The sequence below is a fragment of the Papio anubis genome, chromosome 12 (genome assembly GCF_008728515.1).
Source record: "Papio anubis isolate 15944 chromosome 12, Panubis1.0, whole genome shotgun sequence".
NCBI lineage: Eukaryota > Metazoa > Chordata > Mammalia > Primates > Cercopithecidae > Papio > Papio anubis.
This window is the reverse complement of record NC_044987.1, coordinates 69,772,507-69,896,521: the sequence shown is the minus strand read 5'-3', so window position 1 is coordinate 69,896,521 and position 124,015 is coordinate 69,772,507. Positions and strand designations below refer to the sequence as shown.

At 43.1% G+C, this 124,015-nt stretch overlaps 2 protein-coding genes across 10 annotated transcripts; one reads left to right on the top strand and one right to left on the bottom strand.

Annotated features, from left to right (window-relative positions):
• Positions 1 to 2,530: 2,530 nt before the first annotated feature.
• On the top strand, positions 2,531 to 30,367 carry RNF141 (ring finger protein 141). 2 transcript variants are annotated; one of them, XM_021926091.2, is made up of 7 exons: positions 2,580 to 2,659; positions 3,620 to 3,732; positions 8,993 to 9,186; positions 12,400 to 12,508; positions 17,770 to 17,951; positions 24,029 to 24,136; positions 28,115 to 30,367. In XM_021926091.2, exons 3-7 carry the CDS (start codon positions 9,044 to 9,046, stop codon positions 28,263 to 28,265), a joined length of 693 nt encoding a protein of 230 aa, XP_021781783.1. In that variant the 5' UTR covers positions 2,580 to 2,659; positions 3,620 to 3,732; positions 8,993 to 9,043; the 3' UTR covers positions 28,266 to 30,367. The 2 variants fall into 2 exon arrangements, with proteins under 2 accessions (XP_003910278.1, XP_021781783.1); XM_003910229.5 differs by lacking the exon at positions 3,620 to 3,732 and having other exon boundaries at positions 2,531 to 2,659.
• A 4,479-nt stretch (positions 30,368 to 34,846) lies between these two features.
• On the bottom strand, positions 34,847 to 90,278 carry AMPD3 (adenosine monophosphate deaminase 3). 8 transcript variants are annotated; one of them, XM_009186603.4, is made up of 15 exons: positions 90,153 to 90,278; positions 79,511 to 79,736; positions 62,738 to 62,942; positions 59,279 to 59,441; positions 56,490 to 56,709; positions 54,157 to 54,286; positions 48,015 to 48,209; positions 46,528 to 46,659; positions 45,826 to 45,989; positions 44,621 to 44,747; positions 41,323 to 41,486; positions 39,983 to 40,103; positions 38,677 to 38,850; positions 36,894 to 37,004; positions 34,847 to 35,524 (listed from the first exon to the last, which is right to left on the bottom strand). In XM_009186603.4, exons 2-15 carry the CDS (start codon positions 79,729 to 79,731, stop codon positions 35,348 to 35,350), a joined length of 2,304 nt encoding a protein of 767 aa, XP_009184867.1. In that variant the 5' UTR covers positions 79,732 to 79,736; positions 90,153 to 90,278; the 3' UTR covers positions 34,847 to 35,347. The 8 variants fall into 8 exon arrangements, with proteins under 8 accessions (XP_009184867.1, XP_003910277.1, XP_009184866.1 ...); XM_003910228.5 differs by lacking the exon at positions 90,153 to 90,278 and adding an exon at positions 89,560 to 90,029; XM_009186602.4 differs by lacking the exon at positions 90,153 to 90,278 and adding an exon at positions 85,795 to 87,394.
• Positions 90,279 to 124,015: the final 33,737 nt, after the last annotated feature.

Here is a 124,015-nt window from a genome sequence, read left to right as displayed (position 1 = left end):
GGAGCAAGAGATTAAGAGTTTTTTGGCATATGCTGTTCAATTTTTTCAGGTTTATTTGTTGAAAAGATTATCTTTTCCCCCATTGAATTGCCTCAGCATATATGTCGAAAATCAACTGACAACATGTATATAGATACATCTCTGGGTTCTCTATACTGTTCCATTACTCTATCTATTTTCATACCTATACTATACTGTGTTGATTAGCTCTTATTATAATGTCTTGAGATCAGGTAGTGTTAAGTTCCAAAACTTTGTTTTTCTTGATGAGATGGAAAGTCTTGACTATCCTAGGTCCTTTGCATTTCCACAAAAATTTTAGAATTAGTTTGGTCATTTCCGTCAAAAAGAAATCTGCTAGAATTTTTATTGAAATTTCATTAAATCTGTAGATCAATTTAGGCAGAAATGATATCTTAGAAATTCTCAGTCTTCTGATTCATTAACATAATGTATCTCTATTTAGGTCTTCTTTAATTTCTTTTAACAATGTTTTTTATTTTATTTTATTTTATTTTAGATTCAGGGGGTACATGTGTAGGTTTGTCACTTGGGTATATTGAATGATGCTGCGGTTTAGGCTTCTAATGATACAGGTCACCCAAGTGGTGAACGTAGTACCCAATAGTAGTTTTTTCAGCCATTTTGGAATCCCCAGTGTTTATTGTTCCCATATTTGTGTCTGTGTACTCAATGTTTTGCTCCCACTTATAAGTAAGAACATACGGTATTTGGTTTCCCGTTTCTGCATTATTTTGCTTAGGACAATGGCCTCCAGCTGTATTCATGTTGCTGCAAAAGATATGACCTAGTCCTTTTTGTGGTTGTATAGTATTCCATGGTGTATATGTACCACATTTTCTTTATCCAATCCACTATTGATAAGCACCTGGGTTGATTCCATTTCTGTGCTATTCTATAATATTTTATAGCTTTCAGTATATATGTCTTTCACATCTTTGGTCAAATTTGTCCCTAAATTTGCTACTTTTTTTTTTTTTTGCTGATGAGATATTTTAAAATTTTCCATTTCTAGTTGTTCATGGCTAATATATAGAAATACAACTGATTTTTGTGTATTTGATTTTGTATCTTACAACTTTTGTAAACTCACTTTTTAGTTCTAATAGCTTTTTTTGTAGTATTCCACAATTTTCTTATGCAATTAAATGCAGTGCTACAACTTCATTTCCAGCTTGGATGCCTTTTATGTATTTGTCTTGTTTTATTTCATTGACTAGAACCTCCAATACAATGTTTAATTGAAGGCAATTTTTATAGAGTGATATTTCTAACTCCCAGGCCCGGATTAGGCTGCACTATGGAATCTTGTTGTATTTGATATCTTTTGGAATTTAGTAAATCATTATTCATACTTCATTTTTAAGCTTTTCCCTTTTCCACTGTTCAAATATTCATCAAGTGTTGAAATATTGAACCACCACTATGCTGGCTGTCAGGGAAATAATGGTGCACAAACAGGCATGAACCTAGCCCTAACGAAGTCTTACCATACTATGGGGGCAGTTTGAAAGAGGAATTAAAAACACAGGTTCAGGGTTCTGTCTGCTTGGGTTTGAATCTGGCTCTGCTCCTTAATGGTTGTTTGACCTTGGAAAAGTTAATCGACTTTTCTAAGCCTGTGTCTTAGTGAAGGTATTAATAACACCTACTCACAGGATTGCTGTGAGGATTAAACGAATTAACACCTTTAAAGTCCTTAAAATAGAGTTTGACATATAGTAAATGGTCAACGAATATTATCATTAGAGGGAAGAATTAGCTCTTCACAGGGTAAATCTACAAGTGACTGGTGAAGGAGGGGTGTCCAAATATTAAGAAGCATAAGAAGCCATTTAACTACTAAGCATAGAGGCAGCAGTGTCAGCTGTACCTGGATTAAAATCCTTGCTCTGCTGTTTATTGTCTAGGCAACTTTGAGCAAACGACTTAAACAAGAGCAATGTCTGTAAAGTGCCTAGTGCAGTATTTGGCACACAACAGATGCTTAACAGACAGCAATTATTGATTCAGACGTCCCGAAGAGCAGCAATATCACTAATATGTGTTCATCATCATATCTATCATTTATCAAAGCTCAGGATTTTGAACTTTGTAATTACTTTTCATACATTCTCTTATGCTTAACAACTCGGCTAGGTGAACACAATCCATTTCCTGATACAGAAACAAGATGATCTTTGTGTATCTATGATCAGTGGAGAGGCTGGAGGTCTGGGAAGTGGTATCTTGGAGCCCAAACCAGGGCTCCCAGTGCGGCCTTGGTCGCCAGTGGGGCGCTCGACTTTCCGCCCCGGAGATGGCACCAGGAGAGATGGGAGCCGGCCAGGCCGTTTCCAAGGCCACCTCGTGAAGCCCCTGCTCCAGGAGCCTGACAGGCGAGACTCTCTTTCGCCGCCCCCTCTCCTCTTAGATGGCCATCTGGGCTCGGAAGCCCTCAGGCGATGCAGAGCGCGGGTCGCTAAGGGCGCTGGAGAGGAAGGTTGGGCGCCGTCTCCAGGCAACGCGCTGGGGGCGGGGCTTTGCGTCACAGAGGTGCGACCGAGTCCCGGGCTGAGTCGCCGCCACCGGCAGGTCTGAGCTGCGGGCCGAGGCGGCGCCGCCGCTGCCGCAGGGTGCGCGATGCCTTGAACCTGGGGTGAGCTCCGCGGCGCTGTCCTTTCGTGTTTCCTTTGCTAGCTGCTCCAGGACCCTGGGGCTGGGAAGAGAAACTCCAGCTGGCCCTCGGCTGCCGAACCAGACTTCCCCGGGGAGATAGGCCCGGCCCCGCCGCCCTCCCCGGGCCTCGGATTGGGGCGTGGGGCAGGCTGGGGAGGCCCTTCTGTGGCGCCCGTCTTCTGCCCGGCGGGTTCCGGTTGCCCGGGGTGGTGGTGGTTGTCCCGCTGCGGGTGGTTCTGAGGGACCCGAGGAGAGTTTTTTCTCCTCTATCCCAGAAAGGTTGTTTGAATATTGCCGCCGGCTCAGTCATTCGGCCACCGGACTTAGCTGTTGGTTAAATGTCCAGGTGCGCTTGAGGAGGGGCTGAGGCGGCGTAGCAAGAACCAGCGCTAGGGTGGCCCGCAGGCTCGGTCCCCGCCGGGCTGGATACTCCAAATAAGAAACCTTTTGCCTGGGACGATAGCTCAGAAATAGCCACGTCGATCTACTTAGCCAGCCCCACACTTCTGAACTGACTTAGGCTGCTACCCCTCCCAGAGATCTTTCCTCGTCAAACTTGCTGCTACCTTGAGACCCGGCTAAGAAAAGAACGTTTTCTTGCTAATAATAAGGTAGTGATTACACAGCAGGAGCATAAGGCTTCTGTGTTCGCTTTTGAAATTATTCCTTCAGTTATTTGTCTCGGGTTACAAAATGTGGATTTACGATTGTTATCGAAATCGATCCCTATGCCCCTTGTTAAAGGTAGTGTACCCTTCTGTATTCTGACACTGCTCAATTTAGCGGTGCCAGATAATTCAGTTCTTGCCTCTGGCATATATGTAAAGCTGCTGGAACACTTCCAGTTGTTTATAATTCTTACATCTTCAGCACGAATTTATTCGTTTTCACTCCCTTCCACCCCGTTCTTCTTGATATAAAATAACCTCTATCCATCCAGAATTTTGTCTGGAGACATGAGCTGCCACCGGCCGACGATCCTGAATTAGTCACCTCTATGTCGAAGTCACCCATCTGAGAAGTGATGCTTTCTGAATTCGGAGCTCAAAAGTAGTATGGATTTTTCTCCTTTTCTTTCACATTGCCTGACTTCAGTTTCTAAAACTTTTTCTCAAGAATACGACTGTATGTTTCAAAAATTAATATTTGTCATTTGGTGTAAATGAACTTCATATTTGATGTGTGTAGCCTGATCCTTCTTGGTTCCCGTCTAAATACAAACACACTTTCCTTCCCCTTCCCTTCCCAAACTGGCAAGGAAGGTCCAGAGAGAATTCTTACAACTCTAGCGTGCTTTTTCCAATATGAAATGCATTTAGTAAACACACTGGTACTGTTAGAAATCCATATTCTTAATCTCCTAGTACAGCACTCTATCCTTTTGTAGTTTCTCCCTCTCTCTCTAATATATATATATATCTTTTTCTGATCAAGATCTTTGATCCTGGAACAGGCATACCAGACTCTATAGTGACTCTGGTCTAATTATTTCGTTATGTATCTATGTTAACTTGTCTTGGAAAAAAAGTTGATATCTGTTTACAGATCTGCAGTTCGAGTAAACAATGAGTAATAAAGTAAATAGTATCCTTAGGGACCCAGTACTTGGTATTTATTACTGATGTTAAAGTTGACTTGACAATGAAAATCATTGATGTTTATTTCAATTAAATCTTTTTAAATGAAGTTGATACAAAATTTGATGGAGAACTGGTTTCAGAGAGGTTTTTAAAATACTACAGTACAGTACTTGTCATTTAGTCATTTTGGTGCATTGTCAGCCTTTTCCATTTTGCTTTAGTTATTTTATGAATGAATTATGGTTTAAATTTTTAGGAGTTTTTGAGCAGTTTTTTCGTTTTTGCTTGGCCAATTACCCATGATGTAATTTTTATATTTTTATAAAGAATATTTGAACTACCACAATTCATTTGTTAGAAAAATAAGTGATTCTCTGTATGTACCACCCACTAGAGAATGTGGCATTTTTGGAATCCTTGATCTTGTGCATTTCAAAATAACAGTTCTTTATTTAGAAAATCCTTCAAATGCTTTTTGAAAGCATGTTTTTATCTTGCAAAAAATGACTGTGTTATAGGTGGCACGATAATATGAGAGCTGCTAGTTCTTTGAGAAACCTTAACCAGAAATTTGTCTTTTGTTGAATTCTATGCCAGTGGTCTGCAAATTATGTTCCTATGCAATACCACTGTTGCATGATCTAGGGGGAGGTATTTTGTTAATATCAAATAGTGAATGTTTCTCAGTTTACATAAGCATTAATTTAATGATAAATTTTCACAGTTTTACATTTTCTTTCATATGTATTTTTAACTTCCGCTTCTGCCAACCTAGTACTAATAGATGGCTGACCAAATTAATAAAAGTCAAAAGAATGCTAAGTGTATAATAAAAAAACAAAAACTGCCAATGGTATTTACTGCATTTATTTAGTAAACATCTATTGAGTGCTTGTGTATCTGCCAGAAGAGAGACCATGGCTGCTCTCCTCAAGAAGCTCACTAGAGGGAAATGGCCAAGTGACTTAATGAATGTCGTAGTATGATAGAAATATGTGCAGTCACCAAAGAGGGACAGTGAAAAGCTGTGGTGGGTGACTGACTAGAGGATGGCTTCAACAGATTGTCTTTGTGAACATGCACTCTGTGTTGTGGTTTTATATTGTATGTAGATCACATTTTCTTGAGGGCTCCTATGTATGTATAAAAATTACTAAATAAAATTTGTATGTTTTTCTCCTGCTAATCTATCTTAGGTTAGTTTAATTCTTGGGCCCAGCTGAGACCTTAAGAGAGCAGAGGGAGAGAAATTCTATCTCCCCTATACCACGTTGGTTAAATTATCATAGGTATTTCTATTAAATATTGAGACTATATATTTCAAAAGTTCAGTTTTTTCTTTGTTAAGTAATGTAGATATTATTTAAAGTTTCAACCTGGTTGATTAGAATCTTTTTTTTTTGTGAGACGGAGTCTTGCTCTGTTGCCCAGGCTGGAGTGCAGTGGCGCAATCTCGGATCACTGCAAGCTCCTCCTCCCGGGTTCACGCCATTCTCCTGCCTCAGCCTCCTAAGTAGCTGGGACTACAGGCACCCGCCACCATGCCCGGCTAATTTTTTGATTAGAATCTTGATTACATTTTCATTGAATTGGTACAGGAATGTTAGAGGAAGGTTAAGTTTCATTTTGGGAATAAAATGTTAGGTTAGAGGTCACCTACTCCACTTCCCACCCAGGTAAAAATCCCTATAACACTTATTAGATGTACTTCTAATCTTTACCTAAACACGTCCATACTTCCAATGAGAGGGGCTCACATGTAGCAGCCATTTCCACTTCTGGATGCTGGGACATGCTTATGATCAACTGAAATCTGCCTTTCTAATTTATACTTACTAATTTATACTTATTGGCCATCCTGTTCTCTGTAAATGAATCTTGTTTTTCCACATGACAGCTCCTCAAATATTTAAACAAACTTATGTTGCTTCATTGTTACCAAACTATGACTGTCTAGAATAAACCTCTTTTTTTTTTTTCTAGGCCCATGAATATGTTCTAATTTATTAGTATCCTTTAAAGCCAACTGTTTAGAGCTGAATACAGACTTTTCAGTGTGGCCTGACCATTGCAGAGCATAATGGACTAGTAGGCTGCTTGCTCAACACATCTATTTCTAGCAAGAGTTTAGGATTATTTTAGCATACTTGTTGCCCCTGTTACACTGTTGACTTATTTTGATTAAAAACCCCAGACTTGGCCAGGTGCGGCAGCGCATGCCTGTAATCCCAGTGCTCTGGGAGGCCAAGGCGGGAGGATTGCTTGAGCCCAGGAGTTTGTTACCAGACTGGGCAACATAGAGAGACTCCATTTCTTTAAAAAACACAAAAACAAAAACCCAGACCTTTTATATTTTAACTGTTTTTGAGCACATCTTACATACATGTTTTTGTGCAGTTGACTCTTCAGGATTTAACTTTTAGTCATATTAAATATAATTCATTTAAGCATGTAAGTATCTGTTTTAGTCTTGATCCTATTATTCACTGGATATTATTCATTTATTCCAGTTTTCGTCATCTGCAGATTGGGCAGGCATACAGTCTTCAGGTCATCAACAAAAATGTTAAACAGCCCAACTCTTGGTGCCAGTTTCCCTCTCCCTTTGCCTCTCTGCTTTAGTCATTGTGGCCTTTTCAAAAATTACCTCAAAGTCACCATGCTGCTTCCTATCTCAGGCACTTTTCATAACCTCTGCCTGGAGTGTCCTTTTGCCATGTCCCTAACCTCTTTTTTAATCCCTGACTCTGACCGTTCTGACCTCAAGTAAAATGTTGTTCGCCCAGGCACTTCTTCCCTGATACAAAACTAGGTCAAGTCCCTCTTTTATGGGCTTTCATAGCACCTGTACTTGTTCACCTAGCACTTCTCATTTTGTAATTACACATTTATTTGTATGGTTACTGTCTCTTCTCCACTGTATTGGATGCTCCAAAGTGTTTCTTTTGTTCACTGTTGTAGCTCCAGAACATAAGCACTAGGCATGTGCTACTTGTTGAGTTTAATTTTTAAAAAGTCCTGTAGCACAGTGGCTCCCTAATACCCGTCTGCAACCCTTGACTCCTGATGATTTTTCACAAGCTTGGATTCAGTCAAGAAAAATAAGGACAATGTATAGTATACCTGGTAAATACATGGTATACCTCATTGTGAAGTTACTGCCCTTCTTGGGAAAGATTTTTTTTCTAATATTATATCCTACTTTTCAGGTTATAAGTTCTTTTTAAGATTTTGTTAAGTTTTGGGGAATTTTTGTTTATTTTTGGAAACTGTGCTTACTTAGAATTAAAAGAAGTATCCAACACCATGGTGCTTTGAGATTTTACTAGTCTTTGAAATTCAGCAATCACTGATGTTGAGTGCCCTAGAGACCTCTTCTAAGCTAAGATATTTAATTGTTTCTTCTTGGATACAGTTGCTGTAAATCCACTTGGCAATATTTACATATAATTTGACTTCGGGGATTTTTTTTTGGGTTTTTTTTGGCCTGGATCTTCCTCAACAGCTTCCTTTCATTTATCTCTATAATGTGATATTTACTATTACCAGGTAGGCTCAGATTCAAAATTGTAATTGTTGTTTTTTTTTTTAATTACAATTGTCCTTTTCCTATTTTAGGTAACTAAAGGAATAAACTTCAAATATAGTACATTAAATTTTAATACCTAAAGAAAATTTTACATATTTTTGGGTTAATAACTTCATAAAGTTATATATTTTATATTTTACATTTATAACTTTATTTTTTGATTAATGATAAAGCAATCTTCCTACAAAAACTTTTTCCATAAGAGACTGTTTCACCTGCTTTATGTGATGTGAGTATTAATTTGGATGAAATAAAATGATAGTCTTTGATGGATAAATAAAATAGAATTTCTTGGGGGGGCATCTGATTTTGGGGGCATTTAAAAAATTGATAATTAGATATATATTTTGGGGGTACCTAAAAGACTTAATGAACAAAAGAGCTATCTTTTTCCAAGCAGAAAATGTGAGGTGGTTAAAATATCTAACATTTTAATTTTCTTAGGTTTTTCAAGCCACAAGTCTGTTTATATATTTTTAAAAATTAAAACTAAGGTACATGTCTATAAATAAAGTAATTCAACAGCAGAATTATTTAGCTGATGTAAGTATATTGTAAGTCAGTATGTCATAGTGGATAAGAATGTAAGTACTAGAATCTGAAAAACAAATTCAAAGTTCACTTTCACCACTTACAACTGTGTAACTTTAGATAGTCACCTAGCTCAGTTTCCCTGTCTATGGGAAATAGGTAGGGGTATAATATTGGCTGTCTCTTAGGATTGTCGTAAGAAGTAATTGACACAATATATGGAAAACAGTTTGGAGCCTGACATGTGATAAGCAGTCAGGAAATGTTCTTAGGAAAATTATAGAAGATAGACAAACTTCCTCTTAAATACAATTACTTGAATATGTGTGTGGTGTGTGTGTGCATGTGCACACGTGCTTTAGTGGTTTTTGACGTGATAAAATTATAAGAATTAGGGGTTCATCACCCTCCCAATAATATATAAGTGAATCCTGTTTTCTCATTTGGCTATGTGAATCTGAAAACAGAGTCATTTAAATTCTACCTTAGACTCATGTAGGTCTACTCAACTCTCACTTAAAGGTATTCCTAGTTTTTCTTTATTTTTTTGAAAAATGAGTATGTTGCCATTTTTGTATTATATGTAAAAGTAACTTTTCTGTATATTTGACAGAAACTATGTGAAGCAACACTCTTTCTGGATTTTGAAAGACATCATTTCATCATGGGACAGCAAATTTCGGATCAGACACAGTTGGTTATTAACAAGTTACCAGAAAAAGTAGCAAAACATGTTACATTGGTTCGAGAAAGTGGCTCCTTAACTTATGAAGAATTTCTTGGGAGAGTAGCTGAGCTTAATGATGTGTAAGGCTTGCTCTTTTTGTTTTTCCCTTTGTTGTATGTATGCCCCATATGTCATGGCTGTGTAAGATATAACCAGAGGTATTGATTGGTAAGACTTAATGTTTTCAGTTAGCATTAACAAATATTATTGAGTATTTATTATAAGTTGACTTTCTATGTAGCTTTTTAAAAGTATATAATGGGGACAGAAGAGATGGAAAGAACTTAAAATGGAACCTGGAACACAGCACAGGCATATTGAAGCAATTCTAGGATACAGTAGTACAACCCAGCATCTCAATTTTATACCAATAGACACTTGTTTGAAAGCACTAAAGGGGTGCATAACAATGGAATATGAGAATTAGCCACTTGGGAGAAAGACTCCTAGGATAGTCAAAGGTAACACAGAAGGTTTCTGTACATGAAACAATTCATTCGTGTGTGTGTGTGTATGTACACACATACATACATATATACTGGTTTTTTAATGAGTCATTATTTTGTCAGAGGAATACATATGTAGTAATAGCTTATTTTCATCACTGAGAAATAATATATTTCATTTATTAATATTTTCTAATTAGCTAACATCTTTAAATTTCTACTTAACACTAACTAAATTTCTAAAATGAAATATAAAATTCTCTGCCTTCTTAAAGAGCACACCTAATACAACTTAGTCTTTTATTTGTTAATTTATTTATCAATTTTGGTATTGATCTATGTAGGAGCTATAAAAATATATAGGGCTCTTTGTCTCTGAATGCCCCCAGACCACTGTGCTTTTAAAATATGACTTTTTTGCTGTTTGTTTTCTCCCTTGGTGACAATTGGTCAGATGTCATGTCTTTCTTTTAAATCTGCCTCTGGCAACATCCACATCTACCTTTATTTATATATCTCTTCTAACCCCTGGGAGTATAATTAGAACCTATGGAGTCACCTCTTAAATGAGATCTTAAAGGTTCTCTGTTTAGTCTCTTCAACTTAGCTAACATTCGCTGAGCACATAGTATATGCAGGCACTCTACTAAGGATTGGACCTTTGAGGGCTAAGTCGATTACCCAGGTATTAATGGCATGTCCACCTCTCTGAATCTCAGTTTTCCTGTTATCCCACATTACCTCTTCTTAAACCCTAAAAAGGCTGAATGAAATTGACTAGCAGTTCAGGACCCCTTAATATATAAACTTACAATACTGTAGTCACTGATAATAGTTTAAGGTAAGATATATGAACCCACTCCCTAGGCATTATAACCATGGTGTTAGGTGGTAAGAGACATACCTGGCAATCTGGAACACATTAGATAAGCTTGATATACTGTCTTTATGTGAAGACCTACTGTCTTTATTGGGAAGAATAAAGACTGTCTTAAAAGTTATCTTAGAAGATGGTTTCTTTTAAGAAGACTGGATTTCATTCATTAAAACAAAACTAAACAAAACAAAAACCTGTATATAGATGTAGGGTGGGTGGGTGTGTGTGTGTGTGTGTGTGTGTGTGTGTGTAAAACGAACTAAACTATTCCCAGTGCTTGTCTCTTGGTTGGGAGATGGTGGGAAAAGAGGGCAGAGAGGGAGATTTTACATTTTACTGTGTGTATTTATGTATTATTTTTTATGATAAAAATATAGTTGGTCTTAAAAACTCTAGCATTTTACTTATTTTTTAAAATTATCCAAAGGGTAGTGTGCGAAGCATTACTTCTGGGACCATATTCTTAAAGAATTTTAAAAATAGGATTCTGAATTTAGTAATATAAGAGTGGAATGCTTTTTTATGTTTATGTTTTCAACTCTTATGAGCAGTAGTCAATGACATTTACCATTCCTTTAGAGTGTTGAAATTTATATTCATAAACCCAGTCTATTATATAAAATTTTGCCCTTTCGCCTAAAGATACAGGTATTAGATTAAATGTACCCTATAAAACCATCCACAAACTAAGCTTACCGTGTGATACAGATGTCTTCCTTTTAATTATTTAGCGCAGGACATTTCTGACTGGATTTGATTCTTAAAACCAATTCCCATGAGTCAGAGTTGGCATTTCAGACATGCAATGATCTCCGAGAACTGTAGAATTAAACCTATACAGGACGAAGCTTGGCAGCTAGAAAACAGAGCTGGAAACTGGCACAGCTGAATTATTTTCACCGAAGACTTTGTTTCCTAAGCCTAGTTGCTTAACTTTCAGTGGCCTCATTTTATTTAGCTGTTAGTTGAGTGTGATATCCCCAGTGGTGCTCAGAGAGAGTTGTTAGTAATGATAAAAGGAAACTGCAATACTTAAGCATGTCTTTGAACTAATTTAAATTAATGTTGATAGCATGATATTGAATTATCTTCTCAAAGTGATATATTTTTATGTTAAAATCCTGTAGCTCTCTAAATTAGGGGAGGATGGTAGAGCTATATAAAAAGTGTCTCAAGTCATTTGTTTTACTTGATCCAGCCCCAAATTATCTGAACAAAAATTTTCAAGAGGTTTGTTAATATCATTGTTTAAACAAGGACTGATCCAAGAGCAAGATATTTTTCATGCTTTATATACATCCAAGGCAACAGTCAAAAAATTTTTATAAATGACACTAGCTAACCTTTTTTTTTTCTTTTGAGACGGAGTCTCTGTCACCCAGGCTGGAGTGCAATGGCGTGTTCTTGGCTCACTACAACCTCCACCTCCTGGGTTCAAGCAATTCTCCTGCCTCAGCCTCCTGAGTAGCTGGGGTTACAGGTGTGCACCAAGCTACTTTTTGTATTTTTAGTAGAGATGGGGTTTCACCATTTTGGTCAGGCTGGACTCGAACTCCTGACCTCGTGATCCGTCTGCCTTGGCCTCCCAAAGTGCTGGGATTATAGACTTGAGCCACTGCCCTCGCCAACTTTTTATTTAATTCCCTGATTTCTCAGACTTGTTTTTCCTAAATGTCTTTGTTAGAAACTTAAAGACCATTGAGATATAGATGTGACAAAGAGAGATTTATAAATATCATCTCACCAAGCTGTTGACTTTAAAAACCTTAGAAATTAAGTTGCATGTTTATATTCAAAATATTCTCTATCCCTGTTTTAAGAATCCAGTTATCATAATTATTATTATTTGTCTTTTTGTGTTTCTTTGTATTTCCTTCTCTGAAAGTGTTTCTTGAATCTAGTTTCATGGCTGTATTATTTTATTAATATATGATTTTTCATAAAATTAACATGTTCTTGTGTCTTTTCAGAACTGCTAAAGTGGCTTCTGGCCAGGAAAAACATCTTCTCTTTGAGGTACAACCTGGGTCTGATTCCTCTGCTTTTTGGAAAGTGGTTGTACGGGTGGTCTGTACCAAGGTGAGACTGATGGAGACTTCTGCCTCTGAGCTTAAGCTATTTTGGTGGCTAGAACCATATTTAATAGTGTAAGATAATATAATGCATATAAATTTTAATAACTCGGTGGTTTTGTAAAACATAGTTTTGATACTGTTATTGCCTTCTAGCTAGCTGTTTGAATCTTAGAGTTGTCTAATTGCTATACAGCAGGAGTTTTTATAATCAAATTCTTTTTTGCCTCAATATCTGTAACCATTACATCATACTAATCTATTTCTGTTTTTGGATTTTTAGCTGGCTGTGGAGTGCTAAGGTGACATCCTATTTAGCTCTAGGATGATACCTTAAAAATTAATGTTATCTCAAGATCTTTTCTTTTGAGAATACATTCATTCATTAAAAAGAAAAAAGATAAAGGGCTTTTTTGTTTTTTAGTAATTTTTAATTATGGGATAGATTTTTTGCCAGCTGTCATTGAGTATTAGAAAGCCTCAGCCACCACTGAGTGGATTCAGATAGAAAGTTCTTAACCTTTTTGGGGCCACAAACTTTTGATTAAATGAAGGCATGAATTTTATTAGGCCACCTCCTGTCCCCATCCTGGCTCTAAAACAAAGAACAAAATCATCCATATGCATATAAACCATAAATTGGGCATTCATGAGTGCTCTGAAGTTCATTCCTGACCAACCCATAAAGACTCCTTGGGTTAGGAGATTTTTCCTTTGAGTCACGGACCCTGGAGGTTACCCAAATAATATGCGTTATTTCCTCAGTAGATTGTCAGTTTTACCCATACTATGTTTCGCTTCCAGTTTATTCAAATAAACATTTGAGCACAGGTGTGAGAGGCACTAGGAATATATGATAAATAAGACAGATTTCATGCTCTCAAGCAGACTGATCTCTCTCTTCTGATCCAGATTACCACAGATTTTGTATGAATCTCTATACTTCCAGACTCTTCTCCAAATTCTAATTTATGCTCCTGTGAGATTAACCTTTCTAAAGCACAACTTTCATCGGATTTCACCTTGCTTAAAATTCCTCAGTAATTCCTTCTTGCCCACCAAATAGTCCCAACTCCTACGATATGACTCTAAACTATCTTTTCTGCATTAGTCACAATTACCTTCTTTTGCTCTGCATTCTTATCAGGCTTAACTAACTTCAGACTGTATCATTGTTACTTTTCTTTTCCAGTTCATTGCTTCTGCTTATTGTGTTTTCTCAGCTAGGATGTCCATTCCTTCCGTTAGGAAGTCACAGAAAATTCCTGTTAAACCAGTTTAAACAAAAACAATACTTATTTTCTCACTTATCGAGAAATCCTAGCTCCATAGACTAACTGCAGGATTGGTTAAATTAAAGACCCAGCAGATGTTGCTTCTGAACTCACTGGTCAGTATTGGGTCATATCCCTTTCATACACCTACACTGACAGAGGGAATATAATTAGCCTGATTGGTTTAGATTAGACTAACCAGGATTGACTCCTGAGTCATTTCAGGGAATGGTGGACACGAAAACAAAATCAGGTTCTGCTGGCAAGGAAAAGAAGGAACAGTATTTGGATAATCAGCCAACAGTTTCTGCCACACCTTTTATTTCTGCATATCTAAACCTGATGTCTCTTTAAAGGCCAACCTCAAATACCGCCTCATCCATTGTCTTCCTGAATAGGAGTTCTCTTGTCTCTTCCAGATTCCAACAGCACATTATTTATACTTTATAATTCTACAATACGAAAAAAGTTTTTTAGGTTCTTAGCTCCCCTTTAGAGAGTAAGCTCCTGAGGGCAGGAACTATGTCTAGATTCAGTATTGTATCTCTTATATCCTGTAATGCAGTGCTTTGCACATAGTAGGAACTCAGTATATATTAAGTGAACAAAAAAAATCTGTTGAAATAATACTCTCTTTTTAAATGACTGGGATAGGTTGAAGCTTGTTTATTGATGCAGTATATTATCTAAATTACACTTACTGTGTGTTTGTATTTCATAAAGTACTCAGCTCACATTGAAGAGGCCAATATAAATTGTAGAAAGCTAAGGGAATACGAATATGTCAAGCTTTTCATCCCTTAGTTTTTTGTTGCTCTTCTTTGACAAACACAGACTTAAGGTTTAATTTTATTAGTAGTCAAATTCCTTTTCACCTCAATATCTTTAACATCGGTATGTGATTAGTTTAAACATCTTCCTTAAAATAAGATTCTAAGTAGAGAAACAAAAGTACTAAAGGCAGAGGCAATTAGATAATTTTTTTGTGTGATTTTTCTTGATTTTAGAGCTACTCTAAAGAAATTTTTTTATTTGCATTCCTTAGGTTCTTTCTGAAAGAATCTGAGAGGTCAGTGTTTATATTAGAAAGAGGTCAAGTCTACCATGAAAAACTGATAGGAGACTGAGAGTTTCACATTTCTTAATGTTAAACAACTTTAAAAAAAATTGTACTTTAACCCTGTGTATTTATATTCAGTCTTTATCTTGACTCTCTGCCATCTGCTATAATGATCCTTAAATAATATTTAATCCACTATAAAAAATGATCTAATATGTTTAAGTGGAATATTTTATGGAAATAATATTAGAAAAATAAGAGATTAATTAAAAATTAGGTACTAAGGTGACTGTTAAGAACTGCATGAATTATATTATTTCATCCTTCTTTTTTCTTAGACCAACTTCTTAGAGTCATTCTGGGCTTTTCTTTCTCTCTCATACCTCACAATCAATCCGTAAGTGAATCCTGTCACATCAAAATGTATTCAGAATCTGGCTAGTTCTCACCATCTATGCTACTACCACCCTATTCCTAGTGACCATCCTCTCTCATCAGGATTATTCCAGTAGCCTCCTAACTGATCTCCCTGCTTCTCTTGCCCTGCTTCTGTCTGTTCTCAGCACAACAAGCGGTCTATTCCAAGCACAACAACCAGCCTATTCCACATCACAATTTGAAATGTAAATTAGATCATATTACTCCTTGGCTCAAAACCCCCTAGTGACTTCTCATGCACTTAGAATCAAAGCTACAGTTATTACTGAGATCAGCAGAGTCCTATATATACTGCTCCCACCTCACCCTCTATCTACCACTCCTTCCTCTGTCCCTCTGTCACTCTGTTCCAAACATTCTGGGCTTCTTGTGAGACTCTTTGTGCTCCTTGCCAGGTACACGTCTATTAAACAGCCTTTGCATTTCCTGTTGTCTCAGCCTGGAATGATCTTCCCCCTAGACATCTATATGACTCATTTCTGCACCTTTCAGTTTTTAAATGTCAGCTTCTCTGTAAGGCCTTCCCTATAACCCCTCAGCATTCCTTCTCCCCTGTTTCATCTTCTCCATTATACTTATTTTCATCTAACCTAATCTGTATCTGTATTTTATTTGCCTGTCTCTCCTACCTATCATGTAACTTGCTTGAGGGCAGGGATTTTGTTTTATACACACTGTGGCTAGTGCCTAGAGTAGTGCACATAATACCAATAACATCCACATAATGGTACTCAATAAATACTTGTTTCAGGAATCCTATGATGAGAATAGTTACAGTGTGATACACTTTGCTATTTCTGTACTAACCTTATATGGATTATTCCATAATTTCTTCTGTACTCTGCAGTCCCAAAGGACTACCCCAATTTCCTCAGCTCTGAAGATCTATTTTGTAAGCCTCTTAAATTCCTGTTACTTTTTAATTCTGTTTTTTCTGTAACTCTTGTACAGTCTCGTATTTCAAAGAACCTTTTATATTTGCATCTCCAGATAGATTTTACCTTCCCAAAATTTAATCAACTTTCTGATTATTAGAGATGGTTCTAAAATTTCTTAATATGGTATATGATGACTCATTCTTTTTTTTTTGAGACCCAGTCTTGCTCTGTCACCCAGGCTGTAGTGCAGTGGCGCAATCTCGACTCACTGCATCCTCCACCTCCTGGTTCAAGTGATTCTCCTGCCTCAGCCTCCCAAGTAGCTGGGACTGCAGGCATGTGCCATCATGCCCAGCTAATTTTTTGTACTTTTAGTAGAGATGGGGTTTCACCGTGTTAGCCAGGATGGTCTCGATCACCTGACCCCTTGATCTGCCCACCTCGGCCTCCCAAAGTGCTGGGATTACAAGCGTGAGCCACCGCGCCCGGCCCCATGACTCATTCTTGTGTCTCAGTATTTTTTTCACTGCCTTTTCAAATAGTAAGCAATTAATAAATGTGTTACAACTATTATTTTCATTCAAAATATTCATATGTATAATAATATTTTTCAATATGTAATATACCTCACTTTCTGATATCCCTAGTTCCATCAATGCATTCCAGAATCTAACTTAAGTCACAATTTTATGGCCCTGTATCTTTGTCTGTCTCCTATATTCTTCATTTCTTTCTAAATATTTTCTGATTTTGCTTGTTCCACTTACTCTTATGTGCACTTAATAGATTTCATGGCTTACTTCTTCTTCCCCAGTCTTCCATCCTATGTCTTGTGCTGAAAGGAAGTCTTTCACATCTCTAATCTTTCTCTGATTACAAGTTCTTCATCCAAGAACATTATACCTTCACCTTACTGGCCTCGGTCATTTCATTATGCCTCACTCCATGGCTCCCCAAAGCTTATGAAAGCAGCCCCCTCTACTTGCCCCAAATATCTTCTACATTCGATTGTAAACTGGATGGGGGAGAGGTGCAACCTGTAAAGGTACAACCTTTGGGCCACTGGTTTCACTTCGTATTAAATGAGTTTTTTGATAAAGCTCAAAATGGCCTGGGAAAAGTCCAACCACCTTTTGTTAGGATTTATTTTAAAGTAATTTTCTTGCTTTAGTTTAGAAGTTTTGCTACAAAATAGAACTTAAAGATATTTAAGAAAGTACTTGTTTGAGTTGTAGAATCTCATGCGGTTGTTGGATTCAAATGAATCCTTTGGTTAAGAAATTCTTTAAGAAATTAAAGTGAAAGAATTGTTAATACTGATCTCTAAAATTTATTTCTTAACTCTGAGAAAGTCACTTTACCCATCAATAGGATAATGCCTAATTAATCTTAAAGGGTTATTTTGAGTATTAGATAAATTTGTATAAGAACTTTGAACCCCACAAATGTAGGGGACATGGTATTATTTATTCAGACTCTTGCTTTCTTATGTAATTTGCAAATCCTGAAAACTCCTATTTCCTAGGATGTTTGACTAAATATTTGTTCCTGCTTTTTGGGAAAAATTGGTCAGAGAAATTATCAACTTTTCTCTTTTTCATGTGCTTTGTATTTTTAGATTAACAAAAGCAGTGGCATTGTGGAGGCATCACGGATCATGAATTTATACCAGTTTATTCAACTTTATAAAGATATCACAAGTCAAGCAGCAGGAGTGTTGGCACAGAGCTCCACTTCTGAAGAACCCGATGAAAACTCATCCTCTGTAACATCTTGTCAGGCTAGTCTTTGGATGGGAAGGTATATAATGCATAAGTACTGTATTTCACCTATTTTCTAATATGAAAACAACTAAAATCTTATTAATATTTTTGCTGGTGTTCATTGTAGCATCTTAAATCTTTTTTTTTTTCTCAGTTGGTATTGTATCTGAGATCAGTTTTGGGGTTATTTTGTGCTTCGGATGTTGTTACAGTGCTAAATTAAAGTGGCTCGGTGGGGCCACTTTAATGTTACTGTTTCTGTCACACTGGTCTCCAGGAATCCACTCTATATGCATGCATTTGTTGACAAAGGAGATAGTTAACACCTTCCTTATAATAGGTATTTAGGTTCTTAAACAGTCAAAGCTTTTTAGGGAATTAGGTCCAAGAATTTGGCAAAATTATCCGAGTTTTTCTTAAAAATGTCTAATTGAAGCATTAAAATTTTAAATATTGGCTTCAGGACTTGGCAGTCCATTCAGGAACGAACTGAATGCATATACTGAGTTACCAGAAGGAAATGAAGTCAGCCAGAGTTTTCTCTGATGATGCTTGTTTACCCAGGCCTAATACATTATTGTTCTATCTAAACTTTCTTTTCCTTCTCTGTTATGCTTTTGGCACATGAAAGCTCCTACCTCTTGACATTTGACAATCATGATCATAATTTAAATTTGTAAATGTCTCATTGGAAAAAGATTTACGTGGGTCCAAACATGTTGACCTCCTGTCTTACTGTCATACTGGGTAGATAGCAGAAATCTATGTTCACCGTGTCCTTTACCTTAAAGTTAAGAATGTATGTAACAGTGATTTCTTTTTTTTTTTTTGGTTGAGACAGAGTCTTGCTCTGTCACCCAGGCTGGAGTAGTGCAGTGGTGCGATCTTGGCTCACTGCCAACTCCACCTCCCGGGTTCATGCCATTCTCCTGCCTCAGCGCCCCCAGTAGCTGGGACTACAGGTGCCTGCCACCATGCCCAGCTGATTTTTTGTATTTTTAGTAGAGACGGGGTTTCACCAGGATGATTTCAGTCTCCCAACCTCATGATCCTGCCCTCCTGGGCCTCCCAAAGTGCTGAGATTACAGGCATGAGCCACCACGCCCAGCCAGTGATTTCTTTTTTTTTTTTTACTGCTCTATTTACAGTTGCAATTTCTGGTTCATTCTTAACCAACTGGGTTTCAAGTACTATGTTACAGTTAAACTGTATTTTCCATTTTTTATTTCCTGATTATCTTTAATAGAATTACTTGGTTTTCTAGGTTTGGTCTATACAAGTGTTACTGATACGTCAAGTGACTTTTAGAACATGGTAGGCAGTGTTTAGGCTTGTCTTTCCTGTATTCTGTAATCTTTCAAAGATGGATCTGATTTTTCTGCTTTTCCTCTCCCTCTTCAGAATGGTCGTGGTGGTTTTGTTTAATTGTTTTAAAAGCTGAGGATGGTGTTTGCCAGTGTATTCAAGCTATATGGTAGCACATGAAAAGGAAGTATTGTTTTTTCTTGTTGCAATCTTCTTAATGAAGAAGGTAAAGGTGTTATCCATTTTCATGTGCCCTCAAAACTGGAAATTCAGTTCCTGGTTAGTTTGTTAGGAGTGCTTCTTGTTTTTGTGTGTTTTTCAGTTTATAATAATACCCTTATACACTAGTTCATAGAAGGAGACTTTCTAAATTGAAGGAGGTCTTAAGGGATATTTATGTAGTTGAACTTTACATCTGATGCATAATTCCATTGATGGTTTTCATTTATTGATTACTTACAGGGTGTAGAATTGTGATGAGTGTTGTACAAGTATAAACTCATTAAATTCTCGCAACCCCATATGGGAGTACAATTATCGGCCCATTTCAGCCGAAGAATTTGAGATTTAGCTAAGTAAGTGTCATAATTAGAAATTGTCCTAGCCAAGACTCACATTCAGACCTGTGTGGCAATACAGCTGTGCTAACCTCTGCATTATTATTACTTTATGGTGCATAAAGATCTTGCTGACAGAGCTTCTCAAACTTTAATACTCAGTGGTTTTGAGGAGGAGCCTGAGAGTCTGTTAAGCTCCCAGGTGGGGCCAATGCTGCTGATCCTCAGATAACACTTTGAATAGCAAGACTCTGCTTACCCACATTTTGCCAAGTCCGACTTGCAAGTACAAGTAACACTTGCAGTTATGTCAGACTCACTGCCTCAAAAAACCAAGCCTTTTCATACTCAGATGGCTATAATCACTATGAAGTTTTTCCTATTGCTTCATTTTCCTCAGAGTATCCAAAATCTTTCTTAAGGCAGCACAGCACAGACTCTCGCAGCAAATTGCCTGTGTTTAAATCCTGGCCCTACTGTGTGATTATTTTGACAAATCAAACTGTGTCTTCAGTTTCCTCATCTTCTAACAGAGGTTGATAACTATAGTGTATGCTTTATAGGATTTTTGAGAGAATTAAAAGACATGAGATGCTTAGAACAGTGCTTGGCACATAATAATTTGTCTATAAGAGTTAACTGTCATTATTATTGTTACTATATTATATTTATTGTTTTCAATGGCTGTGCCCTCTGGAATTCTTCCAAACAAATCTGTTCTCTCTTCCAGCCTTTCAAATATTTGAAAACAGTCATCAGATTCTCACTGAGCCTTCTGTTCTCAAGGATAAACACCCCCAGTTCCTTTGGCCTTTGTTTATGTGGGTCTCGTCTACATACTGGAGACTTTCCCAGATGATCTTTTCTCTGTCAGTATGTGTGCCTTTCAGAGTATGAGGCATAGAACCAAATACTCCAATCTACAAGTGATCTAACAGGAACAAACAGCACAAGACTCTCCTTCCTTCTGGTCACTGTGCTGCTAAGAAGGTAGCAAAAAATTAAGAGAACTTTGTACTGGTTCCACTGGCTATTTCTGTGTCTCCCATTCTTTTATCTCTTTTCACAATGCTCTTCTTGGTAGTCCGCTGCTTCTCACTTTTAAACTCCAGCCTTCAGAATATTCTGTCACTCTGTACGGATTCAGTTATATTCTCTGCTACTGAGAAACTCAGGTACATTAGACCCGTATCCATCTAGGTTTCTATTCAGTTTTCCCATTCCAATTCAGTGGCTTCCCTCTTTTCCCTGTTACTAAAGCATAACACTTATTCTATTACCACATAAAAGATTTGTCTTTTATAATGCTTCTTAGACGTAATTATCTCTCAGATGAATTACTGAAATAAGGTCCTAACCAGTTTTCCTCTCTCTAGACTGTCCCTCATACTGCACTCCCAATTAATCTTCCTAAAGTACTATATCAGTGGGAGTTCACTTCCCCTTGATTATACCTGATTGTAGGTTGCTTGTCAGAACACATTCAAACTTAATATTTTGACATTTAAGCATGAGATTATCTCCACTTTCATCAATTTTTTCCCTCAGTTTTCCATACCGAAGCATCATGCCAGCTTCCTGGTTGCATATACACAGACATAAACACACATGATTTTGCTTTTTACCTCTACAACTTTGTTTATGCATCTAGAATGTCCTCTATTAAAATCCTATTATTTTTCTTTCTAATCTTTTCAACAAGTTTGAGATATATTCATCTCTTCCTTCTTTACTTAGCACTTACTATATTAAATATAAATTTGACATTTTTTTTATGTTCAAATCAAAATTTTAAGTACTATCTCAGTATCTTATATACAGTGCTAAAAACACAGCAGGGAATGGAAAACATAGTAGTGATAGCTCCTATCCTTAAGAAGTTTATAGTCTAGTGGCTGTACTTTGGAACATTCTGTTTTTATATGATTACAAAAGTAATACATGTCTGATGAAGAAAACCTTAAAAATTACAAAAAAGCACAAAGGTTAAAAGAAATTAAAATCACTTCAAGAAGTATTTATTGAGAATCTAAGACAAACATCCTGTATTCAAAGAGTTTACAGTTTATGGAAAGGCCAGCCAATCGATATGCAGTATTTAAATCCTTTCATTGAGGCAAATGTTGATTTTGAGAGATGATGATGTTTTGAGCTGAGTTACCAAGGTTGGAGCTTACTAAACTCACAAGGGCAGTTTCAGGAAAGGAAAATACCATATGCAAAGGCATATGGCTCATTCAGGGGCTCTCTGAATTGTGACCGGAGCAAAAGGTTTGAAATCTTTTTTCTTCCCAAGAAGATAAAAGAGCTCCTGGAGGACAGAAACTGCTTTTTATGCCCTTTATGTCTCTCATAGCACCTGGTACTTAAGACCAAACTATTCTTTCACTTATATGCACATTATCAATGTCAGCATTGTAAGGCCTTGATGGCAGGATCTGTATTTTAGGGAGCTTTGTGTTACACATAGTGAATAAATTATATAGTCATGCATCACCTAACAATGTTTTGGTTAATGACAGACTGCATATGTGATGGTGGTCCCATAAGATTATAATGGAGCTAAAAAAATTCCTGTTGCCTACGGACGTCATAGCCATCCTAATGTTGTAATGCAATGCATTACTCAAATGTTCGTGGTGATGCTGGTGTAAACAAACCTACTGTGCTGCTCATAGTATAAAAGTATAGCACTTACAATTATGTACAGTAATATTCGATAATTATGTTACTGGTTTATGCATTTATTATACTATACTTTTAAATCATTATTTTAGAGTATACTCCTTCTACTTATTAAAAAAAAGGTAGCTGTAAAACAGCCTCAGGCAGGCCCTTCAGCAGGTATTCCAGAAGAAGGCATTGTTATCAAAGGAGATGACAGCTCCGTGCATGTTACTGCCCCTGAAGACCTTCCAGTGGGACAAGAGGTACAGGTGGAAGACAGTGATGGTGATGATCCTGACCCTGTTTAGGCCTAGGCTAATGTGTGTGTTTATGTTTTAGTTTTTAAGAAAAAAGTTTAGAAAGTAAAAAAGCAAATAAAACTTAAAAATAGAAAAAAGCTTATAAAATATTTCAATACAACTGTACAATGTGTGTTTTAAGGTAAGTGTTATTACAAAAAGAGTCAAAAGTTAAAAAAGTAAAAAGTTTGTAAAGTTAAAAAATCTATAGTAAGTTAAGATTAATCATTGAAGAAAGAAATATATTTTTATAAATTTAGTGTAGCCTAAATGTACAGTGTTCTTAAACTCTGTACACTACTGTGCAAGTGCTATATAGTAATGTCCTAGGCCAAGCTTGTTCAACTCACGGCCCACGGGCTGCATGCAGTCCAGGATTGCTTTAATGTGGCCCAACACAAAATCATAAACCTTCTTAAAACATGAGATTTTTTTTTTGCATTTTTTTTTTTTTAGCTCATCAGATATTGTTAGTGTTAATGTATGTTATATGTGGCCCAAGAAAGACAATTCTTCCAATGTGGCCCAGGGAAGCCAAAAGATTGGACACTCCTGTCCTAGGCCTTCACATCCACTCACCACTACTCACTCACTGACTCACCTAGAGCAACTTCCAGGCCTGCATGCTCCATTTGGTAAGAGCCCAATACAGGTGTACCATTTTTAATCTTGTATACCATATTTACACAGTACCTTCTCTGTGTTCAGATATATTTAGACACACAGGTACCTACCATTGTGTTACAGTTGCCTACAGTGTTCCATACAGTAACATGCTGTATGTTACTGTAGGCTAGGAGCAACAGGCTATGCCATATAGCCTAGGTATGTAGTAGGCTAAAGCATCTAGGTTTGTATAAGTACACTATGATATTTACACAGCAGTGAAATCACGTAACAAAGAGTTTCTCAGACCGTATCCCTGTCTTTCAGTAATGCAATAACTATATCGGTTAAATTTGTTTATATAAGTCCAATATGATTAAAATGGGCTAAGTTATTTCCAGAAAGATTTGACTATTTACACTTTTGCCTGTTTTATCACAAAATGTATCTTTTATCTAGTCTTTCTTTATGAAATGTACCCCTCTTAATACTTTCTCCCTAATATATTTGCTATCCCTAAAAGATAATGTTAACTTTAGTCTGATTTTGCACATGAGTCATACTGTGCTTTATACTGTGGGCATATAGATGTTTAATAATGCTTTTTAAAGCAACAAAAACAAAGTATAAAGCATAATGACAGAGAATATAATTGTTTCAGCTCAGTTTTCACATTGCAGGGTGAAGCAGCTGACCGATGAGGAGGAGTGTTGTATCTGCATGGACGGGCGGGCTGACCTCATCCTGCCTTGTGCTCACAGCTTTTGTCAGAAGTGTATTGATAAATGGTAAGTTACCTACTGCATTCATGGGCTAGGCCAAGGTCAGTGGGATAGTGTACATGAATAAACTTTGAAAAGTGCAAAAATACTGTGGTTAAGTATGAGAGAGATTTTATTCTTTAGTACTTTGAATTTTATGGCATGTCTTCTGCTGGTTAAAACTATTTTTATTTTTACACCTAACATTTATTAAATGTGGGGGTGTACCTTAGTTTTGACACTTTTCTTTTGCTGTATGAAAATTTGTGCCTGACTTAAGTCTAAAACATTTCCCTTTTTCCTCCTTTTTTCTCCTCATTTCTACATTTATTCTGTATATGTGTTTAGAAGGAATAAATTCTTGAATACTGGACCTGAGGGAACTTTAGAGATCAACTAGTCAAGTTCATTATTTTACAAAATAAGACTTGAGCGTTTAGGAGAATTTATAAAATACATGCAATAAACTACATGTGTTTAATATACAATTTAATATGTTTCAACATATATACACACCCATAAAAATTATGAATTTTTATAAATGGAATCATATGTGCTTTTTTGTCTGGCTTCTTTCATTCAGTCTAATTGTCTTGGTATTTATCCATGTTGTAGCATGTATCAATAGTTCATGCCTTTTTACTGCTGAGTAATGTTTGTTATGTGGATACCATAGCTTGTTTATCCATTCACCTATTGAGGGAAATTAGATTGTTTTCCATTTTTAGCTATTACAAAATCAAGGTACTAGATACATTCATGGACAAGTCATTTTATGGATGTATTTTGGTTTTTTTCTTGGGTGAATACCTAGATGTGGAATGGCTAGATCATATGGTAGGTGTATGTTTAACTTTTTAAAAAGCTGCGAGCTATTTTCCCAAGCAGTCTTGTGCCATTTTACACCCTCACTAGCAGCATATGAGATTACATTGAATAAATATATCAATTTAGGGAGAGTGAATTTCTTACTAATAGTCTTCCCATCCACATACACCGTATATTTCTCCATTTATTTAGGCCTTAACTTCTCTCACCAATTTCTGTAGTTTTCAATGTTGCATATCTTTGACATCTATCCCCAAATATTTCATATTTTTATGCTATTTTAAACAGTATTTAAAATTTCAATTTATGATTGATACTAGTGTATGGAAATACAATAGATGTTTGTATATCAACCTTGTATCCTGCACCTTTATTAAAATCATGTATCAGTTCTAGTAGTATTTTTGTAGATTCCATAGGCTCTTCTTGAATGTCTGAATATCATTTTTCAAAGACTTTTTTTCTGATTCAGAATTCTAGACTTGAGAGTATTTTTTCTTTCAGTATGTTAATAACGTTGCTTCACACTCATCTTGCTTGCATTGTTTTTAATGAGAACTCTGTCATCCTTTTTTCCTCTGTAGGTAATGTGCCATTTTTTCCCTCTGTTTTTAAGATTATTTTCTTTTCGTTGGTTTTGAGCACTTTGATTATGATGTGCCTTAGAGTAGTTTTTTCATGTTTCTTGTGCTTGGGGTTTATTGAGCTTCTTGGATTTGTAGATTTATAGTGTCATCAAATTTGGAAATTTTTCAGCCATTTTTTTTCAGATATTTTTCTATCTTCTCTCCCATCTCCTGTGATTCCAATTACCATGTATTAGCCCACTTGAAGTAGTCCCACAGCTCACTGATGCTACTTTTTTTCTTTCTTTTTTGAGTCTTTCTCTGGGTTTCATCTTGGATAGTTACTATTGCTATCTCTTTTCATATTCACTAGTCTTTTTTTTCTTTAGTGTCTAACTTGCCATTAATTCTATCCAGTGTATTTTTTTAACCTCAGATAATTTTCATTTCTAGAAGTTTGATTTGAGTTTTTATTATCTTTCATGTCTCTTCTTAGTATCTTTGAGCTTTCCTCTAGTTTTTTAACTATATAGAATATAGCTGTAATCACTTTCCATTTTGCCTGCTAATTCTAGTGTCTGTGTTAGTTCTGGGTGGTTGTGATTGATTTTTCTCTTTATTAAAGGTTATATTTTTCTGCTGCTTTTTTGTATGTCTGGTAATTCTCAACTGGATGCCAGACTTTGTGAATTTTACCTTTTTGGGTATTGGATATTTTTGTATTCCTATGAATATTCTTGAGCTTATTTCTGGAATATAGTTAAGTGACTTGGAAACAGTTTGATTCTTTTGGATCTTGCTTTTGTGATTTGTTAGGCAGGACCAGAGCAGTATTTAGTTTAGAACTAATTATGTCCCACTAATAACAAGACCCTTTAGAGAACTGTACTAATGCCCCAAGAGTTATGAGGCTTTCCAATCTGGCTGGTGAAACAGGCAGTTTCCCAGGCCCAGTGAGCTTTAAGGGACTATCCCCTCAAAGCCCTTTGATTGATTGTTTAGCCTCAGGTAGTGTCCTCACATGCACACACTGATCAGTACTCTGCTGAGTATTCAGCACTCTGCTGAGTATTCTGGCGGGGACACTTGCGTGGACCTCTGGAATTTTCCCTCTGTGCAGCTTTCCATTACCCTGCCCTGTAAACCCTAGCTGTTTGGCCCCCCAAGATTCTCAGCTCTGTGTGTTCAGCTCAGGAAGTTTATCATGTTCCATCAAGGTTCCCCCTTCTTGATCAGGGGCTAGAAACTCTCGAGGCTGTAAGCTGGGGCAAGTATAGGTCTCACCTTCTTTGACCCCCATGTCCCAGGGATCACTGTCCTTTGTTGTCTGATGGCCAGTGCTTTATTTGAAAGATTATATGAAACCATTGTTTTAGTAATTTTAGGTGGGAAGATAAATCTAGCCTCTGTTGGTTGGAAGCAGAAGTTGACTATTTTTAAATTGTGATGTTTTGTGCACAGAAGAGCACACATATAATTATCTTGTAAAATATCTCTGAGGAACCAGAAATCAACCTAAATAATATATGCCAGCTCTAGCTTTCACATTTAGTTTTTGGAACAGAGTTCGAAATTTTTGTGTAAAAGCCAAAGAGCAGTTGATATAAATAATTACTTTGGTCCCAGATTTCACTGAGAGATGAATAGAAAAACGTTTTTTCCCTGCATGATATGTCTCTGGCTCAAATATGGTATTTTTTAAATTACCAAAATAATGTTTGACAAGAAAAAAATCCTTTTTGAAAACATAATCTTAAAGTGATCATATATGAGTTCTTTCCCTGTCAGAAAAATTATTGTGCCTGTAAAGTTTGTCTTTTATTTTAACTTTGTATGCTCCATTTTTATATAAATCTTCCTGTTGCTTATGAGCCATAGGAATTTTTTCAGACCTTTAAGCAAGCAACAGGTACATATAGTGTTGAAAGTCATGTAGATGTTATTTAGAAAAATAATTAATAATATTCTTTCCTCTTGTCATATTCCCTTGCCACTGCCAAGAAGTTATTCCTAGAGTAATGGCTTCCATTTAAATAATCACAAATAAACATTTATACTTCACACTTTGACCAACTCTTCCATTGGTAGGAGGGAATTTCCTCTTAGGACTCAGAAGGAATTTTTATTATAAAGGAAAACTTTACCTGTTTAGGTATGGGGATGTGAATTGCTGCATTGTTGGTAGCAACAAAAGACGGAAAAAAAAAAACCTAAATGTCCTTCTGTGAGAAACTAGTTAAACAAATTATGGCATAGCGATACAGTATATGTTAAAAAGAATAAACAGCTCTAACAGGTGCTAATACATAATAGTCGATAAGATATATTGACAAGTGGAGCAGTGATGTCTGTGCACCTGCATGCTTGTGTGTACACATAAAGCTTAATCAAGCTTAGTCTATCTCTAGAGGAATATGTAAGAAACTGGTAACTGTGGTTGCCCCTGGGAAAGAGAATTGAGGATTGAGATAGGAGGGAGAGATTTATTTTTCACTGTATACTTCTATGCTATTTCCTTTTTTAAAGCCATGTGCATGTATTAGTTTAAATAAAATCCTGTTTTTAAAAAAGAAGAAAAAGCAAACTGTTCTTGTTTTGACTTCTCTAATAGGAGTGATCGACACAGGAATTGCCCTATTTGTCGCCTACAGATGACTGGAGCAAATGAATCTTGGGTGGTATCAGATGCACCTACTGAAGATGATATGGCTAATTATATTCTTAACATGGCTGATGAGGCAGGCCAGCCCCACAGGCCATGACCTTGGAGTGAAAGTCTTCTGTTGCTATTGTGTGCTACAAATATTTGGTCATGGGGGAAGAATGCAGGGTTATGGCACAGACACAGAAAAAAATCCATTTTGCCCACTCTTTTATTTTTGCTATTCTGATCATTTGTGCCCCTTTAAAAAATAAACTTCCCATGTCTTCCATTTGTGGTACTAAAATTTGCTACTGTTTTAGACCATATTTTCCTGTTATTCATCTGTTCAAATTTGTATGATTACAACTAATAGCTCTTGAATTATTTGCTAAAGGTAACAGCAGCACTTCCAGAGGCTTCTGAAACACTACTGTTTTGCAGGGCAGGAGTATTCTGGAATCTTTTTACTTAGATATAAAATAAACCTCAAATATTAAAAAGTTGTAGCCATCGGAGAGAGGAAATTTTAAGTGACTGAAAATATAGAATACTTCAAAGTGCATGTTACTACTTAAAACTAGTCTTTCTGCTGGAATCTAAGGAGTATATATGCCCCCTTGTGGTTAATTATTGCTCCTTTAATAATTTTTACTTGAAATGATCCACAATTATTTCATAACTTTAACAGTGTGTTTTGGAACTACTGTGCTTAAAGATTTGTTTGTTTGTTTTTGCCATACTGTATAATTTGAGTGAGGTCTACAAAGTTGGGTGTGACTTTCCTTTGCAAATGGATTTCTCCTGGGAAATTTTCTTGGCTGTTCTGGAAGTGCTTTCCCACAGCTGGGTAACTGTTCTAAATGGCTTTGATAATGCTCACACATCTTGGAGTTTCAAAAGGAAATTCTTCTGCATCACAAATACTAAATTTTATATTTCTAAATTATTATAAGTCATTTAATATTGGTTTATGGTGCTTTTATTTCCTTAACTTGAAAACATCTTTCTGAGATTTCAGAGTCCTCAAATTTCTTAGATTAAGAGACAAGAGGCCAGTGCAGTGGTTCACACCTGTAATCCCAGCACTTTGGGAGGCCGAGGTGGGCAGATCATTTGAGGTTAGGAGTTTGAGACCAACCTGGCCAACATGGCGAAACCCTGTCTCTACTAAAATAACAAAAATTTAGCTCTACTAAAATACAAAAATCGTGGTGGCAGGTGCCTGTAATCTCAGCTACTCGGGACGCTGAGGCAGGAGAATCGCTTGAACCCAGGAGGTGGAGGTTGCAGTGAGCTGAGGTCACACCACTGCACTCCAGCCTGGGAGACAGAACGAGACTCCGTCTCAAAAAAAAAAAAAAAAAAAAAAAAAAAAGACATGAAAATAGAGTGAGGCTTTTTTACCATATATACATAAAATACTTATGAAAATTAGAAGATAATTTGGCATTCTTACTGTTTCACAGTACTTCCATTGAAATACTCTTTCCATTAAAATATTCTGAAAGAATATAGTAATAATGGAATTGTGATCTTCAGTCGCACCTCAACCATTTTTTTTGCTTATGAACTAAAATTTCTAAAATTAACATTCAGCATGTAATAAAGCAAGGGCCTGTCTCCTTTAAAATTTAACATTCCATATAATTTTTTGACTTATTCATAAGTTGCAAATATTACTATTTTCCTAAACCAGGGTACACAATTTAAGTTGCCACTTACTGATGACAGAATTTCTGGATAATAGGATTTTAATAGGCAAGCAAATAAAATTTATTTCAAGGAAAAACATCTGGCCAGAGGTAGCTTGATTTTGCCCCCCAAAATACTGAAGACTAATCCATTGACATTCATAATGGGACAGCTAAATACCAAATAGCTAACTACTCCCCGTGGAGGTTTATGCAAGCGGAGGACCAGGGGCTCCATCATATCAACCTGGCAATGCACTTGGTGGTTGTGCGACCTTGAGAAAGTCTCTCACTCTTGTTTGTAGGTTCCTACTTTAGAAACTGAGACTTTATTTGTGGTTTTCACACTGTTTCAGCAGCAAAAACTTTTTCAAGGAAAATCTTACAGAACCCTTAAACACACGTGCATACACACATACCCTGCACCCCACTATATAAAAGTCAAATTAATATAAATGTCCTTATTTATTGTATAAACTTTATATACTATAAATGTGATTAAGTCAATGAATAAAAACATATTAATGCATTGGTGATATCCAGCATGTTTGAATTTGGTGAGTAACACATATAGTGGGAGTTGTTTTTTTAAAAAAAAAATTTAATTCGAGACCATCCTGGCTAACATGGTGAAACCCCGTCTCTACTAAAAAATACAAAAAAAACTAGCCGGGCGAGGTGGCGGGCGCCTGTAGTCCCAGCTACTCGGGAGGCTGAGGCAGGAGAATGGCGGGAACCCGGGAGGCGGAGCTTGCAGTGAGCTGAGATCCGGCCACTGCACTCCAGTCTGGGCGACAGAGCGAGACTCCGTCTCAAAAAAAAAAAAAAAAAATTTAATTAAATTCAAGTCAAATGTGCAGAACCCTGTATCTCCTCCATAGATTCTTAGTATTCCATGGAACGTATTTTGAAAACCTTGGGATAGATGATCCACTGAAACCTTTTCCAGCTCTAAGATTTTAAATTGTCCTTTTAGATTAGACTTGCTGAGTTTAATTCAGTTTGCATAATTTTAAAATGTTTCTGGAAAGTGAACAAAGTTACCTTACAGAGTTTTGGATCTTTCCAGGGATAGCCAATGATTTTATCCCCCAGAATCCTTCACCTTTCAAGGAATTATTTAACATTGAGCCCAGTGACTCAATAGGGCCCAAACCTTTTTATTTTACAATGTGAGCTCCAAGACACTTACTGATCTACTGTGAATATAAAATGTTATTATAGCCTTAGCAAATAAATGAGCACAGCTGTTTGTTCGCTCTATTAAACTGGGTGATAATTATTTAGATGTGAATGTTAGGTCAGTTCTACTGTAATAACTAATCGTAGAAGTTGTAAATTTGTTTAATGGATGAAATGTACACTTTTTGTATTCTGTACAGCTTTGTCTTTTTTAAATATGAAGTACTTAAATGTACTTACCATGATAGGAAATATAATGTGTGCCTTCTAGGATTTGTGAAGTGGTTTCATGAACTCAAGGAATTTGTTTTCCCTATCCTAACTCAATAACAGGGTTTACTCTGATTATGTATAGAACCTTAATTTGAGAAAATGAATTTTACTATGTACTGAATTTAGAGGTTGAGAATAATAGTATCTGTGTTATTCTTAGTACCCACTGATAAATTGTGCAATAAATAATCTTTCGCAAGTAGTTTTAGCTAATTGAAGAGATTCTTTTCTTACGTAATTTCACATTCTAATATACTAAATGTTTATATTCCGTAGAGAACTATTTTATATTGTGTGCTGGGGGCTTGTAATGTTTGTGTGCTGTTTTAAAATTCATTTCAAAATGGACTTGATTTCCTTATATCTAATATATATCTGGGAGAAAAGGCTGCTTGAAAATATCTTTTGATTTGGTGATTTTTAACATTGGGAAGTTGAGTTTATTAAAAGATAGTCTAAAGAATTTCCATTTTAACTGTCATTGTCTGAAGTCAAGTCCAGGAATAAGAAAACTCCTTGGAGATTAGGGAAGTCAACAGGTCACTCACATTTATGCTGGGCCACGCAATGACAATATAATATAAACATAAGCAGCTGACAACAGACTCAATCTTATGTCTTTTCACCCTCCCCTAGTGGTCCTCAACCTTTTTGGCCCCAGGGACTGCGTTCATGGAAGACCATTTTTCCACAGACCAGGGGTGGGGTGGGAATAGTTTCGGGATGAAACTGTTCCACCTCAGATCATCAGGCATTAGTTAGAGTCTCATAAGGTGCATGCAACCTAGATCCCTTGTATGTGCAGTTCACAACAGAGTTCACGCTCCTTGAGAATCTGATAGCACTGCTGATCTGGCAGCAGGTGGAGCTCAGGCAGTAATGCTCACTCGCCTGCGGCTCAACTCCTGCTGTGCAGCCTGGTTCCTAACAGGCAGCAGACCAGTACTGTCCACAGCCCAAGGGTTGTGGACCCCTACCCCAACAGACAGTAAAAATAAAATGCTCAACCCTATTGTAGTTTGTTTACCATGTAAAATTGTTTACAAAATATAAGAATGTAATTAGAGAAACATCGTAGAATCTCAGTGCTGAAAAGTGCAAAGACATAAGAATGAGTGGCAGTTGGTAGTTAAATTGACTGTATCATCATACTGTGGAGAAATGCACATTTTACTGTCAAAAGATATAAAAGCCTTTGCAGAGATAGGTTTTGACACTCTTGCAGCTCTGTCATCTTCTACCTTACTAATTGCAAAAATTTCCAAGGAACTATGTTTATCTGGTTAGTATTCCTTTTATTGGAATTAGTTACACTTGTTCTTTATAACGGTCATAGTTTAGGCAGAGAGTATTTGGGTATATCACCTTCAGTCATGTCTCAAACCCAGGAAATGAAGAATATTGTTTCACCAACACTCAGAAGTAAAGAGAAAGCAGGAGAAATGTGCTTTCAGCTCTTTTTTAATCCAAGAGGCCATGAGAAATATCAACCCAGGAACTGTGATTTGTTTCCATGAGGCAAAGAGCAATGATGGCGATCGTTTCAACGGTACAATTTGAAGTAACACGTAAAGGGAACTTGAGCCCTTAAGGATAAGGAAGGGAAAACTGCCTCAAAAACTGTTCCTTTCGAAACTGAGCCAGTCTGCTATTAATTACCTTTTATTCCAATTGCAAACACAAAGGAAAGCAGGGATTTGTCCCCCAAAAGGCCAATTAAGTATAACAATGTAATAAAAGCACAAAGTGCTATAGAAAAGATGTCGGAAAAGCTTGCAGGACAGGTAAAATCCAACATGGTGTTAGCTGGACAGACTAACATAATATCCCGGGAAACGGAAATGAACGTGTGTAGTTTGCTCATGAACTATAACAGGGTAGAAGTTAGAGAAGATAACAAAAGATTTATCTTCCGGGTCTAGTGAGCTTCAGTTTGAAAATTTTGAGTTTTCCTAGTGAATGTCATTCATGTCTGAGTCTTAGTAAAAGATACATTAGCTATTATTATTGATAGCTTTTCATGGTGCCCAATCTTAAGAGTAAAAAAACTTTAACATTTGCTTTAAATATGATTATCCTTAGTTTTAAATTATTGAGCCACAGTCCTAGCAGACTTTATTTAACAATTAAAAGATACTTGATACAGATAAAATGACAATGAGAAACTACACAATACTTCCTATGTTAGGGCAAATGTATACAAATAGGGGCTTTTCACAACTAATCCCTAAGATAACAATGGATTTTCACTCAATTTCATAATTAGCTGCAAGATAGCATATATATCTGCCTAATAAAAAGACTGCATTTGTAGTTCCATATGCTGAATTGACCAGGCATTGTAAAGTCACAAGATGAGACAGTCTAAAGTCAGATAAGTTCACAGGCAGAAATCGGGTTCTTCTAAATATAATGATTCAAAAAGACCTCCTGTAGTCTGAATTTGACCACAGAAATAGATAGGAAGGTCCTTGAGCAGCCTCTTGAGTACTAAGAGCACATGTCCTTAAAAAGTTGCCAAAAGAAATTCACTTAGTCATTCAATATGCATTTATTGAGCACCTACTACATACCAGGCACTAGTAACACAGATGAAGAGCACATTGATAAAGCTTAATTCAGATTGGTCTTTAAAATGCTTTCTACCTGGCCCCTGGGACCATTGTATCTTCTGAAGTCATCATAGTAGGTAAGGGAGAAATTTTGCCTTAAAAAAATGCACCCGGTTACTGTGATTTAAAAAAAACACACGCACACACACACAACTAACGTTTGTGGGGTCTAATGGAATAGTGGGGAAAAGACAGGATTTGGAATAAGAAAATCCAGTTGTAGGCCTATTACTTAATAGCTGTGTGACCTTCAGTTAAATTTCACTTATCTGGCCTAACTCTTAACTGGTAAAGTGATAATTGGCCTACAGTTGTAGCATATTAGAGCCGAAAGGAACAGAGGTCATCCAGTCCTGTGCTTTTTGAAGTTCTTCATTCAGACAAAAGTATTATGTAGCAGCCCCGGTGTGAAACTGATGAACCAGAGTCAGTTTGACAGCCCCTGAGCATCACTCACTCCCTTCCGTCCCCCACCCTAAAGTATTCATGAGGGGATTCACAGAACACCCTGAACGCCACTTGTCTAGTCCAAACCCTCACTTTCTAGGTGAAGAAACCAAGACTCAGAATAGGAGTGGCTGCTTTGGGAGGCCGAGGTGGGCAGATCATGAGGTCAGGAGATCGAGACCATCTTGGCTAACACGGTGAAACCCCATCTCTACTAAAAATACAAAAAATTAGCCAGGCGTGGTGGCGGGCGCCTGTAGTCCCAGCTACTCGGGAGGCTGAGGCAGGAGAATGGCGTGAACCCTGGAGGCGGAGCTTGCAGTGAGCCAAGACCACGCCACTGCACTCCAGCCTGGGCAACAGAGCGAGACTTCAACTCAAAAAAAAAAAAGAATAGGAGTGGCTGTTTTCATGAGTACATTTGGCTTCCAACTAGAAATGGGGGAAGAGGGCTAAATAAAACGGTTTAAGAAATTCACTAGAAACACAAACTATCAAGAAGGAAGTCTTCCATCTTAACTCCCTCAAAGTAGCCCTTTTATGAAATGGAGCTTTGAAACTGATTGTGTTTAAGGCAGCCAGCCATCCAGAGGCTGAAATGAACAACTACCAATAAGCCTACTCGGGCCAATGGAGAAAAGTATGGCAGAAAACCACACAGACCTCATGTTACTTGGCATCTGACCATGGAAAATCCTGGCCCCAACAGTTCAGGCATTGGCAGTTTCAAGAGAAATAATTGGAAAATTGGGAACAAGTAAAGACAAGTGCTCAGCTCCCAGATCCCCAAGGAGAAGTCACCATCTTGTTACTCAGAAATACAAGTGAGCTTGTTAAATCTTAAAGTGAGCAGTGCAACCAAAATCACCAGTTTAAAATTTCTTCAGAGGCATCCTCTTAACAGAGGAAAGTCCTAGTTTAGAATCTTGACCACTATTAGCCACAGCAGACTTGAAATTGAACCAAAAAGTTAAAATGCATGTCAAATGCTGGACCTATTTGGTCAAGGCAGTGATCTCTTCTGATTTCATAGCATCAGACAGGAAGCTGAGCTCATTGCATAAGGTCTCATATCGGAATGCCATCCGGATCTGAGCCACATTTGTCTTTCGAATATCATTTCCTTCAGGTCCTTCTTTATAATAATTTTGTCCCAGAAACTTTTGCTTTTCCTGTGAACCAAGAGAAATACAAATGAAACGATGTACTTTTGATTCACTTTCTATAGCCATGTAGGCAGCTTTGACATCAGTCACAGCAAATCAGACTAGTCCCCCTGAAGCACATCTTTAGTCAGGACATCTTATCCCCACAGAACTCATAAAATTCCTCCTGGCCTCTGTGTCCTCAAGGATGTCACCCTGACAACCTCAGTCATCCTCAGACAACCCTTCATTCCTGGCTGTGCTTTCCTTGATCAGAGAGGAAAGATAAGGTCTGCAGCAGCTGCTGGGGATGGGAAAGGCAAGGGGAAGGAGGTAAGACTAATTAAGAAGTCCCTCCTGGCTGGACGTGGTGGCTCACACCTGTAATCCCAACACTTTGGGAGGCTGAGGCAGGCAGATCACGAGGTCGGGAGATTAAGACCATCCTGGCTAACGTGGTGAAACCCCATCTCTACTAAAAATACAAAAAATCAGCTGAGCATGGTAGCAGGTGCCTGTAGTCCCAGCTACTCGGGAGGCTGAGGCCGAAGAATGGCATGAACCCGAGAGGCGGAGCTTGCATTGAGCCGAGATCGCACCACTGCACTCCAGCCTGGGCGACAGAGCAAGACTCCGTCTCAAAAAAAAAAAAGAAGTCCCTCCTGAGAGCTGACAAGGACAGACAATGTTTCTGGGGAGGGCCAATCCAAGGCACCACACTGCACATGAAAAGAATCTTAAGCCTTTAACTCTGCTGCATCATCATCTGACAAGCACAGGCCCTAATGCAACCTGTCCCTAACCAGTAACATCACCCAGGGAGGTGTCAGGGGACCTAAGATACATCAGAACATGGGTCTCAGTGCTAGCTCCACATCAGAATTACTTACGGGGCTTTTTAAAAAATGACGATGTCTAGGTCCCATAGTCTAGATTTTTATTCAGTCTAGATACTGTTCATCTATTCAAGAAATATTGAATGCCTGCTATGTGCCAGGGACTATCTAGGGCTCAGGGATATAATTCTGAACAAGCCTCTGCCCTCACAGAGCTTACATTCTAGAGGGAAAGACAGAAAAACACAAAACTGAATATCTGCAGGAATAAATGGTACGGAGAAAAACAGATTAAGGGGATAGAGAATAATAGCAAGTGTGTGACTACTTTAGAATAGGCAATCAGGGAAGGCCTCTCCAAGGAGGCGTAGAGGTCTGAGAAGGGTGAGGAAGCAACTATGAAAACGCAGGAGGCTGCCACGTTTTCTCTCCCTGTGCCTGAGTGTCTCAGAGGCCCTGCCTGCTGTGTTCATCACAGATCCCCAGTGCCTGGAAGGCTCCTGGCACACAGCAGGCAGCCTTCCCAGGAGGGACACAGGCAGCACCGTCACACTCCATACCTGATGCGAGAGGCCGCTCTGCAGCACGCTGTTCCTGGCAATCTCACACAGGTCGCAGGTGCTCAGCTTCCACACTTGAGCCGCAATGGCATATTCTTCCATAAGTGCTTCCTAGACCCCCCAACAAAGCATGTGGATTAGACAGGAGGATTTCCATGTCAATCGTTCACACATGTCCGAAGCTAACAACATCAGACACTGCAGGTTTAACTTTTCCTCACTGAATGACACCTGGATCATCAAACATCACACCTTCAACACCTAAGATCTTTTCTTCTGTGAAATCATGGGTTGTCAAAGAGAAATCTGAACTCACGCCTCCACATTTGTTCATTGACCAGCACTGAGAGCTCATGTTGAAGCCCTGTGCCAGTCATCAGGGATGGCAGTCTCTGCTGTCCTGTGACAAGCCTCTAGTCATACCACTTTTAGCACTTGCCCTCTAGCTTTTCTTTCTAACACACTATTTTCTTAAGTTCGCCATAGATAGATTGATAGATAGATATATAGATAGATAGATAGATAGATAGATAGATAGATAGATAGATAGATGAGTAAAGTACTAAAAGCAGAGATAGAACATCAAAAAAAAAAAAAAAGAGAGAGAAGTGATCATAGGATAAGCGGTAAAATGGTGTAATCCCAGAAGGATCTGGGTTTGAGCTGTGGTTTTGCTTCCCTTCTGGGATGTGAAGTGTCTATTCATCACAAACCCTCTGTGACCCCTTCCCCGCCCCACTGCCGCTGTAGCCTACAGCAATGGTTCTCGAAGTACAGGTCAAGGATCCCTGAGGGTCCTAAGACTTTTTGAAAGGTCTTCTCTTTTCCCATTATGTATTTTCATGAGGCAAGATTTCTATTTTTACATATTTTGATTAAAAACAAATTGAATGCAAAAGTGGCTAGGAGAGTCCTGCTGACTTCCATTAAGACATTAAAGAGGCTTAAAAATGCAACACAAAGGCAGGGGAAACTTACTTTTCAGGAAAAAAAAAAATTGTTATTATGTAACATTTCATTGGTTTATTGATGTGGTTTTTAAATGAGATAATAAATATTTTTAAATTTCTTATTCATTTCTAACATGGTAAATATCAGTAGATATAACCCACATAAACAACAGGTCTTTGAAAGCTTCAATTCTTAAGAGTATAAAGGGGTCCAGAGACCAAGAGGTTGGAGAACCTCTGTCCTAAAAGACTCTGGTGCTTCTGTTTTTGTTAAGCAATGGCTGGTCTTGTCAACACTATCAAAACATGCTGGGTGCACTTGCGGCTGGTACCCATGCATGACACCACTTTTACCTTCCTCTTTTCTTTTCCCAGAGACCCAAAGTGTAGAAATTATAATAGCATTGACTTAAAAGGTAGCAACTATTTTGAATATATGCAAACACTATATTAAATCCTTTGATTCATTATCTTCATGAATCCTCACAGGGTAGGGATAGAGACAATTTTATCTCCATTTTACAGATGAAGAGAAACTTGATCCAGAGGTCTAATAACTTCACCAAGGTCACAGAGCTCACAAATGTCAAAGAAAGGAAAAATAGAGGAAGGCAAAGATACTAAATTGTGCCTTTGAGGGTTCAAGAACCCCAAAGAAAGGGCTCCTGGAAGGCAAAATTTTCCCCCAACAGTGGCTTCCTTTTTGCCTTCACTGGGCCACCAGCCCCACCCCAAAAGCAGAACTGAGCCAAGGGCTCGGGTCCATAAAATGGGAAGACAGGCTAGGACTGGTGCCTACTGAGGCACTACTGTCCTCACCCCAAAGTCCTCACCTTTGTGTAGTGGAACTGCATAGGGTCATCGGTGGAAAGAGAAACGTGCAGTCCCTTGTGCAGGAATTCCCTCAGAGGGTTCTTGGAATATTCGAGGAACAAACTGTTATTGCTAAGAGGAGACATAGCAATGGGGATCTGAGCAAGGTAGTAGAGATACTGCAATACCGGACTCTGCAAAAGAACCACCAAACTCATGTGACAAGTGCCAGAGAGGGGAGAAGAGAAAAGGGAAGGGAGAAAGGGAGGGAAGAAGCATTCACCAGTGGAAACCAGGGGTCTGAACGGTGTCTGCCCAAGTCCTCAACCCGAGTTCCTGGAAGCAAGGACACTCAGACCCACTCTCCCTCTTCCCCACTGTTCATCTCGTTCCTGCATTGCATGCCAGCCCTCCCTGGTGCCTCTATCTATTTTTGGAAGCGCTCACTCTTGCTCCAAACTGGAGGCAAGGCTCAGGGCAGGAAGGGCAGCCCACTCCAGCCTATACCTTCAGCTCCTTGCCTCTAGGCATGGACCTAGTCTAGAAGATGCCCCACTTTAGTTGTTTTGTTGCTTTGACTGCAAACAGCCAGGCTGAGACTATAAACACTCCAGCTCCCGGGAGATGATCCCTGGAGGGATGGGAAGGGCGGACCCGCCCAGGACAGAGTGGCGTTCTACTGTAGCACCCACCCTACCCAAACACGTGACCCATGGTTACACCTCACCGGCATCGGGGAAAGGGAGCATTTTGATCAAACAGCGTGCCAGTGGAAAGTGATCCAAAATATGGAGAAGACTGCATGCACAGAGCTCAAGGGTACACCAGTGAAAAGGTGGATGGACTCTGTGTCCAACTAGTGTGGACTGGTTGAGTCAATTACAGATAAAGTGGCAGACCCTTCATCCTACAACAGCCTTTGGAAGGAAAAGCATAGACATTATGTTGCAGCGTCAAAAAATGCTTGTCATACAACAATAAGGGACAAGGCAGGAACTAAATTCTGTGTTCATTATGATAATAAACACATTAAAAATATGCTGTGGATAAAAGATGGAAATTAGATATACTAAAAAGCTAATAATGGCTAGTTCTATTAAAGTAATAGCAATAAGGGCTGGCTTTTTTTCATTTCTCCAGTTTTTGGAAAATCGAAATTGCAATGAGTTTGATTACATTACTTTCATAATTAAAAATAAAACCAAGATAAGGACAGACATCCCAGCCCAGAAGAGGGCCCAGCCTTCTGGCCTCACTGGCCGAGCCTCCCAGAAGCCCAAGGCAGGGCAGTCACTCAGGGCAGGCTCCCAAGAGTGGCCTGTTTACCTTCTTAAGGAGCAGCCCATGGGAAATGTTGTCAGCAGTGAGGAAGGCAGACACCAGGTGGGTGATGGAGCCGGCCTCCCCACAGTGCGGCCGGAACAGGAACGTGCTCAGGCCGCGCTCCCTGTAAGAGAAGGGGCCCCGAATCAGGAAGGCCCCCCCAGTTGGCTCTGCCTGGGGCCTGCAGCCTCAGCTCAGGGTCAGCTCCAGGGGGAATGACCACCTACGGTCAGCTGTGCTGACCCAGTGCACCCTGGAAACTACCTCTCCTAAAATGCAGAGGCCCAGGCCCCAGGACCCCTTAGAACCAAGAAGCATCACCTCTACCAGCAGAGAGTGGGCCTCGCGGTAGAAAGGGACCCTGCTGTGCCCTCCAGCCACTCTCCTGTCTTCCTCTCCTGGCCTCGTGACCCGCATTCGCAGAACTGCAGGGCAGGGAAGGCCATGAGAAACCATGGAGTCTGACCTCTGTGTTATGGAAATGAGCAAACCAAGGCTCGGAGAGTGAAGTCTGTGTTCCATGCCACTGAACAGGTCAGTGGCAAAGCCAGAACCAGAGCCCCGATCTCCAGAAGCTCAGCCCAGGACTTCCTCCACCCTGCCAGGCCATTTCTTTCAGTCAGGACCCCATTCAAAACCTCCACACCCACCAACTAGCACCAGTTTAGGCTGAGCTAGAGAGGCCCCAGGGCCCAGCAGGGGAAAGTGGGATGCAAGACTTGTAGGGAAGGGAATGGCTTGGTGTCCTGCTGCCCTGGGTAGCTAACTCCTGGCCACATGTGCCTCGTCTGTGTGCATACTGGTGGGAGCCTCTGCCTGTAAGACCTCTGCCTGTAAGGGCGTGCATGGATTTAGTCTGTTTTTTTCCCTGTTATTTGTCCAGTGCCCAGGGTAGTGCCTATCGCATGCCAGTGATTTGCTGAACGAAAATATGCACATGTGGATATTGTTGGTGTGGCAGTAAGTAAACATGCATGTGTGTGATAGCATGTCCTATGCTTCTGTTATCTCAGGGACGTACAGGTACACATGGAGTGTGCACTGGTGTGTGTACATATAAACGTGTAGACACGTGTGGACTGTGGCTGCATTGCATACTGTACATGACATATGTCTGTACTGGTATGTGTGTTATGGTGGGCATGTTTGCATGTGTGTGATCATGTGGAGACACGCCTCACATAGCAGGCTGGAAAGTGCTGTGTGTTTTGAGGTATGTGGGCACATGGACACGCGTGTTGGTTCAGGTGCACATGGACACAAGGATCACATGCATGAGTGTGTGCATGTGTGCACATGCTAACACATGAACCCAAGCGTGTGCGAGGGCAGGCCTCACGCACCTGCGGAGGTTGTTGAGCACCATGATGTTGGCATACATGTAGTACAGGTAGTAGCTGTAGGGTGGGTTCTGCTCGCTGGTCCAGACATCCGGGCTCGGGCTCTTGTCAGAAAACATGTGGTCGCTGTGCTTGGACTCATCATCCACGCTGTCGAACCCCGTCACCTAGGCAGGAGGAGAGGTCCTGAGCACCAAGGACTCAGTCTTGGCTCAGCCTCCCGGGGCTCATAACTGCCAGAGGCCTGGGGGTCTGGGCCCCTCAGGTTCACACCTCAGCTGGGGACCCCTTAGCCTAGCTGAGGCCACATTCCTCCCAGGGATGAAAAGTGAGTGCAACACCAAGTTCTGCCCCTTCGGAGCATCCATAGGTACTCTGGAGGTGAGACAGGAGAGTGCCAAGCCCCTGTGTGGTGGTGGTGACAGTGGGGGAAACTGCCAAGCCAGGTGAAGGGTGAGCCAGCCATGCCCACCACCTGCCCCTCTGCTGTGCCGAGGTCAGCCTGCAGGGAGCAGCAGTCACTGCCATCAGCAGCAGCGACAAGCTGTGAGGGGGAAGGGTCCTAGTACACATCACGCATCAGGCCCTGCTTGAAGCACTTCACTCACATCAGTTAATTCATACTCAGAGCAACCGGGGAGGGAGGGCTTGGCTACCAGCCCCATTTTACAGTTGAGCAAACCAGGGCCAAGGCAACTAAGAAAGTCACTCAAGAAACCAGGTTCGGCCAGGCACGGTGGCTCACACCTGTAATCCCAGCACTTTGGGAGGCTGAGGCAGGCAGATCACGAGGTCAGGAGTTCAAGGCCAGCCCGCCCAACATGGTGAAACCCAGTCTCTACTAAAAAAAAACACAAAAATTAGCCAGGCATGGTGGCACATATCTGTAATCCCAGCTACTAGGAGGCTGAGGCGGAAGAATTGCTTGAACCCAGGAGGTGGAGGCTGCAGTGAGCTGAGATTGCACCACTGCATTCCAGACTGGGTGACAGAGCAAGACTCCGTCTGAAAAAAAAAAATTGGTTCTGGTCTCTGGGTCTGCACTCCTTGGGGCTGCAGTTGGAGGATACCCTAGCGCATGTCCAGGTGAACCCAGGAGAAACCACCCAGCTGCCTCACAGACAGACAAGAGGGTCCTTGCTGGGCTAAGCCGTGGCTCCTGGGAGGCAGCTCTGCTCTCCGATCCCCACTGGGAGCTGCCCTCTGAGATGGGTCTGAGTAGCCTCAGGAAACCCCCACCCTTCCACTGCAGTTCTACCTTAGCTGAGACCCCTGGGGGCCCCTCCCGAGTCACTGGAGCCTTCTGGCTGATCCCAGAGGTCATCCCCAACCAAGACCATATTCATGGAGCATGCGGGCTCTCAGCGCAGAGGGGAGGCTTGCTACCAGGCCACGGCAGTGCTTTGCAAAGGGGCCTCTGAATAGCAGAAGGGAGAAAGAGACTGTCCCCTTAATCCACAACTGGCCCAAACTGGGGGGCTCCCAGCCCAGGGCCCAGGCCCCAGCCAGGTCTGCCAGCTTCTCCTGTTCCTACTGGGGACAGCAAGGGCCCAGAGGAGCAAGGCAGCATGAGGGTCTTGGCCAGAATCTTCCGTGTCACAGAGCCCTGTGTGTCAAAGGAAATGACAGGGTCCCTGCTATGACCCTAAGCACGCCCTAGACGGGTTTGGGGGGCCAGGGAGGACCGTGAGCTCTGCTCTATGCTTACTAGCCCCATACTTCACCCAAACTTTCTGGGGCCTGACATGGGGATAACTTTAGCCTCTCTTCTGAGCTCTATCCAGCTGAAGCAGGGCCTCACCACTGCATCTCCCACAGCCTCGGGCGCTAAATACATTGTCTCCTCCTCCTGCTCCTCCTCCTCCCCACACCTGCTCTTCTTCCACTGCTGGCAGCAACCTTCGAACAGTGCGCCATCCATGCTCCTGCAAAGCCAGGCACCTGGGAGGCATCCTAGACTCCCCCCAATGCCTCCTTCAGTCTCTGTCCAAGTCCTGCCAGGTCTACACCCACCCCTTCTCACCAAACCCCACACTCTGTACAGAGTCCCTGCACTGCCACACCTCAGAGACACAAGCTGGTAGCTGCTGTGCACCTCACTGTTCTCACTTGGGAGGCAACATAGAATAGGGGTTCGGGGCACATCGCTGGAGTCAGCCTGCCTGGACACGCATTCCAGCTCTGCCACTTTTAGCTTTATGATCTGTTTTAATTTCCTTGTGTGTCAATTGGAGCTAGCAGCTTCACAGGGCTTTGGCGAGGATCAAATGAGATAATCCAGGGAGAGCACTTAACACCATGTCCAACACACACCAAGCACATAATAATTCTGCTTATTGTTAACAACAAAATGATGATAGTAATGGGGTAATTGTCAGGCTTAGGTGAGATCACATCGTGGCGTCTGACCAGGCCAGGCAGCACACATGAGTGTGAGCTGTTTCCACTGGGTCAAGCTCCCCTCCTGTCCCCAGGCAGGCCCCTGACTCTCACCCTTGCCCCCACCTCCAGCTACCTTCTCTTCTGGGCCATCTCCATACAACAGCCAGAATATGTTTGTCTAAAACATAAATTCGATGATGTCCCTCAGCTTGTCCAATCACTTTCTGGGAACACAGACTCAATCCTTCCCCTGTGCCCCAGCCCTCGGGCTCCCCCCTGCACCTCTCCCTGTAGAAAGTCATCCATCACCGGGCACTGGCCTGTATCACCATCTGATACCCCCTGGATGCCAGGCATCAGAGGGAGGGACTGGCTCCCGCCCCCTCTCCCTCCCTCCCTGGTTAAGTCTCTCCCAGACTGCTCCTCTCCTTCTCCTACAACTAACTGAATCTGGAAAGGAAATACGTTTTGGGGGTTTGTACTTAATCACACATGGTGTGAGGACCTTTGTTGCTGGTAAAGCAGGTGAATTAAAGTGTTTGCATTTCTTTAAAAAAAAAAAAAAAAAAAAAAAAAACCTGAGGCTGCTGCTTGGTGCTGTCGGAGGCTAGATCCAGCCTTTCCAGCCCCACCTGGCAGGAACCGAGTTCCCAGTCTTTGTCCACTGTTGCCTTCCTCTGGAAAGGCCTGCCCCAAGACCCCCCCCCCCCAACCCCGCCACCCACGACTCCCAGAGCTGCCCCTGAGGTGAAAGGGACTTTTTAGAAATCCAGCTTCTTGGGGCTGGTGACCCCATGCCTGGATCACAGGTGGCAGGACCTGAGATACCTCGGTGAAGGGCGGGAGCAAACCTGACCCAGCTCACAGCGAATCCATTCCTGCCACTAAGAGCCCTGCCTGGGGCACCACCCACACTTACATATTTAAGGAAGAGGTGAAGCTCTCGATGATCTTGGGGGTTGATCGTAGCCTCGAAAAGGGGCAGGAAGATGTTCTCCAGCATCTTCCCAAAGTTTGGCAGCAGCTTCTTCGACCTAAATATGTCGCTGGGGGACAGCAAAGACTCGCTTATCAGGTGGATCCAACAGCCTGCTGCCCTGTCAGAGAGCAGCCCCAGTCACTTCCTCAGGCACCCTGTGTCCCCATCAAACACCCAGAGTCAAGTCAGATGTGGCCTGAACACAGATCCCTCCTTTCTCCTCCTCTCCCAGCAATGTCTGCAATACTCTGCCTTGGTTTGCAAGCTCCACACCTACCCACGCCCATCAGAGCGCTTTCTCAAGCCAGAAGCCACTGGGAGTGGGATGTTGGCATTCTGGCTGACCAACAGGCTGAGATATGAGTCCTCAAACTCCCAGTGACCCAAACATTCTGTTACTCAGCTCTGTTTCCCTAAACCACATACCCCAGTCCATCCTGGAGCCATGGGCTCCACCCTGGCCAGCCACCTGGAGAGGACAGCAGTCATCTGAGTGACATCCAGGGAGAGGGCCAGCAATGTAGACCACTACCAGCTCTCCCCATACTCCGGGTCTCACCAGAAGGACAATCCATCCTCAACCCACAATGAGAAGAAGGTGAGGATGGTTGTTCCCCCAAGGCTTTTGCACTGCTATATTTTTCAAAGATCAAGAGTTCTAGTGTTGGCCGGACGCGGTGGCTCACACCTGTAATCCCAGCATTTTGGGAAGCTGAAGCAGGTGGATCACGAGATCAGGAGTTCAAGACCAGCCTGGCCAAGATGGTGAAACCCCATCTCTACTAAAAATACAAAAATTAGCCAGACGCGGTGGCGGGTGTCTGTAATCCCTGCTACTCGGGAGGCTGAGGCAAAGAATTGCTTGAACCAGGGAGGTGGAGGTTGCAGTGAGCCAAGATCACACCACTACACTCAGAGCCTGGGTGACAGAGTGAGACTCTGTTTAAAAAAAAAAAAAAAGAGTTCTAGTATCATGCAGACATCTTTGCTTATCACTCCTTCCATGGAAAAATCCCTGGAAAGGACAAGCCTAAGCTGGCACCAGAACAGGCCCTACCTCTCAGGAGTGCAGATTCAGCAGCCCACGAGGGACAGACTGTCACCTCCGTAGGGCACAGGGCAGACAGCGGGGCCACCTGACTTACTAGATCCGGGGCACCTGGATGATCCAGCGCATGTTGGGAGAGTAGACCTTGTGCTGGATGAACCAGCGGGCCAGGTTGGGCCACTCCTCAGGACTGCGGCCGTAGATGGAGAGCCGTGGCTCTGAGTACTGGTACTTGCTCTCCTCCAGCTCCCGGGCAACCTCCTGGCGTAAGAAGAGCTTGGGTCAGCCCCAGTGCATCCCAGCTACATAGGAGACCCTCACTCTCCATCACCAGCAGGGTCCTGTGGCTCCCCCAGCCACCTTGTTCCCAGTCTGGAAGCACTGATCTAAATCCCCAGGGCTGCCTGCTCCTGTAAGCTCTTGTTCCACTTTAGCAGAAGCTCCCTCTGGGGAGGAAGGCCTTGGGTCTGCAGAACCAGCCACAGCAGAAGCATCTCCACACGGAGCTCATCTGCACCCAGCCGGGTTCATGCTGCAGAGACAGGAAAGCCAGGCCAGGTGCTGTGAGCTCGTCCAAGGTGGATACCCTTCCCTCCTCTTCCCTGCAGTTGGCACATGCAGCACTGCCTGGAGCAGGCAGCCAGGCCACAGCACTGGGCACCTGGGCACCTCACCCTTGCCTGAGTTGATGGTGGACAGAGGGAGGGGAAGGAGCCAGGGGCACACAGGGCCCCCACTCTCTGAAGGCAGATGTTGGCAGGCACCTGAGAGGCCTTAGAGAGACTGAGGGTTCACTCACCTTGACCATCCGAGCAAAGTACTCTCCTCCCAGATAGTTTTCAGTTTTCAAATACAGGTCACGCAGCTCACTGGCCCCCACAGGGTTGTATTTGGAGTTGAACTTGTCAAAGCGGTGGAATGTCTGCCGGCCCTGCGGGAGGAGACCACACCAATCGACGCATCATTCTGCAGCCACCACGCACATTCCCCTCTCTAGACCTTTACGAGACGGCCTTCTGTATGGCCGCACCGAAAGACATCTTCTATGTCAATTCTTGCATGAAACCTTAGAAACTCCTGGGAACCAGGACCATGGATCCTTACTTGGTCAGCTTGGGATCCTTTGGCAAGGCCCCCTGTGAAGGAACAGCAGGGGCCCCATCTGCAAGTCACCACAGCTCAGCTTGGGACACGGCTGGCTTAGTGAGCAGAGAGGCTGGACCACTGAATAATAAAGCATTCCCTATCACTGCTCACATTTTGTAAAGCACTTTCTCCATATTATATCATTCAACGTTCTGTTTAACAAAGGTTTTTTTTTGTTCTAATAAAGCATGCACAACACAACATTTACCATTTCAACCATTTTTAACTGTACAGTTCCAGTGGCTTTAAGTACATTGACACTGGTGTGCAACCATCACCACTAACCATTTCCAGAATTTTTTATCATCCCAAAGTCTATACCCACTAAACTAACTCCCCATGCCTTCCTCTCGCCTGCCCCTGGTAACTTCTATTCTCCTTTCTATTTCTATGAATTTGCCTATTCTAGGTACCTTATATCAGTGGAATCACATGATATTTGTCCTTTTGAGTCTGGCTTCGATTTAGTGTAATCTTTTGAAAAGTTCATTGATGGTTGTTGCATGTATCAGTACTTTACTCCTTCTTATGGCTGAACGATATTCCATGGTATGGATATACCACATTTTGTTTACCCATTCATCTGTTGATGAACACGGGCTGTTTCTATCTGTTGGCTGCTCTGAATAATACTGCTATGAACATTGGTATGTGAGTATCTGTTCAAGTTCCTGCTTTCAGTTCTTTTGGGTATATACCTAGAAGTGAATTGCTGAGGCATAGGTAATTCTATACATAACTTTCTTAGGAACTACCATACTGTTTTCCATAGCAGTTACACTATCATTTAGTGTTTCAATATTTTTTTTTAAAGTGAATAAGGCACATGGCTGTCACCATTTTATAGGCAAGGAAATAAAAGCTTCTGTGAGTTGCCTAAGGGCACAAAACTCCTAAGTGGCAGGAGTGGGATTAGTGCTTAGACCTGTCGGGCCCCAAGCCACACACCCTCTTTCCCTGTCCTATGGCTGCCCCAGACCTGTTATTCTCTGAGGCCACATGATCTCTTAGTCAGAGAGAAGAGAAAGAGTTGCTTCCATAGCGCCTCCCCGCAAGCACAATCACGGTGGCTTTCCAGGGGCCTGAGTCCCCAGCCAGGGCTGCTGTCTGCTGGCGGCACTAGAGCGGAAGCTCACTCACCGCGTGGACATCCAGCGAGTCCACAGTGAGGTCGTAGGGGTCCATGTGCAGGCTGTCAAACACCTGCCGCAGGGTGATCTTCTGGCCCCGCTTCTCCGCCACAGTCCTGTCAGGCTCCGTCTGGTACGTGTGCTTGATGAAGCGCAGCAGATGCTTTTGGTTCATGCAGGCAGCCGCATGGATGTGCGTGTCCACCTGGAACACAGCACCCACCACGCCCTGAGTCAGGCCACCTCCCCTAGCAACAAGAGTTAAGACATCCAACCCTTAATATGCACAGAACCCCAGCACCTCATGGGCCATCGGGGCGGCCCCACCAATGCCTGGATCCCACTCCGCATCTCTCCTCAGACTTCGAAACCAGCATCCCTCCCTTTCAGCCTTGCTGCCCATTCCACCTCCTACAGCACCAGGAAATCTTTTTAAAATGCAGATTGGATCAGGCCATTCCCCAGTCAACAAACGACCAGTGGGCCCATCAGCCTCACGATACAGCCCAAGTGCCTTGGCTTGGGATTCAAGGCTTATTTCAAGCCTTAACTCTCGCCTTGCCACTGCCCCATTCTGTGCTACAGCCGTGACAAACCACTTACGGGCACACAAGACACTGAGGTACAGCACACTGTGTCACTTTGCCTATGTGTTTCTTCAGTCTGGAATGCCCTACTTTCTCTCCACCATCTCATCCACCTAGAAATTTCCCACAACCTCCTCCATTTGGGAGCCAACCTTGTTCCTCCAAGCACAACTGAATGTTCTTTCGCTCGCCCAACCTCAAAACCTGGCACAGGCATCCCATTGCTGTGCAGACCCTCCTGATCACTCTAATGTCTGGGTGTCTACTCTTTCACTAGACTGGGAGCTCCTCAAGGACAAAGGCCATGTTTGATGCCTCTAAGTCTTCAGCACCTACCCGAGAGCCTAGTACAAAGTCGAACCAATGGATGAATGAATGAACAAATTAAGAGGTGTGACAGGTTCTCATGGTTTCAGTGATAACTCTGAGGGCCCATCAAATCCCACTCTTCCCATTGATCCTTCTCAGAACCCTCAGAGCATTCCCAAAGCAAACCTCCAAGTGGGAATGAATGAGAACAGACACTAGAGGCCAACCCCCGAAACATACCCTTCCTTGACTAGTCACACCTCACCCAAACTCCAGGGCATCCAAGTCCCAAGAAGAAGCCACTCTACTGGAAGCCGCTCTAGTGACCCTAAGCCAACATATGGACTCAAGCCATGGGGCCCAAGGCCAAAGATCTTAGAGCAAATCCTAAAAAGCAGAAACGAACAGTCAGCTTAGACTTCTTCCCACATTGCAGGGAAAGGCAGTTTTTTGCAGAAGGCACCTTTGCAGAAGGAGCCCAGCAAGATCTCGAAATATGTCCTCTATATCGTGCTAAGTCCTGTGATACCAGACTGACCCCTTGCATCTCTGTCCTCTCCTTTTCAGCCTCCTTAGTCAGCTCATCCTCACTACCAGACCTCTTAATAATGGAATTTCTTGATGCCTGGTCCTGGGCTCTCTTGTCCTCTCACTATAAACTCTCTCCAAAGGTGATCTGTTCCATTTCTGTGTATTTAATTATTTTACTTATACCAATTCCCAAATTTATGTCACCAGCCAAAAGCTCCAGAACTGTACATACTACTGCCTACTTGACACCTCTATCTGGATAACCCAAAGGCAGTTCAAACTTAATATATCCAAAAGTGGACTCTTCATCTCTGACCCCAGCCCAAGCCTGATGATTATCTCCCAGATTCTGGAATCCTAGGAAATGGAGTGTCCTGAATCCAGTTGGTCACACTGAAAAACTGGGAGTCATCCTTGGCTTTCCTACTACTCCCTTCCCTCAGTGAGTCTCATCAATTCTGCCTTCCAAATGGATGTCAAATCCATACAATATTCTCCAACCCCACTGCCACCACGGGAGTTCAAGCCTGCATGTTCTCAGGCCTGAATTCACAGTGACCTCCTAACTGGTCTTGTTCCTTTTTCTTGTGCTCTGGTTCAATTCATTCTCCATACACAGAAGCTAGAAGGGATTTTTTAAATGTAATTTGTTTCTGTTACTGAACCCTCTTCATTAATCTTAGGATGAGGGTTCTGCTAATATTACCTGGATCCTACCCATCTCCCCATCCCTCATCCCCACTCGCCCTTTTCACTGTGCTTCACTCACAGGACAGCCATAAGCCCTGAGAAATGAAGCCCCAGCTAAGCTGAGGGATGGCCTGAAGTCACTGTGGGCAAACTGGCTCCCCCTCCCTGAGCCCAAGGGACCTACGGGAGCTCCCGGGGAGGATGACAGCAGCCTCACAGGCCAGGCTGCTGACAGCCATTAGACCACACTCTGGAGCTACTGTTGCGGCCGACTGGGCGCTCAGCCTGGGCTGGGGTGAGGAGGCGGCTGACCTCAGGGCAGGGAATGCTGTCCATGGCTGGCTGAGCATCTCCAAGTCATGCCAAACCAGATATTTGATCCACTGGACCTCTGTGAGCATTATGCCAGCCAGCCCATGTCATTAGCCACAGCCCTCACTCATCAGGGTCCTTCCTGCCATTAATCTTGCCATTCTTACCAGAAAGACAAACCACTGGACATTGGGGAAACAAAACAAAGCAGAAAACTAAAACATCCCCAAAATCCAGGCTCCTCAGAGATGAGGCTGGGCTCACGTGGGATGCACAAGAGGTCAGCCTGGCTCAGCTCAGCTGGACACAGCTTGGTGCAACGAACTCAGCATGACTCAGCGGATTCTGGGCTTTCTGATCCTGTTCTCTAGCTTACCAATGACACACCACAGGGGGGTCAGCCTATCCTTACCCCTGTGAGTCACAAGATAAATGAGGAAAACAACTGGACAATCCAGGAAGCACCCCATCCAAACTTCAGAATCTCAAGGGTGATTATTTTAGGAACAAAATAATTGAAGGTCATTGGAGGTCAGTGTTTTCAATTCACCAGAGGATCTAAGTGCATTCCCCATGTTCACCTAAGATTCAGATGTAAACAAAGAGCAGAGTTTCCAAATCTGGGACCTAAGCCAACACTGACCATTTCCATACCCATGGCAGGCATTGATAATCGAGGACAGTACTCTTTTCACTAAGCTTTAGGAGTGGCCTCTGGTAACTACCCCTAATTGGTCAGGTTTAGTACAGAAGATAAAACCTATTTGCTATTCTTAATATGACACTTAAACCACAGTAGACCTCACCTATTTCTACCCAATTCCCAAGCAGCAAACACACTCAGCCCTTCTATCTTGCTTCTGCATATAGAAAACAAGTGTCTCGGTCACACAGTCCTGCTGGCTGGGCCTCGGGGTATCTCAGCCCTTCACCTGCTGCAATGTGACGGGTCCCTCCACAGACACCACCCACACAGATCCATGGCCACGTCACAGCTCCTGCCTCAGACCACAGCCCTGTTCTGCCCCCGGGACACCAACAGCACTTTAGACAGATGGAGGCCACCATCCAGCCCATTCTGGATTTTAGAAAGCAGCTCTCCTCCCCATAGTAGAGGCTATGAGAGTGCTATCAAGGCCAAGTGTGGTGGCTCATGCCTGTAATCTCAGCACTTTGGGAGGCCAAGGCAGGCAGATCACCTGAGGCTAGGAGTTCGGGACCAGCCTGGGCAATATGGCAAAACTCCATTTCTACTAAAAATACAAAAATTAGCCAGGCGTGGTGCCAGGCACCTATAATCCCAGCTACTTGGGAGGCTGAGGCAGGAGAATCGCTTGAACCCAGGAGGCGGAGGTTGCAGTGAGCCGAGATTGCACCACTGCACTCCAGCGACAAGAGCAAAATTTCATCTCAAAAAAACCAAAAAAAGAGAGTGCTATCAAGTAGGCAGCACCCAGGGGCAGGCACAGGCCTGGCTCATAGCAGCCCTGCACCCATGTTTATGGACTGACAGCGTGCCTAAGAACAGGCCACTGTGTCATAGGTATCAAGGTCGTCTCTGTCCAGAGAAAACATTAACCCCAAGACTGCAGGAGAACCCTGAGGATAGGCTCTGATTTGTTACCCTAGCCCCACGCCAGGACTCGTTCTCATGTTGTGACCAGAGAGCAGTTGGTAGACCCAGGAACACCCACGGGGGCCCCACCTTAGAAGCAAACAGTGTCAGTGCCAGCACAGTCAGTAAGGACACCTTGGCCCCAGGCAGCAGGAAGCAGGTAAGCCCAGGGCATTCACGTATGCGCAGGACAGGACTGCAACAGGCTGGGAGAGGCGTTTCTTTGGACATGGGCCTGGGCATGTGCTAGGCATGTGAAGTTCTTTGGGCAGGGCTGAGAGGCGTTCACGTAGTGATAGAGACATCCACCTGTCTGAACACCTAAGGCTCACAGAGAAGGAACAAATGGTGCTTGAAGGTAAAAATGCCAGGGTGCCCACGTAAGTGGTGTCTAAAACACCTTTCACTTCTGCCTGGAAATCGCCAAGACACTTCCGTAAGCCTCTCAGGGCACATGAGCTGAAGCCAAACACTTCTTAAAGCTCTTGACCCCATCCAAGTGGGAGTCTGTGTTGGACCCCCTGACGTGTAACAGAAGTGGGCTTAGGGCCTCCAGATATGATCTTCCATCTGCATTGCTGAGTGCTCCCAGTCAGGAGGTCAGGGAGCCTAGAGCTGGGCTTTCCCAGAGGAGCCACATCCTCCCCTGGCCTACCTTCCCTTGTCAAAGCTGACCCCAAAAAGAGGAAGTCCCCAGGAGGTCCCAGCTGGGACAGAGAGCTCCTGTGGAGATGACAACCCCACTGTGACTCCATTCAGCTTTGGCCATCCTTCCTCCAAGCAAAGCCTGATCCCCACTCTTCCCCAAGGAGCTTCTCTCCCAGCTCACCACACACCCCAGCCCACCTCCCTGCCTTCTGTGGGAAACCCATAGCCCCCGCATGATCCAGGACCTCCCCACATATCTGCAGCCTTACTCTCCCCACAACCCACTGCTCCCTGCTCCCGATGACTGCGCTCCAGCCACACTGCACTGTTTGCAGTTACGTCAACGCACTGTTTTGACTCTCTCATATCATCCCTCCCTCCTGACATTTGCACATCACGTGCCTCTACCTGGAATGCCACCACTTCCATTCCCCTACCACACCCTCTGCCTGGCAAGCTCCTACTCACTCTAAGCCAGCTCAGTTCTGGCCTCTCCCTCAAACCACCTGGTTGACAGGAAGTGACTCTTGCTCACCATCAAACGCCCCTTGCCTAGCACTGACCCTGTGCCTCACTGCACAGCGCTTCAGCAGAAGAGAATAGAAAGGCTGGGGCCACGATCATTTAACCTTCACTCCTACCGCAGCTGCAGCCCCTGCAGGCGAAGACTGCCAGGAGCCCCAGGCAAGGCTGCCATCCCCTCGGTGGGAGAAGAGAGGCAGAGATCTGAGCATATCGGAGACTTTTCTTTAAATCCACATGATCCTGAAGGATGCAAAACCACAGACTCCCAACTCCAGAGAGATTTTTTTTCAGGGAATTTAAATTTTATTTTATTAACTTATTTATTTTACTTTAAGTTCCAGGATACATGTGCAGAATGTGCCAGTTTGTTACATAGGTAAATGTGTGCCATGGTAGTTTGTTGCACCTATCAACCCATCACCTAGGTATTAAGCCCAGCTGGAAGCCATCATCCTCAGCAAACTAACACAGGAACAGAGAAACCAAACACCGCATGTTCTCACTCATAAGGGAGCTGAACAATGAGAACACATGGACACAAGGAGGGGACCAAAGAGATCTTTACAGCTGTGTCTTTCCTTGATGACTCTCATACATCCCCTACCTTAAAAGTAGGCTGTGCTCAACTTTTATGACCAATTAATAGGCTGTGCCCTATTTTCCAAGGAAGAGGGCACATCCCAACAGATATACAATGAGGACAAAGGTTTCCACCTAGAGTGATTGAAGTGCTGTCTGAGACCCAGCCTGACACAAACATAGCTCACCCATCTTCCTTCTGCATGTATGCTTCATACCCCTCTGGCCACAAAGGCGGCCCTTAGGCAGGAGCCCTGACGTTCTCACAGGGGACAAACCTCAGACTGGCTCAGGGCATCCCATGGGCTGGGAGGGGGACCGGGAGGGGCAGCTGTGAACACTGGCCCCTAACGCACCTTTCTCACGTTATAGAAGTCCCGGTGGGGGTTACTCTTCAACTCTTTGAACTCAGACATTTCGTTTAACATCTCATGAAGGCTGAACTTGGATTCCAGAAAGTTCAGTCGTCGGTGACAATAGGTTTTCCTGCAAGTTGGAGATGGGGAGAGACCATAGTTGAGCAGAAGTCACATCGAGCTCTCCAGTTTGGAGGCCCCCAGCATCTGCAGGGGCCAACCCTGGCTGGAAGGGTCAGGATGGAGCAGGGTAGAATGCGGAGGTTCCGGCTTTCTGCAGACCCTGCTGAACTGTTGAGTCACACCACAGACTCTATAAAGTCAGTGGAGAGTCAGGAGATGGGGCAATAGCAGGCCAGCTCTGGGACCTCATACAGGTGTTTTGACTTCTAGTTTACGTGTTTAGGGAATTAACCGCAAGCCTCCATTTCCCAAAAGTAAATATCAGGTGGTAACACCCAAGGCTGAAGTAAGGGTTAAACTGGTTTACGCCTGGGAAAGGGCCTGGCTCCAAGCACAGTGGACACTCAGTGGAGGTCTCCCTCCTTCATCCCCTCCTTTCCTTCCTCTTTTCTATCCTCAGCCACTTGTCATTCCTTGAAGAAGGAATTTGTTGCCCGGAGGACTGATAACACAGTCAAACTCCAAGGCATGACCTGCCCACCTTGGGTGGCAGAGGAACCAGCCCCCCGACCTAATGGCCATGGCCCAAGGACCTCTCAACTCTGAGGCCTCACGACAAGAGGAGGATGTTTTGCATCATGGGCAGGTTGGGACTGTAGGGATATTTGTTACCAAGACAGAAATCTCTGTAAGGACTGATGCCCCCAGATTCCCACCAACTCAGAGAAGGGGTTTTTATGATTTATCAGCCAGTAAAGGCCACTGGGGATGGGGATGCTCACTGCTGTGGCCAACCACCAGCCCACACCCAGCCCAGGTGCCTAGCCACACACCTGCATCCACAGCCACACAGAACCTTTGACCACAATTCATGCTACCCTGCTTCCTTGTGCTACCAGAACAAACAGCAGCTTCCTTGGCATCTAATCACCTAGACTTCCATAAGAGCATCTGTCAGCGCTGCAACAGCACAGTCATCCATCTGCCCAGACAAGCCCCAGAGTGGACGGAGCACAGGACAGCCTCAGAGTCGGAAGGGAGTTTAAACGCCGCCTCACTCAGTCTCTCTCCCCAGGCAGGATCCTCACAACCTCCCAGATGGGACAGCCACTGCCTGCACACCTGGCTGAGGACAGCCTCTGAGGAACCGCCCCTGCCCTTCCCATGCCTTAGTTCTGCCCTCAGATCAGGGAGGACTAAGAGTCATGCTGCCCATCAACCTTGGGCTCACTATGCCACTTTGGAGACTGGCATCACAGGATTCCCAGAAAACCAGAGAGAAGGTCCTCAGGAGTGACCAGCACCTCCCCTCACCAAGACTCCCACTCCCAGCACAGCCACTCTGAGGCTCACAGGGTCTGGACATTACTGATCAGCCTAAGTGCCCACCAAGAAGTGAGGGGGCCAAATTCAGAAAGATGGCTGCCCACCAGGTTAGCTGGAGCCAAGCCCACAAGCATCATGGGGCATCATGCCCATGAGCAAAGTTCCCCAGGCTCGCTGCATGCTCCTCTCCAGAAACCCAGAAAATCCAAGGCCTGAAGCAATGTTTTCATCACTCCTCACCAAATACAGTTATGCTCTGGGCTGGTAACTCTCTACAAGACTGGTGTCCTGCCTGGGGAGAGGAATGACAGCCATTCAGAGGTGCCCGGGTGGCCACCAGCAAGCAGAGGCTCCACATTATGCATGCAGAAGGGACAAGGAGGCCGGGCATGGTGGCTTACACCCGTAATCCCAGCACTTTGGGAGGCTGAGTTGGGTATATTACCTGAGCTTTGGAGTTTGAGACCAGCCTAGGCAACATGGCGAAACTCCTGTCTCTACTAAAAATATAAAAATTAGCCATGGTGGCACATGCCTGTAGTCCCAGCTACTCGGGAGGCTGAGGCAAGAGAATCACTTCAACCCGGGAGGCAGAGGCTGCAGTAAGCCAATACCACTGCACCCCAGCCTGGGCAACAGAGCAAGATGCTGTCTCAAAAAGAAAAGGAGGCGGGGACAGGGAGTACCACGTCTAAGGCTATGCTAGCCTATGAAGGAAAACTGTTGCAGAAACCCACAAAGCACTGAGGAAAGGAGAAACCGCACTCTTTCTGGGATGCTTTAAGTACAGAGGACCCCAGGGCAGAGGGGTAAGGCCTTTCTTATCTCCTTCCTACAGAACAGCACCTGTGCAAAGAAAGGCAGCTGCAGAGAAGCTGGCTTACGTGGGGCCATCGGTGATGAGAGCCAGGATGTGGCTCATGTCCACTGTGTACGTCTCCAGGTCAGGGTAGGGCAGGCTGTGCGGCTCCTGGCGCTCCAGCATCTTCTTGTTATCATACACGAAGAGAATGCCCCCCTGCATGTGGACCAAGTAATCCAGGTTGGGGGGTGCATCATCCAGGCAGTAGGGGTCTTCCTGGGGCAGTGGAGGAGGGTGGAAGTCTGCAAAACAGGATTGAGGGATGGCAAAGTGCCCCCCATGGGCTCAAAAGACACGGAGGCCTGCCCTGGTCTTCCCGCCCAAAATCCAACCCCACACCGGCCCCGCATCTGATGTGCTCTTCCCTGCTTCCTTCCCAGCACTTACCACCATGTCAAACCATGTCACTTCTTTATCTCAGATGTGACATCTTCTCCACTCCAATAGAAACTCCATGCAGGCAGAGACTAATTTGTGCTGTTTACTGCTACGTGTCTAGAACAGTCCCTGGCACATGGCTAGCACTTCAACAATTTTTTAAAAGTTAACTGAAATGGGCTTCATTTTCCTCAGCACTTCAGAGATCCCAGGAATATTAAGAAGGGCAGCAGTGTCTTCTCCCAGGAAGAGAACAGATTGCACCTGGACTGCCCAGTGGAAATAATTGTCCTGGGCCCAGGCCAGCTGAGGGGCTAAAGAAGCTACTCCCTCCCCAGGAGGAGCAAAGGATAGGGAACTTGTCTCCCTCAGAGCGGGGAATGCCAATGATAAAGCCATCTGCTCCCCACCACTATAGGTTAAGGTTAGAATTAGCCAACAGGAGGCAGAAAACTCCTCTATGCAATTTCCCTGCTGTGAGACTTTCAGCAAACTCCTTTACCTCTCTGAGCCTGTCTCCTCATCTGAAGATAACATCCCTTGCCTTAACAGGCTGCTGTGAGGGTTGCAATAGTGTGTATAGAAAATTCTTCATAAAGAGTAATGTACTACGAATAATGAATTATAGGATATTATTCTTATTATTCTCATAATTAGTTTTCCTGACTCTTGATAAACTCTGTCCCTAAGGAATGTATTGATGCTAAATATCAGTAGAGCTGGAGGCTTCAACTCCATGCAGCTCAGTCGGCACCATCCAGGATCAGCTGCTCAGCTGCCGGCATAGGCAGGAGCAAACCTCAAGATCTGCATCAAAGGAAGTTGCCAAGGCAGAGTGACCTGCCTGGGCCTCCTCCATCCATGCTTGGAAGGAACAGGCCATCCCTAGAGCACATGTAAGGAGCCACAAAGGGGCTGATGCAGGCAGAGGTGGAGAGGGACGTGCCCCATCAGGTATGGTCACAGGCCAGCTCAGGAGGCCCTAATGCGTGTAGCAGTCTGCGAGATGCAGGCAGTTCAAGCTCCAGGTAAAGCTACAGCCTGCACACTCGGAAGTTGCTCCCCTTCCCCATACTCATGCCCAGAACACGGGGGTCCTCTGTCCACGTAAAGTACACATTTGACAGTCATTTCTGTCTTTGCCAAAACCGAGATGGTAGGATCCACTTCCCTCAGATAGGGAAATGGACCCAAAGGGCTGAAATTTACCTCAGGCCCCAGATGTTCAAAATACAGGACTTGAAATTCAAGGAAGCCAGAGACTGGGGCAACTTGGCACCACCAGCTACCCCCAGAGGCAGCCAGGGTCCCAGGCACTGATGGAGACCACCAGGGCCCTTATGTGTCCCCCCACCACCAACTTTCAGGAGTGGGGTTTCCTATTGTCCTCATTACCGCCCCTGCTGCTGTTAGGTCCTTCACGGTGAGGCTTCATGAGGAAACCACCCAGCCCTCTCCGATCTCCCCTTTCCTGAACTCGGCAGCATAAATGCAGCTACCACTTACTGAACACTCACTAGATGCCAGAACTGAACTAAGTACTTGACATGCATTCTCTTGTTTAATCCTCACGACAGCTCTTGGAGACAGATATTATTTGCATTTCCATTTTATAGATTACATTTTACAAAGTGAGGCTTGGAGAAATATCTTTCCCCAAATCCCAAGAAATTGATGGAGGCCAGATACAAATGCAGCTGTGTTTGACACCAGAGCCTACATCATCTTCCCAGGGAACATGCCCTCTGTTCCTACTCCCTCCCCAATCCACCCTACCACCAATTTGGCATTTACTGTGTGATTGTGTTCTTTTAAATATGCCACACGAGGCCAGGCACAGTGGCTCACATCTATAATCCCAGCACTTTGGGAGGCCAGGGCAGGAGGATCACTTGAGTCCAGGAGTTTGAGACCAGCCTGGGCAACATGGTAAGACCCCCATCTCTACAAAACATAATAATATTTTTTTTAATTAGGTGGGTGTGGTAGTGTGTGCCTTTGTATACCAGCTACTTGAGAGGCTGAGGTGGTAGGATTGCTTGATCCCAGGAGATTAAGGCTGCAGTGAACAGTGATTGTACCACTGCATGCCAGCCTGAGCAACAGAGCAAGACCCTATCTCAAAAAAAAAAAAAAAAAAAAAAAAAAATCCCACATGAGACTGCCTGTCTCCCTGATGGACTCCCAAGAACAAGGACTGTCTTTTACTTCTCTCTCTTAACTTCAACAGTTCAGCTCTGCACAGGTGAGACATACAGTACATATACAATCAATCCTTGGGGGAACCATCAAACATCAGTGTGGGAGAAGTCAATGCAAGAACACTGTCCTCTTAAAATACCATCAGGGGAAATAGATCAAGCCAGCAAAAAGCCCTGAGTAGCTCTTGGTCCACCCACACTTGGGACCCAACCTCCAGCCAGAGCTCTGTACCTGGAAGGCCCTCTTCCGGAGGTGCAGTATCTGCCCGCGGATGACCCAGGTACTGGGATGTGATCCGCGGGAAGCGGTGGTAGGCGAGCCTTGCATACTTCTCCCGGATCATTAGGGCCTTGGCCAGGCTCTTGGCTGCCTGCTCGTAGTCCTCCAAAGTGATCTGCAGAAGGGAGGCAGGCAGGAAAGGGTTCACGCAGCAGGCCTGAGACTGCCATCCTTGGAAAGACGTGCTTGTAAGACTGGCCCTTGCCTGGTATCTGGGAGCCTGGATTTCAGGAGGGTTCTCACCACTCCCTGACCAGTAAGAGTGGTTCACTGCACCTAAACTGTTTGTGCAAACAATATGGTTCACGTTGGACACCTGCTTTCCTTCTGGGAGCCAGGAATTTGAGATCTGCTATGCAGATGTGTGACCAGCCTCAGTGAAAACCCTGGGCACAGAATCTCTAATGAGCTTCCCTGGTAAACAACACTTCCCACGTGTGCTGTCACAATGTGATGCTGAAGGTATTCGGTATGTTCTGATGACTCCGCTGGGAGAGGACCTTGGAAGCTTGCACCTCATATCTCCCAAGTATCTCTCCCTTTGCTGATTTGCTCTGTATCCTTTACTGTAATAAATGAAAGCTGTAAGTACAGCTATATGCAGAGTCCTGTGAGTCCTCCTGGTGAATCATCCAACCTGGGAATGGTCTTGGAGACCCCCAACACAGGAGACACAGGAGGAGTGAGGGTCGTTGGAAGAGAGACAAGTGCTCCAGCCTGCACATCCAGAAGCTGGCTTCACATTCAGCTAATTAAGCCAAAAGTCTGTTTTCGCACCAGCCCCATGAAGGGACAAAGCCTGAGTCCTACCCCTGAAGGCGATGAGCGCCATCATTTTCAGTTGATAAAATTCATGTGTCCTTCATATGTCGAAACAAAACAAAAAGCAAAAGCAAATTCTGCATGCTCAGCCTGCTTCTTTGCCAACCCCACACTTCTGATTAAATCTGTTAATCACCCAACTCATCCAGGCCACAAGACCCATTGTCATGTGTTATGTGCCAGACCTTTCCATAGATTTCATTTTGCTCCTTACCGCAACCCATTTTGCAAATGGGAAAACTGAGGCCCAGGGAGGATAAATCACTTGCGAAGCTACAAAGTCAAATTTCAGACTCTAACCTGATTGAGTCCCAAAGTCTAAGGATGTTCTGCTTTACCAGAGCAGCCTCATATTCAAAGATGAATGAGATCAATTCCCACCTTCCAATGGGCTCATTAATCTTAATCTGTTTGGGAAGGATGAGAATCACAGAAAAATGCTTGGGGAGACAAGTGGCCATACAGACATAATGCAGGGTAAGGGGTGCAGCAGAGGGAAGCACCACATGCTGGCATAGCCCAGAGTGGGGAGGGCTGGGGCCTGAAAGTGTTCCCCTCTGCTTTAATAAAATCATCATTTTAAATTTTGCAATATTTTAAACATACACACAGGCACCAAAGATAATATAATCTACCTTCTAGAGCTGACAATATTAATATTTAGCATAATTCTTTCAAATTTCTCACAAGTTTAAAGAAATAAATCATCACAGATACAGCTAAAACTCTACCCTCCTCCCTACCGCATCCTCAGAGGGAAGAAGTCTGAATATATTTTTCCTATGCATGTTTTTATACTTTTACTAAATACTACTTCTTGCTTTTTGTTACGGTGGAAGATTCTCCTTTCCTGCCTCTAAATGTCCCCATAGGGTATGTTAATTCCTTTTATACCTCCCAGTGGATGGCTTCTGAGAGCAGCAGGAATAGGTGAGCAGACACAGACATCTTAGACAAAAATACGTCCCAGCCAACAACAAAGCCAAATGCTTTCTCTGGGCAACCAGTGGACTCAGCATGACAGGGGCTCAGGCCATGGCTAAGGACATCAGAGAGGATGCTCAGGAGCCCTGTGGACTAGTGGCCACCAGCCAAACTTATAGGCATCACAGGACCCATGGCTGGCAGCAGACCTACTGCTGCCAGGAGATCTGCAAGATCAGCCTGCCTCTCATGGACACTTAGCTTTCTGAGGACCAATTGCCCAGTTCAGGTGCTCCATGTACTACTCTGTGCCAGCCAGGAGACTAGGAGAAAGAAGCTAGCACATGTTAGTACATGGTACGGGCTGATGTCCTCCCGTTCAGCTGGTGGTCGGCCCACCTCGACTCTTGCTTTCCAATGCTCTGCCCACCTGCCTGAGGCTGAGTGAACACCAAAGACTCATGGTCAAGACGCTAATCTCCAGACAAGGCCTGCATTTTTCTCAATCCAATCTAAACTCCCAACCATGGGAACTTAATTAAAATAAACTATGATACATCCTCACAAAGGAATACTATGTACATATTTTTTAAAAGGACAAAGAAGTTATGTACATATTGATATGGCATTATCTTTAAGATGTATTGTTAAGTGGAAAATGCAAGATGCAGTATAATGTATATTGTAAACTACGATTTTTGTAAAAATAAGTAAATAAACTATGTATGCATAAATAATTGTAGGTAAATAGACCATATATGTGAGAATACATAAGAAACCAAAACTAATGGTTGCCTCTGAGGAGGAGAATGGGTGAATTGATACCATTTTTGTATCTTTTAAATTTTGTACCATATGCAAGTGTTCTCCATTACATATAACCAAAAAACTTTTGAAAGCTAGGGGAAATTTTATAGAAAGAGCAATAAGCTGCATTGCTGTCTCAGATTCACCATATTTTCTCAGCTACTGTTAAAAAGAGAGACTAATGAAGCCAACTGAGGCGTAAGTAGTGAGTTGGGGCCACGGCACTGGAGCCAAACTTAATCCTGGCACTAACTCAGTGATATTTCTCTCCAAGAAGTAGGCATGCATAAAAAATGCATCATCCAATCAGGTGAAATTAGCACATTTTCAGTGACTGCATTAACTCACTTAGTGTAAACCAATTTGCTCAATTTCTAAACAAGATTCTCTCTTCCCAGCTGAGGGGATCTAGCCTATATTTAAGGGTACTGAACCTACATGTAAGAAGAGATGATTTAGCAACAACTAATTTCACACAAACCATTCAGTACCATGACTTTGAATCTACTAAACATTTGGCAACACCGAAAGGCCCAAGCTGGCACCTTTCTCATCGGGCTACAGGGACCAATTCCAGCTTTCTAGACTTAGAGAACATGTGGAAGTTACAAGCCACAGACACAGTGTGCCAGCCTGCACCCCGGGGCCCTCCTCACAGGGAACCGGCAGCCACTGAGACACCACACCCACACCCCACAACCTCTGCTAGGACCCTCCTTGCCTCCTGTGCCTCCTCTTTACCTTCTCCCAGACACCCACGGACAGGACCAGGCTCCAGAGGTGGGCACGACCCTGTGGCCCATGGGGCCCCTGGCCTCTGCACGCAAGGCACATTCAACACTCCCACCGACGCCTTACCCCGGCACAGTAATCTCCGCTGATGGTGACCCGCTGGAACTCAGGCATGGCATAGGGTGCTGGCGTGGGCTGGGAAGTGGCTCCAGTGACCACAGGGGTTGTGGGAGACATGACCGGACTGGCTGCCGGGGGGCCCTTCCAATCTTGCTGTGTCGGCATTTGCAGAGACAGGGACTGGGACCGAATCATCTTGAAACTTTTCTTTCTAAGAGCCAAGGACAAGGAAAAGTGGGAGACATCAGCAGCTAATTGGGGCGAGTGATAAAGACTCTTTGCTATGTGTGTGGCAGGAGAATTTTGCTATGATCAATCACTGGTGCTGGCCCTACCATTAAGAAGTTTCTAATTATTCATGCCTTCCTCTTACACATGTCTGCATGAGATAGAACACAGCCCTCCAGACACCCCTACCTGTGGTCACCATGCACCACTCAGGGCTGTTTGCACAGCCCACAGAAGATTAAAGCAGGCAAATGCCTCAGGAGACAGACAGACAAATGGCAGACCACACTGCATAGGCTCTAAAACCACAGGGCACTAGAGGGGAGGACAATAGCAAATCATGTGGGCTTTCCCCACAGTGTGGACAGCATGCTAGCTTCAGATAACACAAACTCTCAGTCCCAACATATGAACAGTCTCAGAAAGGACCAGGAATAGGGTCACAGAGAGACAAGCACACTGCATTTCACACAGTTAGACATTTGGGGCATTGGAGCCAGAAGAGACAGGGATGCTCAATGAGTCCGATCTCCTTGTTTTACGAAGAAGGAGTAGAGAGAGTGCTCAGGACCCCCGTGGACTAGCGACCGCCATCCAAGCTTACAGGCATCATAGGCCCCATGGCGGGCAGCAGACCTACTGGGTGCCAAGGAGATCTACAAGATCAGCCTGCTTCTCACAGACACTTTCCCAGAGATAGGAAAGGGCTGGCACAAAGTCACACGGCACAGTGGCTGCTCCATCCAGCCTCCCCCCCTGCTGCTCCCTCCTCTAGCCTGCCATGTGCCATCCTGGCTGCCGCTGCTGGAGCAAGCACAGATATGTACCTCTGTTTGGGGAGAGGGATTGATCAGCACCAAATGCAGGTCCCTCTGGACCTGTTGCCTTGGCACCAAAAGATGAGTACACTGGCTCTTGGGCCCAAGGTTGGTTTAAAATGCCACAAGCCCATGCTTATTTGCAAGGCTGATTTGTGATGACTCCACCTTCCTCATTCATGAAATAGACATCACATGACGTCACCACAAGTCTCTTCTGCAGGAAGAGAATTACCCAGCATTAAGATGAGGCCATCAGTACTCTTCTCCCACCTCGTGTTTCTTTCTGCCTCCAGTGGAACCCGGCCTCCCCACGGTGCCAGCACACAGTGCCCAATGCCAGAAACCAGTTAACTACCTGCCCTACCTTGTGCCATGGGCCCAGTAGCTTCCTAAGTGCTTATTCTACCACAACCACAGCCACTAGCAAGGACTCAGTAACAACTGTGACCCACCAGAGCCCTTCTCCTCCCCAGGTACTAGTGTGATACCTACAGGCCTGGAGAAATCGGTTGATCCCCAAATAGGTTTCAGGGCTCACCTGGAAGCAGCTCTCCTCCTCTTGGCCTGTGGCCAGGTCTCCTCACTGACGAATTTTCAAGAACCACAGTTTTCCTCCTGTGTTTACACACCCAGTGCTTGCCATGGTCCTCTGGTTCTCACCTGCCTACACCGTGTTATCACATCTTTGGGACAAGGCTATTTTAACCTGAAAGACAGAGGTGGCTCCTTTTCAGGAATTTACCTTCCCCTTGCCTCTGGTCTTGCTAAGAGACGCACTGGGCTGCTTCGGGAAACTCAACCTGAGCCCTGGGAGCCCCCAGCCTCAGCTTTCCCTGGTCTGTCCTCCATCAAACGGAGCTCAGTCAAGCATCCTGCCCCAGGGATGCCACCTTGTCAGTCACTCCTCACAGGTGGATTCACCTTGAGGATGAGGTTCTCCCTTTGGCATCTTTTGGATGTTCACACCCAGAGGAAGAGCCATTACTTCGGGCTCCCCAACACATTCTGACCTCAGCTGAGACGCATGAGATTCTGGTTTCTGTGTCACTCAAATGCCTGCCAGATCGCTGTTTTTATTTCCATGCAACCTCACCCCCAAATGCCTTAGCCAAGGCTGCCTGAGGTCTGGCCCTACCAACAAGAAGCAACAGGTGAGATCTAAGGTGAGCAACAGCTAAGAAAGGTTAAAACACACACACACAAACACTACAACCCAAATGCTGGGAGGCTGCCTAAGCCAACGGCCTGCCAGGCTTATCCTGGGAATGTTCTTCTGCCCCAGTGAGGAAGTTAGGCCCCACAAACTGGTGCCCAAAGAATTCTCCTTCCTGGGGATATCCATTATGGCGACAACCTTGGTCTTCAGATGAGCTCCAGATTGTCACGTATGAGCATCTGCAGGCCAGGAGCTCAGACTTTGCAGGCACGAGGGATTGGTTTAGCCACAGATGGGCGAACTCCTCAGGGCTCACTCCCCTTGGGCTTGGAAGAACTGGAAGTTAACCACAGCTTGTATCTCAGAAAATTGGAAAAGCTGTGTGGAGCCCAAGGATGACCCTGGATTTGTTTTCTATTGCTGCAGAACAAATTGCCACAAACTTGATGGCTTAAAACAACAGCCATTTATTAGCTCACAGTTCTATAGGTGAGAAGTCTGGGTGGGCTTGGCTGGGCTCTATGCTCAGGGTATCAAAAGGCCAAAATCAAGATGTTAGCCACACTGTGCTCTTGTCTGGAGGTTCTGGGAAAGAATTCACTTCCAAGTTCATTCCAGTTGTTGGCAGAATTCAGGTCTAGTGGCCATAAGGCTGAAGTCCCAGGCTGCTTGCTAGCTTTGACCAGGGGTCACTCTCAACTCCTACTGACCTCATGCCAATCCCTGCACATAGCCCCCTTCATCTCCAAAGCCAAGAGTGGTCATTATGCTGTTGCTTTGACTCTCTCTGCCCTCCCCTCCTACTCTCAGAAAGCTCTCTATTTTTAAGGGCTCATGGGATTAAATCAGGCCTACCAATAAACCCCCATCTTAAGGTCAGTTGTGCCATGTTCCATAACATCATTACAGGAGTGATGATATTCACTCATCTTATTCACCGCATCTGGAGATTAAGGAGGGACATCTGTGTGGGCCATTTTAGAAATTCTACCTCCCCTAGGCCCAAATCTAGCATCCATTCTATACAACCAAGGCCCAGCCAGTAAAGGCAGAGGGTTGGAGCTGAGTGACTGGGTGTGTGGGTGTAAGTGTCAGAGGGTGCGTGCGTGACATGGTTTGCATCCATGTCTCTGCCCAAATCTCATGTGCAATTGTAATCCCCAGTGTTGGAGGTGGGGCCTGGTGGGAGGTGATTGGATCATGGGGGTGGATCCTTCATGAATGGTTTAGCACCATCTCCTTGGTGCTGTTCTAGTGATAGAGTTTTCATGAGATCTGGGCATTTAAAAGTGTGCAGCACCTTCCCCTACCCACCCTCGCTGCCTCTTCCTCCTGCTCCCACCATGTAAGACAGCTGCTTCTAGTTTGCCTTCACCATGAGTCAAAGTTCCCCGAGGCTTTCTCAGAAGCAGATGCTGCCATGCTTCCTGTACGGCCTGCAGAACTATGAGCCAATTATACCTCATTTCTTTATAAATTACCAGTCTCAGGTATTTGTATAGAAGTGCAAACTAATACAGTGAGTGAGTGTGTCTATGAGTGTGTGTGTGAACAAAACTGATCTGGTGCCCCTGTTAGAAAGTACTTCCTTCTGATGGGCCAAGGTCTGTCTGTCCACTGTCTCACCTGCTGCACCTTGCACTAGCCCCTGGGGCACCAGCATTTGCTGGGCCACAGCTGGCACACCCCCTCCTTCCCCCACCCACACTTGCACCTGGCAGAAGCACACTCCTGCCAAGGAGCCGGCAGAGTGTGGGGCTGTGAGGACACCAGCTCCAGGCCAAGCCTGAGGGCTCAAAGGGCCAGAAGCAGTTTTGTCATCCCTGAAATAGATGGTCCTCCTGACGCACAAGCACATTCTTGCTAACCAGGTCCACAAGACAAAGAGTTGATCAGGTCACCTGGGCTGTTGTTACAGCATCTCGCCTCCCAGCACCTGTCTGGTGCTCCACCTGCTCTATGGCCCTTGGTTGCCCCTGACAGTCACTAAGTCCCCTCCCTTACTCTGCTCCACTCCCCAGCCGTCCTCCACTCTGGGTAATCAGGCTCCCAGGGTCTTCCCTATATAGCACTCATATGCTAAAGTGAGGAGCCTTTCTGGCCCTCCTTGCTCTCCTAGAGAATATCCAGCATCTTCCCAGGGGCCATCTGAAGCCCACTGCCCTGTGTGGTCTGTCCAGATGACTAACAGGCAGGGAAGGGCACTGAAGCCAACCTTTCACCAGGCTCTCATATGTGCACTATGAGCCGGGGGCCACACCTGGACCCCACTTCATTCAATAAACTACTGTGTGCCAGGCCCTGGGGGTAGAGGAGTAGATAAAATATAACTCCTGCCTCCAGGGGCTGACTGATGGCCGAGATGAACCCAGACCCTTCCACAGATTATCATACAATGTGGTTGGGGTAATGAGATGGCCTGGATATTTTGGGACCCCAGAGGAGGCACTTAATCCAGACTGGGGTGGGAGCAGTGGAGCAACGGGGTCAGAGGGGGGACATTTCAGAACATGGAGGCTGGTTTGAACTCCTCCCCCACGCACACTCAGCCCATTCTGGCAGCCCCTCCACATGAGAATTGTTACGCTAAAGGTTGGAATCAGGAGTCACAAACCAGCACAGGGTTTTGCGAATACTGGGAATCTGAATGCCATTAGGTGGGACAGGCATCCTCCACTTCCACAGGCTCACACTGCTACTGCTGTCCCTGCATGGGCTCACTTGGAATTGGGACCCCCATCTAAGGAGGGAACTAAGAGGAGGTGGCACCTCCTCTGTACTTGAGACCAGAGGTCCCAGCCTATCTGGAGAATATGCTGCACGATGGGTACTATAAAAGGGGTCCCTACAGAGAGCAGGGGCCCACAGAGACCCCTCACTCTGCATGTACAGCCAGATGACCAGCATCCTGGCCAGGTGGGTGTAACTTTGATTTTCACACTTTGCAGCCAGTCAGGTGTGGAAACCCACAGCCCCACCCTGTCTCTCTCCCTGAGCTCCCCTCTGGAAACCTACCCCGTCCTTCTCCATCCTCCCTTCCCCCCAACCCCTCCTGGCCTACTGTAATCTCCACTCATCTTCTGCCACTCACCTTTGCTTCTCCCTTCCTCAATCCTTCCCAGCTGCCCTTCCTCCCTAAAGACACATAGATCAAAATGAAGTATAATCTGTACTATCTGTTAACTTAAGTGTTACAATCTCTCTCCCCAACTTTATTTTTATTTTTACTTTTTTTTTGACACAGGGTCTGGCTCTGTCACCCAAGCTGGAATGGAGTGGTATGATCTCAGCTCACTGCAACTTCCACCTCCTGGGTTCAAGCAATTCTCGTGCCTCAGCCTACCAAAAAGCTGGACCATAGGCGCACATCACCACGCCCAGCTAATTTTTGTATTTTTTGTACAGACGGGGTTTTGCCATGTTGGCCAGGCTGGTCTCAAACTCCTGGCCTCAAGTGATCCACCCACCTTGGCTTCCCAATCTCCCTGTTTTTTTTTGTTGTTGTTGTTTTTTGTTTGTTTCTTTTGGTTTTTTTTTTTGTTTTTTGAGACCGAGTCTCCCTCCCTCAGCCAGGCTGGAGTGCAGTGGGGTGATCCTGGCTCACAGAAACCTTTGCCTCTCAGGTTCAAGCGATTCTCCTGCCTCAACCTCCCGAGTTACTGGAATTACAGACGTGTGCCACCACACCCAGCTAACTTTTATATTTTTAGTAGAGACAGGGTTTCTCCATGTTGGCCAGGCTGGTCTCCAACTCCTGACCTCAGGTGATCCACCTGCCTCGGCCTCCCAAGGTGCTGGGATTACAGGCGTGAGCCACTGTGCCCAGCCCAATCTCTCCCTAACTTTAAAAGGGGATAAACTGACTATTTCAAATGAAGCTCCTTTGTCAATGACCCTGAATTTTTAAAAAGTTCCCCATTCTTATTTTCACAAGCGTCATAAAATGAAGTGACTTAGCAACACTTTAGCTGTGCTATGTGCTCAGTTCATAATGCACATATGTTTCTCAATTTCACTCAAAACATTCTAGGGAAGTGGCTGTCCTAGATAGCCAAATTTTTCAATGATGTTTGTTCCCTCTATATCCTAATTTTTTTCTTTTTTTTAAATTATACTTTAAGTTCTGGGGTACATGTAAAGAACGTGCAGGTTTGTTACACATGCCATGGTGGTTTGCTGCCTCCCATCAACCCGTCACCTACATAGGTATTTTTCCTAATGCTATTCCTCCCCTAGCCCTCCACTCCCAAACAGGCCCCAGTGTGTGATGTTCCCCTCCCTGGGTATATGTGTTCTCATTGTTCAACTCCCACTTATGAGTGAGAACATGCAGTGTTTGGTTTTCTCTTCTTGTGTTAGTTTGCTGAGAATGATGGTTTCCAGCTTCATCCATGTCCCTATAAAGGACATGAACCCATCCTTTTTTATGGCTGCATAGTATTCCATGGTGTGTATGTGCCATATTTTCTTTATCCAGTCTATCATTGATGGACATTTGGGTGGGTTCCAAGTCTTTGCTATTGTGGATAGTGCCGCAATAAACACACATGTGCATGTGTCTTTATAGAATGATTTATAATCCTTTGGGTATATACCCAGTAATGGGATTGCTGGGTCAAATGGCATTTCTAGTTCTAGATCCTTGAGGAATCGCCACACTGCCTTCCACAATGGTTGAACTAATTTATACTCCCACCAACAGTGTAAAAGCGTTCCTATTTCTCCACATCCTCTCCAGCATCTGTTGTTTCCTGACTTTTTAATAATTGCCATTCTAACTGGCATGAGATGGTATCTCATTGTGGTTTTGATTTGCATTTATCTAATGACCAGTGATGATGAGCTTTTTTTCATATGTTTGTTGGCTGCATAAATGTTTTCTTTCAAGAAGTGTCTGTTCATATCCTTTGCCCACTTTTTGATGGGGTTGTTTTTTTCTTGTAAATTTAAGTTCTTTGTAGATTCTGGACATTAGCCCTTTGTCAGATGGATAGATTGCAAAAATTTTCTCCCATTCTGTAGGTTGCCTATTCACTCTGATGATAATTTATTTTGCTGTGCAGAAGCTTTTTAGTTTAATTAGATCCCATTTCTCAATTTTGGCTTTTGTTGCCATGGCTTTTGATGTTTTATACATGAAGTTCTTTGCCCATGCCTATGTCCTGAATGTCCTAGGTTTTCTTCTAGGGTTTTTATGGTTTTAGGTCTTATGTTTAAGTCTTTAATCCATCTTGAGTTAATTTTTGTATAAGGTGTAAGGAAGGAGTCCAGTTTCAGTTTTTTGCATATGGCTAGCCAGTTTTCCCAACACCGTTTATTAAATAGGGAATCCTTTCCCCATTGCTTGTTTGTGCCAGGTTTGTCAAAGATCAGATGATTGTAGATGTGTGGTGTTATTTCTGAGGCCTCTGTTCTGTTCCATTGGTCTATATATCTGTTTTGATACCAGTACCATGCTTTTTTGGTTACTGTAGCCTTGTAGTATAGTTTGAAGTCAGGTAGCGTGATGCCTCCAGCATTGTTCTTTTTGCTTAGAATTGTCTTGGCTATACAGGCTCTTTTTTGGTTCCATATGAAATTTAAAGTAGTTTTTTTTTCGAATTCTGTGAGGAAAGTCAGTGGTAGCTTGATGGGGATAGCATTGAACCTATAAATTACTTTGGGCTGTATAGCCATTTTCATGATATTGATTCTTACTATCCATGAGCATGGAATGTTTTTCCATTTGCTTTTGTCCTCTCTTATTTCCTTGAGCAGTGGTTTGTAGTTCTCCTTGAAAAGGTCCTTCACATCCCTTGTAAGTTGGATTCCTAGCTATTTTACTCTCTTAGTAGCAGTTGTGCATGGGAGTTCACTCATGATTTGGTTCTCTGTTTGTCCGTTATTGGTATACAGGAATGCTTGTGATTTTTGCACATCGATTTTGTCTCCTGAGACTTTGCTGAAGTTGCTTATTAGCATAAGGAAATTTGGGGCTGGGATGGTGGGGTTTTCTAAATATACAATCATGTCATCTGCAGAGACAATTTGCTTTCCTCTTTTCCTGTTTGAATATACTTTATTTCTTTCTCTTGCCTGATTGCCCTAGCCTGAACTTCCAATACTATGTTGAATAGGAGTGGTGAGAGAGGGCATCTTGTCTTGTGCTGGTTTTCAAGGGGAATGCTTCCAGTTTTTGCCCATTCAGTATGATATTACCTGTGGGTTTGTCATAAATAGCTCTTTTTATTTTGAGATATTTCCATCAATACCTAGTTTATTAAGAGTTTTTAGCATGAAGGGGTGTTGAATTTTATCGAAGGCCTTCTCTGCATCTATTGAGATAATCATGTGGTTTTTGTCATTGGTTCTGTTTATGTGATGGATCACGTTGATTTATTTGCGTATGTTGAACCAGCCTTGCATCTCAGATATGAAGCTGACTTGATCGTGGTGGATAAGCTTTTTGATGTGCTGCTGGATTTGGTTTGTCAGTATTTTACTGAGGATTTTTACATCAATGTTCATCAGGGATATTGGCCCGAAATTTTCTTTTTCTGTTGTGTCTCTGCCATGTTTTGGTATCAGGATGATGCTGGCCTCATAAAATGAGTTAGGGAGGAGTCCCTCTTCTTCTATTGTTTGGAATAATTTTAGAAGGAATGGTAGCAGCTCCTCTTTGTACCTCTGGTAGAATTCGGTTGTGAATCCTTCTGGCCCTGGACTCTTTTTGGTTGGTAGGCTATTCGTTACTTCCTCAATTTCAGAACTTGTTATTGGTCTATTCAGGGATTCAACTTCTTCCTGGTTTAGACTTGGGAGAGTGCATGTGTCCAGGAATTTATCCATTTCTTCTAGATTTTCTAGTTTATTTGCATAGAGGTGTTTATAGTATTCTCTGATGGTAGTCTGTATTTCTGTGGGATCAGCGGTGATACCCCGTTTATTATTTTTGATTGTGTCTATTTGATTCTCCTCTCTTTGTCTCTCTTTATTAGTCTTGCTAGCAGTCTATTTATTTTGTTGATCTTCTCAAAAAAAAAAAACCAGCTCCTGGATTCATTGATTTTTTGAAGAGTATTTCGTGTCTCTATCTCCTTCAGTTCTGCTCTGATCTTAGTTATTCCTTGTCTTCTGCTAGCTTTTGAATTTGTTTGATCCTGCTTCTCTAGCTCTTTTAATTGTGATGTTAGGGTGTCAATTTTAGATCTTTCCTGCTTTCTCTTGTGGGCATTTAGTGCTATAAGTTTCCCTCTACACACTGCTTTAAATGTGTCCCAGAGATTCTGGTATGTTGTGTCTTTGTTCTCACTGGTTTCAAAGAACATCTTTATTTCTGCCTTCATTTCATTATTTACCCAGTAGTCATTCAGGAGCAGAGTGTTCAGTTTCCACGTATATGTGTGGTTTTGAGGGAGTTTCTTAATCCTGAGTTCTAATTTGATTGCACTGTGGTCTGAGAGACTGTTTATTATGATTTCCATTCTTTTGTGTTTGCTGAGGAGTGTTTTACTTCCAATTATGTGGTTAATTTTAGAGTAAGTGCAATGAGGTGCTGAGAAGAATGTATATTCTGTTGATTTGGGTTGGAGCTTGGTCCAGAGCTGAGTTCAAGTCCTGAATATCCTTGTTAATTTTCTGTCTCGTTGATCTGTCTAATATTGACAATGGGGTGTTAAAGTCTCCCACTATTGTTGTGTGTGAGCCTAAGTCTCTTTGTAGGTCTCTAAGACTTGCTTTATGAATCTGGGTGCTCCTGTATTGGGTGCATATGTATATTTAGGACAGTTAGCTCTTATTGTTGCATTGATCCCTTTACCATTATGTAATGCCCTTCCTGGTCTCTTTTGATCTTTGTTGGTTTAAAGTCTGTGTTATCAGAGGTTAAAATTGTAACTTCTGCCTTTTTTTTCTTTCCATTTGCTTGGTGGATTTTCCTCCATCCCTTTATTTTGAGCCTATGTGTGTCTTTGCACGTGAGATGAGTCTCCTGAATACAGCACACTGATAGGTCTTGACTCTTCATCAAATTTGCCAGTCTGTGTGCTTTAATTGGGGCATTTAGCCCATTTACATTTAAGGCTAATATGGTTATGTGTGAATTTGATCCTGTCATTATGATGCTAGCTGGTTATTTTGCCCATTATGCAAAATGCAGTTTCCTACTTATTGATGCAGTTTCTCATAGTGTTGATAGTCTTTACAATTTGGTATGTTTTTGCAGTGGCTGGTACCAGCTGTTCCTTTCCATGTTTAGGGCTTCCTTCAGGAGCTCTTGTAAGGCAGGCCTGGTGGTGACAAAATCTCTCAGCATTTGCTTGTCTGTAAATAATTTTATTTCTCCTTCACTTATGAATTTTAGTTTGGCTGGATATGAAATTCTGGGTTGAAAATTCTTTTAAGAATGCTGAATATTGCCCCCCACTCTCTTCTGGCTTGTAGGGTTTCTGCAGAGAGATCCACTGTTAGTCCGATGGGCTTCTCTTTAAGGGTAACCTGACCTTTCTCTCTGGCTGCCCTTAACATTTTTTCCATCATTTCAACCTTGGTGAATCTGATGATTATGTGTCTTGGGGTTGCTCTTCTCAAGGAATATCTTTGTGGTGTTCTCTGTATTTCCTGAATTTGAATGTTGGCTTGTCTTGCTAGGTTGGAGAAGTTTTCCTGGATAATATCCTGAAGAGTGTTTTCCAGCTTGGTTCCATTCTCCCCATCACTTTCAGGTACACCAATCAAACGTAGGTTTGGTCTTTGCACATAGCCCCATATTTCTTGGAGGCTTTGTTCATTCCTTTTCATTCTTTTTCCTCTAATCTTGTCTTCTCATTTTACTTCATTAAGTTGATCTTCAATCTCTGATATCCTTTCTTCCATTTGATCGATTCAGCTATTCATACTTGTGTATGCTTCATGAAGTTCTCATGCTGTGTGTTTTTCAGCTCCATCAAGTCATTTATGTTCTTCTCTAAACTGGTTTTTCTAGTTAGCAATTCATCTATCCTTTTTTCAAGGTTCTTATCTTCCTTGCATTGGGCTAGAACATGTTTCTTTAGCTCAGAGGAGTTTGTTATTATCCACCTTCTGAAGCCTGCTTCTGTCAATTGGTCAAACTCATTCTCTGTCCAGTTTTGTTCCCTTGCTTGCAAGGAGTTATATCATTTGGAAGAGAAGAGGCATTCTGGTTTTTGGAATTTTCAGCCTTTTTGCACTCGTTTACCTCCCCATCTTCGTGGATTTATCTATCTTTGGTCTCTGATGCTGGTGACCTGCAGATGTGGTCTCTGATTGGACTGCTATTCCTTTCTGTTTGTTAGATTTCCTTCTAACAGTCAGGCCCCTATGCTAGAGTTTGCTGGAAGTCCACTCCAGACCCTGTTTGGCTGGGTATCACTAGCAGAGGCTGCAGAACAGCAAAGACTGCCGCCTGTTCTTTCCTCTGGAAGCTTCATCCCAGAGGGGCACTTGCCTGATGACAGCCAGAGCTCTCCTGTATGAGGTGCCTGTCAGCCCCTACTGGGAGGTGTCTCTCAGTCAGGAATACACGGGGGTTAAGGACCCACTTGAGGAGGCAGTCTGACACTTAGCAGAGCTTGAACGTTGTGCTGGGAGGACTGCTGGTCTCTTCAGAGCCGTCAGGCAGGAAAGTTTAAGTCTGCTGAAGCTGTGCCCACAGCTGCCCTTTCCCCTGGGTGCTCTGTCCCAGGGAGATGGGGGTTTTATCTATAAGTCCCTGATTGGGGCTGCTGCCTTTTTTTCAGAGATGCCCTGCCCCGAGAGAAGAAATCTAGAGAGGCAGTCTGGCCACAGTGGCCTTGCTGAGCTGCTGTGAGCTCCACCCAGTTTGAACTTCCCGGTGGCTTTGTTTACACTGTGAAGGTAAAACCTCCTACTCAAGCCTCAGCAATGGCTGACGCCCCTCCCCACACCAAGCTCGAGTGTCCTAGGTTGATCTCAGACTGCTGCTGTGCTGGCAGTGAGAATTTCAAGCCAGTGGATCTTTTTTTTTTTTGAGACTTGTTTTGCTCTTGTTACCCAGGCTCAGTGCAATGGTGCAATCTCAGCTCACTGCAACCTCCTTCTCCTGGGTTCAAGCGATTCTCCTGCCTCAGCCTCCTGAGTAACTGGGATTACAGGCACCTGTCACCACACCCAGCTAATTTTTGTATTTTTAGTAGAGACAGGGTTTAGTAGAGACATGTTTAGTAGAGACAGGGTTTAGTAGAGACAGGGTTTAGTAGAGACATGTTGGCCAGGCTGATCTCAAACTCTTGACATCAGGTGATCCACTCGCCTCGGCCTCCCTAAGTGCTGGGATTACAGGCATGAGCCACCACATCTGGCCACCAGTGGATCTTAGTTTGCTGGGCTCCATGGGGGTGGGACCTGCTGAGCCAGACCACTTGGCTCCCTGGCTTCAGCCCCCTTTCCAGGGGAGTGAATGATTCCATCTCACTCATGTTCCAGGCACCACTGGAGTACAGGAAAAAAAACAAAAACAAAAAAAAAAACACACAACTCCTGCAGCTAGTTCGGTGTTTGCCCAAACAGTTGCCCTGTTTTGTGCTTGAAACCCAGGGCCCTGGTGGTGTAGGCACCAGAGGGAATCTCCTGGTCTGCAGGTTGCAAGGACCGTGGGAAAAGCACAGTATCTGGGCCAGAGTGCACAGTTCCTCAGGCTCAGTCCCTCATGACTTCCCTCGGGTAAGGAAGAAAATTCCTCCATCCCTTGTGCTTCCCGGGTGAGGCAATGCCTCACCTTGCTTTGACTCACCCTCCATGGGCTGCACCCACTGTCCAACTAGTCCCAGTGAGATGAACCTGTACCTCAGTTGGAAATGCGGAAATCATCCACCTACTGCATTGATATCGCTGGGAGCTGCAGACCAGAGCTGTTCCTATCTGGCCATCTTGCCAGCCTTAACTATATCCTAATTTTTTTTACATCAATTTTGGTCTGGCTTCTTAAAAAAATACGTAATTCCTGCATTCTTCCTCAAAGCATGCTGAACATAATTTAAAGTTTTCTCAATGACTCAGGATTATCACTGTATTATCCAGTTATGATCTCAGAGGTGTGTTATCCCTAAACTACTGTGCTTCAAATTCTTGTGTCTGCTTTTTGTAATTGTTTCCTCTCTCACTGTTGACTGTCAAATAACAACAATAACAAAACAGGAACATTAATGGTGCTCCAAGCACTGTGCTAAGGATTTTTTGTGTATTAGCTCATTTAATTCTCACAAGGTATGTCCTTTTATTATTCCAATTTTGCAGTTTAGGAAACCAGCTCAGGCAGTCAAGAGCTTTGACCAAGGCCATTCGTAGTAAGTGACAGGGCTGCCACTTGAACCCAATAAGTCTGACCCCAAAGCCCAGGCTTATAATCACCACACATCATCTCTGTGACCCTGCCTATAGGAGTCTCTCTCTCTACTTCTAATTTGCTTCTTTAAATCTGTCACAGGATAAGAAACAAGATAGCCAGATTATAGAACTCTGTGTAAAGTAAGAATAAATAGGAGATGGGATGGGAGGTGCCACGAACGGAGAGGGAGCTGGGGAGAGGGTGTCCTCCATGAAAATGTTAACTTTTGAACATTTACATATAAAGGCACCTCTAGTGAGAAGAGAAACTAAAAGATAAAATTGGGTGTGCATGGACCCCAGAAGAGGATGCTGGGGCGTCTGACAGTCCAGGCACCAGGCTTTCTTTCAGGAAAGAAGCTAATGGACAGAGCAGGAGCTTTGGCCAGTTTCCCTCCAGTTCATTTAGAAGCAACAACTACTTTCTAGGGAGCAGCACCTAGTGTCATTCCAGGGTCTACAGACCAGGGAACCGAAGACTCCACCCCTGCCTGAAGAGGGGATAGCCTTGTGGTTGAAGTGTGGGGTCTAGATTCAAAAGATGTGGGCTCTAGTTCTTGCTCTGTCATTTACTCACTATGTGTCTTTGTGAAAGTAAATTCAACTTCTCCGAGCCTTCATTTCCTAATCTGCAAAATCAGAATACTAAGAATATCCACTTAATAAGCTTGATATGAGAATTAAGGAATGAATCCAACCTACACAGGCCAGTACTTAGTCCACAGTAAGTATTCAATGGCAGGAGTTGCTATTGCTCCCTGTCTCAGCAGCAGGAACTCAGAGAAATCGCTTACATTTACTCGGGATGGACTGTAACCAGACACCGTCCTAAGCCTTTTACCTGTGGATTCCCTCATTCCTCACAACACCCCATAAAGTGGACAGCTGTTAGCATCTGCACTTTATAGATGAGGACGAGGCCGAGGCCCAGAGAGGTTTCCTAATTTGCCCAAGATCACAGGGCATGCCAGTGAGTGGCAGAACACAGAGGTCCAAGAAATTGCAGCCACTCTGATGTAGTGTCTGTGGTGGCAATGAGGAGGCAGGATGTCTTCCTCTGCCGGATATCCACTGCCCACCAACAACTAAGTTTCACACTGGATCTAGTCCTCAAGAAGCTTCTAGTCAAATGGGGCAGACAGATACAAACTAAGACAGCATAGCCTAGGCAAGGACAGAACAAAGTTTTTGGAGAGAAGTTTGCAGGGGAATTTCTGGAAACCACAGAGCACCATTCGGACTTAGAGTAAGAAAGTTTTCATTTCGCCCTGAGTCTGGGCATTGAAAAGAGCACGGTCTCTTCAGCAGATGTCAGGCCCAGTGTCACTCTGTAGTGGAAACTGGTCCTAGAAACTTACTGTTCCTGGAAATAAAAAATGCCAGGATTCCTTTTCCTCTCATTGTTAAGGGTCTGAAATGCTCAATTCGTAACACACAGAAGGCCCTGCAGACCATTCAGTTGATGAAGTCAGCCCTTCTGTTCCACCCATGGAGTGTGACTGAGAGTCTCTACAGTCATACTCTTCTTGACCCTCCAGGGATGAGCACACTGCTGGGGCCGGGGCCACCCCACCCTCTCCAACACAAGGCTGGCACTCAGAGGTTGACCAATGGCACCAATGACTCCTGCCTTTATGGGCTCACCATCCTTTCAAGGAAGGAAAGCACTGGTCTTATGAGTGGTGAAGCTCTGTTCTTGCCTTTACACCAGTAGTCAGCTTTTTACTTCTTTCCAAACGAGTTAAGGAAATGCTGAGCTTCTACATAACCAAGACAGGAAAAGACTTGCCTTTAAAACTGAGGCAGTATCTACTGTGATCACGGACTAGGTCCGAGAGGGTTCAAAGGTCTACCATGTCAACTATTGATGTTTGCAGGGTGGAAGACCAGGCGGAAACTTAGATAGAGCCCGGGGTGAGATAAACTGTGAAAGGATGAGGGCTTCTCATTACACTTAGACTCCAATCCAAACTTCTTATCAGGGAGCACAAGGCCAGTCTGATCTGGGCCCCACAAGTCCTCCAACCCTGGCCGCAGCACTTCTTCCTTTAACAGACCTCTAACCACATGAGCCTCCTCGAAGAAAATGGGAGGCCTTTGCCCTAGCTGACTCTTCTACCTGGAAGCCCACATAGCTAGCTCCTTTATACCCTGAAGCATCCGCTAAGATGTCACCTCCTTGGAGAGACCTTCCCTGACTTTCCAGTCTAAAAAAGGATTTTCTCTCTCTCTTTCCCCACCTCTCTCTCCCCCAACCCCTTTTCCTCCTTATTCATCCCTTTCATAGCACTTGCACTGCTCCTGGGCCTGTATGCCCTCAGATCCATTCCTTATCCTCTCCTGTGTTTCCCAAGGGTGCCAGCAGGATTCTGGCTAGGTTTGGCCCATGGCAGCCACTGGGAGAACCTCGAACATGCAGGAAGGGTCAGGCTAGGTATTGCCTGCCTCCATCTCTGCCTTGAGAGGCATCTCTGCAGCTGCCACCTCTTCCCCTTGGCTCCAGTTTCCACTGGAAAGGCCACCACGGTTCTACCTTCCCCAGTGCGATCCCACCTTGCCACCAGCAACACTACTGCTTTCCTTGTCACTCCTGTCCAGGGTAGTAGCTGCTCCTTACTGCGTCTAATCTCTGAGTTGCCTCTCTCTCCCCTGTTTGGTTTCTCAGCTCTTTATCACCTGTGTAACCAATTCCCTGCATTACAATTCTAATACTTCATTGGTTTCTGATCTTCTGATTGGACCCTGACTGATACAGCACTTATCATAACTTGTAATTTTTAAGTTAATTTGTCCAGTTACTTAATTATTGTCTAGACCCAGGGACTTTATCTATCTTGTTCATTATAACATCTCCAGTCCCAGCACAGCACCCGGCAAATAGTAAGCTGCATTCATTAGTAATGCAAAATGCTTGTCAAGTGATGAGAAGAAGTACAATTGCTGTCTCCTAAGAAATCCTCAAATTTCCAAAAAGGAAAGAGAAATGCCATTTGGAAATGGTGTGTATTTTTACACAGCAGCAGCAAAGTGGGTTTTGATCTTTTCAGTGTAACAGGCACCGAGACATCCCTCAGTAAATAAGAGGTGAGTTAAGTGGTCTTGGTTAAGAAACCAACACAGCTCCAGGGACATACCAGTCTCCATGAGGTGCCTCATATCAGGACACACACCCACAGCCTGCCTGGGTCTGCATGACTCTATGTACACGAAAACCAAGCCTTGGGAACAAACCTTTTTGCGGTCTCCACAGACTTCTGCTCCGCCAGCTCCTTCTGCAGCTCCCTCTCCTTGGCTTCCTTTTGCCCGATGGGGCAGTCCTCTGGGACAGTGAACAGGGACAGTGCATCTTTGCTGTCCTCTTCTCGGAGCACTTTAGCAAACACCTTCTCCGCCAGGAGCCGGACTTGCTCATCCACTTCAGAGATGTTCAGCTTGGGAAACTGCCGCGGCATCTCGGCTAGCAAAGAAAGAACAAGCATTAACTTAATGAATAGCGGAATGCCCTGAGTCAACAGCACCGGGGAGGAGAAGGCACTGAAGTTAGGGCCAGGCCCACCTGGTACTTGGGGTCAACTGTCTACTTAGGAATTCCCTAGACCAAACCCAGCATGCCAGTTTCAAAATTAGCTCAATAAGTAACTGGATGTGAAGCATGTAGGGCCACTTACGCGTCAGGAGACAGCAAGTGTTCAAAATTCAAAGAATGAACTGTTCAACTAGGTGGGCTTCCATTTTCCCAAACTCAGGGAACCTGCAGCACCTGGCAGCCCTGCCCTCTGACTTTGTTCCCATGTTTGAGAAGGGACAAGAGAGTGTTCAGCTCTCCCTCCTCCAGACTATGAGAATACTGTTATAGCTGCAACAATAATCAAACCTCACTCCCCAACTTCACAGAGGGGAAGTCCAAAGGCTTTAATAGCTAAGGTCCTACAAGATTACAGCAGAGCCCTGGGAAATCCAAAGCTGCATTCTTCATTACATAAAACAAGGCCTTTTGCTGAAGAGAAAGAATCTGCTGTTGCAGTTTCAAACCCTCTGGAACCCCCTAATGAGACACAGCAAATAAAGGTTTTAGGACAGGAACACTCTTTACCCAGCTGAAAACTCACTCTCTCAAAGGAGCTTTCTCTATCTACCTCCTCGCATACTGATTCCTTACTAACAGTCACTGGCCTTAATCACCTGCTTGGTTGGTTGGGTTTCATTCTTGCTTGCTTGCTTTCTTCATTTCCTTATTTATTTTCTTTTTTGCAATTACTTATATAGCAGTTAATATGTACACTCTGGCCAGGCACAGTGGCTCACGCCTGTAATCCCAGCATTTTGGGAGACCGAGGCGGGCAGATCACCTGAGGTCAGGAGTTTGAGACCATCCTGGCCAACATGGTGAAACCCTGTCTCTACCAAAAATACAAAAAAAATTAGCTGGGCGTGGTGGTGGGCACCTGTAATACCAGCTGTTTGGGAGGTTGAGGCAAGAGAATCGCTTGAACCCGGGAGGTGGTGGTTGCAATGAGCCAAGATTGAGCCACTTCACTCCAGCCTGGGTAACAGAGTGGGACTCTGTCTCAAAAAGAAAAAAAAAAAAGTACACTCTGGGGCCAGGTGTGGTGGCTCACGCCTGTAATCCCAGCACTTTGGGAGGTCAAGGCGAGAGGACTTCTTGAGCCTAGAAGTTTGAGACCAGCCTGGAAAACATGGCAAAACCTCATCTCTAAAAAAAATTTTAAAAATTAGCCAAGTATGGTGATGCATGCCTGTAATCCCAGCTGCTAGGGAGGTTGAGGCAGGAGGGTCTCTTGAGCCAGGGAGGTTGAGGCTGCAGTGAGTTATGATCGTACTACTGCACTCCAGCCTGGGAGACAGGGTGAGACTTCATCTCAATTTTAAAAATAATATATATATATGTGTGTATACTCTGCAAAGAACTTCATACTTAATAACTCAGTTAATCTTATTATTCCCACTTGACAGATGAGAAAATGAAGGCATAGAGAGCTAACACACCCAGGGTCACACTTTTAATAAGTTAGCAGAGGTTTGTGCTGTTCTCAGCCTTTCTTCCTCATCCCTTTCCTCTCCGATCCTCAGCTCAGGGATCTGAACCCAGGCACCTGGTTCCCACCTCTGTGCCCTCACCCACCATGCTGTGCTGCTTCTCTTTGTCCATGTACATGTCCAGGCAGGGGCTCCTCACAGTCCCTAGCATAACACTCGTGGAATGGATTAATACTGCACACTTTTCGACAAGCCACCCTCGCTGGAAGCAGCTCTGGAAGAGGAGTTTCCCATCTACCTATGACCACAGTTTCTTTAAGGTTGATTTAAAGAGAGAAGTGGTTTTGTGGACCAGACAGACAAGGATGAAGGTGAGACAGATCTCCGCTGCCGTCTGGCAGGGAGAAGTGCAACTACAGGGGAGAGGAACATACTAGGCCATCTTGGGGCATTCTCCGGCCTCACAATGTTCTCATCTGTGAGATAAAGGGATTGAGCTAAGTGGTCTCTAAGGCCCTCTCAGCTCTAAGTGGCATAATTCTAGGTACCAGAGAGATTTCCGGTGCCTGAGGAGGGCTTGCTGCTCTGAGTCTGAGTGGCTTGTGGGACTAAGTCATGACACAGACAGGAAGGAGGAAAGCAGGCTAGTAACAAGCAATCAGAGCGAGGTCTGTGGCTCCCTTAACTCTGAGACCCAAGGACCTGCCACTCCCTGATGAGGGAAGTGGGAGGGAGCTGGTGGGGAAGAACCTCTCAGCACACAACTGTCTGGGGAGCAGACACCAAGACAGTGAGGCCTGGCCTCTGCAAAGAGGAAGAGGAACAGAGCTGACTGTGGAGATTTTCATGTCTTGATAGCAGAGAGTGGGGAAGCTGGAGGCCATCAAAGGAGGTGACAGGGGAGAGAAAGTCTGGAACAGCACAAAGAACCAGACCCAGGAGGCTCCATCAGGCTGAAATGAAGCTGGATCCTCACCTCCCCCTCTTATGCCAAGGCCACAAGTCAAGAGCATTGTCCCAAAACCTCACATTGCATCTCAGAAGAAGACATCCAACAGGCCCAGGCAAAAGGCCGCAAATGCCATAAAGCACCACACGATTTGACTAAGCAACTCCACTTCTAGAAATTTCTTTTAAAAAAAGAATCCTAGGAATGAAAAAGCACAAGGATATTTACCTGCATTCTTTACATAAATAGCTTTAAAATGCCCAAATTAGAGCATACTCACTTGGAAAAGATGTTAAGTAATGAGAATTATAATTATGAGGATGGTGCAATCACATAAAAAAAACATAAAAATACAGTAAATGAAAAAATTAATACATAGAACTGTACCCATACTTTATTTATAGTGATAGGAAAATGCATCCCTTTATGGGCAAGACCTGCAAGAGATTCACGCACTCAAAATGACCAGGTGGCAGGGCTGCCTGTGTGCGAGAGGATATTTTACTTTCACGATGAGTGCTATTATAATGCCATTTTTAACAAACACAAAGAGAATAGAAAGAAAATGAGTAGACTTAAGACTCTATGAAATGAGAGAAAAATAGGAAAGCAAATCAAACTTCTTTTTCTGGCAGGTTTTGGCAATTAGGGCTCCCTCCTTAATTGCCAAAGGGAGGGAGGGAGCATCACCATACCTGGTGATTTTTTTTTTTTTTTTAGAGATGAGGTTTTGCCATGTTGTCCAGGCAATTTGGGAGGCCAAGGAGGAAGGATCACCTGAGGCCAGGAGTTTGAGATCAGCCTAACCCACACTATTGAGAGACCAGGCCAAAGAGAGTTTAACCATTGAGACCTATCTCTGCGTTAGCTCCTACCCTGGACAGAAGCCGTCCACCACCACCAGCACCTTCCTACCTCCTCCATGCCCTCAGACACACACAGGCCTGACTCAGACACCCCCAATCAGGCTCCCTTGGCAATGGGTATTTGGAGGGGGAAGCAAGTCCTTGATGTCTGAGGGCTCTTATGCCAGATCTTGCCATGTTTGTTCACGACGCATTTATCTATTATTTATTTATTTAGAGACAGGGTCTCTGTTGCCCAGGCTGGAGTGCAGTGGCATAATCCCAGCTTACTGCAGCCTGGACCTCATGGGCTCAGGTGATTCTCCTGCCTCAGCCTCCTGAGTAGCTGGGACCACAGGCACACACCACCCCACCCGGCTAATTTTTGTATTTTTAGTAGAGATGGGGTTTTACCATGTTGGCCAGACTGGTCTTGAATTTCTGGTCTCAAGTGATCTGCCCTCCTTGGCCTCCCAAAGGTCTAGGATTATAGGTGGGAGCCATCACATTGGCGCACAAAGCATTTCTAGCTTGCTCCAATCAACTAAATATACTTTTCAGGACACAGCTTTCTATAAAAGATCTTCCTTTCTCTTTAGCTTAAATCAACCTTTCCCAAACTGGATGCCATAAGAAATTGATACCTGTTGCTGGTAAAACAGGTCCTGTAGTCAGTTATTGGGAGATGCTGCATTCCACAGCCCCTCAACTCACATTCACAAGGCTCATTAAAAATCAAGGATCAGAGAGTAGTATTACCATACAGAACGCTTTTTGTTTTACGGAACCCTTTTTGTTTTATAGAACCAGTAAAAGTCTTCTGCAGAACTACGACCAGTGTCTTAAATAGTTGGTAGATAATTCATTCCAAGGCCGGGCACAGTGGCTCATGCCTATAATCCAAGCAATTTGGGAGGCCGAAGAGGATCGCTTGAGGCCAGGAGTTCGAGATCAGCCTGGGCAACATGTTGGAACCTCGTCTCTACAAAAAGTAGAAAAGAAAAAAATAGCCAGGTGTGGTGGTACGCACCTGTAGTCTCAGCTATTTGGAAGGCTGAGTTGGGAGGATTGCTCGAGCCCTGGAGGTGGAGGCTGCAGTGAACCATGATGGCACCGCTGTACTCCAGCCTGGGTGACAGAGCAAGACCTTTTCTCAAAAAAGCAAAACAAAGCAAAAAACAACGGCAACAACAACAGAAGAATTTATTCCATATCTTAGCATGGACCAAGTAATCCCCTTGGGGTGCTGCAGGCCTTAGCAGCTGCCCGCATATCTGCTGCCTTCTGGGTGTCCTTGGCAGACAGGTACCACCTGCCAACCTGTCCCTCCAGAGTATCTCTCCTCTCAGACCCTCCAGACACCTGCCAGGCCAGACATGACAAGGAAAGCCCACTCTGCAGATGCCAAGCAGAGCTTCAGCTCCAGCTGCCTGTTCGCGCCTGGCTTCCAACCATTTGTCAGCTAAAGCCAGCAGGCTTGGGAGGCTCAGCTGTGAATTTACCAGCATCAGTCAGCCAGTGATACAGCTTATCTCACTGTTACATGCAACACGTTCCGATGAACTTGAAGAAGAGTCCCAAAGTTAGAAAGTTCTAAAACACTGCCAGTTTCAACAAACAGTAACTTTTCATGGTGCCACACTCCCTCCAGAAAGGAAACCCAGTGCCACTGAAATTCCCTCCTTATACAAAGGAAGCTGGTTGCTACTCTTGCCAGACTCCCCTCGCAGAAGCCCCGACACAGACCTGAGCCTGGCTCCATGACTGGTCCTGAAGATGCCACTCAAGCGATGCACCCGGGCCAGGTGCTGCCTGCCGCCCAGGAGGCTCAGCTGAGTCAGTGCTTGCGTGCGTGCAGCTGGCTAGGTCCTGTCTGCCGGCTGGAGTGGGAGGTCTCTGTTTTGCATATCTGTGAGCAGCAGTGAGCCAGAGCAGGAAAAGCCTGGGCTGGAAATTCTTTCGTGAAAATGGAATATGAGTGGAAAATTTCCAAGACCCCTGAAGTCCCCCAGGTAATGCCAGTTATCTAAGGCAAAATGGCTGTGGTATCTCGAATGTAGTGTTCTGGCCCTCTTCACAGCCCTCATAAGAAGAAACTAAAGCGGCGGCTTCCTCATTACAACAGTAAACTCAGCCGTCCTGCCCAGCTGCAGGAGATAAGCCACAGCCTCCCTCTAACGCCCGGCCTCCTCCTGAAAGCTGAGTAGCAACGAGCGATATAATCACCTTTGCTGCTTCCGTTCTGAACGTGCTTCAGGCCTTGCCAGACAACTGGGTCCATTTTATCAAGGGGATTTGTCTCAGGTACAGCCCGCCTTGCCTCTTCTCAGAAAGCCGCCCCAAAAGCAACCCTCCCGAGGGCACCCCAGAACTGGCAGGGGGAGCTTCAATCCCAGTTGCTAATACAATTTTCTCCATCCCCTCCTCCTCTGGAAGGGAAAGACCATGAACTGCTTCCACCTTTCCCAGGAAAGCACTGCAGGGAGACTCAGGGAGCGGGAACTGCCTCAGCAGAGAGGCAGACAGCGGACAGGGGCAGGCTAGGATGAAAAGCTGACAGCCCCATCCCACTCCTTCCTTTCTTCCCAGAAAGAAGCCCACATCACAGGTGACTGCGAAGCCTGACAAGCTTTACCAGAACTCCCACCCCCATCCACACACACAGAAAAGGAGTACACCCCAACTGACCCACCGGAACCCACCCCAAACCCTCCCCTGCTTACAGCTGCTCACGGCTCCCACATGGGCCTCCAGCTCGGAGTGCTGGCTGGACTCTGCCACTCCTCCTAGAGAAGGTGGAGCCTGCCTCAAGTGACCCACAGGAGTAGTCCTCTAAAACCAAGCAGGGTTAATTAAAATGGCATCACAGGGTGCAAAGCTCTGATCTTCATCTGCCCTTCAGAAGAGTGAGAAGGCTCAGAACAGACACACAGCCTCCCAGTGACTTAGGCAAATCGCGTGGGTCTGGGAAATAACCATGAGCAAAATGGCTATTTCTGTGGTGCTGTTGAAATCCTGGGGAGAAGAGCCCAGGAAGGATGGGTCAGTTGTTTACCGGGAGGCTAGCTGTAACCCTGACTTAGGCCTGAGTCACCTCTGCATGTCCAATCGTGAGGCTGTGTCTTACTGAGCTCACATCATAATTCCTTGGTGCACAGAGCAGTATTACAGGGTTGACACATGATCCTCGGGCTGCTGCTGGGCTTTAGCTACCCAGAGATTATGACCCACCTGTCCTCACAGCTGTTTCATAAACAGTGCAATCAGCAGGCTACAAGCAACCTAGAGGGAAGGTAATGTTTATTCATTAAACAATTAAATGAACTTACAGTATGAGAAAAAAATTCAAGCCCTTAGTACTATTCTGCCAGAAGGAGGAGGGGCAGATGATTTTTTTCTGCTCGTGTTTTGGGGAAGGGGGAGGTAGAGTGGGGACTGCAATGGAAGGATTCCAGCCCAAGGATTTAAGTCCAACACGTTCAGGGAATTTTATTCTGCACCTTTAACCAGATCCCAACTAGCCTTAGTCTAAACAAGCATTTTTCAAAGTGCAGTCTGCAGAACATGAAAGGTCAGAAGACTTCGAAAATACTGCATCCCATAGTCCCTTATGGGTATTCATGCACAATTTCTACTAGCAGATTCAACACCTGAGAATTTCTGCAGTAAAGAAAGCTGCTTAACTTTGTTTAACCCAACCCACTTATTTGACCATCCTAGAACTGCTATCATAGGAAAGAAACACCTATTAATATCTTGTGGCATGGGCTTTGGGAAACACCCTCCACCTTGAGTCTTCATTTTCCAACTTAGAGACAGCTGCCTTCCTGGAGCCCAGTTTACAGGTATGAGACCCATTGCATCAGGTTCAGACAGAAACCAGCAGCAGCTCCACTAAGATGACACAGGTTGTAACAATGGCCAAGGGTCCTGCTGAAGCCAAAAGGAGGGAAGACTCTCCAGAACATGAGCAGTTTAGAAGAAAAATACAGTTCTGTCCCAGAAGAGCAAGCTCTTCTCAGGACCTCACAATTCCACCTTGAGCGTAACTTGTTGCTGCTCCTTGCAGCCAAGATGTCTCTGTGGACTGAAGACCACTGATCCCAAGCTAAAGCCTTATTTCCATTTCGAACAAACATCAAGACAATTTGTGATAACCAGACACAGGGCCTGCTTCTCCTGCCCAAGAGACTAGATTGCATCCCCTTTTATCACTTAAGCACCCCTTACAAACTCTAAAAGACAGAAGAGGATGGAATCAAATTGTGTCTCATCAAGAAAGATAATGGCCGGGCATGGTGGCTCATGCCTGTAATCCCAGCACTTTGGGAGGCCGAGGCAAGGGGATCATGAGGTCAGGAGATTGAGACCATCCTGGCCAACATGGGGAAACCCCATCTCTACTAAAAACACAAAAATTAGCCCGGCGTGGCAGTGGGTGCCTATAATCCCAGCTGCTTGGGAAGCTGAGGCAGGAGAATCGCTTGAACCCAGGCGGTGGAGGTTGCAGTGAGCTGAGATTGTGCCACTGCACTCCAGCCTGGGTGACAGAGTGAGACGCCATCTCAAACAAATAAACTCCAGCTAGACTCCCTGCATTTGAATCCTGTTCCACCACTTAGTTGCATGACCTTGGGCAAGTTAAATAACTTTTCTGTGGCTCAGTTTTATTCCCTATAAAGTGGGGATAATAAAAAGCCAATCTCATAGGTTACCATGACAACAAGCATATGTAAAGTGTTTAGACTGGTACCTGGCATAGAGTATGTGTTTTATAAGCATTATCTGCCAACATCATTGTCATTATCATTATATCAGATACGAGAGAGTATAACTAGGAAAATGAACATGAAGTTTTATCTAGACACTGAATCCTTTTATTCAGCCTTATTTATTGAGCACCACCATGTGCCTGGCACTCTCCATTTCTATAACCTGGGTGCAGGAAGAAGGAAAACATATTTAAATGTGAAGCCAGATCAGCAGAAGGAACATCCTTCTCCCCTATGAATGGTACTTCTCAGTGACTATACACAGCCAGGACTCCAGCATGAGCTCATCTTCCCATGCCCCAGTCAGTTCCTTACAAATCAAAAGCCCAAAGCAATTGTCTGTTGTCCTAGATATGCAACCAGCATACAGAAGAACTAAGAGATTATTATACTTGGTGGAAGAATCATGGAGGCCAATGGGCAGCTTTAGGGGAGAAAGGGTATCTCCCTGTTAACCTGAAGGCTACATATTATCTGCCCATGACATTTTCAACACCTGAGACAGATTTTGAGGTCATTTGAAGAGTGATCCAGTCAGTGTAGAGGCAAAAAACTAAAAAATAAGAAATAAAATAAAAACCTTATCTCTCAAAGAGCTTCTCGACCTAGCTGAGAGCTAGGAGAACCTTAGAAGACTGAGGCTGAGCTAAGGATGGGGCTGAGAGGTGAAAGAGTCTCCCAGCCACCACCTATGCAAGAGTCATCATTCCTAGAGAGGGCAGTCCCACACCATCATCTTCAGAGCAAGCCAGGCCCCATGGAGCTGCAGCCAGGCCAGGTCAACTACCCCCAGACCTGCTGTCAACAGTCCCAGAGGTGTGAAGTGACAGAGGCTCTGTCTGCCTGGCTCAACGGCTCCACTAACACTCGGCCTTAATGCTGCACAGCCAAGGAAAGAATTTCTCCTCTGCAGGTTCCAGCTGCAGGCAGCTTTTCCATGACGATGGCCAAATGTTGGTCACCACATCCAGAGGAAAGCCAGCAAGGGCTCAAGACCATGCTAAAATCCCTCCTTGTTCTGCCTGCTTTGGCCCCGCTCCTTTTTTGATGTGTCGACATCAAGCTTTCAGCCACATACAGTTTGAGGAAATGATACTCTAGTTAGCAAGCCTCTCCTATTCCAAGGCCTCTCAAAACTCTCCCCAACCACCTCTGCCAGCCTAGACCAGCCATTAGCAGCTCTGCTGGCAAAGCAGCTACCAGAAGATCAAGGGCAGAAAGCAGACTGCCAGAGCCCAAGGCTGTACACCTCCCTTGCCAGGAGACAGCCAAAGAGGTAAGGATGAAGGCCTCAAATGACCTCATCACCCTATCATCCAGTCTATCCTCCGTCTCCAGGTAGAAGTCCACCTCAGCTGTCCACATCCAGCCAGCCCTCAAGCACCTAGAAACTTGTCCAGGCGCTTAAGGGGCGGCAAGTCCCAGGTCCCTTTATTTCTCTAAACCTTGCGATTCCATTCTAGGCCGCCAGGGAATCGGGATGCTGCCGGCTCACCTGAGGCTGCTGGGGCTCGGGCCACCGCAGAGGCAGGGGCAGGGACAGGGACAGGAATAGGGGACAGGGCAAAGGATGAGACCGGGATCGGCGCCACCGCCTCTGCGAGCAGGGAAGGCGGAAGCCGCGGTTCAGACCCCAGGGTGCTGCCGATTCCCGCCTGGGCCGCAGGGTCCGCGGGGCTGGCCCAAGGTCAGCCGCGCAGCCGCGCGCGCACTCACCCGGTTCTGAAGACAGGGCCATGCCGCGGGCCGAAGGGGACGGCCGCAGGGCTGGAGCAAAGGGGATGCGCTGGGCACGACGGAGCGGGGCTGCCGGGCACTGAGGCCAGCTAGGGCCGGGGCCGGACCAGGCCGCGCCCCGCAGCAGGCGCGGGGGCCGGGCGTTCAGAGGGTGCAGCGCTGCGGATCCCTGGCCGGGCGGGCCCCGCGGGAGCCGGGAGGGCCGCCTCCGCAGGGAGGAAGCCGGCCGGCCGCGTGTAGCCCCCGTCGGTGCCCTACCTGGGCGCGGAGCAGAGCAGAGAGAGCCGAGGGGCTACCTGAAGCGCCCGGGCCGCGCGGCCAACGGGAAACTTGAGAGCAGCAGGGGCGCGGCGGCCGCCAGGGCCCTTGGCCGGAAGCACCCGCCGTCTCCGGGGCTCCGCCGGGCCGCGCCGCAGCCCGGGGCAGATGCCAGCCGGGCTCCCAGACCTCAACTGCGCTGGGCTCCCACACAGCTCCCCGTGCCGCCCGGGCTTACCCGACGTCCTCCCCTCCCCACACAACTTTTCCCGGGGCGAGACTCTGGGGGTCTCGGCCTCACGCAGGTGACTTACTCCCTGTAGCTGCAGCAACCCGCAAGCATCGGTTTCTTCCAGGCGTTCTTCTGGTCACTTAGACACACTCACACACACACACACACACACACACACACACACACACACACACGCACACGCTCCCTCTCCAACCCTCCGCGCTCTGCCTTCACCCGCCCCTCAAAGTCTGAATGACCTCCTAGTTGCCAAAGCCACTGGGTGCCGTGCAGCCTCCCTCGCTCACCTCTTCCTGGCATCTGAGCCTGCTGACCACGTTTTCCTTCCTGAAACTCTTGGAGTGCAGTTTCCAGAGTTGGCACCCGCGGCCCCCACCTCCGAATTTTTCACATACCTGGGTACCTACAGCTTCTCTGCCTCCGCGGTCTGGCTTTTCTTTGTGGTCCCACCCCAGGGTCCCACTGTGCCAGCCCCCTCTCCCACTCCGAGGCCCACTCTGGGCATCTCAGCCACTCCCATGGTTTTAACAACCTCCTGCCTGATGATGACTCTTGAACTTCATCTCCAGTCCAGAATGCCCCTGAGCTGCTGAAGATGGTGAATCTAACTGTCTAGGGAACATCTCTAGCGCTTCCTAGCCTCGAGGAAGCTGTCCAGACCCAAACTCCTAATTGCTTCCCAGGAAAACGCCAGAGCCTGCTTCTGTGTTTCCAGTCTTAGTCCAATCGGCTTCTGTGTTTCCAGTAGGCACCACCGCGGGGCCACAGTTGGGAGCCATTCTTGACTCGGTCTCCCTTTCCTCTCTCACCAAGTAAGTCACCAAGCTCGGAGAGGAAACTTCATTAGTGAGCCCCCACTGTGTGTCCTCACTGTGTCAACCACTTTCACAGAGTTGTCTCATGTAAGCACCAAGTTTTATTCTTTCTACCCCATAGTCTGATTAGTCTGGTATTCACAATTCATGTATTCATAAACGTTTTGCACATAAGACTGCATTAATGAGTTACATATTATAAAGAACACTAAAAAAATTAAAGGTTGTGGTAAAGATGAAACAATTTTAAATTACTTCATTTTTATGAATGGTACGATATACCTTTTTCCTTTCACTTTGAAGTTATTAGCAATAATCTGTTTAGTGAGAGTAACATGGTTAAAAATGATTTAAATAAATCTTAGTTTAATACTTTATGAGACCAGAAAGTGTGCTTGTAAGTTCAGTTAATGGTAGTACTTGGTCCTAATGGCTATTCTTTAAATTAAAAAAATATATATATATATATCTCACAAAGATTAAATAAGATTAAATAGGCCTGAATGGAAAACTGTATCTTTGCACTTATTAAATCAAAATTCTTACTGTTTAAATTTGATCTATCAATTTTGCAAATGTGAAAACTCTTCTTTGTCCATGAAAACAACATTCTCAATGTGTTTTCCTCAGCTGTTATTGCAAATCGTTTTAACAAATGGGACTTTTAAAACACTTGAAATTCTGCATTTGGAATATTGTAAAATGGATTTAGAAGTATGCTTCTACATTTTGCAGATTGTGACTGTGAGAGTATAGGTGACACTGGGGCATGCTTCATTTTGGCATTAAAATCACATGATAACGGAAACAGTTCCAAATGTCAATTTTCAAAGTGCCTTCCCTGTAACACAATTCTTCTAAAGCACATTTGTTATGTCAGTTCATTGCTGAAATATCACGTTTACCCAAAAGGGCACTGTGTGTATGTGTGTGTATATATGTGTGTGTGTGTTTCTTTCTGCTATGTATCACACTTGTGACAATCGCAGGCCAGCACATCGGAGGTCAGCAAATTTGGAGCACTTGTTCTTTGTTAAAGAAACTCATCTTTAAATTCACAACGTTCAAGTTGTTTGCCTTGAGATAATCAGTAAACCTTTGAATCGTAAGAAAGATTTTTAGTCTCATTCCACGTCTCAATACAAGGTGCTATAAAGATTCTGCTATATTTTAATTTTTAATTAACCATATTATTGACATCCTATAGTATTTTGTGCTCTTCTTGCTTCAACTTCTTGTTGTACTTTGTAAATGAATAATGTAATTGCTGAATTTCACATGTAGTCTCCATGGACCAGAACACGAACCACCCCCCAGTTTTGGAGGAGAGATTGGTGGTGCTGCTACTGCTTGGGGTTGGATGAGGGTGACAGCGGCAGTGAGAGATGGAGGGGGTGAGGGATAGAGGAGGTGGTTGTACTGGCAGAAGAGTAGTTAGGTGGTATTCATGTTGAACTGAGGCAATGGAAGGGTTACATTAAATCAATAGTCTTCAAAGTAGAATGTGTAGAATGATCCACTGAAATGTAAAAGAAAAATTTAGCCGGGCGCGGTGGCTCAAGCCTGTAATCCCAGCACTTTGGGAGGCCGAGGCGGGCGGATCACGAGGTCAGGAGATCGAGACCATACTGGCTAACACAGTGAAACCCCGTCTCTACTAAAAATACAAAACATTAGCCGGGCGAGGTGGCGGCGCCTGTAGTCCCAGCTACTCGGGAGGCTGAGGCAGGAGAATGGCGGGAACCCGGGAGGCGGAGCTTGCAGTGAGCCGAGATCGCGCCACTGCACTCCAGCCTGGGTGACAGAGCAACACTCCGTCTCAAAAAAAAAAAAAAGAAAAATTTAAACTTTTATTTCTACTTATTTTTTAGTCTAAAAATAGAAAAAAACAATTAACATTCACCAATGTTAACTACATGGAACTCTTACTCAACTCATGCGTCAGGTGACCATGCCATGTGTCATATCAGAGGCATAGTCAGGGACAAGAGGAGGTTGTGCAACATGGGGGACAGAGAATGGTACCATGACACCGTTGCCTTCAAAGTCTATTACTAGGCCTTATGAACTATTTGTATCCTGGACAGTAGATAGACAGATTATGTTATCTGGTTTTCACTAAAGTCTTCTCACAAAAGAGACAAGTGGTAGAACAAAACATTTACATGTCTTGCTGAGTTTATAGCATTTATATGTCATGCTGGTCATACAAAACATGAACCACCCCTCACTTTGTATTCCAGAGAGGGCAGCCACTCCCTCAGTGGTTTACTTTTACCCATAAAACCACAGCATGTTTTACTAAGTTGTTCACTGTTGTGAACATATCTATCTTTCCTTTAGTAGGCCACAAAAAATATTTCTTTATGCATGTCATTATCAAAAAGCATAGCAAAGACTCAAGGTGAAACATGTTAGCAACTTGCATCCAACCATATAGCCAACCTCCACAACACACCATGTGTTCTAAAACCTATTCTTCAAACTTAAAGTCTGTGTGTCTTCCAACAGAATACATTTTTATGTATTGCCATCTTCTCTCTGTATTAACTCAGTCGCTTTAACCACAGCAAATGCGACAGCTGTTTTTTCCAGTGATATTGACTGATATTTTGTCTTTTACTGTTAAGTAAGAAGCCTCAAAAGAGATTTCTGAGCATTTTTATGCACTCAGTAATAGTTCACAAAAGCACGCAACTAAGTATTCAGGCTCAGTGAAGTGTGACTACACTCCCAGCTATTTGGGAGGCTGAGGCAGAACCTAGGAGTTCAAGTCCAGCCTGGGCAAATGACATATTTAAAATAATTTTTTTTGAGACAGAGTCTCGCTCTGTCACCCAGGCTGGAGTGCAGTGGCGTGATCTCAGCTCACTGCAATCTCCGCTTCCTGGGTTCAAGTGAGTCTCCTGCCTCAGCCTCCCAAGTAGCTGAGATTACAGGCATGTGCCACTATGCCCGGCTAATTTTTTTTGTATTTTTAGGAGGGACAGAGTTTCACCATGTTGGCCAGGCTGGTCTCTGACTCCTGACCTCACGTGATCTGCCCACCTCCGCCTCCCAAAGTGCTGGGATTATAGGCATGAGCCACCACGCCTGGCCAAAAAATAATTTTTAAAAAGTACACAACTAAGTATTGCATGACTTGGAATATCCCTGAAAAAAAAAATTGTAGAGGTTTGTCTTCTTGCCCTGAGTTTAGAGCATTTACATGTCTTGCTGATCATGATGTCATATTTATATTATTATTAGCTAATACCTCAAGGGCCAATATATGGTGGTGTAAATCCATATTTCAAGTAGTCTTTTTTATAAAGGTGAACTTCTTAGTTGTCAGAGCTGACTACTACTGAGCTGACTAATCACAATGGATATCATATTAGTAGTACGAAATTGTCAGCTTTGCCATTTTCTGAGTTTGCTTTTGCTTGCATTATTCATATTATTTTCAGTCTATGGGTTCCTTTGAGGAACGTCTTCAAACCACTTGTCTCTTTTGTGAGAAGAGTTTAGTGAAAACCAGATAATATGTCTATCCACTGCCCAGGACGCAAATAGTTCTTAAGAACTAGCAATACATTTTGAAGGCAGCTGGGCTGGGGAGGGTGCCATGGTCCCCTTCTCCATCCCCCATGTTGTAGAACCTCCTCTCTTCCCTGACTTGCCTCTGATATGATGCATGACATGGACACCCGATGCATGAGTTGAGTGAGGGTAAAATATATAGTAGTAAACATTGGTGAAGGTTAATTTTTTATTTTTAGACTAAAAAACAAGTAAAAATAAAAGTTTTAATTTTTCTTTTACATTTTAATGGATCATTTTACACCTCCTGTGAAGACCACTGATTTACTGTAACCCTTCCATTGCCTCAGTTCAACATGAATACCACCTAACTAGTCTGCCAATAGAGCCACCTCCCCGACCCCTCACCCCCTCCAGCTCTCACTCCCACTGTCACCCTCACCTCACCCCAAGGAGTACCACCAGTCTCTCCTCCAGCTTCACACCAGGGACAGACATTCTGTGCCATCGGCTCCTCTCCTCCAGTCGGCTTGATGCTCCACTCATTCAGACCTTTAAACACCTAGGAAAGCACTTGGACCAGAGCTTCAGGTTACCTCCAACAATACTCTGACTTCTAATGTACTGGGGGATGCATTTTTGGAAGCCAATATCCGTTTGGGGTCTCTGTTCACATGCCCTGACTTATGCTCCCTTCTGAATAATGGTTGCACAATGCACACATATATACAAGATGGGCATGGCAGCCTCCGAAAACCCAGTTTCTCTATCACCTTTACAATGTTCTCTGCTACAGAGGTCCAAATCTCCCCCCAGGAGGCAACAAGAGAAGGACTCTGCTTCTGAGAGTGCTTAGCAAAGCCTCATCAGATATAGCCAGTTTTCAAACCAAAGTGCCCTGGGGCCTTCTGCTGATTGAGTGGACAGAAATCATGGCATATGGCCTGACACTAGGATAGAAATAGGTCACCACTATCTTGTTTCCATGTTTGTGTATCTTTCATAGTCTCCAAAATGCCACCAGCAGCCTCAACATTACATTATTCTGGTGAGACTCTGCAGCTAAACATCCATAGGTGAGAGTCACAGCTTCAAAGAGAATTTCCCAAACTCTCTGCCCTCAATCTGCTTCAACTCTTTTGCCTTATCATCTGAAATTCAGACTTCAAATTCTAGCCTGACCATAGCTGTCTAAAATTTTTGGAAGCAGGGAGAGGGAGGTGAGTAGAGTGGAACTCAGGTGAGGCTATGACCTCTGTCTCCCAGAGATGCAGCCTTCCCCATTGCCGCCCACCTGCCCACCACACACACTTTCCCCTTAGGCCATACTCTTTCCCAAGAGTGCTCCCTGACTGTAGTTTCCAGTTTTCCTAGTCTCAAGCTACCTTCCTCCCGGTGCCTTGTTCAGAACTGCTCACCCAACCATTCAATGGGCAATAGGGTCAAAAGCTGAATCTGAAGTGAGGGTCTGTAGACTTCCTGTCCCGTGGTGTTTTCTTCCCAGTTGATTGTCAGACTCCAGGGGCTGGCTACCATCAGCCTTCCACAGTACCATCAACACTCAATACATCCACAACTCTGTGCATTCTACCACGGACATCTGGAGGAAGGGGTGGCTTAAATTATACCAGAGAAAAGCATGGGGATTTTTCAAGTTCCTGAATTCCTGTTATTTAAAAAGGAGCCTAACTATGACCTCACTGGGGCTACTACATCTCTGGGTCAGGAAAGAGGACTCTACTTAAGAATTTAATTTGGTAGAAGCCTAAACCTCAGCATTACACAATGTGCCGATGTAACACACCTGCACATGTACCCCCGAATCGAAAATAAACTAAAATAACACAAATTTTTTTAAATGTTTAAACATTTTTTAAAGAATTTAATTTGAGAAATCAAAAAATTGTGATGATTGTATGACATTGTGAATGCAATTAATGCTGCTGAATTGAAAATGGTTAAAATGGTAACTTTTATATTTATATATATTTTGACTACAGTAAAAAATTATCAAAAGAACAACAAAAATTAAAAATTGAATTTTTTTTAGAAACTGTTATTTCAGAACTCTACTATTTCTTTGGAACATTAAGTATGAACAGGGCAGGGCATGTGGGTCTCTATCCACCATCCAGTATACCCAAGCCTTCAGGCAAAGCGGTTTAGCTGTGTTCTAGGGGAACGCAGAAGAAAGAGTCATGTTCCACACTCGCAAGGCTCAGAAGAGGAAAGGAGGGCAGCAGCCAGAGAAAGAATATAAACACCAAACAAGGACTGAGGCTCCCTAGTCAGAATGAGAACTCCGACACAGAAGCTCCAGCCAGGTCCTCAGAACTCTTGAGAAGAACACAAGCCCCAAACAGCTCAGGGTGAGCAATCGCTTCCATAGCTCACAATTCATTCAAAGGATGAATCTTTAAGAAAGAGGAATAAATCAGCTAGAAATCATCGGTATCTATCACCTGTCAACTGCTCCCAAAAGGTAAGCCCCCGTCACTGGCCCATCTGCACATTTCATGTCTCGATCACATTCCAGACAATCCCCACTGAAGCCAGATCACTACCAGTCACCTATGGCAAAGTTCAGATCCCTATCTAAATGAACATGGTGAAAGCTTATGATGCACCAGTAATTTAGTATTCACAAATATATTCACGGGAATTAAGTTCAGCTGATAGTCACAGAGCCTCAATAAACAAGAGAAAAGTTTCTTTCTCATTTCCTTTCCCTAAATAGTGCACAGTTGGACATTACAGGCTGTTCCACAAAATCCCCACACTTCTTCCAGCCATCACTCTACCATCCCTCGAGTGTGGCCCTCATGCTTTGTGGTGGGGGGGGGTGGGGAATTAGCTCTTCCTTTGTTATGAAGAGGCGGAGGCTAGAGCTTCAGCCGTTACACCCATGTTTCATGGAGCAGAAAGGAGGAAGTGATGAAGAGTAACAGGCAGAGGGCACAGGCCAGAGGCCTTTTAATTAAGCCACCATATCACACCTCCCACTGGCCTTACTAAGCTGCTCTCTAACATCACTGACCAGTGACATCAGTATTTTTTGTGTCTCGCATATAATTTCACCAGGGCATAGTCTTCCTTTCCAAATATAACCGCCATTGGTTTTTGTGGTTAACTTGAGTATACCAGGCCTAGAAGCTTGCATCAAAGAGAGCAGATAAAAATATCAACACAGCACAGTTTAGATATCCTCATAACCTCAGAGTCTCCAGCTTGGTCTTGGTGCACCACGATATTTGCATAGTTGTAGCAGCCACTGAAAGGTCCAAAGACCTATGAGTTCAGCAAGCACCTTTTGGCAGTTTCAGGGAGATCAAAGAGAAGTATGCCTCTCCTGCTGTAAAGGTAAGATTTTATCTCATTAAAATTTTCACCCCCCTTCCTCATGAATTCCTGACATCAGCAGGACTCCCTCCTGGTAAGGTGTCAGAAAAAGGTCTTTACCCAGAGAAATGGAGGCAACATAGGCCTGAGGTTACCAGGATTATATTAATATAGTATGTGTCACCTTCTCTAATTTGGGAAGCTAGTCTCAACTTGACATGCTTTAAAAGTCCTTCATGCAGTCATCCATGAAATATCTATTGGGCATCTAGGTGTCAGCCACTGGGTCCTAGAGCAAGAATGATGAGCAGAGCACCATTCTTGTCTTCATGGAGGTCATCAGCTAATGGGTCACATGGGACATTAATCAAATGACTTCCAACTATGATAGAACTGTGAAGAAAAAATACAAGAACCATACCAGAGCATAACAAGAAAACTCAAACTTCGGCCGGGCGCGGTGGCTCAAGCCTGTAATCCCAGCACTTTGGGAGGCCGAGACGGGCGGATCACGAGGTCAGGATATCGAGACCATCCTGGCGAACACGGTGAAACCCCGTCTCTACTAAAAAAATACAAAAAAAAAAGAAAACTCAAACTTCTTCAGGATATGAGGAAGGAGACATTGGGAATGGCATGTGCAAAGGCCCTGGGAGAATTGAGGGGAATAATACCTGAGTCATTTCTTCCCCTACTTTACTTCTATCCCATACTTGTGATTGGACATTCTGTTAAGTTTACACATTAAAGTTTGGTTTTCAATGTGTATAAATTCCTTACTTTACCAAAGGGAAATACCAGATGGCCTGGGTAAATAAAACCAGATTCAGTGCTCCAGGGTGGTGCTGTTTTCCTGTTAACTTTTCCAAATCCTGTCACTTTTCCAGCGTTTATTAAATATATAACAAACCTATTTTAAGATTCCTCAGGCCAAAGCCCTTGTGTTTGCTCAACATTTCCAGCTGTGTGTCTCATGCATTCCTTCCACGTGAGTATGTTCTGAACGTCAGAGGGGAAGAAAGTCCATCTCCCCACAGCTACTCTGTAAGCACCTTGCTTGCTTCCATCAAAGTTGCAGAGGTGCCCACTCATGCCACTCCCTGTGCAGACACTCTAGTGCCGGGTCCCACGCATTCCACCCTACCCCTTCTTCAGGGGACACTTCAACTTTAATGCCTCTCTTCCAGGGTCTGGCCTTCTGTTCAGCTCCTCTCCATAGAGCAAGAGTGATGAACATGGCCCTGGGCTGAGGTCTGACTGTAGCTTTCCTGTCCCCTAATGCCACCACCCCATTCCTGCCTCAAATCAGATCTCTTTAATCTCTACTCATCCTGATGAGTTAGGCTGCCATGTATTACCAAATTTCTACCAGGGATCTCTGAATTATGTCAATGAAGTCACAATCTGTATCCTTAGTTTTATGTGATATAAGGGGTCCACCATTTAAACTCCAGTCCCTGTCTTTTATCTCCAGAGCTGGTTACTGAGAGCCAGAGTTCCAGAGGGTCTCTCTGGAGCCATCAACAGAATGGCTTCTGCATCAGTAGAGTCCCAGCAGCAGGCAGATGGTGCATTCATATTAGGCTAATTGATTTAACAGGTCATTTAATAGAAGGACTATTTTCAAAGGTGTGGCAAGTGTGTAGGGAAACAATGAGAGTCCGTGCAAGATTCAAGAGCTAATATCAGGGCTGTTACTTTCTGGGCCTAAAGGGCCAAGGTGAGAGAGCAGCTACAGTGATTATGCAGCAAGCTTCCAATGAAGCCAGATTCCAAGTTATTTATTTGTATCGTGTTCCCTGGCTAACTCCTGTGGTCCTGATAGGCCTTTTTAATCACTACCTTATCCTGTATCTTCAGATCCCTTGCAAGATCTCACAAGGCCCCTCTCCAAGTTTTACTCTTCAGCACAGGATCTTCCTGCCTCTGACCTGACCTCAAGGTCTCCTGTGAACCTGATGGCTACAAGTACCTGGCCAAGCCCACCTGTCCCTCTAGCTTTTCTTTCCTCCTCAGCGAGGATCTGTAAACAGTGCTAAGGGTCACAACCTTTGCCCCCTGACCTTCCTTGCCTTTTTTGCAGCTGGTGACTTGCACTCAGTCAGGCCATATGGCTTATGGCCTTAAGGCTCAGCAGTTGTGTCCCAGGGTTTTCACCATGAAGGGGAGAGATCCCTCCCACTATCACCTCCCTGTCCCCTGTGAATCACTATTACTGAGAACACAAAACACGGTGACCCTGTACTCTCACAGCAATTTCAGTGAACTGTCCTGTTTTTATTCACTTTCTACTACGGCCCCTCCCTCTGAGGTTAGGCCAGAGTGAACAACATTTGCAGGCTAGACTCTTTCCCAAGAGGTTTTCAGATCCTTCTGCAAATAGACTTCTGCCACCACAATTGCTCTGGACCATCCAAATGCACGTGAATCCGACAGCCCTGGTGCTCAGAACACTAGGCTGTCCCACTAAGACCATGCCTCTGGCATAGTCTTGCAAGGGACAGCTCTGTCCAAGCAGTCTCTCCACAGACATATTTAGAAATATTCTTTCTGTCTAGCTGTCAGCAGCTGAAATCATGCAGCCCAATTTGTTAAATGTTTTCTGCCCGGGGGTAGGATTTTGGGGAGTTGCATGTTCTTCTCATATCCTTTAGGACTGAAAATTATATTTTTAAATAGGAAAAAATGTGAATATAAAACAAATGTTTCCCAATATTAGTCAGTAATATGGTAAATGCTTATGATAGAACATTAAGTTAGAAAAGCAGGCCACAAGAACATGATTTCAACTATGTAAAAAATAAAGCAAATGAAATAAAATCAATAAAAACCTGAGCATAAAAGTAAGTAAGTAGCAGTACAATAAAGAAAAATACCACTCTAGATTCTGGGGGAAAACCCTCTCAGCTCAGGAGGGCCTGCCCTGTTTCTCCAACAGTCTTCCCACTGCTCCACTGCTGCCTTACAGACATCTGAGTATGCATTGGTCAGCAGACAAGAGACCTTGAGTAAGAATCTGATTTGATCCAAGGTAAAGAAAAGCCATAACAGCAAAGCTGGAGAGCTTCAGGTTGCTTTGGAATAGGACAGATGGGAAGAAGCGAGAATATGGAATGTGAGGAAAGAATTTAAATAGAGAAGGAGACCTTAAAACTTGACAATAGGTCAGGGCCAAACCTGAAAGACAGGTAATGAAAAATTCCCTGGGAGAAGGAGGGGAATGTATATTAAATTAAAATTGTTTTGTCTCGTATGCAATGCTGTAATACCCCTCTGTTAACTCCACATCTTCAGGAAAAACACTTACAACAACAATCTCCTAATATTGATGTTTGGGGAATCAATGCGCAGTCTTGGCAAACTGCAATATGGACAGATAAAAGAGCTGATGTAAAACAAGCCCTCTTGGCCTATCCTATCCTAGCAAGCCTCTTAAGAAAGAAACAAAGCAGTTCAACACATCAAAGTTATGTTTCTTGCACATATTACAAGCCAGTGCATGTGAGGCAACTCTCCTGCACAGCTGTCCTCCAGACAGTGACTCAGAGATTCATGCAGATTCATTCTGCATTTCCATCATATCCAGAAGTCTTTCACTACTGGATATGAGTGGAAAAGAGAAGTAATGTGGTCAGTAACACTACTAAAGCAGTGTCTAGAAGGAAATATATATCACTAAGTCCATATATTAAAAAATAAGAAAGGTTAAAAACCAATGATCAGGCCGGGCGTGGTGGCTCATGCCTGTAATCCCAGCACTTTGGGAGGCTGAGGCCGGCAGATCATCTGCAGTAGGGAGTCTGAGACCAGCCTGGCCAAAATGTTGAAACCCCATCTCTACCAAAACTACAAAAATTAGCCGGGCATGGTAGTGGGTGCCTGTAATCACAGGTACTCGGGAGGCTAAGGCAGGAGAACTGCTTGAACCCAGGAAGTGGAGGTTGCAGTGAGCCGAGATCGTGCCACTGCACTCCAGCCTGGGCAACAGAGCAAAACTCTATCTCAAAACAAACAAACAAGCAAACAAACAAAAAACAACCAATCATCTAAGTTCTCAACTCAAAAAGCTAGAAAAGTTGCCAGGCATGGTGGTTCACACTTGCAATCCCAGCACTTTGGGAAGCCAAAGCTGGAGGATTGCTTAAGCCCAGGAGTTTGAGACAAGTCTGGGCAACACAGTGAGACCCTGTCTCTATGTAAGAAAAATCTTTCTTAAAAATATATTTTAAAATAATAGGAAAAGTGCTAAAACAAAAAACAAAAAACAAAAAACAGAAAATTAACCCCCTCAAAAAGTAGAAGAGAGGAATATAGAGCAGGATCAATGAAATAGAAAACAGACATTTAATAGAGAAAATCAACAAAGTCAAAAGTTTATTCTTTGAATAGATTAGTACACTTAATAAACTCCTAGCAAGACCATTCAAGAAAAGAGAGAGCAAGAGAAAGAAAAAAACATAAATACAAAAACCAGACTTGAAAAAGAGAGTATCACTACCAGCCTTACAGACATTAAAAAGATAATGAGAGGATGTTAGAAAACACTTTATGCCAATAGATCTAGGCATTCTATACACCAATATTTATACCAGTAAATTAGAAAATCTAAGTGAAACATATATTTCTTAAAATACAATTTGCCAAAATTACCACAAGAAGAAATTTTAAAATACCAATAGCCCTATATCTACCAAAGAAATCAAATCTGAAATTAACACTGTTTCCAAAAAAAAACTATATGCCCAGATGGCTTCACAAAAATTTAGGGGATAATTAATACTGGCATGCAGAGGTGTGTCCAGAAAATAGAAGAAGGGAAACATTCAAACTCATTTTATAAGGCCCACAAAACACTGATACCAAAAGCTCAGAAAGATACTACCAGAAAGGAAAGTTACTGGACAGCATCTTATGCTGGGAAATTTAGAGAAGCACATGGTGAGTCAACTTGGTGAGCAACAACAGTCTCCACTGCGGTTCACTCTTCTGGCCATGAAATATCCCTTTGTTCCCTTCTTCCCGAAGGTAGAGCATCTTCCACCACCCCTCACGGAAGACAATCCAAAGTCCAATCTATTATAGCATTGCATTTCTTAGTCCTCTCTATCAGGAAAAGACATGGCTTCTCTTACATCTGTGAACTGAAAAGGCAAGATGTCTGCCTCATATCCATGTGATATGGTTTGGCTGTGTTCCCACCCAAATCTCATCTTGAATTATAGCTCCCGTAATTCCCACGTGTCATGGGAGGGGCTTGGTGAGAGCTAATTGAATCATGGGGTTGGGTCTTTTCTCAGGCTGTTCTCATAATAGTGAATAAGTCTCACAAGATCTGATGGTTTTATAAAGAGGAATTCCCCTGCACAAGCTCTCTTGCCTGCTGACATGTAAGATGTCAGTTTGCTCTTCCTCTGTCTTCCATCATGATTGTAAGGCCTCCCCAGCCATGTGGAACTGTGAGTCCATTAAGCCTCTTTTCTTGTAAATTACCCAGTCTCTGGTATGTCTTTATTAGCAGCATGAGAACAGACTAACACACCATGCCAGCATACAAATATGCAATAATAGAACAAGAATAGGATAACAGTAACAGGAACAGGATAACTCCCATTCAGAAAGGGGAAGACTGTGAGACCCACAGTAGTCACTGCCTGTGACAGTGCTGAAATACCAATGGGCAGATGTTATAAAGACTACCTACCCTAGAGCAGGAACTCCCTCCTCCACTATTGTTTGTGATCCTTGGCACCACACTCTAAGGGGCTTCCTCCTGGACCCTGATTCTGCTTGACCACATGTAAAGAGGGAGTTAGGGAGAATACTCCCTTTAGGGGATGTGCAACTTCCTACCAGAGGTTGCTTTAAGGCTTAGCTAACGGACTGGTGCTTTTTATACAGCCTTGTGGTTTCTTTAACAATACTGTTTCCTCAAAAATTTGGTAAGTATCTGATCTATTTGCCAATATCCACATTCAAGATTGCTTTTGTAAGATACAGTGTTTTGTAAGATACAGTTTTTTGGTAAGTATCTGATCCATTTGCCAATATCCACATTCAAGATTGCTTTTTGTAAGATACAGTTGCTTTATCTTTCACCTTCTTGTCCCCCTGCTCACTCTCTCTTTCAATGTGATAGAGTCTAGAAGCCAGCTAGAACAAAGGAATGCACCTTTAATCAGATATTTTCTTTTTTCTTTTTTTTTTTTTTTTGAGACAAGATCTCACTCTGTCGTCCAGGGTGGAGTGCAGTGGCACGATCATGGCTCACTGCAATTTCAACTTCCCGGGCTCAAACAATCTTCCCACCTACACCTCCCAAGTAGCTGAGACTACAGGTGTGCACCACCTTGCCCAGCTAGTTTTTTAATTTTTTTGTAGAGATGGGGTTTCACTATATTGCCCAGGCTGGTCTTGAACTCCTGGACTCAAACAATCCTCCCACTTCAGCCTCCCAAAGTTCTGGGATTATAGGCATGAGCTGGGATTTTAATCAACTGAGGCATTTTCTTGGGCCTTATTATGCAAAGCCTTTTAAATTTCCATCTCTTACTATCCGGAAACTAGAAACAGTCAACTTTTTCAATTCTACAGGTCTCAATATTCTGGATTTTCTCTATTTTAGTTAATTTCTACTGGCAAAACAGGCAACTCTTCTTTAATTTTTAAAAATTTACACATAATTCACATACCATGATATTCACTGTTTTTGAAGTGTACAACTCAATGGTATTTACTATATTCACAAAGTTGTGCAACCATCACCACTATCTAATTTCAGAATATTATCACCAGCCCCAAAAGAAACCTTAGAACCATTAACAGTCACTCTCTATTTACCACTTCTCCTGTCTCCTAGAAACCATTAATCTACTATCTGTAGATCTGGATATGGATTTGCACATCCTAGACATTTCAGATAAATGAGATAATATAATACACAGCCTTTTGTGTCCAATTTCTTTCAGTTAATGTTTTCAAGGTTCAGCCATGTTGTAATGAGGATTAGTACTTTATTTCTTTATATGAATGAATCATATTCCATTGTATAGATATACTATTTTTTTATCTGTTCATCTGTGGATGGACATGTGGATTGTTTCCACTTTTGAGCTATTATAAATAATTGTGCCATGAAAAATTATATACAGATTTTTATGGGGATGTGTTGTTTTATTGCTCTTAGTTAGATATCTAAGAGTGGAATTGATGGGTCATATAGAAATTCTGTGTTTAACATTTTGAGGAACTTTCAAACTGTTTTCCAAACTGACAACACCATATGACTTCCCACCAGCAGTGTATAAGGGTTCCAATTTCTCCACATCCTCACCAGCACTTGTCATTGTCTCTATTTAATTATAGTCATGTTAGTGAGCAGGAAGTGGTATCTCATTTTAGGTTTAATTTGCATTTCCCTAATGACTAATGATTTTGAGCATCTTTTCATGTGGTTCTTGTCTGTTTGTATATCTTATTTGGAAAAAACATCTGCTAAATCCTTTGTGCCTTTAAAAATTAGGTTATTTCTTTTTATTATTGAGTTATATAGTTCTTTTTATATTCTGGATACTAGATGTTTATCAGATATACATGACTTGCAAATATTTTCTCATGTTCTGAGTTGTCTTTTCACTTTCTTTATAGTGTTCTTTGAAACACTGAATGGTGTCCTTTAATTTTGATGAAGTCTACTTTTTCTTTTGTTGCTTGTGCTTTTGGTATCATATGTAAGAAATCATTGCATAATCCAAGGCCAGGTATACCTAAGATTTCTTCTAAGAGTATTATAGTTTTAGCTCTTAAGTTTAAATCTTTGGTAAATTTTGAGTTAATTTTTGTGTACAGTGTGAGTAGTAGTCCAACTTCATTCTTTTGCATGGATATCCAGTTTTCTCAGCTCCATTTGTTGAAGAGACCATTCACTCCCTATTGAATGGTCTTGGCACCTTTGTTGAAAATCAATTGACTATAAATATGTGGGCTAATTTCTGGACTCTCTGTTGATTGATGTATGTATCTATCCTTATGCTAGTACCACACTATCTTTATTATTACACTTTGTAGTAAGTTTTGAATCTGAAAGTGTGAATGCCCCAACTTTGTTCTTCTTTCACAAGATGATTTTGGCTATTCTGGATCCCTTGCATTGCCACATGAATTTTATTATCAGCTTGTCAATTTCTGCAAAAACCTGGCTGGGATTTTCTAATTTCATTCTGTTATGGTTAGGGAACATATTTTATATTATTCAAAACTATACATCAGTTTGGGGAATACTGCCATCTTACAATATTGAGTCTTCAAATTTGTGAATATGAGAAGTCTTTTCGTTTATTTAGGTCTTCTTTAAATTCCTTTACCAGTGTTTCATCTTTTTTTAGTGTACAAATATTGCAATTCTTTTGTTAAGTTTGTCTCTACATGTATGATTCTTTTTGATGCTACTGTAAATGGAATTATTTTCTTAATTTCATTTTTGGATTGTTCATTATTAGTGTACAGAAATACAACCAATTTCTGTATATTAACCTTATATCCTGCAGCCTTGCTGAACTCATTGTTAGCTCTAAGAGCTTTTTTGTGGATTCCCTTGATATTCTATATTCAATAAGATGTTATCTGCAAGTAAAGATCATTCTACTTCTTCCTTTCAAATATGGATGCCAATTTTTTTCTTGATTAAGTTCCCTAACTAGAACCTCCAGTGCAATGTTGAATAGAAGTAACAAGAGTGGACATCCTTGTTTTGTTCCTATCTTAGAGCGAAAGCTTTTATTCTTTCACCTTTAGGTATGATATTAGCTGTGAGGTTTTCATATATGCTTTTTAGAAGATTGAGAAAGTTTCCTTCTAATTCCTACTTTATTATGTGTTTTGACCATGAAAAGGTGCTGGTTTTTGTCAAATGCTTTTTCGTCATCTATTGAGATGATAATGTGGTTTTTGTCCCTTATACTATTAATATGGCATATTGCATTTTTTTTTTATGTTGAATCAATCTTGCATTCCTGCCATAAGTCCTACTTTGTCATGGTATAAAATACTTTTTATATGTTGCTGATTCAGTTTCCTGATATTTTTATGAAGATTTTGCATCTATATTTATAAGGAATATTGGTTTCTGCTTGTGATATTTTGTTCTGCCCTTGGTATCAAAGTAATACTGCCTCATAGAATGACTTGGAAAATGTTCTCTCCTCTTATAATTTTTGGAAGTATTTGTGAAGTATTGGGCTTAACTCTTTAAATACTAGGTATTATAAAATTCCCCAGCGAGGCCATTTGTCATCTACTTTTCTTTGTGGCAAGTATTTTTAATCACTAATTCAATCTCTTGTTACAGGTCTGTTCCAATTTTCTATTTCTTCTTGAGTCAACTTTATCTAGATTATCTAACTCATTAACACACAAACGTTCATAGTATTTCCTTATATTCCTTTCTATTTTTGCAAAGTCGGTAGCAACATCACCTCTTTCATTCTTGATTTTAGTAATTTGATTCTCTTTCTCTCTCTCTCTCTCTCTCTCTCTCCATCAGTCAAGGTAAAGGTCTGTTAATTTTGTTGAACTTTTCAAAGAACCAGCTTTTGGTTTTGTTGATTTTCCCTATTCTTTTCTATTTACATTTGATTTCTTTCTGCTTTAATCTTTATTAGTTTCCTCCTTCTACTTGTTCTGTGTTCAGTTTTTCTAGTTCCTTAAAGTAGAAGTTTAGATTACTAATTTGAGGTCTTTGTCCTTTTTTTCAATTTGGGTGTTTATAGCTATAATATTCTCTAAGCACTGCTTTGGTTGCATCCCATAAGTTTTGGTATGTTATGTTTTCATTTTTATTCATCTCAAGGTATTTTCTAGTTTTGTTTGTGATTTCTTCTTTGACTCATTGATTATTCAGAAATGTTGTTTAATTTCCATATATTTGTGAATTTACCTCTGTTATTGATTTCTAATTTCATTCTTTGTGGTTAGGAAACATACTTTATATTATTTCAAAACTTTTAGATTTATTGAAACTTGTTTAATGACGTGACATACAGTCTAAACTGGAGAATGCTCCTTGCGCACTTAAGAAGAATGTATATTCTGCTGTTTTTGAGTGAAGGGTTCTATTGCTATTAGGTCTAGTATGTTTATATTGTTATTTAGTCTCTATTCCCATACTGATTTTCTGTGTAGTTGCTCTATCCATTATTGAAAGTGGAGTATTGGAGTCTTCAACTATTGTCATATCAATTCTGTCAGTTTTTGCTTCATGTGTTTTGGGTCTCTGTTATTAGGTGCATATATGTTTATAATTTTTATATCTGCTTGACAAATTAATTTATTTATAATTATAAAACTGTTATTTGTCTCTGATAACAATTTTTGCCTTAAAGTCTATTTTGTCTGATATTAGTATAGCCACTCCAGCTTTCTTTTGGTTACTGTTTGCCTGATATATCTTTTTCCATTCTTTTACCTTGAACCTATTTCTGTTTTCGAATCAAACATATGTCTCTTATACGTAACATATAGTTGGATCATGTATTACCCATTCTGCAAGTCTATGGCCAGTCCTATTCTGAGGTTTTCTTTTAATACTTGCCAAATGCAGAAATAGTAGCCAACACATCTACTAATGTTCTGTTTTTCAGTCTTTTTTCCTAGAGATGCCATATAAGTAAACACAAAGCTTGCCTCCCAAGTTAGATTGGTTAATAATATTTTGGCACAACATAACATGCATTGACATATTTCTGGTCTCCAACATCAGTCTTCCTCTCAGCACACCATCAGCTATTATAGCAGTGCCTTATTTCAATGTACCTATATCTGTCTTAGTATGATATTTATATTAGTCATAGTATGATAAACTATACCCTAGTAATAAATTAACTCAAAAATCTTAGTGTCTATTCACAATAGCCAAGATTTGGAAACAACCTAAGTGTCCATCAATAGACAAAGGGATAAAGAAAATGTAATACATATACACAATGGAGTACTATTCAGCCATAAAAAAGATGAGATCCTGTCATTTGCAAAAATGTGGATAGAACTGGAGGTCATTATGTTAAGGGAAATAAGCCAGACACAGTTAGACAAATTTCACATGCTCTCACTTATTTGTGTGAGTTAAAAACTAAAACAATGGAATTCATGGAGATAGAGAGCAGAATGATGGTTACTGAAGGCTGGGAAGGGTAGTTGGTGGGGTGAGGGGGAAGAGAGATTGATCAGTGGGCACAAAAAATATAGAAAGAAATAAGATCTAGTATCTGACAGTAGAACAGTGTGGCTATCATTAATGATAATTTAATTATATAGTTTAAGTTACTAAAACTGTATAATTGAATTGTTTGTAACATAAAGAAAGAATAAATGCTTGAGGTGATGATACTCCGTTTACCCTGATGTGACTATTATACATGGTATGCACATATCAAAAGATTCTATATATCCCATAAACATATACACCTACTATACAGTCATGAAAATTAAACATTAAAAAAACATTTTTAAGTTTAAATATTAGCAGTCTAACACAACAAAGGTTTATTTCTCACTCATGTCACCATTCAAGGCAGGTCAGGTAACTCTTGTGTGGCCTTCCCCAAGCAGTAAAGGATGCTCACATCTGGTAATTTAGGCATTTCAGAGCTCTTGATTTCTGGAGCCATAGAAAGGAGTGAAGAGGAGTGGTTGATAATGCGGCGGGGCCAGGGGTCGGGGGTGTTATTTCCAGGATAGAAAATGGCGCAAATTTTTCTGCTCACTTCTGATGGGCTACACATAATCACATAACTCCAAATCAACTACAACAGAAATAGGACTTTATAGGAACACATTGGTATTTGGTGATCACTAGAAGTCTCCACCACACCTCTATTCCATAAACAAATCAAAATTTCGCCTTTGAAAGGGGAGAAGACTGTCTAGAGTCAACTATTTTATGAATACAGGCCATGTAGGGTTCTAAGAAGCATCATGATTAAGTGGTATTAGCTCTAGAGCCAGTCCATCTAGGTTCAAATCTTGGATCTGCTGTCTATTAATTATGTCACCTTAGGCATACTTAAGCCCTATAAGCTTCAGTTTCTTCATCTGTAAAGTGGGGATTAAATATTACCTACCTCCTAGGTTTATTGTCAACATGAAATGAGACATTCCAGTGCAGTACCTAGCACACATTAAATGTATAACAGATATACCTATTATTAGCTAAAGAGCTAGAAAATAATGGGACATGAAATAAAACCATACAGATAATATTATAATTGTTAATGATATTTCCCTCTGCATGCCTGATTGGAAGTGCTCTTGTCTGGGGGCTCTAAGCAGTGGCAGGAAACAGGAGGCAAGACAGATGAGGCGCTAATAGGCCTACTTATATGAGATGAACAGGCGTCTGATAACGGTATTAGCTCTCAGAAGTGCATTAGTCCAGGCCGGAGAATGCCCCCCTGAGGACTAAGAGAGGAGAGACTTAATTGAAGTTCAATTTAAATCTCAATCACATCCCTCCTCACAGGAGAGTAGAGCTGCCTGCCTGGTGGTGAGAAGCTTGGACTCTACTTGGGCTGCCTCTGCTATTTCTAACCACTCTGTAGATCTGTGAATCCCAGTGGGAGAGCCTAGAGGGAAAACGGCAAGTGTGAATCTTGCAGCACCATTCTGGGCAGCAGGACTAGGAGCTCTTGTTGCTGCCACAGCTAAGAGGTGATACTATAAGGGGATCTGTGAGATAACATAATTCATCTGAGCTGTGCACAGTCAATCTGCTGTCTGATTTCAGGGTCTCCACCTGAGAGGTGATAGAGCCTGGTGGTTAAGAACACAGGTTCCAGAGTCAGACTTACTGACTTCAAGTACTAGCTCTTCCCTTGAGTTGACTGTGTGAATCTAAAGAAGTCACTAAGTCCTTCAAGCCTTAGATTATTCATCTGTAAACTGGGATTTGCATTATTGTCTCGGTTGTCTTCTATTTGCCCTTCCATATGTGCTCTCATCCCTCTCTACCCTGACCTGTGTCCCAGGAGGCTGACTTATATGAACCATATCCAGGGACTCCTTTGCTCTCTGGCTTCCAGTTGCACCCATGAAACGGGAGGGTGGGAGGAGAGTGACATCTTGGTGCTTATTCCCCTGGTACCTACACCACTGGGTTGCTTGAGGGTTGCTTATGACTCTCTCCCAAAGACTGAAGCTACTTTCAGGCAGCCTTTTGACAGCTCTTTCCATAGGTTCCAGAAGCCACTACCTCCTCTTTCCCCTTCAGGCCTGGGATGGTAACAGCTCCCACACTCACTAGCCCCAAGATACTTCAATATCCTTTGTTGCTTTCCCTAAACTCTTCTTACTTAATCCCCTTATTAAATGCTCTTCAATTACCCACTTTTGAGTGTGCCAAAACCCTGACTGATACAACTATGTGCTTGCAGTTATCACTCTTTGAGTTAACAATCAGCTCACAGGGATTCCATTTCTCTGAGCACAGCTCCTATATAAAGCTGAGAGCGCCTGGTGGCCATGCCTATGCTACAGGGTCCTTCAACCTGGTTGGTCCAGGAATATATACCTGACCCAAGATAGGCCAATCAGATTCTCCCATCCTGAAATGTGGTATTTGTAACAGAGCGATAATAGGGACTAGGAGCCAGTAGTGCTGTACCAGGTTTATTCTCAAATCCACCTTCTAAGGGGACAAGATCAGGAAAGAATGGGTTCTTGTCCTTCCAAGTTTTGATTGTTCAATCCTTCCTCTGACAGGGTATCCATTAGATACCCTATCATCCTTTCAATTCATTTCTTCTTTTCCTAGCTAGATTTGGTTTCTGTTGCTTACAATCTAAAGAACCTCAACAGACTCAGCACCTCATGAAATTTTTATTAGATATGTGTAGGGCAAAGTGTTTAGTTTATGGCAAGCTCTCATTAATGTTTTGCATTTATTATCTTTAGAAGTAGAGCGAATAATTGCCTTACAGGTTTTGTGAAAATTAAGTGAGTCTGTACAGTCTCTACTAAAACCTGATGGGCACCCACAGAACTCAGGTCTGGAAAATTAAGTAGAGGTTCTGAACGAATCTCAATTGGTTCTAACGTTCTTCAAGAGTAATAATATTAACAATGCCTCAGACTGATACAGCCTTGGAATGGACATGTTATTTGGTCTGCTTGTGTTTCTTCATTTAGAAACTGTTCTGTCCGTGCTTCCAAGGGAGACATGTGGGACTACCACTCAAGTAATAGGGAGGAAGAGGGGCAAATATGATAAGCTGGCCAGACATAAGACCCACCCCCTGGACACAGGGATGCCCAAGACACCCAAGCAAGGAGCAGTTGGAGTCCTCTGAGGAACAGGCTGGGTCTCTAGGAGGAGTCTCTTCTTCTGAGGTCACAAGCCTAAGGATTCTGAAAACCTGGAGTCTTTGAGATTCTTTCAACATGTGGGAAAAGTGTGCTAGGGAAGAAATTCATCATAGAGAGAAGCAGGCCCACAAGACAGGAAAAGAGAGAAACAGATTCCTGGCAAAATTTTTGGGTTTCCTGAGCCAGCTACACTTAAAGCTGAAAACTAGAGTTTTCAGTTATGACCGCCAATATATTTCCTTTCTTTCTATGTTGATTTAGATGGATACCTGTTATGTGCAATTGAAATAGTCCTATTATATAAGCCTGTCTTCTGAAAAGTTTAGACACTGTCAGAGTTATTTCCTTTGTCTTAACAAAAGCCCTGGGAAATGAACACGTACAGAAATTTTTCTTCTCATTTTTCTGGCAGAAAAAAAAATTCTTATGTTAAGAAATGTATCCAAATTTACACAGCAAGTCAATGCACCAAAATGACCAATGAGTCAGGGTCCTATCAGGGCCACATTATTTATGGCTTTCGTGAGCCCCCAATACTTTTGTCTTCCTGAGGTCCTTCCTCCATAAAATAATACTTAAAATTATATTTTATGAGGTCATGAGTATAAAGACACATATAATCCAGTTTGGGTTCATTGTTACATATTTTATATTCATTTTTCTATATTTAAAAGAAATTAAAATTAATACTTTTGTATAGGCCTTAGTCCCTAATGTGCCTAATGGATAAGCTTTCAGTCTTCTTTGCAAAAGAAATTAGAAGAGAATATGGGGAAGTGGTGTTTTGGAGGGAATCAGGGGCAAGCCCAACTGCAGTTCCACTGGAGAGACATGAGGCTTGCAGTCCTGGGCCTGGCCAGGTTGCAGCGGCTGAGCTGGAGGTTAAGGATGCACTCCAGGAGAGTTCCAGAAAAATATATCATCAGCTCCAACCTGATGTTTGACCAAACCGTGGAAAACCTCATTGGCTCCTTACTAGATCAAAGCATAGCTGGCACTCTTAAAAACTCTTCCCATGAAAAAATATCAGGAATGAAAACTTAAGATACATTCCTACCACTTCAAGATGTTCTTATACAAGTCAACAGTCTAGCAGATCAGCTTGTCTCTTTCATCAAGCTGACATACTCGAGGCACCAACACAGCAAAGGGCACAATATGTCTCTCTGTGAGTATTTTTTATACTATATGTGTGACCCATTAGTGAGGCATGAAATCAATTCTGTGAGTCACAATAAACTTTTTAAAAAAAAACATGTAGGTGGCTGGCAAGATGGTTGACGGTTGAATAGGAACAGCTCCAGGCTGCAGCTCCCAGCTAGATCAACACAGAAGGCAGGTGATTTCTCCATTTCCAACTGAGGTATCCAGCTCATCTCATTGGGACTGGTTAGACAGTGGGTGCAGCCCACAGAGGGTGAGTTGAAGCAGGGTGGGGTGTCGCCTCACCTGGGAAGCACAAGGGGTCAGGAAACTCCTTCCCCTAGTCAAGAGAAGCCATGAGGGACTATGCCATGAGGAATGGTACACTCCAGCCCAGATACTACACTTTTCCCACAGTCTTCACAACCCAGGTGAGATTCCTTCAGGTGCCTACACCACCAGGGCCCTGGGATTCAAGCACAAAACTGGGCAGCCATTTGGGAAGACACCGAGCTAGCTGCAGGAGTTTTTTTCATATCCCAGTGGCACCTGGAATGCCAGTGAGACAGAACCATTCACTCCCCTGGGAAGGGGGTTGAAGCCAGGGGGCCAAGTTGTCTAGCTTAGCAGATCCCACCTCCTTGGAGCCCAGCAAGCTAAGATCCACTGCCTTGAAATTCTCACTGCCAGCCCAGCAGTCTGAAGTCCACCTGGGATGCTTGAGCTTGGTGTGGGGAGGGGCATCCACCATTACAGAAGCTTGAGTAGGCAGTTTTCCCCTCACCATGTGTACAAAGCCACAGGGAAGTTCAAACTGGATAGAGCCCACCACAGCTCGGCAAAGCTGCTGTAGCCAGATTGTCTCTCTAGATTCCTCCTCTCTGGGCAGGGCATCTCTGAAAGAAAGACAGCAGAACCAGTCAAAGGCTTATAGATAAAACTCCCATCTCCCTGGTACAGAGCATCTGGGGGAAGGGGCAGCTGTGGGCGCAGCTTCAGCAGACTTAAACGTTCCTGCCTGCCAGCTCTGAAGAGAGCAGCAGATCTCCCAGCACAGCACTTGAGCTCTGCTAAGGGACAGACTGCCTCCTCACGTGGGTCCCTGACCCCTGTGCCTCCTGACTGGGAGACACCTCCTAGCAGGATGGACAGAGACTTCCTACAGGAGAGCTCCAGCTGACATTTGGCAGGTGCCCCTCTGGCACAAAGCTCCCAGAGGAAGAAACAGGCAGCAATCTTTCTTGTGCTGCAGCCTCCATTGGTGATAACCAGGCAAACAGGGTCTGGAGTGGACCTCCAGCAAATTCCAGCAGATTTGCAGCAGAGGGGCCTGACCGTTACAAGGAAAAGTAACAAACAGAAAGGAATACCATCAACATAAAAAAAGGACATCCACACCAAAACCCCATCCGAAGGTCACCAACATCAAAGACTAAAGGTAGATAAACCCACAGAGATGAAGAAAAATCAGTGCAAAAAGGCTGAAAATTCCAAAAACTAGAATGCCTCTTCTCATCCAAAGGATCACAACTCCTCGCCAGCAAACGAATAAAACTGGATGGAGAATGAGTTCGACCAATTGACAGAAGTAGGCTTCAGAAGGTATGCAATAACAAACTCCTCTGAGCTAAAGGAGCATGTTCTAACCCAATGCAAGGAAGCTAAGAATCTTGAAGAAAGGTTAGACGAATTGCTAACTACAGCAATCAGTTTAGAGAAGAACATAAATGACCTGATGGAGTTGAAAAACACAGCACAAGAACTTCGTGAAGCATATACAAGTAACAATACCAGAATCGATCAAGCAGAAGAAAGGATATCAGTGATTGAAGATCAAATGAATGAAATGAAGTCTGAAGATAAGATTAGAGAAAAAAAGAATGAAAAGGAAAGAACAAAGCCTCCAAGAAATATGGGACTATGTGAAAAGACCAAACCTATGTTTGATTGATGTACCTGAAAATGATGGGGAGAATGGAACCAAGTTGGAAAACACTCATCAGGATATTATCCAGGAGAACTTCCCCAACCTAGCAAGACAGGCCAACATTCAAATTCAGGAAATACGGAGAACACCACAAAGATATTCCTCGAGAAGAGCAACCCCAAGACACATAATCGTCAGATTCACCAAGGTTGAAATGAAGGAAAAAATGTTAAGGGCAGCCAGAGAGAAAGGTCAGGTTACCCACAAAGAGAAGCCCATCAGACTAACAGCAGATCTATCTGCAGAAACCCTACAAGCCAGAAGAGAGAGGGGGCAATATTCAACCTTCTTAAAGAAAAGAATTTTCAACCCAGAATTTCATATCCAGCCAAACTAAACTTCATAAACAAAGGAGAAACAAAATCCTTTACAGACATGCAAATGCTGAGAGATTTTGTCACCACCAGGCCTGTCTTACCAGAGCTCCTGAAGGAAGTAGTAAATATGGAAAGGAACAACCAGTACCAGCCACTGCAAACATACCAAATTGTAAAGACCATTGACACTATGAAGAAACTGCATCAAGTGATAGGCAAAATAACCAGCTAGCATCATAATGACAGGATCAAATTCACACATAACAATATTAACCTTAAATGTAAACAGGCTAAATGCCCCAATTAAAAGACACAGACTGGCAAATTGGATGAAGGGTCAAGACCCATCAGTGTGCTGTATTCAGGAGACCCATCTCACTTGCAAAGACACACATAGGCTCAAAATAAAGGGATGGAGGAATATTTACCAAGAAAATGGAAAGCAAAAAAAGCAGGGGTTGTAATCCTAGTCTCTGATAAAACAGGCTTTAAACCAAAAAAGATCAAAAGAGATAAAGAAAGGCATTACATAATGTTAAAGGTATCAACGCAACAATAAGAGCTAACTATCCTAAATATATATGCACCCAATACAGGAGCACCCAGATTCATAAAGTTCTTAGAGACCTACAAAGAAACTTAGACTCCCACACAATAATAATGGGAGATTTTAACACCCCACTGTCAGTATTAGACAGATCAACAAGACAGAAAATTAACAAGGATATTCAGGACTTGAACTTAGCTCTGGACCAAGCAGACCTAATAGACATCTACAGAACTCTCCACCCCGAATCAATAGAATATACATTCTTCTCAGCACCACATCACACTTATTCTAAAATAGACCACATAATCGGAAGTAAAACACTCCTTAGCAAATGCAAAAGAATAGAAATCATAGCAGTCTCTCAGACCACAGTGCAATCAAATTAGAACTCAGGATTAAGAAACTCATTCAAAACCGCACAACTACATGGAAACTGAACAACCTGCTCCTGAATGACTACTGGGTAAATAACAAAATTAAGGTAGAAATAAATAAGTTCTTTGAAACCAATGAGAACAGACACACAACATATCAGAATCTCTGGGACACAGCTCAGGCAGTGTTTACAGGGAAATTTATAGCACTTAATGGCCACAGGAGAAAGCAGGAAAGATCTAAAATTGACACCCTAACATCACAATTTAAAGAACTAGTGAAGCAAGAGCAACAAATTCAAAAGCTAGCAGAAGACAAGAAATAACTAAGATCAGAGCAGAAATGAAGGAGATAGAGACACGAAAACCCCTTCAAAAAAATCAGTGTATCTAGGAGCTGTTTTTTTTTTTTAAATCAACAAAATAGACCACTAGCCAGACTAATAGAGAAGACGACAGAAGAATCAAATAGACACAATAAAAAATGATAAAGAGGATATCACCATTAATCCCACAGAAATATAAACTACCATCAGAGAACACTATAAACACCTCTATGCAAATACACTAGACAATCTAGAAGAAATGGATACATTCCTGGACACATACACCCTCCCAAGACTAAACCAGGAAAAAGTCAAATCCCTGAATAGACCAATAACAAGTTCTGAAATTGAGGCAGTAATGAATAGCCTATCAACCAAAAAAAGGCCAGAAACAGACAGATTCACAGCCGAATTCTACCAGAGGTACAAAGAGGAGCTGGTATCATTCCTTCTGAAACTATTCCAAACAATAGAAGAAGAGGGACTCCTCCCTAACTCCTTTTATGAGGCCAGCATCATCCTGATGCCAAAACATGGCAGAGACACAACAGAAAAAGAAAATTTCAGGCCAATATCCCTGATGAACATTGATGTGAAAATCCTCAATAAAATACTGGCAAACCAAATTCAGCAGCACATCAAAAAGCTTATTCACCACGATCAAGTCAGCTTCATCCCTGGGATGCAAGGCTGGTTCAACATATGCAAATCAATAAATGTAATCCATCACATAAACAGAAGCAATGACAAAAACCACATGATTATTTCAATAGATGCAGAAAAGGCCTTTGACAAGATTCAACACCACTTCATGCTAACAACTCTCAATAAACTAGGTATCGATGGAACGTATCTCAACATAATAAGAGCTATTTATGACAAACCTACAGGCAATATCATACTGAATGGGCAAAAGCTAGAAGCATTCCCTTTGAAAACCGGCACAAGACAAGGATGTCGTCTCTCACCACTCCTATTCAACATAGTATTGGAAGTTCTAGTCAGGGCAATCAGGCAAGAGAAAAAAATAAAGGGTATTCAAATAACAAGAGAGGAAGTCAAATTGTCTCTCTTTGCAGATGACATGATTGTATATTTAGAAAACCCCATCATCTCAGCGCAAAATCTCCTTAACTGATAAGGAACTTCAGCAAAGTCTCAGGATACAAAATCAGTGTGCAAAAATCACAAACAAATAGAAAAACATTCCATGCTCATGAATAGGAAGAATCAATACCATGAAAATGGCCATACTGCCCAAAGTAATTTATAAGTTCAATGCTATCCCCATCAAGTTACCATTGACTTTCTTCACAGAATTAGAAAAAACTACTTTAAATTTCATATGGAACCAAAAAAGGGCCCGTATAGCCAAGACAATCCTAACCAAAAAGAACAAAGCTGGAGGCATCACGCTACCTGACTTCAAACTATACTACAAAGCTACAGTAATCAAAACAGCATGGTACTGGTACCAAAACAGACATATAGACCAACGGAACAGAACAGAGGCCTCAGAAATAGTGCCACACATCTACAGGCATCTGCTTTTTGACAAACTTGACAAAAGCAAGCAATGGGGAAAGGATTCCCTATTTAATAAATGGTGTTGGGAAAACTGGCTAGCCATACACAGAAAACTGAAACTAGGCCCCTTCCTTACACCTTATACAAAAATTAACTCAAGATGGATTAAAGACTTAAATGTAAGACCTAAAACCATAAAAACCCTAGAAGAAAACGTAGGCAATACCATTCAAGACATAGGCATGGGCGAAAACGTCATGTCTAAAACACCAAAAGCAATGGCAACAAAAGTCAAAATTGACAAATGGGATCTAATTAAACTAAAGAGCTTCTGCACAGCAAAAAAAAAAAAAAAAAAAAATCCTATCATCAGAGTGAACAGGCAACCTACAGAATGGGAGAAAATTTTTGCAATCTATCCATTTGACAAAGGGTTAATATCCAGAATCTACAAAGAACTTAAACAAATTTACAAGAAAAAAACAAACAACCCCATCAAAAAGTCAGCAAAGGATATAAACAGACACGTCTCAATAGAAAACATTTATGTGGCCAATAAACATATGAAAAAAATGCTCATCATCACTGGTCATTAGAGAAATGCAAATCAAAACCACAATGAGATACCATCTCTCACCAGTTAGAATGGTGATCATTAAAAAGTCAGGAAACAACAGATGCTGGAGAGGATGTGGAGAAATAGGAATGCTTTTACACTGTTGGTGGGAGTGTAAATTAATTCAACCATTATGGAAGACAGTGTGGCAATTCTTTAAGGATCTAGAACTAGAAATACCATTTGACCCAGCAATCCCATTACTGGGTATATACCCAAAGGATTATAAATCATTCTACTATAAAGACACTTGCACACATATGTTTATTGCTGCACTGTTCACAATAGCAAAGACTTGGAACCTATCCAAATTCCCATCAATAATAGACTGGATAAAGAAAATGTGGTACATATATACCATGGAATACTATGCAACCATAAAAAAGCTTGAGTTTATGTCCTTTGCAGGAACATGGATGAAGCTGGAAACCATCATTCTCAGCAAACTAACACAAGAACTGAAAACCAAACACCACAGGTTCTCACTCATAAGTGGGAGTTGAACAATGAGAACACATGGACACAGGGAGGAGAACATCACACACTGGGGCCTGTTGGGAGGTGGGGGGCTGGGGCAGGGATAGCATTAGGAGATATACCTAATGTAGACGATGGGTTGGTGGGTGCAGCAAACTACCATGGCACGTGTATACCTATGTAACAAACCTGCATGTTTTGCACATGTATCCCAGAACTTAAAGTATAATTTTAAAAATATAAAATATCAATGTGCTTTGCATGGATCCTTTGTCTGAATTGTGCATGTTGCAAGGTATACTGAGGTCAATTTCAATATGTGAGAATGGTATTTGATGGAGGGGATATGATGAATAGAATGTATACTGGCTAAGAAGTGGTTTTCAGTCATTTGCTCTTGGATGTCTTGCTTGGTTTTCGTATTAGCAAAGTTAATGTTGTGCAGTCAAGTTTTATATTACAATGACTTGAAACTAGAGATATTCAACTGAGATTTAATTGCAAACTTGGAGTGTAGTTTTTGAAAAGATGTCATTTAAACTATATATATATGTGTGTATGTGTATTTTGTCTTCTTTTTTGAGTTAGTACCAATTATACCATTTTAATCAAACTGGAACAAATTGCTATTAAAATGCATAATTTCTTTATTAAAAGAAAGAGGAATCATGAGATGAAATATACAGAAGCATGTTCAAGTTCATCCGTTGTATTTGGAAGTGTGAGTAGTGACAATACAGAGAAAAACACAGACTCTAATCTGCAAACTTAAACTTCATTTGAGCCTCATTTCAAAAAGAAAAACTTAAGTGCAAGACACTATTATGAAGATTACTTAAAATATGGCTTTATCAAATGTGAAAAACCCATTGAAAACGACAGACCTCAGTGTGTTATTTGTGATAATATTCTTGCAAATGAAATCTTAAAACCTAAATTTAAAAGGCACTTAGAAATTCAGCATGCTAAACTTATTGATAAGTAATATTTTCAAAGAAATAAAAAAGACATAAAATTATCAACACAATTTCTTAGTTGCTCTACCACTGTTAGTGAGAAAGTCTTATCATCATATCTAGTTGCATATCATGTGGCAAAAAGAACATAGCTAACACAGCTGCTGAAAAAATTATTCTTCCAGCATGTTTGGATACGATGCATACGATTTTTGATGAGAAATCAGCTGATAAATTAAAAACTATACCTAATGATAACACAATTATCTCTTTGGGTTTGTACTACTGCAGAGCATTTAGAAACAATGCTTATTACTTGGTAACAGTCTGGTATAGATTTTGCAGTCCAGTGTGATGAAAGCACTGATGATATTGGGAGCTGCACAAGACATTCAGTTTATGTCAGATATGTGTGGAAAGATGATTTTATGAAGGGTCTTTTGTGTTTTTTAAATTTAACCTCACATCCAAGTAGATTAGATATTTTTACAGGATTAGAAAGGCACATAGTTGGTCAATATAAATTAAACTGGAAAAACTGTAAAGGAATTGCAGGTGACAGCACAGCAAACGGAACTGGAAAACATAGCAGAGTAATTTAAAAATTACTAGAAGTGACTAATAGTTGTACTGTGTGGAATCATTGTTTTCTACATCATGAAGATTTAGCATCCAGAGAAATTCCACAGAATCTCATGGAAGTATTGAAAAATGTAGTGAAAGTTGTCAGTTTTATTAAAGGAAACTCACTGAACAACCAGCTTCTTGAAACATTTTGTTCAGAGATTGGAACTAATTGTACCCACTTTCTGTGTCATACCAAAGTTCATTGGTTGTCTCAACGGAAAATACTAAGCAGGGTTTATGAGCTCAGAAATCAGATTTACTTTTTTTCTCATTGAAAAATATCTCATTTGACAAATATTTTTGAAGATGACATTTGGATTAAAAAATTGGCATATTTAACTGATATTTTTGGTATTCTTAATGAACTGAGTTTAAAACCACAGGGAAAAAATGTATTGTGTTCCCCTGTGATGTATTCCAACATGTCAAACATATCCAGGGATTTTGAAAGACATCATTGTTATGGCAAGCAAGACTTAAAAGTAACTGTCCTAGCTACTACATGTTTCCAAGATTTTTGCAACATAGTGAAGAGAATATTATTAATGAAAACATTTGAAAGAAATAAAATTAGAGATATTGTTGAATCTCACTTCTCTATCTCAAACTTTTAAACATTTCTTTCCAGAAGAAAAATTTGAAACATTAAGGGAAAACGGTTGGGTAAAAGATCCACTTGTGGCAAGATGTGGTGGCTTACGCCTGTAATCCCAGCACTTTGGGAGGCTGAGGCGGGCAGATCACGAGGTCAGGAGATCAAGACCATCCTGGCCAACAAGGTGAAACCCCGTCTCTACTAAAAATACAAAAATTAGCTGGGCTTATGGTGCACACCTCTAGTCCCAGCTACTCGGAAAGCTGAGGCAGGCGAATTGCTTGAACCTGGGAGGAGGAGGTTGCAGTGAGCCGATATTGTGCCACTGCACCCCAGCCTGGTGACCGTCTCAAAAAAAAAAAAAAATTCACTTGCTTTTTGAAACCCAGAATCAATAACTGGGCTTAATTAATAACTGGTACCTGAAGAAAAGAATGAATTATCTCAGCTTAGTCATTCATATACATTGAAGAATGATTATGAGACCTTAAGTTTATCAGCATTTTGGATTAAGGTAAAGGAAGACTTTGCTTTGTTAAGTAGAAAGAGTGTCCTACTATTACTACCATTCACAACTAGTTTGTGTGAACTAGGGTGTTCAGGGTGTTCTATGTTAACTCAGTTAAAAGCAACAGAAAGAAATGTGTTGAATGGTGCAGCAGCTGTGTGGGTAGCATTACCTTCCTATGTCCAGACTGGAAGGAACTTATGAACAGGCAAGCACACCCATCATAATTAAGAAAATCTTATCTAGGTTTTGGCCAGACAGATCTAGGCCAAGGAAGAGCTTTAGAAACAAGGCTGGAAATAGAGTTTTTATTCCAGTTGCCATAGGTGGAATAGAACCAGCAGCATGGATCAAATGTCAGGTGCAAAAGACAAGGTGAAGCCAAACATGGAACAATGCCAGGTCAGGAACGGGCAGGATTAGGAACAAGCCAGAACACAGTGTGTGGAGCTGTCAGCTGAGGTTCAGGTCCAAAGCTATCAAGCAAAGAATATTGAGACCCATGTTAGTGTCATGCTGGCTTTGTGACCCAAAGGCAGTCCCTGGTATCTTAAGGAACCCATGCAGAGCCAAACATACTGGATAAAAGTAAACTTCCTCAAAAACATGACTACTGGGCCTGAAGCAGTGGCTCACGCCTATAATCCCAGCAACTTAGGAGGCTAAGATGGAGGGATTGCTCGAGGCCAGGAGTTTGAGACCAGCCTGAGCAACATAGCAAGATGTCTATAAAATATTAAAAATTACCTGGGTGTGGTGGCACACACCTGTAGTCCTAGCTACTTGGGAGGCTGACACAGGAAGATCACTTGACCCAGGGAGGTCGAAGCTGCAGTGAGCCATCATCACCACACTACTGCATCCGCCCTGGGTGACAGAAAAAGACCCCCTCTCTTTAAAAAAAAAAATAGCTAGGCCGGGCGCGGTGGCTCAAGCCTGTAATCCCAGCACTTTGGGAGGCCGAGACGGGCGGATCACGAGGTCGGGAGATCGAGACCATCCTGGCGAACACGGTGAAACCCCGTCTCTACTAAAAAAAACAAAAAAACTAGCCGGGCGAGGTGGCGGGCGCCTGTAGTCCCAGCTGCTCCGGAGGCTGAGGCAGGAGAATGGCGGGAACCCGGGAGGCAGAGCTTGCAGTGAGCTGAGATCCGGCCACAGCACTCCAGCCTGGGTGACAGAGCAAGACTCCGTCTCAAAAAAAAAAAAAAAAAATAGCTATTGAAGATTTTCTCCTTTACTGTGAGCTTTCAGCACCTGCTGATGGAGAGACTGAGAATTCCCTACTATTGATATTAAGACCCTTTTTATTTGAGATGGAGTCTCACTCTGTCTTGCCCAGGCTGAAGTGCAGTGGCACAACCTCGGCTCACTGCAACCTCTGTATCCTAGGTTCAAGCAATTCTCCTGTCTTAGCTGGGATTACAGGCATGTGGCACCACACATGGCTAATTTTGTATTTTTAGTAGAGATGAGATTTCACCATGTTGACCAGGCTGGTCTCGAACTCTTGACCTCAGGAGTCCTTGGCCTCTCGAAGTACTGGGATTACAGGCATGAGCCACGGCGCCTGGCCAAGACCCATTTTAAGAAAGCAGATCATTTCAATGCAGACAGTATGACATGCAGACAGCTTGAGATGCAGAAAAGGACTTAGAAGCAAAACTAGACAATAAATGAAGAGGATGCTGACAGAATCAGGACAGGGAAAATCTCCTGGCCACATCTGGCTACAGCTGTCACAGTCCCCTAGAGAAGAGGGACTGGCATCAATAACTGAACAGCACTTCACCCTTTTTGTGATGATTTTGTGTCTATACATTTGCTTAATTCCGCTTGTATAGTTCTCATCTCCTAGTGCCAGTATAGTCATTCTGGACTGACCTCTGTGTTGCC

What these genes read in the sequence shown, in the direction of transcription:
- RNF141 (XM_003910229.5), top strand. Translation starts at nt 9,044, where the DNA reads ATGGGACAGCAAATTTCGGATCAGACACAGTTGGTTATTAACAAGTTA. An exon ending in GCTAGTCTTTGGATGGGAAG is followed by an intron (nt 17,952 to 24,028) that starts GTATATAATGCA and finishes TTCACATTGCAG; the next exon opens with GGTGAAGCAGCTGACCGATG. An exon ending in CAGAAGTGTATTGATAAATG is followed by an intron (nt 24,137 to 28,114) that starts GTAAGTTACCTA and finishes CTTCTCTAATAG; the next exon opens with GAGTGATCGACACAGGAATT.
- AMPD3 (XM_003910228.5), bottom strand. Translation starts at nt 89,581, where the DNA reads ATGGCCCTGTCTTCAGAACCGG. An exon ending in GGCCCTGTCTTCAGAACCGG is followed by an intron (nt 79,737 to 89,559) that starts GTGAGTGCGCGC and finishes TTTCTTTGCTAG; the next exon opens with CCGAGATGCCGCGGCAGTTT. An exon ending in ACTTTGCTCGGATGGTCAAG is followed by an intron (nt 45,990 to 46,527) that starts GTGAGTGAACCC and finishes TTCTTACGCCAG; the next exon opens with GAGGTTGCCCGGGAGCTGGA.